This window comes from Orcinus orca, chromosome 8 (assembly GCF_937001465.1).
Source record: "Orcinus orca chromosome 8, mOrcOrc1.1, whole genome shotgun sequence".
Taxonomy (NCBI): domain Eukaryota; kingdom Metazoa; phylum Chordata; class Mammalia; order Artiodactyla; family Delphinidae; genus Orcinus; species Orcinus orca.
In genome coordinates, this window is record NC_064566.1 from 69,916,563 (window position 1) to 70,019,946 (window position 103,384).

The 103,384-nt window shown below is 39.4% G+C and overlaps 3 protein-coding genes and 1 pseudogene across 6 annotated transcripts in view; 2 read left to right on the plus strand and 2 right to left on the minus strand.

Annotated features, from left to right (window-relative positions):
- GPR83 (G protein-coupled receptor 83) overlaps window positions 1-7,672 on the minus strand; it is a 14,991-nt gene extending 7,319 nt beyond the window's left edge. The window contains exons 1-2 of one of the 2 annotated variants that reach the window (XM_004265467.4): window positions 7,120-7,672; window positions 2,331-2,456 (exon numbers count right to left, since the gene is read on the minus strand). In XM_004265467.4, the coding sequence (XP_004265515.1) occupies window positions 2,331-2,456; window positions 7,120-7,485 (492 nt within the window). In that variant the 5' untranslated portion in view covers window positions 7,486-7,672. The remainder of the gene's footprint in view (window positions 1-2,330; window positions 2,457-7,119) is intronic. The other variant, XM_049712946.1, reaches the window with a different exon arrangement.
- Window positions 7,673-19,496: 11,824 nt separating this feature from the next.
- LOC117199729 (nucleoside diphosphate kinase 6-like) lies at window positions 19,497-20,277 on the plus strand (annotated as a pseudogene).
- Window positions 20,278-26,793: 6,516 nt separating this feature from the next.
- Window positions 26,794-94,828, minus strand: MRE11 (MRE11 homolog, double strand break repair nuclease). Of its 2 annotated transcripts, XM_004265466.3 has the most exons (20): window positions 94,714-94,828; window positions 93,867-93,984; window positions 91,206-91,338; window positions 86,098-86,258; window positions 79,270-79,357; window positions 77,825-77,966; window positions 75,067-75,181; window positions 70,918-71,103; window positions 70,259-70,430; window positions 68,569-68,649; window positions 65,278-65,404; window positions 62,611-62,711; window positions 61,211-61,384; window positions 55,414-55,470; window positions 47,721-47,940; window positions 46,722-46,805; window positions 39,179-39,237; window positions 37,269-37,336; window positions 32,885-32,963; window positions 26,794-30,756 (listed from the first exon to the last, which is right to left on the minus strand). In XM_004265466.3, exons 2-20 carry the CDS (start codon window positions 93,884-93,886, stop codon window positions 30,700-30,702), a joined length of 2,124 nt encoding a protein of 707 aa, XP_004265514.1. In that variant the 5' UTR covers window positions 93,887-93,984; window positions 94,714-94,828; the 3' UTR covers window positions 26,794-30,699. The 2 variants fall into 2 exon arrangements, with proteins under 2 accessions (XP_004265514.1, XP_033276247.1); XM_033420356.2 differs by lacking the exon at window positions 68,569-68,649.
- Window positions 94,829-94,892: 64 nt separating this feature from the next.
- On the plus strand, window positions 94,893-100,719 carry ANKRD49 (ankyrin repeat domain 49). 2 transcript variants are annotated; one of them, XM_004265465.3, is made up of 3 exons: window positions 94,893-94,997; window positions 97,475-97,829; window positions 99,218-100,719. In XM_004265465.3, exons 2-3 carry the CDS (start codon window positions 97,572-97,574, stop codon window positions 99,677-99,679), a joined length of 720 nt encoding a protein of 239 aa, XP_004265513.1. In that variant the 5' UTR covers window positions 94,893-94,997; window positions 97,475-97,571; the 3' UTR covers window positions 99,680-100,719. The 2 variants fall into 2 exon arrangements, with proteins under 2 accessions (XP_004265513.1, XP_033276249.1); XM_033420358.2 differs by lacking the exon at window positions 94,893-94,997 and adding an exon at window positions 95,012-95,599.
- Window positions 100,720-103,384: the final 2,665 nt, after the last annotated feature.

Here is a 103,384-nt window from a genome sequence, read left to right on the forward strand (position 1 = left end):
AAGCAAACTGGGCATCACTGGCTTAAGACAGTTTGAAGCAACTAAGAAATACAGACGATGCAGCTCACTTGTCACAATGAGGCAGGTAGGTCCTACTTAGAGTCAAGCACCCCTTAACTCATTATCGAGCCCCTGAGCTGCACCACCACACCGTCCAGCCCACGGGGGTACAGAGAGGGTGTCATCTGGACTCAGAGACTCCAGGCAGTTCAAATGCCCCTTGCAGGACTTCCCTGGTGGCGCAGTGGTTAAGAATCTACCTGCCAATGCAGGGGATGCGGGTTTGAGCCCTGGTCTGGGAAGATCCCACGTGCCGCGGAGCAACGAAGCCCGTGCGCCACAACTACTGAGCCTGCACTCTAGAGCCTGCGAGCCACAACTACTGAGCCCACGTGCTGCAACTACTGAAGCCCGCACAACTAGAGCCCGTGTACCGCAACGAAGAGAAGCCCCCGCTCGCCGCAACTAGAGAAAGCCCGCACGCAGCAAGGAAGACCCAACGCAGCCAAAAATAAATAAATTAATTAATTTTTAAAAAATGCCTCTTGCAGGTCATGCGTGGCAGAAGCCGGGTGCAGTGAGAGGATGGGGGAGCGGTGAAGGGGGAGGTCTGTTCCCATGACACCCACAGCGAGGCTGGCACAGGAGCAGCGGTGGCACCTCAGGATCTCATCTCATCTGCCCATGATTCCAGATCCTTTAAGTTACAAAGGGCTCCGAGGGGTCTGAAGGCGACACAGGTCGGGAGGAGACTCTCACCACTTATCATGGGAAGCTGCATTGCCCTTTATTTGGGGGTTCACCACATTGTCTCTGAAAGCCATTTCTAACATTGCAGTGGGGCAATTTCAGCTTTCCCAAGCCCCAAATGAAACCATTGTTAGAGGCTTTGGGCTGAAAAGCATCTTGGAATTGATTGCTACTGTATGCCAATCAATTCTCCTAAAAGGTTTAAATAAAGACTTGGGAATTTAACAGCATCCTCATTTTAAGAATAGAATCATTATTCCTCTTTTTTTAAATTGAAGTATAGTTGACGTATAATGTATAAATTTCGGGTGTACAATATAGTGATTCACAATTTTAAAGGTTATACTCCATTTATAGTTATAAAATATTGGCTATATTCCCCACGTTGGACAACATATCCTTGTAGCTTATTTTATAATAGGCTATAGTTTGTACCTCTTAATCTCCTACCCCTATATTGCCCCTCCCCCATTCCCTCCCCACTAGTAACCACTGGTTTTTTCTCTGTATTTGTGGGTCTCCTTCTTTTTTGTTATATTCACTAGTTTGTTGTAGTTTTTTAGATTCCACATATAAGTGGTAGCACACAGTATTTGTCTTTCTCCGGCTGATTTATTTCACTTAGTATAATGCCTTCCAAATCCATCCATGGCAAAATTTCATTCTTTTTTATGGCTGAGTAGTATTCCATTATACATATATACCACATCTTCTTTATCTATTCATCTGTTGATGAACACTTTTAGCTTGCAAGATTAGAATCATTATTTCTTGAAAAAGCCATTTGGGGATAGGTGAGTCGGGTCAGAAAGAGAGGTCATAAAGAGCTACCATTGTCTCAGGATGCCATCCCAGGACACACTGGACATTCTGCTGTGTCCTCCCAAAGTCTTCTCCCAATTTTTTAAGGTTTTATGGGAGGAATGGACTAGGCTTTAGAAGCTGCCCAGCACCTCTCCATTCTGGACTTTGCCATCCTTGCCCCTCAGACGCCATCGTGGTTCATGTTGATAAAGGGAGTAGAAGCCTCAGTCAGAGGCCATGGGCGCCCTCAGGTCCTTTCCAGCTCCCCTCACCATATCGACCCATGTGAATCCGATGGAGCAGGACAGTGAGCTGGGCCTCCCTACCCCACCCGACACCTGCGCCTGCCACCTGCCCGTCCCCCTCCAGCCTGTTTACCTCTTCAACAACCTGGGTCCAGAAGTATCCATCTCATATCCCAGCCAGGAGCCTTGCCTCGGACCTGCATTTGCCACTCTCTTTTCATCTGCGATTTTCCAGATCTGCTTTTCAATCCCCCCAAAACAAACTCATTCATTTCTGACACACAAAATGCCAGCAGCGAGTCTTCACTGGAGCAACAAACGTGGAATAATGTTTTGCAGCCCGTAGCACAAAGGGAGCTATATGCCTATTTTAGCCCCACTTTAGGGGCTATATGCCTAATTTAATGCTCATAGTGGTCAATAAGAAGACAAATATGCTCACTGAAACATGGGCTAAAACACTGCCTTCAGCCCCCTGGAGAGCAAAGCCGGGGAGGGAAGGACAGGGCATCGGGGGGCGGGTGCCCTCACCTGGTGGCGGTCCACGGCGATGGCTGTCAGCGTCAGGGCTGAGACGTGCAGGGAACAGTACTGAGCGAAGCGGCTGACGTGGCACATGCCTTTCCCGAACACCCACGTGCTGTTCACAAAGCGGACCTGGAGACGAGCCCACAAAAGTCAGGAGACAGACAGGCCTTGCCACTGACCCTCGCTCCCTGTGGTCTCTGAGGAGCATCCCACAGGAGCCTTCTCCCCCTACTCCTTCTTCCTCTGCGCTGCTGGACTGTGGGTCACGCGTGCTTATCTCCAGCATGACTCATTCTCTATCATTCAGTTCAACAAACCCTGACCCTGCTGTTATGGCTGGGCCCTGTTCAGTGCCAGGACAGCGTGGGAAGGACATGGGCTCTGGAGTTAGATTTCCCACCTCTAATCTTTTCTGGCTGTGTGACCTTTGGCAATGTAGGTAACCTCTCTGAACCTCAGTTTACTCATTTACAAAAAAAAAAAAAGGCTTAAAAATCTCTACCTTGTATCTTATTGTAGGGATCAACTTAAAAAAAAAATGGCTACAGGGACTTCCCTGGTGGCGCAGTGGTCAAGAATCCGCCTGCCAATGCAGCGGACACGGGTTCGAGCCCTGGTCCAGGAAGATCCCACATGCCGCGGAGCAACTAAGCCTGTGCGCCACAACTACTGAGCCTGCACTCTAGAGCCGGTGCTGTGCAACAAAGTGAAGCCACTGCATTGAGAAGCCTGCGCACAGCAACAAAGAGTAGCCCTGGCTCACCGCCAACTAGAGAAAGCCTGCGCGCAGCAATGAAGACTCAACGCAGCCAAAAGACAAAAAAACAAAACAAAACAAAAACTACTTAATAAAAAATAAGTAAATTAAAAATTAAAAAATGAAATAACTTTAAAAAGGCTACAAAGTGTGGAACGCGTCTGGCAGATTGCTAGAAAGATATGATTAGAAATAGCATTTTTATGGTAATAGTAAAATTCATTTTAGGCTCATATGAGTTCAGACTCATGGAGGAGACACATCTGAAGAGTCACAACACAGCACGTGGGCTGTGCTCTGGAACCCTAGCTAAGCAGGCCTGCAACACGTCATCTGGAAAGGAGTCCCAGGGGCCTGCAGAGCTGGGAGCAGGGACCAGGGTCTGGGCAGGGAGAGAAGACAAGCTCCCAGGGCATGTGGGGTCCAGGGAGCAGACTTAGGCCTCGCCCCACATCCTCCATGGCTATTTGCTCACTCACTCAGCTCCTGAGCTCCCGTGAGTAATGCCCCACGCCCAAGAGAGATCAGGCCTTGATTCTGATCAAGAAGCTTCCAGTGTGGGCAGAGGAGGACTCGGGTATCTCAGATGCAAGACAGAAAGTAGTCAGTGCCCTACAGAAGGCCCAGACAAAGGGCCACCAGGTGGGGTGGGAGTGCGCTGAGGCAGAGAGAACGAGAGAAGACACCGAAAGAAATAGAGCAGGTCAGCTTGAGAGGAAGACTATTGCGTAGTGATTTACAGCAGAGTATTTGCTAGTGATAGCTGCCACCTTGGGCAAGGCACTTAGGCCCAATGAGCCTCATTTTCCTCATCTGTAAAATGGGGCTAACCCTTGTTCACATGATTGTTATGACACTCAAACACATGTAAGGCAGATAACACAGGTAAAGCAGGTACGACAGTGCCTAGTACATAGCAAGTACTTAACACTATTAACTGCATTATTATAACATACTAGACATTTGAGATGAACGTTAAAGAACAGGTAGGATTTGCCCATGGGGAGATAAGAACAAAGGGCTTGGCACTAGGTCAGAAATCCCAGGACCTGTTTGGGGAACAAGGGTTTGTTTGGCTGGAATGTGTGGATGAGAGTCACGAGGGACAAGTCTGGTCTGATCATGAACCTGGGACAGCAGACCGTGGACACTACTCTCTCTGGAATAGGCAGGGCGAAGCGGCCCAGAAACATGACAGAACAGGAAATCCTTAGCTACTCCTACTTCTCGCCTCCCACAATCAATGAATCACCAAAGCCAACCAGTGCTACCTCGAAGGGTTTCCAAATCCATCCCCCCTCTTCTTCTGTCCCAAGGCCGTGGCCCGAGTGGAATCCCCCATCATCTCTCACCTGGACCATGATAGCCTCCAGACGGCTTTCCTTGTCCTCTAGTCTGTCCCCCTGTAATTCAGCCTTCACGCTGCTGACAGCATTTTCTTAATCAAAAAACAGACGCCTGCTTAGAATCATCATGGCCTTCAAGAGACGGCCAGATGCCTTACGAGCGCCCAGGCCCGCTCGCAGCCCTGCCCCAGCCTTCCCTTCCGGCCACCTCTGCTTCCCCCTGCCCTGCTGCCTCCTCCGCTGGCCTTCTTGCCTCCGCTGCTCCAGCTACAGTGAACCGCTCAGCGTTCCCTCAACACACCGTGAACCTGGACACCCTTGCCTTTGTTCGCCCGGGTCCCTCTGTCTGCAATGAACGTTCATCTAGGCCTGGGAAATGCCTACTTATCCTGGCCCCTTCGAAATGCCACGTGCCCTGAAAAGTCTCCTTTGACCCTCTCGTGGGACTCTGGCAGGTCAAAGTAAACGATCACCTTCTCCAGGCTCCAGCACATTCTGTGTACGGCTCTGCCGTGGGAGTTGTGAATAACTGTTTGCTTTTCTTTCAATACCCAGACCTGGACTTCATGCCGACGTAGAGTGTAAAGTGGACAGAAAGGGAGACCAGGGAGGAAGGATATCGTCACCAACCAGCCCAAGGGCAGGACATCTTACCCCTTCAAGGAGCCTGGCTGAGGGCTTAGAAGACCCGCCCCTGGTTGCAAGAGCCTTGGAAGCTCTGACAGGAATTTGGATTGGGGTGGTTGCACGGGTCAGGTTGAAGGCCAAGCTGCTTTGGATCAACCGGGAGCGGGGGCTGGGTTCTCAGGACGCTGACATCTCCTCTCTTGCAGGACATCCTCCGGGTAGGGGCTGTCAGCTCTCAGCCGCAGCCTGGCCTCCCTCCCCACCTGCCCTGTGTCTGCCGCAGATCCAGCCATGCATCCTGTTCTGGGCAGCAGCATAGGGCCACGCCCTGGGGCTTCCCAGTTCCCATCCTGGGTGGCGCAGTCCAACCCCAGCACTGCAGATTGTCAAGTCAGAAGCCAAGGGGGATCCAGGAGGAGCCAGAGATGCATTGTCCTGTGCTTTAAGGCAGCAGGGGGAGAGCGTGTGTGTATGGGGGGGGGGCGGTGGGGGGGTATCTGGAAGTCCCTTCGTCCTTGGCTAGTCAGAACATCCTGAGTGACCAGGAATCTGTTAAATGTAGGCAGGAAGGAGAACAGGAGAAGTCCATGGTTTGGATTAGTGGTCCAAGGGTGCCCTGCCTGCTAGGTCCCAGGTGAGTGGCTTAGTGGACAGACCTCCGGCTGCACTTGAGACAGGGGAAGTAATTCTCATCCTGGTTCTGCCAATTACTAGCCAAATGACCTTGGACAAGGCATTGAACCTCTCTGTGCCTTAGTTTCCTTATCTGCAAAATGTGAGTGAAGTTCTCATAAGTGAGGACGAGAGAAAATGTAGTTTTTAAACATAAGGGTTGGAAGGACATTCACAGGTGGATAGGCTTGTGGGAGTTCACCCTCTTCTTTTTGCTTGTCTGTTATTTCTGGTCAAGTGTGTGGTGTGTGTGTGTAAGAAAGAGAAAGAGAGAGAGAGAAAGAGATATGAACAGATATGGTTTGGTAAGAACTCAAGTATCAAAAAGACTATTCCAGAAATTGGAAAAATGTAACTCATGCTGCAGAAATACAAGGTGTAACTGTCACGATGATTACTTGGTCATAGCCCTCCCAGTCTCAATCATCTCAATCATGAGCATCACAGTCCCAAGTCACGGAGGGAGAGAAGTGACACCCCTAAGGCCCAGCAGTCAGGGCTCGGTGGAGGTCATGGGAGCGAGAAGGGGGGCTCACCCACCACCCCTGTGCGAATGCCCCCAGCTCTGGGGCCCAAGCCCACCTAACCCTCATCTCTTCCACAACACAGTCTTCACACACAGACTTTGCTGTCAAACCACAGAAAGCAAATGCAATTTAAATAAGTGGTTTAGGAAAATTCACTCATGGTTTCATTAACAACTAGCAACGGTTTGATATTTCAGCTTGGTGCAAATCAGCATCCCATGCTGGGGCATTTAATGGGCTGTACTCCTGCTGGGAGGCGGGGTGGCGGGGCGGGGGGGGCGGTAATTGACCTAACAATCTATGCTGGAATTTCAAGGGGCTTTGATTTACTGCACCATCGTCAAGCAGATTCATGCTCAGTGACACCGAACAGGAAATGGTCATTTGTTCACAGCTGGCTGCAGACACTCGATTCATTGACCCCAATGCCATGAGCTGCAGAAGCGCTGGCTTAGAAGATGATGAGAGACAGAGACAGAGAAAGACAGAGTCGCAGAGAGGAAAAAAAAGATGAAGACACCGAGAGAGAGAAGAGAGACAGACCCCCGAGAGACAGACAGGCAGAAAGACAAACAAAGAATGACAGAGACAGACACACTAAGAGACAGACCAACAGAGGAGAGTGTTGAGAGATGAGAAATGAGAGATGAGAGGGCAAGAGAGAGGAGACTAAGAAAGATGAAGACAGGAAGACAGGCAGAAGAGGGGGACCGGCAGGGAAATGAGGAGAGAAATCGGGTGGAGAGAGGGAGAGGGACGCAGAGAGAGACAGAAACGGAAATAAGAGAGACATCGAGACAGCAAGAGAGAGGAGGACAGAGAGAGGAGAGAGCGGAGCGCCAGCCCAGCCCTCGCGGTCTCACCAAAGTGAAGGGGGTGTTGAGGAGCGTGATCATTATGTCGGCGACGGCCAGGTTGACGATGAAGAGGCTGGTGGCCGAGTGCATCCGCTGGTTCTTGAAGATGACATGACAGACCAGGACGTTGCCAAAGAGAGAGAAGATGATGATGAAGGAGTAAGCCGTGATGAGCAGGGCTTTCACCGTGGGGTTCTGGGACTCGGCTCCGTAGCGCCTCCGGCCCACGAAGTTCTGCCAGTCGGAGAAGGTATAGTTGTTCCAGGAGAAGAAGTGCGAGGCGTTGGGCCCCACCAGGGCCGCCTCCGGGCTCTGCTCGTCCGCGGCTCGCGCCACTGCGAGGAGGAAGAGCAGCACGCACCAAGGGATCATCTTTGCAGAAGCCTCCGCGCCCGGGACGGGACGGGGCGGGCGGGACGTCCCGCCAGGCCGCGCACGTGCGCTCGGGCGCGGGGAGAGGAGCGCGCGGGGCTGTGTGCGCAGGGACTCCCGGCCTCGCAGCGCCCGGCCGGCGCCCACTCCCCGCCGGCCTCTCGCCCGCGATCGGCGCGCTCCGGGCCGCCGGCCGCACTTTTGTGTCTCCGCTGCGCCACCCGGCTGCGGGCGTGCGAGTGCCTCTGCCTATCGGGCGGCGCGGCGTCTCTCCGGGCGACCGTGACGCGCTCCGGCTCGGCGGGCTTCCCCACCCCCGGCCCCAGCCCGCTCTCGCTCTAGAAATAAAACTCCAGCCAGGCGTCAAGGCTGTTTCCCTAAAAACACTCATCCGCCTGCTTTCTGCTTAAGCCTCGCCATCGGAAAGGGAGCCGGCGGAAGGCGCCCCGGGGCGGTTGGGGTTTTGGGGGGCGCGCGGCAGGGACTGGGGCCGCCCCGCTCCAGGCAACCCCTTGTTCCGCGCGGGGAGACTCTGGTCCAGTCTGAGCGTCAGGCTTGGCAGGTTTCAGGTTGAGGTGGGTCACTGGGGCCTGGCAGTTCTGGCACAAGGTGAACAAGGCAATCGATGTAGGCTTTCTCCAAGCGCCTTCAGTGATCAGACTTCAGATGTCCTGGGAGGCTGGCCAGGTTTTGTTTCCTTCCCTTCACTAAGACTCAATATGTGTGTGTGTTGCGGGGGGTGGGGTGGGGGCTTAGTGTTTCAAGGAAACACTTCAAAGCAGTTCTCCTGACGTGATCCAGGAATCAAAGGAGATCAGTAGCTCTGTGCCCACTTCCTGGGTACCTGAGTTTTCTGCCCTGGGAGTTTTTCAAGCTGTATCTGTAAGGGATGATACCCATGTTGTTTTCTGTTCCCCACCTGCTCCTCCAGGAAATCTTGATATCTTGCTGACCTGTTCTTTCACTCCCCACTGTGATGTCTCTCCCAGTCACCCCTGGCCTGCCATCCGTCTCACCAGATCCCATGGAATCAGAGTCAAATTCCAGTTTTATCACATCCTCGCTGTGAAATCCTGAGCAAGTTATTTAACTTTTCTGGCCCTGGTGGAAAGTTTTCCTCTTTCCTGTAAGTGAGGTTTTCAGAGACCTGGGTAGGGATCTCCCACCACTTTACTCTCAGGTGCTATATACAGTAACTGGTCGACTGCTTATAACTGCCCCCTCACCCGTCCTATTGGCAAACCCCATGTAGACTCTTTCTTGTCATCACACCCTGCTGAGCAGTGCCCTTAGGCTGGGACTCCATCAAATGACTCAAGCCCAGGTACCTTCTGAGGTACTTGGTTCAGGAGAAATCCTGCACCTTTGTCCCACCTAAACCCTGGAGAACAGACCCCTCCCACCAAAGTCCTCTTTTCTCACTGGGCCTTGAGGGGAAGCCTAGCCACCTTTCACTTTGGAAATTTTCCAGGAAAGTTAGACATCAGCTTCTATACCCCGTTGAGCTCCAGGGACACAGGTCAATAAGCAATTAGAAAATGGTTTGATAAGTGTCACCATACTAAAGTACCAGGTGCACTTATCTAGGTGAGAGGGAATCAGGGAAGTCTTCCCAGAGAAAGTGACACTTCAGCTCAGTCCTAAGGGACCAGCAAGAGATATTAGGTCCCAGAGGAGGAGGCAGAGGGAAGAAGATGGCGAATTCCATAAGGAGGGAATCATGGCACATGCAAAGTTACCGAGATGAATGTGAGTACAGCTCATTCGACAACTACAGGAGTGGAAAGAGCTAGAGCGTGTTACGCAAAGAGCTGTCAACTGAAGAAAAACGTACACCCTAGAAGTTGCCAGTTATGTTTTATTCAGGGACCACACTGAAGATTGTAGCCCAGGAGATAGCCTCTCAGATCGCTCTGAGGAACTGTTCCAGAGAGGTAAGGGAGGATCCACAATATAGAGAAGTTTTTGTTAAAATAAAAACAAACAAACACCAAAAGATGACTGCTAATAAAAAAAAGCACACATCTCAAGTTAATGAATTTAGTGTTTTTCTATGTATGGGAAGATGCAAGAGTCTGGGCTCATTGAAATCATTCCTTTGACATACATCTTAACTATCTAGGGCCAGTGTCCTGTTTTTCTCCATCCTGAATTCTCCTCAGGGTGCACTGCAGTGGCAGATGGCTTGATGGCGGGCAACAGTCTTTGTTTGTGGAAATGGCAGGCAACACATGTTTTTTTGTTCAAAGAGTTGAGTGGAGAGAGAGGGCTGGGGAGGTAGACAGGGACCCAAACAAGAAGTGTCTCATCCGTTTTGAAATCCTCATCAAGATTTGAATGATTTCCAGAGAGCAACAGGAATTCACAGAAGGGCTATAAGTAGAGACTGAGAAGATCAGCTCTGCATTTTAGAAAGAACAGTCTAGCAACGGGAGAATAGAGGTGCTGGGGCTTGAGGCAGGAGGTTTGAAGGCTGTTCAAGTGATCCAGGAACAGAGGGGAGACTTGGATCCAGGTGTCGACAACGGGAGGAGCAGGGTGACAGAGATTGGAGGGAGGAAGCAGGGATGATTGCCAAGTTCTCGGTGTGTTCGAAGTCAAACACTAAAAAACACCCAAGATCCTCCTTGGACCTCAGCCCCTCCCAGAGCTTTTAGCCTACCTTTCTCCATTATCAGAAGTTCAAAGACGTCCACTCTTGTCTCCAGTTCATCACCTTACATTCCTTTGTTAAACAGCTGTGTCTGGGAGGAGAAGGTGATGAGCAGATGTCCTTCGATTCTACTGCTGGACCTGGTGGGTCTCACAGAATCATGTGGTTGGAATAGAGGATTGTGTGACTGATCCTAGGAGAAGGGACAAGGGTGCCAGGCGCATGAAATAATAGATATTTAGCTACAGGAAAGAAACCAAGATACTGCCCGTGAACATGTAACTCAAGACATTGGGGGGACAGGATGCTCCATCAGGGTGACTTGGCAGCATCTCAGGGAAGCAAGTCTGGAATGTGATGGTGATTTAGAAAACGGAACCCTTGTTAGTTGAACTAATCCCAGTGTTGAGAAAGAATGTATGGGCAGAAGAGGGCTACTCAGCATCAAGCACAGAGAAAGAAACCCAGGGTAAGCAGTGTCCTTCCAAGCTCTGTCGTCTAAGTACCCTGCTTGGGGCTCTGGACATCACACTAATCCGGAGCACCTCATGCCTTCACGTTGATTTCCTGCTCACCATGCCCACCTTGTAGGTGTGAGGGCATTTGTGCCAGGGGCTTGAAACTTTCTCTCTGAAAGACAAGGTGACATATTTTAGTTCTCACCTTTCCACAGAAGTAAATCCTGAGCCAAAGTTTCCAGTGCAAGGGATTATTGGGGAAGTGAAAGCAAACATGAGTGGGGAAAGAGGAAAAGTGAGACAAGGAAGGGAAGGTGGCTGACAAAGAACGTACTGTCAGACCAGCTACCACGGTGGGCCACTGAGCTTAATCCTGCTGGGAAAGCCAGTATAAAGCATACACGTCAGCTGTCCAAGCCACGTGAGGGAGCTGGGCTATCTACATACCACCTCCTGTCAATCACTGGTTGAATGCTGCTCCCAGGGATTTGGCAATTCTCCTTCACTTCCTGCTTGCCAAGTAGGTAGCTGAAGGGGGCTCCAGAGGCCAGAGAAGGCCCTCAGATTGGAGGTGGAAGTTGGACTGGTATGCCCTGAAGGGGTCAGGGGTACTCACAGTATACAAAGGTAGGTATAAATTCTAGAATCTTCTTCTTCTTCTCCAGGCATTTGGCTCTCTGCTCAGCCAGGCCTGGGCCTCCTGAGTTTCCAGCCAAGCACCACCATCCGCGACTTACCCTGAACTGCTGGAACAGCCTAGTGCTTCATGAAAGAACATCTCTCACCCCTCACCCCCTCACATTAAGACTAATTTATTAAGAGAAGTCCTCCCTCAGAGGCTTCCTCAGTTCTGTAGCATTACTACTGCAGTAACTAAAGAGATTTGGGAAGACACAGAGCTTCCAGAACAAAGCAGCTCCTTCTTTTGTGCCTTCTGAACAGAACCAAAGACACTGTGTATAGTCAGTATGTGCTGTTGGGGAGAAAAAATTTTCTTCTACCCATTTAGGTTCTTTTGGCTGGCCTAGTAACTAAATTAACAAAAGGCAGATTAACAAAAGAAAAACAAATTTAATTACATACGTATGGGATCCCAACAGACAGTGAGAGGCTCCCTGAAAGTCAGGCAGTTGAGGCTGAGATGCTGTATTCTGAACTAAGAAGAAGGCAGTAGGGGTCTGTGGCTTCAAAGGGAAGGAAGACAATTCACAGGAAAATGGGAAGAGCCAATGTCTGGTAAACAAATGTTTGCCATGCCGTGCAGAGAGAGTGGAACAGAGAGGATTTTGAACAGATAGGTCCTGCTGGATTCCCCCAGGTTTCCACGTGTACCCACACTCTCTGTAGTTATCTCTGGTGATAATTCTCTTCCTGGACCAGACCCTCCATCTAAATTCTTTTAGGCAGTTAAGGGGGAGGTAAAACAACAGTAACAGCAACAGCTCTTCCTGAATCTTTGGGGCCTGAATTGACTTCAGCTCAAACTAGTCCATAAGCCAAAGTGGCATATCTCAGGGATGCTCATTCTGAACCCCTTCAGTGCCAAATAGTAATTATATTTCTGTCCCTAATAATAGTCATACATGTTAAAGAAACCAGAGAGCAGAGTTTAGTGTTTAACTCTTTCAAATGGACTTGAAACAAAAAATTAAAAAAGCAGATCATTTCACGAGTATTTTTAATAAAAACTAGACAAAGAATTATAGAATAACAGTATCACACAGAGGTCTTAGAAAGGTGTTTCTGAGAGTCTCACCACACCAAGATTCCTGGCACCACAAGCAATTGCTCACTGAACACCAATATTGTTTCCTGAAAAGCCCTACTTGATTTAAAAAGTCGCCACTCCCACAGTCCTTCTCTGGTGACAATCACAGTGGCAGAGGGAAAGAAAGGGCCCGTAGCACCATTGCCAGTACATGACAGTCACATGGAGTTTGTTTTAATGGCAAAAGTTGGATGTCATCTTTCTTGAGCTACAAATGAACCAAGTAGGGCTAAAATATAAGCTATGGCTGAAGATAGTGTCAAATGGAATACAGACATAAAGCATGTGGGCAGGTCATTAGTTTCCAGGAAATGGTTGGCTGGAATTCCTTTCCAAGTTCCAGGACACTGGAGCCATGGGGTAAAATGGTATATTTAGGATAAGTAAAAGGAAGTACACACAAGCAACTTACAGGTTGTGGTCCAATTTATTTGTAAGTTGCTTGAACTCACTCTGCACTTTTACATAGGAATCTTTATAAATGGTGGCATGGGTATTGGACCAACTCATAACAGCCCATTTAACCCATGATGTAGATAAATAGTAGCATTTGTTGTAACCCCCACAGGACTGCTCGTTAGTGTTGGTGATCTAGGGTGCCATCCTTCACTATCTCCTCCTCTTGAATTAAATGTTCCCCTGGGTGATCTCAGCCGTCTCTACTGGTTGAACCATCATCACTCACCAATCACTCCAAATTGTACCTCTACTTACTACCTCTTTGAACGCTCCAGATCAACGTTATATATTCAACTGTCGGTTGGACATTTCCACCTGGAATACTTAAAATTCAACCAGCTACAAACTAAACTCACCATATCCCACTCTTCCCTCATTTTCTTATATTAGCCCCTTTTCTTGTTCACCCGTTTGCTAGGGTTAGAATCTTGGGGTCTTGTCACAGCCCAGCAATTTTATGGTGCTATCTATTTGAAGATGCTGTTATTTCTCTGTCTAGACTCATCCCCTCTCCCACCCCCAGGCCAGAAAGGCTCCTCTTCCTTCTTCAAGACCCAGCTCAATTGCTGTCTCTCCTGTGAATATTCTCAGACACGCTTGGTGGCCACAATCCCAGAACAAGCAGAGTCAGTGCCCCCAAATCTCTCATTTAAGGGGAGGGGGAAGGGTAAGCTGGGACAAAGTGAGAGAGTGGCATGGACATATATACACTACCAAATGCAAAATAGATGGCTGGTGGGAAGCAGCAGCATAGCACAGGGAGATCAGCTCGGTGCTTTGTGACCACCTAGAGGGGTGGGATAGGGAGGGTGGGAGGGAGACACAAGAGGGAGGAGATAAGGGGATATATGTATGTGTATAGCTGATTCACTTTGTTATAGAGCAGAAACTAACACACCATTGTAAAGCAATTATACTCCAATAAAGATGTTTAAAAAATTGTTTTAATGATTTCAGTGACAAAAAAAAAATAAACTAGCAAAAATCTGATTGAAAAAATAAATAAATAAATAAAACTGCTCCCATACCATGTGAGCTGTTCTCTGAGGTTACCTTTCCCTTGTGGTAGTCAGTTTGCAATTTATCTGTCTTTCCAAATAAACTGTCAGCTCTTCCAGGCTAAGATTGATCTTGTTCTTATCTTCTTACCTCCTAGAGCCTAGCCCAGTACCCAGACAGGGGAAATGGCCAGGACTGTGACAGAGGCTTTGAACATGGAATTAGACAACCCAGGATGCAAATCTTAATTTTTCTGAATACTCCTTTTTCTATCTAGTAGGGTCCAGGGACATATCTACATTTTAATCATTTAAAATTATACAAACTGCATCCTCTAAACTCAATGTAAAATCTGCCTTCTGAGAAAATAACTGTATTTTCTGGTTCCATTGCTGGTTAACCACTTAAAATGATTTCTTCAGTCAATCTCTGAGGAGGCAAAGAGAAGAAAATATAGTTCTATGGGTAGAGCCATGGAACTAATGTTACAAGGAGATTTTCTGTAATCCTACGGGTTGAGTCATATTTCTTAGCACCAGCTCTAATTCTATGCTCTTAATTGCTCTTGAGCGATTTTTTCCTCCTTCTCTTTAGTTTCTGCTGTGTGCTTTGTTTCAAATCAGATCCTCAGAAAGTGAAAGAGGATAATTAAGCATGATATTTAAGCCATTTGATTAATATTGCATTTTATAGAGGGAGGAATGATGATTAGTGGGTTTTTTTTATAGCAATACCAAATAAAAATTTTGTTAATGCTATTTCTAGAAAGCATCACCATATCTGCAACTCATTTTCGCAGGATATAAGCAATAGCTTTCGCTGATCTTACACTCTTTTGAAAAATGCTTCCGTAAGAGTTTTTTTTTTTTTTTTGAATTACAAATTGAAGCCATTGGTTTTGAGTGCCAGAATAAAAAACGCCACCTTTTCTCATACTAATTTTACCCTGACTTCTATTTTATAAAGTTCATGCTATAATAAAGTCAAATTACAGTCAAAAATTCAGCTTGCAGGCAAGGGAACCAAGGAAGGTTGTGGTGTTTGAAATATGATGATCATACTTCTCTGAGGAAAAAAATACTATTTGCAGTGGAGTAAACATGTAAGATTGGAATGTAAAGGTCAGATCCTGGCCAACCAGTCAGACTATTTAAAAAAGTCACATTAGGAATATCATAAAAGCCTGAAATTAAGGGCAGAGTAATAATATCTAATCTAAACTGTGTGATGAAAAAGACCATACCATTTATACTACACCAAAAGTTTAATTGCTAAGTGAAAGATCTTAGCAGCAAGTGACTTCTGGGTTTGACGGTTCGTCCTGAGCTTACCTCTACCTCAGCCTTTTCTATACGATATAACTGTCTCCACCAGTTTCTCCTATTAGACTGAACTTCCTTCAGTGCGGGCACTCTGCTTTTTTCATATTTTAAACCAAACCTAGCATGGTGCCTGGCACAGAGCAGGCTCTTACTAAATACTTAATGAATGTATATATGAAAATATCAATAGAATGTTTCTAAAGACAAAAAATTCCAAAACACTTATAGAACTAAGCAGAGCTGTTAATTTGAGCGTCACTCCTTGACAATGGAAATATCCCTCATAAACACAACTGGCTGTGTCCTGCAGAAACATAGGCTATAAATGACAAAGCCAGCTGTTTTATTTCCTCTCCAACAAGCTCCTTTACATATAACCAAAAACTACCACCCAGGTCACATGGGCTCAGATGGCTAATCAGACCAGTGACCCATCTCCGACAGTGACAATAGTAAGGGACCTGTTAGAGGTAAAGAATGACTTTTTTCTTCAGTACATTACTTTTTTTTTTCTGAGTATAAATGGTATTCGTAAAATAATACAAAAGAACGTAAATAAGAAAATAAAAATCACCATAATCCTGCTATTAACATTTTGGTGGGTTTCCTTTACATTTTTTACATAGTTGAAATGAAATTTTATCAGTTTTGTGCCCTGATTACATCATTCTGAGAGCATTTTCCATGTTACTAAATTTTTCTCAAAAACATCCCTTTTAATGGCTGTATATTTTGTCTCATGGCATATTTTTCACTGTAATAAATAATGCTTGATGGAATCATCTTTCATTATAAATATCTTAAGCCTTTTTATATAGAAATATGATATAATAAACTTAAATGTATCCATCACCCAGCTTCAATCTATTTCTCCTCCCCTGGTCCAGATTATTTTGGAGCAAACTCCAGACATTATATCATTATGTCATTTAATTTGATACATTAAATACTATATAATTGTATATATATACTCTATATATTTACATATATTATTATAAATTATAATAATATGTATTGTTAGAGTATATTATATATATATATACTCATTTTTTATTATCAAATATTCAAGCTGTTATACAAGCATACCTCATTTTATTGCATTTCATTTATTGCACTTTGCAGATACTGTGTTTTTTTTGTTTTTTTTTTTTTTGGCAGTATGCAGGCCTCTCACTGTTGTGGCCTCTTCCGTTGCGGAGCACAGGCTCCGGACTTGCAGGCTCAGCGGCCATGGCTCACGGGCCCAGCCACTCCGCGGCATGTGGGATCCTCCCGGACCGGGGCACGAGCCCGTGTCCCCTGCATCGGCAGGCGGACTCTCAACCACTGCGCCACCAGGGAAGCCCAGATACTGTGTTTTTTACAAACTGAAGGTTTGTAGCAATGCTGTGTCAAGCAAGTCTATCGGCGCGGTTTTTCCAATAACATTTGCTCACTTTCTGTCTCTGTGTTACATTTTGGTAACTCTCACAACATTTCAAACTTTTTCATTGTTATTACACTTGTTATGGTGATCTGTGATCAGTGATCTTTGATGTTACTATTGTCATTGTTTTGGGGTGCTTCAAACCATGCCCACATAAGATGGCAAACTTTATTGATAAATATGCATGTTCTGACTGCTCCACCAACCAGCCATTCCCCATCTCTCTGCCTCTCCTCAGGCCTCCCTATTCCCTGAGATACAACAATATTGAAATTAGGCCAATTAATAACCCTAAAGTGGCCTCTAAGTGTTCAAGTGCAGGGAAGAGTCACACGTCTTTCTTTAAATTAAAAGCTAGAAATAATTAAGCTTAGTGAGGGAGGCATGTTGAAAGCCAAGATAGGCTGAAAGCTAGGCCTCCTGCACCAAACTGTTAGCTAGGTGGTAACTGCAAAGGAAAAGTTCTTGAAGGAAATTAAAAATGCTACTCCAGTGAACACACAGATGATAAGAGAAACAGCCTATTGCTGATATGGAGAATGTTTTAGTGGTCTGGAGAGAAGATCAGCTCCCACATTCTCTTAAGCCAAAGCCTAATCCAGAGCAAGGCCTAACTCTTTTCCATTCTCTGAAGGCTGAGAGATGCGAGGAAGCTGTAGAAGAAAAGTTTGATAGCAGAGGTTGGTTCATGAGGTTTAAGGAAAGAAGTCATCTCCATAATATAAAAGTACAAGGTGAAGCAAGTGCTGATGTAGAAGCAGCAGCAAGTTATCCATAAGATCTAGCTGAGATAATTACTGAAGGCGGCTCCACTAAATAGCAGATTTTCAATGGAGATGAAACAGCCTAATATTGGAAGAAGATGCCATCTAGGGCTTTCATAGCTAGAGAAGAGAAGTCAATGCCTGGCTTTAAAGCTTCAAAGGACAGGCTGACTCTCTGTTAGGCGCTAATGCAGCTGGTGACTTGAAGGCAAAGCCAGTGCTCATTTACCATTCCAAAAATCCTAGAGCCCTTAAGAATTATGCTAAATCTACTCTGCCTGTGCTCTAGAAATGGAAGAACAAGGCCTGGATGACAGCACATTTGTTTACAACATGGTTTACTGAATGTTTTAAGCCTACTGTTGAGAGCTACCGCTTAGAAAAAAAGATTACTGCTCATTGACAATGCACACTGGCCACTCAAGAGCTCTGACGAAGATGTACAAAGAGATAAGTGTTGTTTTCATGCTGCTAACACAACATCCGTTCTGCAGCCCATGGATCAAGGAGTAATTTCGACTTTCAAGTCTTATTACTTAAGAAACACATTTTGTAAAACTACAGTTGGCATAGATAGTGATTCCTCTGATGGATCTGGGCAAAGTCAGTTAAAAACCTTCTGGAAAGGATACACCATCCTAGATGCCATTGAGAACATTCATGATGCATGGGAAGAAGCCAAAATATCAACATTAACAGGAGTTTGGAAGAAGTTGTTTCCAACCTTCACGGATGACTTTGAGGGATTCAGGACTTCGGTGGCAGATGTAACCACAGATGTGTTGGAAATAGCAAGACAACTAGAAGTGGAGCCTGAAGATGTGACTGAACTGCTGCAATCTCATGATACAACTTTAACGGATGAGGAGTTGCTTCCTATGGGTGAGCAAAGAAAGTGTTTTGAGATGGAATCTACTTCCGGTGAGGATGCTGGAAAGATTGTTGAAATGACAACAAAGGATTTAGAATATTAAATCAGCTTAGCTGATAAAGCAGCATCAGGGTTTGAAAAGGTTGACTCTAATTTTGAAAGAACTTCTATGTGGGCTAAATGCTATCAAACAGTACTGCATGCTAAAAAGAAATTGTTCCTGAAAGGAAGAGTCAATCGATGGGGCAAAATTCACTGTCGTCTTATTTTAAGAAATTACCACAGTCACCCCACCCTTCTGCAACCACCACTTGATCAGTCAGCAGCCTTCAACATCGAGGCAAGACCCTCCACCAGAAAAAAGATTAATGACTTGCTGAAGGTGCAGATGATGGTTAGCATTTTTTAACAATAAAGTATTTTAAAATGAAGGAATGTACTCTTTTTTAGACATAATGCTATTGCACACTTAATAGATCACAGTATAGTGTAAACATAACTTTTACGTGCACTGGGAAAACAAAAAAATTCATGTGACTCACTTTATTATATTAGTTTTATTGCAGTGGTCTGGAGCTGAATCTGCAATGTTTCTGAGGTATGTCTGTACATAAATCTTTGATCACATTTCTGATTCTCTCCTTGGGGTAGAATGCAAAAAATGGAATTTCAGGTAAAGATGAAAACTCTTTAAGGCTTATGATAATCTTGCCAGATTGCTTTGCAGGAAAGATATATCCATTTATACTCCCATGAGCAACATGAGAACACCACTTCCCTGCACCCTAACCAACATCCAGTCATTGAATTGATTTTTTTTTTTTTTTTTTTTTTTTGCGGTACACGGGCCTCTCACTGTTGTGGCCTCTCCCGCTGTGGAGCACAGGCTCCGGACGTGCAGGCTCAGCGGCCTTGGCTCATGGACCCAGCCGCTCCGTGGCATGTGGGATCTTCCTGGACCGGGGCACGAACTCGTGTCCCCTGCATCGGCAGGCGGACTCTCAACCACTGCGCCACCAGGGAAGCCCTGAACTGATTTTTTGAAATGCATTCTGAAAGAATCCTCTTCATCCAGAAGCTGATGGTGAGCTCTTTGGAGTCAGTCAAGGTTGAGATTCAATCCTCAGCCTGTGTAGCCATGTGACATGTGAGTCAGTCTCTGAACATCTGTTTCCTCATTCAGTCGGTAACAATAACTACCACAGAGTTTTGTGGTGATCAGATGTAATGTTTATAAAGTGCTTAGCACAGTCCTGGCAAACAGAATTCAATAAATGGTATATGTATTTTAGACTAAATGTCCCATGAGGTCATGTCTATGGTGGGTTGTTTTTATTTGGGTTTTTTTTGCTTTTTATTTGTTTTTGTTTTTTGCCTTTGCTCAGTGTCCGATGCATCGCTGGCACTCAATATCGAATGAATGAGGGCTCCAGAGTAGGAAGGGTGGGGAGTGCAGCCCTGATGGGTCTCTTATCAGGCTCTCTGATGGCAGGAGACAGATGACCTCGATCTTGCGGAGCCGTCATGCTCTCCACCTCACTCTGGCCCCGATCAAGCCTGCAGTTGTTCACCCACTGATTCTGGAGGCTGTTCATCAGCAGATTCAGAGCAACAAGTTCCTCACTGTACGAATGAGAGAATTTCTGTGGAGAAAGGAAGATTGCCAGAAGTTGTACCAAGAACGTGGAGGGCATTTCTTCTCTCAGCAGCTGGTGGAGTTCATGGCCAGTGGGCCAGTCTGAGCCTGAATTCTCCCACAAGGATGCCATCCAGATCTGGAGGACCCAGAGGGATGGGACCCACCCAAGTGTTTTGAGCATGCCACGTGGCCCCAGATTCAATTCGTGGGAGTTTTGGCCTCACCAACACCTGTAACACAACCCATGGCTCAGACCGTGGTTTCAGCCACTAGAGAGATTGCAGCCTTTTCCCTTGATTTCAGTGAACAGTGCTGGTATGAGGAAGAGGAGCCTTAGCTGCGCTACAGTCCAGAGGAGGCCTGTCTGTCTGTGAAGACTGGTGGCATTACCCGGCCTCTTCTTGCAGACCTCTGGTCCAGAGCGTTCTCCTAGGACCAGGGAGGCCTGGGGCTCATTGCACCCTCTCTGCTGGCCACCGCCACCTGCGTAAGGGCCTAGCTCCTTGCTGCCGTCTCTTCTAGAATCTAACTCTCTATCTGCCTCTTCTCTGGAATGTCCATGGGTGGTTCAGAGGAACAATGGCTTCTCTTTTTTCTGAGAACTATTCATCCGTTTTCAAGGAGGAGCTTTCCTAATTGACGTGCCTGAAAAACGCAGTGGCTCTGTATTAGCAATATTTGGTCTATTTTCCTTAATGAAAGTCAGTGTTCTACTGAAACCTCAAGGCTGGGAGCACTACTCTAGGTGCTATCTCTCTATCCTTAACTGGAGTAATTAAACCTGTCCTGAAGTCAAAAAAAAAAAAAAAATCGCATGAATGAAAAGCTTCTATTTCAATAGTTAAAAATGATATGTCCCTTAAGTTAATTTAATTACTAATAAAGTCCTGGGCTTATTAGCTATTTGCATTTCCAGTCTGTCATTTTAAAATTTATGTCCTCTGGCCATTCAACAAGGGAATTTGTAGGTTTTTACCAAGTGTTTAAAATATGACCCACACTTTACATCCAAAAAGTTCACGTCTAAGAATTTATCTTAAAGAAACAAAGCAGCTATATTCACAAATACATATACATTTACTATATTAATTATATATATATATTTTTCATTGTGTTGTTTAGTACTTTTTAGTTTTCCTATAGTTTCTTTTAAATAATCAGAGAAAAAATAATAAATATGATTTGGAGAAAAAAACCCAAAATAGAAAAACTTCCTGTGGGAAATTACTGTTAAACAAGTTTTTAGTTGATGGACACATTAGACCTAACTGAATCAACCCCGAGAATCCCAGTGGTCACCCATTCTCTGTCTGTCTATCATCTATTACAGATTTTATCTGGACCAACTGGAAACCATTTACTTTTCAATATTCATAAGAACTTGGTCAGTGAGTCACCCATATTTACTGCTCATTGTTTAATATGAATCCCTGTAACCACCTGAAATGTCTCTCTCCAAGGGAAAGCTCTCCTCTGGGTGTTCGCCCCGTCTGGGCCAGCCACCAACTTGAGATCTAGCTCAAATTCTACTTTGGACTTTGCCCTTCTTTTCTGTATAGTCTCTGTTCAAAGATGCATTAGGATTTGAGACTGTTTTAAGCAGCAAGTCAGGACATGCCTCAGTTCATGGGAGGCAGTGTGGTCATGTGGAAAGAACGAGATTTGGATTCAGATAGAATTAGATTTAAATCTCAGCCCTACATTTATTAGCTGTGTGATCTTAAGCTATTTAAAAAAGGGTAATAATGCCTACTATGTAGTGTTATGAGAATTAAATAATGACAATGTGTATATATACCTGGGCCAGGCATGGAAGAGCAACTCAATAAACAGTTCTCTGCCTCATTTTCCTCCTTTCCTCATTCCCTTCGTAGCACCTGCTGCATCTGATGAGGAGAAGGGACCCCTGCAGAATATAAGGAGATGCGTATTAGGAGGTGGAAATGAAGATGGAAGGAAACTAGTGGGCAGAGTGGCAGAGGGGTTTGGGTAGTGAAGATCAGAACTGGAAGAAAGCCCGGATTGACTGTTTTGTAAATGTAGGAAGCGTTTCAGGAGAGGAGGGAAAAACAGCACATGCTTTAAACAAGTTGGAGGAAAAGAAGGTGGGTGAGGTGGGGGCATAAGAAACATTATTACCCTCTCTTGGCTGGGCTATGCCACCAATGGGCAAAGGAACATTAGGCCAGGTAAATGAGGTTGATAACATTTCAGGTAGGAAACAGGAAGATACCAGCAAGAACAGGATATTTTCCTAATCTCAGTCAGCAAACTTTAGCTTTGGCAACCAAAATCGGTTTCTTTGACTATCAAAGGAAATATCTAGTCAAGCCTGGGAATAAGATCAAGGTTTAAATTAAATCAACTGCAATTAACAACAGTTAAGAATTATAACCAACTATATAGCACAGGGAACTATATTCAATATCCTGAGATAAACCATAATGGAAAAAAATATTAAAAAAGAATGTAGAGACTTCCCTGGTGGCACAGTGGTTAAGAATCCGCCTGCCAATGCAGGGGACACAGGTTCGAGCCCTGGTCCAGGAAGATCCCTCATGCCTTGGAGCAACTAAGCCCGTGTGCCACAACTACTGAGCCTGCACTCTAGAGCCCGCGAGCCACAACTACTGAGCCCGCATGCCACAACTACTGAAACCTCTGTGCCTAGAGCCCGTGCTCCGCAACGAGAGAAGCCACCATAATGAGAAGCCCACGCACCGCAATGAAGAGTAGCCCTCACTTGCTGCAACTAGAGAAAGCCCACGCACAGCAACAAAGACCCAACACAGCCAAAAATAAATAAATTTATATTAAAAAAAGTATATATATATATATACACACACACATACACATACATAGCTGAATCACTTTGCTGTACAGCAGAAATTAACACAACCCTGTAAATCAACTATACTTCAATAAAAAAAATTTTAACCAAACTGAAACCACACAGGTATTTTTGTTAAGACCTTATATTAGCTCACAAGCAGTATATATAATTACAAATTTACTTGAAAATTTTTAGAGCCAAGAATTACCAAGAAAACCTTGGGGAAAAAAAACAAAGATGGAAGACTTGTTCTTATTATAAAACTCATTAAAAAACTATAGCAATTAATTCCAAATAGAGCAATGGAACAGAATAAAGATTTCAGAAATTGATCTGTATATATATGGTCTGTTAATTAATGACTAAGATAGCTCTGCAGAGCAGGGGTAAAGGACTGTCATTTCAACAAATGGTGCTGAGGCCAGTGCATCTCCATGTGGAATAGAATGAAACATGATTCCTATCTCAGACCACACATAAAAATCAACTCCCAGCTGGACTGTAGAGTTAAATGTGAAAGGCAAATCAGATAAGCTTCTGGGACATAACACAGAAGAATCTCTTTATGATCTTAGGATAGAGAATGGTTTTCTCAAACAGGACACAGAAACATTAATCATTGACAAATTGCCCTTTGTTGAAATTAAAAACTTCTGTTCAACAACACATCATTTACAGAACAAAAAGGTAAGCCACTGGAGAAGATTTTGCAATACATATACTCAACAAAGGAATTGTATAAAATATATCTCCCAGAAATCGGTAAGAAAAAGGCAGACAACCCATTCAAAAATGGACAAAATATCTGAATACATATATCCCAAAAGATGACATCAAAATTTGCACAAAAAATACGAAATGTTCCTTAACATCATTAGTCATCAGAGAAATGAAAATAAAACCACAAGAAGATACTATTACATATCCATCAGTATGACTAAAATTAAAAAGGCTGAAAATACCAAATATTTTGCAAGGATATGGACTGGTGAGAGTGGAATCCACTATAAGCAATGAAAAAGTACAGAGTCATGCTGTAACATGAATGATCTCAGACATCACACTGTGAGAAAGAAGTCATACACAATAAGGTACACATTGTATAATTCCACTTGAATGAAGTTATTATTTGGTAAATTTATAAAATTTGCCTGGAGAAGAATTTTCCGAGCTATTTTTAGTTACAGTTTTTTAACTTTGGTAACATTCCACCAAAGTATATAGAAAAAACTTTACATTCCCTGTCTGCAGTTTGCCAGTTTTTTTGATATATTAACATGGAGGTGGAGGCCAATGCACTTAGATAAGAGAAAAAATTAAAGGCATAAGAATTGAAACAAGAAGCAAAAATATCTTTATTGGTGAGTCACATAAAATTACACCTGGAAAATCCTAGCGCATCAAAGATAAAACAAATTTTAACGATAGAATTCAGCAAGTTAGCAGGATATAAAATTATCATGCAAAAATGAATAGCTTTCATATATAAAAATAACCAGTTATAAGATATAATGGAAGGGCTTCCCTGGTGGCACAGTGGTTAAGAAACCTCCTGCCAATGCAGGGGACACAGTTTCAAGCCCTGTTCGGGGAAGATTCCACATGCTGTGGAGCAACTAAGCCCGTGCACCACAACTACTGAACCCGCATTCTAGAGTCCACAAGCCACAACTAATGAGCCTGCATGCCACAACTACTGAAACGCACGTGCCTAGAACCCATGCTCCGCAACAAGAGAAGCCACCGCAACAAAGAGTAGCCCCCGCTCACTGCAATTAGAGAAAGCCCACGCACAGCAATGAGGACTCAATGCAGCCAAAAATAAATAAAATAAATAAAATTAAAAAAAAAAAGATATAATGGAAGAGAAGAACTATAATCACAATAGCAGCGCAAAAGACAAAATACTTAAGATTAAATTTTAGAAGTGTTCAAAACCTCTATGAAGAACATTTAGAACATTTCTGAAATATATAAAATAGACTTGACATCCATACAAGATGTCAGTTCTTCCTAATTTATAAACTTAATGCAATTCCTCCAAAAAAGAACCAAAAAATTTTTTTGTTGCTGAAGCTACAAAATTGATACTTAAATTCATTTGGAAAAACAAACATAAAAGAATAGCTAAGAAAACATTGAAAATGAAAAGCTATGAGGGGTGATTAGCCCTATCAGACATTATACCATACTACACAGCCTTCATATTTAAACTTTGTGCTATCAGTGCATGAAGAGACAGACCAATGGAATGGAATAGAAAGTCCAGAAATAGACCACACTACATATGAAAATCTAGCACATTGCTGGGGCAAAGAGGCCGCTTTAATAAATGATGCACAGACAACTGGATAGTCATTTGTAAAAGATAAAATTAAATCCATTTCTCACAACTTTACACAAGAGTAAACTCTAAATGGATCAGAGATGTAAATGTGAAAGAAATGAAACTATAAGAGCACAAAAGGAAAGCAAGAAAACAAATTTTGCAATACATTATAGACAAAGGGCCAATATCCTTAATATAAAAGTTTTTAAAGAATTAATTTGGGGGGAAGGAACTAAAAATCCTAGAAAAATGGACAAAATACACGAACAAGCAATGCACCAAAAATGGCCCTTACATATACATTTACAAGGTCAACTTCATTCATAACAGAAATGAAAACTAAAACTACATGGAGATATAATCATCCACTAGACTGGCAAAAAATCAAAAGCTTGACAATAAATTCTGATGGTGAGGATATGGAGAAATAGGCAGTCTTACACACTGTTGGCAGAAATACAAAACGAGGCAAACTCTCTGGAGGGAATTTGGCAGTATTTAGCAAAACTACATATGCATTCACCCTTTTACCCAGCAATCCCACCTTCTAGGAATTTACTCTGAAGATAAACTTCCAAAAATAGGAAAATACTAATAAGGTTAATATTGCAGCATTATTTATATATTGTAAATATTGGAACTACTTAAATACCCATATGTAGGAGAATGATAGAATAAACCATGGTATTTAAATTCAATGGAGGACTGTGTAGCTATGAAAAACAGAAAAGACCTTTATAAAATTGTAGGGAATAATTTCTAGGATATATTGTTCAGAGTGAGTATATAGCATACAAATTTTTATATAAGAAAAATGGGGAAATTAAAAATACACATATCCACTTTTAGCAAAAAGAAATGCAGAAAGGATAAACAAGAATGAAACTGTTTACCTACAATGGATAGAGCAGAGAGAGGAGAAAGGGATGGGGCAACAGGGAAGGGAGTAAGATTTGAGGACACATGAATATACACTGAAGAAAATAATAAGGGGTAAAGGAGCATTACCCCTTGCAACCTACTCTCAAAAGACTGACAAAAAGTATGTAAGTGTGCATGTTCATGCTTGTATATGAATATATATGTGTGGGACATACACAGAGTGATGAAATGTTAAAAATTGGTGAATCTGCGTAAAAGGTAAAAAGTACTCTATTATTCTTACACATTTTCCATAAATTTGTTATTATTTCAAAATTAAAAGTTTAAAAAACATGACCTGGTTTTAAGGCACTACTAAAAAGCTCGGAAATGAAGACTGGGATGATCAACCACTGGGTGTTTTCAGATATGTCTACGATGAATGGATAGATGTCATTTCACAAGTCCTATTTCCGGACTATTAAGACCAATAGACAAAAGAAAAAAACCCACAAAAAACCAACAGATGTGCAATTGCACCTCTTATTCCATTACGCAATGGCTTTTTGCCTCTAGCAGCATTTGCGCAAAGTCCAGATACACCCCGCAATCAGTTCAAATGCAATCATAGGTAGGCTGAAGTTAGTTTTATAAGCTTACAGTGGAGAAAATACTGATTATTAAACAAAATGAACATGAAACTCTTGAAATTAAACAGGCACTGTGATCAAGGGTACTCAAGCACTAGTGTTAAGTAGCTGTACATGAATCATCAGCACTGCCTAGTGGCTCTGACAGGCAGAAGAGTGTGGCCTGGGCCAACCAGCCTAATATCCATTGTGCTTCTTTCATTTAATCAACTATTATGTGCAATCACCAGCCAAGAGCCCTTTGAATCTCACTTTGCCACTTACGACATCAAGGCACACAGATTAAATATTCTTTTATTTGACCCTAATTATTATTGAGTGATAACATTTAAATTACACATCAGAAAGCAGTACAATTACCTCTTAAAACAGGCAATGATGGTTTAATTAAGAGTTTGATAAAGAAGATATGGAAAAATCAGGATGTCAAGAAAAGTATTAAGGTGAACATATACCTTGATACAAAGACTAAAATATTTGACTATACAATTTGGGGTTCTAATTCAACAATTTTTGTTAGTAGTCATGCCGAAAGTAACTGGAGAAATATATACATCATTGTTGAGAGGTTGTGTCTGGGGAGAGGATTATAGGGAAATACACACGTTTTGATAAAATTTCAATGTGTGAATTTTGAAGAATAAATATGCATTTCCTTTACGATTTAAACAGCTAAAATCAGATCTAGTTGTCAGGCATGGCAATAGCAAGCTACGTGAACTGACTTCTTAAGAGGCTAAGCTAAATCACTAGTATTTTCAGACCTAGCTATTAAACATTAAGTTCAGACTATTAAAAGAAAATGAGATAAGCAAATGATGAAATGTGGACATTTTTCATTCAAAATATGGAAGCTCTTTGGACTCAAAAAACCAACTCTTCATTCTATAAAATCTTTTATAATAACCTTAATGGTAGTTAGCTTTAAAAAGCCACAAAATACTGTGAATTAAATGTATGAGATACAAAAGAGGACATCAGATTACATTGGGGGATGGTTATTTTTATTAAATTTAATTAATTAATTAATTTTTGGCCATGTTGGGTCTTCATTGCTGTGCGTGGGCTTTCTCTAGTTGTGTGGAGCGGGGGCTACTCTTTGCTGTGGTGCGAGGGCTTCTCACTGCAGTGGCTTCTCTTGTTGCGGAGCACAGGCTCTAGGCACTGTGGGCTTCAGTTGTGGCACATGGGCTCAGTAGTTGTGGCACACGGGCTTAGTTGCTCCGCAGTATGTGGGATCTTCGCAGACCAGGGATCGAACCCATGTCCCCTTCATGGGCAGGTGTATTCTTAACCATTGTGCCACCAGGGAAGTCCCGTTATTTTTAAATATAGTACATTTCAACAGAAAACTTTTACAATGGGAGACTTTATTCCATTTTTCTAATAAAGAGTTTTTCCTCTTTGTTTATTAAAACATAAAACGTTTTCTTCTTGACCCTTTACATATAAAATTTATCAATTTTACGGGCAATTTCCTGGCAATTTCACCAGGCTGAGCCAGGTGAAATATGTCAAGCAATTTACACATAAAATTAGAAAGCTAACTTTGGTTTTACTGCATAGTTTAGTATGCACAGGTTCCAAATTTACTGCAAAACTACACTGACTTAAGTTTAGATTTGGAAGCACCACCTTGTGGCAAAAGTAAGAACTTCTGAATTGCAGGAGTCAAGATGCGTTTCCAGGAGAGAACACTGGTGGGCTTCTGAGGCATTGGTCAAGTTCTATTTCCTGACCTGTATAGAGAATGCCATGAGGCTCACTTTATCATTATTTGTTAAAGCACATGACTTTTCTGTTATTGCAGGTCATAATTTTAAAAGTTTAGGGAAAAAATGTCCAATTTGTACCCAAATTGAAAGTCGTATGCCTAAATGCTTGAATTTTCTAAGTACCAGTTTTATTTCCTAGAATTGTAAATGCACTATTGTATTTTTGATACACAACAAAATGTCAGAAAGAGGGATATTCTTTGGTAAACGATGGAAGGATTTTTTCCCTCAGAATGTTTTCACTGAGGCCCTGTCTCAGCCTCGAGGAACTGTAGGGGCTCTGCAGTCATCTGGAAATCACTGCTACACACCTATCCCAACATGTCTGAGAACTGTCCAAAAAACCCTAGACTTCACTGCATCAATACAGAATATCAAGGATATGTGGCATATTTAACTAGGCAGCAATATTCATCAAAAAGGTTTTTCTTTCCTATTTACTGTATTTCCAGGAGGTGACACACGCTATTCACAAAATGACCTGAATTGGCTGAGAGTTTCACCCTCTCTCACTGCCATGGAATCACTTCTCCTAGGAGCTAACAGAATCACATTTAGTACCTCTTTCATACCGTAGAGCAGTTTGTAGGAAGGGAGAAAGCCTTACTCTTTTTCTCAGGAACCTGTCAGGACGCATTAGTGACCATCTCCCTCACTATGACCCTCACCCCAGCAGGTGACATCTCATTGGCAGGTGAGAAGAGCCATTGGCTGAGTCTTCCCAGACAGCCACCCAAACCAGCTTCCATCCCACCATGGAGAGCAACTCTTACTCATGATTTCATCTTTGCTTCATTCAAATACTGGGAATATTAAAGATGGGAGCAGATGTGTCTGAGAATCTTTCACAGGACAAGGCCTTCTGCTGAGTTAATGCAACCTGCTAAAATAATCCTTATGCTCAAGTGAGGCACAGAAAACATTTTTAAAGAAACTAAGGCTACATCGCAATTCTTGACTTAGACCCATTAAAAGGGCTATGATATAGAGGCAGCCACTAAGCAAATGCTGTCTTTCACAGTTTGACACATTCTAGGTATGAATATGCCAATAATCAGGAATATCACTGTCTAGCGTTTGTTTCTACATATAAAGAAATGTCAGGCTGTTGTACCACCAAGATCTATAACTTCCTTAAGGAGTCTTGAATATATAGCTGCACTGTTAGATGAAAAGAAGGAGTACTCTCAGGGAGTCTTTAAACAGAGACTTAGAAAGGAGAATGGGATTATTGAACTTAAATCTGAAGAGGTCAAATTCTTAGGTCCCCCAAATACACGTAAGAAAATGTAACAGGAGCTGCTTCTCTAAGATTTTGGAATTGCCCATGCTCAATGTTAAGATAAAATATTAATGAGAAAAAAATTATATATATTAATGAGAAACCTTGGCATTGATATTCCACAGAAGTTATATTTCAATATGTTTATCTAATATAACCATAAGGTTCAAGTGACCACTCTATCTAAAAAAAAAAAACAAAACAAAACTCTTCAGTAGCTTCTAAGAAGATATGGTTAAATTATTTTAACCCTTTCCTCCTAGAAACAGGTGAGAGAGAGAGAGAGAGAGAGTGAGAGAGAGAGAGAGAGAGAGAGAGAGAGAGAGAGAACCATTAATAATAGAAAATAATGGAGAAAATTACCACCATTCAATGGGAACATAATCCTCTGGAATCTTTGCTACAACTGGAATAAAAAACAATAATTCTGACAGACTTTATTTTTTGATACAAACATATCTAATTATCCAAAGTATAGGGTATATGTAATCATTCAAAGTTTCTGGCTGATACTATCACAAGCATTAGAAAAAGAACATATACTGAGTAACAGACAGTGAGCTTAGGCACCGTTTCATATAAATTGTTTTACCTGCAGGAAATCCAGGATGTCTAGAAATTACGAAAATTATAAAAAGGACTAGATTCTATAAGCTCTTTTCCTCAACTTTGGCTAAATATAATAACCTTAAAATACTGGCACAGTCTTTGATTATAAAGCAGAAACATACAATGGTAGATTTATTTTAGTCCTTACTCAAGACTGTATTTAAGCAAAGCTCTCACTCGGTAAGACATATACTGATGTATGTCAGAAAAACAACATTCTAAGTTTTATGGAGCATTTATAGAACAGGTAATGTTAACAACCAGATTAAAAAATAAGGAAAACCAATGCTATTCTATATGCCCTTGAGCTGGGAAGTTTCTCAAATAATGAAGTCATGTTCAGGAAATGATATTCAAAAACATAAATTTTTATACATTAGTTTCTCTGTTAAGTAAGAATCATTCAAATTCTTCAGTTAACAGCAATACTCAAAAAATCTTCAACTGGCAAACTCGTAGTTTGCAACGTTTCGATTTTTCCTGAATCTTGAAAACTTCAAACTGCCATTAAATATATTATCTTCTGTTTCTTCTTACAGAACTAAGGTTCATAAAAGGATCATCATCGTCATCCTGGAATGACATCCAAATGTACAATTAGTGACTGTTCCACGCTTCACTGAAACAAGACAGAAGTTCTTATGGGCAAAACAATACCAGTAAGAGCCATTTTCTCCTTTCACATGGGGTAGACTTTCATTTTTCTATTTCCTTTATAAATACGAATAGTTTGTCAATTTTTTTCTCTTCCTCCCTTCCTTAGTAGCTATTTCATTGTTAAAACAATGAAAGTCCAACTAAATTCTTAGCAAGCATTAAAAATAAAAATTTATCCTGCTCTCTATGTGTGTATATATATAAGCCCACAATATATATCATATATATTTCTCTCAATTATTCACCTTAACAAAAGCAAATAAGGCATGGGCAAGACAAAAAAACAAACAAAAAAAACCTCTTCAAGTCATTTCTATTAGGTTTTTAAATAGCTTTTTTTTTTTTTTTTCACTTACATTTTATAACTGGTATATCTGATGCTCTGGAAATTCAGAGCCAAAAAAATAATGAAGCCACATGACCTAATTCAGAAATAGCTGTAATTTTTATTTCCATTACCCATTTAATGCTAGAAATAGACAGCTACTCTCAGACTGGTACAAGAAACAACCTAGGAAAGCAATCTTTCAAATATTTTTTTTGGAAAAATAAGTAGAGGAACTATTTAGTTTCAAAGACTTCCCATGCTGCTGGGACGTAGATTATATGCATAGTAAGAACAGGCAGGAATATCAGATGTTAACTAAGAATTTAATTAGAGAGAATGAAAACTAAACCTTCGATAAGCCCCAAATACATAATTTGATGAGGTTAACATAAAATCAATGATATACATTCTATAACTATTCAAAAGAGAAAGCAAATTTGTAAAGTTTTGGTTTATGTTTCCTTTAAGACATTAATAAAAAGGGATAATTATTTGGTGTTAGGCTCTGCTGGTGATATTAACATGTTCCAGTGTTCGCTAAATTAGCTATCTCTAGTGAGATATGGATGCCTTGAGAAACACAAATTCGCTCTCACTTATTGATTCATTTTCTGCTACCATAAAAGGCAGAACTCATTAATAAACCAGAGATAAATCCAAACTATAGTAGAGAATTTTCTAATAGTTCTCCTTTGTAGCTAACGTGAACTATATGAATTTCTGTAAGTAACATATAACCACATGTGTATCTAGATGCTTTGGAATTAACCAACGGGTCAACAACTGCCCACTTCTCTCCTGGAGGCAACATGCTAGTATTTAATAGGCAGACTGAGCTCATGGTGCCATTTTTCTTTGCAGCCTGAGTTCTGGGGCGTCTTCTCTTCAAGCTGTTTCAAAACCACAGCTGGGACACAGAGAACACGACGGCAGCAGATGAAGCTCAAAACCAAAGGTGTGAGTCATGTGGTACGACAGGGATGAACCTGGAGGACACTATGCTCAATGAAATAAGCCAGGCACAGAAAGACAAATGCTGTATAATTCCACTTATATGAAGTATCAGAGTAGTCAAAATCATAATGCACAAAGTAGAAGAGCCCCTTGCCAGGGGCTGAGGAGAGGGGAAAATGAGGAGATGTGGTTCAATGGGTATAGATTTTTGGTTTGGGAACATGAAAAGGTTCTGGAGACTGTTGCACAACAGTGTGAATATACTTAATATTAGTGAACTAACTGTACACTTAAAACTGGTTAAGATGGTAAGTTTTATGTTATGTGTTTCTACCACAACTGAAAAACACCACCATGTACCACCTTAAATATACAGGAAATGTGTAGAGCATACAGTGAACATTTAATAAACATTCTGTTGTAGAGTAACATTAAAGGCTTTCACGATATCATCACCATTTCTCCAAACATAAACAACAGAAGCTGAAAAAACTATTCTGATCCTACTGTTAACTGGGCAAGTTAAAGAAGAGCTGAGTGATATTATATGTTAAGGATCTGCAGGTCTTTCACATCTGAGGTATTTCCATCGATGAGCACTCAACAGAGTCCACTCATTGACTCAATATTAACTATGGTTCAAAGGAAGGTGATCAATGAAACTATTTTTAGAAATAATTTTCGGCAACTAGCTTAGCAGTCCCTATTCAGATTTTATAAACATTTAAGAATTATTTAAGACTTAACGTATTACGTTATTACCTCATCTGATTCAAAATCAACCCCTTTAGTGATTTTGCTCCGGGACGTGTGTTTGCTCGATGATGAAGTGCTCAACCACCTGAGGCAAAATGTGAGAAAAACAGAGAAAATGAACCAAAGAATTCATCACAGAAGGCTTTCGAGCTAAGTTTTTCATTTTAGTAGCAGCCATGAATAAAAATAACTAACACATTCCCTTCGAGCTACATTAGAGGCAGTAGAAGCTTAGTGGCAATGAAAAGGACTCTGATGTCAGGGTCTGAATTCCAGTTCTGCCATTTAGGAGCTACATGGCTTCAAGCAGCTTAGCCTCCCTGTGCCGCAATTTCCTCACCTGTAAAACGAGGATGATAAGAATTTTTTTTTTAATCTTTTTTTTAGATGTTGGGGGTAGGAGTTTATTAATTAATTTATTTTTATTTTTGCTGTGTTGGGTCTTCGTTTCTATGCTAGGGCTTTCTCCAGTTGTGGCAAGCGGGGGCCACTCTTCATCGCGGTGCGCAGGCCTCTCACTATCGCGGCCTCTCTTGTTGCGGAGCACAAGCTCCAGACGCGCAGGCTCAGTAGTTGTGGCTCACGGGCCTAGTTGCTCCAAGGCATGTGGGATCCCCCCAGACCAGGGCTCAAACCCGTGTCCCCTGCGTTAGCAGGCAGATTCTCAACCACTGCGCCACCAGGGAAGCCCGATAAGGATTTTTTAAAGATTAAATGTGTTTATATACTTAAACACTTTGCTCAGTGCCTGACACACATGAAGCACGCCACAGATGTTTGCTGACATCATAGTTCTTAGCATACATTAACATGTACCTACTACCACCCTCTACTCCTGAAAATTATGGCAATACTGAAATATTTTAAATCAAATCTCAGTTACGTTTCTATAACAGGATAAAAGGATCTTAGGAAAGGCTCACCGCTTTCTAGGGTTGCCTCACTGTTAATATTATTTGTGTCCAGTCCGAACAACAAATATTTACTTAGTGCTTGACCCCAGGTACTCTGATAGGCCCTGGGAAACAACAGTAAGCAAGATAATCAGGAATCTACTTTTATGAAGCTTAATGTGTAGTGATGGAACTCATATTCCTATGTATTTTTACTAACAAAAATTTTAAGTCATCTTAGGACAGGGGCCAGCAAACTTGGCTAGCACACCAAATCCAGCCTACCTGTTCCTTACAGCCTGTGAGCTAAGAATGGTCTTCACATTTTGAAATGGGTATATTTAAATGGTTATATAAGCACCTACATAATATCCCCAGTTTTGCCTCTTGGCCCGCGAAGCCTAAAATATTCACTCCCTGGCCCTTTAAGAAAAAAGTCTGCCGGCTCCTGTCTTAAATAAAAGCAGTGTCTGTGAACTCTTAGCCAACAATTTATTACCATGCTTTGGGATGTTACTATAGCAAACAAAATATATCTAAAGGGCTTGTCTGGACAAATTGTTGAGAGTCAAGAGGTCTATGCATCAGAAGGAAACAGAAAAATCCACAGGCTCTTAGGCACAAAAGTAAAGGACAGGAGGATTTGCCAAGCAAACTTGAAGAGCAACATAGCTTTGGAGGTAGAGGATCAAGGAATTTATCAACCAATCTACCTGGGAAGTCCCCAACTCTCTGTACTTGACCTAAGCAGGAACTGATCATTGTTGACTTGTTTCCATCATCTGTGACAGGAAGAAGCAGATCAAAAGCATGAAGCCACAGTGCCAAGGCTAGCCACAGCAGGTGAGGCATTGTTGCTGTGAGAGCTGGGGAAAGAGGGGGGTTATAGGAAGAAGCAGCCACTGAGGCCTGACTCTGCTTGCTGATGTCTCCCCTGACAAATAACCAGTGGTGTCCAGAAACAAGCCAGGCATTCTACACCAGATGCTGGCTCATTTGATCACAGCAGGAGCCCCCAATTCTGCACCAGAGGACCTCACACACCTACAGATCCAGTCTATGCGAGGTCCCCTATCCTCAGAGAGCAGTGGCAGGAAGGGAAGAATAGTTATACAGTTTTGACTACTGGGTCAAATAAATGGACTCTTGTCCTGGATGTCAAAAAATGTTTAATTGGATTAGTTTCCTGTGGATGGCTCAAAAATAAGGCAGACAGGGGGTATTACACTGAGTGCCAGGAGCTGTAAGTCTTCTCCATTTTTGTACAGATATAATTTGGAGGCACAAGTCAGAATTCTTACCTAGAGATGTTCAGCCAATTATGTCAGTTGTAGCAGCATCACAAGCATAAGAGAACATGTTAAACTGGCCTACATAAAAGGTGCCCCCAAAATGTTGGCTCCCCCCGCTGCAAGGTTTAATAGAATCCCCTCCATCTCTCCTCCTCTACCTGGCCTGATGGGGCCAGGTCTTCTCTTGCTCACTGCTTTAAGGTCGGCGGGGAGGGGAAGGTTGCCACCAGCTCTATCAAATCTGGAAGGGTCCTTTTGTCCCCAGTACAACCATGTAGAGTTTGGTGCAGTTTTTCCAGGGGAAAGTGGGTGGATTTCCACTGCCCATACAGCAGAAAGGAGTTTTACAGCTGGAAGTTCTTTCCTTTTTAAAGTCAACTACCAGAATATTAGTGCTTTTACTGCTTACCATTCTTTCCATTATTCTTGTTCTATTTCCCTAGCCTGTTATTTCTTCAATAAGCCCTTCTAGAGGTGTTACTATGTGTTAAGTGCTGTACTTAGCACTTCACAAATATTAACTCACTTTAAAGCCTCATAACAACACTTTGAGGTAAATATTATTATCTTCATCTTACAAATGAGGACACTGAGGCACAGAAGTCAAAAGAACTTGCACAAGGTCCACACTCAGTAAGTGGTAGAGCTTAAATACTTTAAATCATGAGTGAAATACCTATACACACCATGCCATTACTAAACAATTCTTCAAAGACAGCATAAATTGCGTCACCCAGTTGCTGTCATCAGGAACACAAACCTGCCAAGGCTGATTTCAGATTTCTCGCCAAAATGTTCGTTTCTAAATCTCCTCTCGTCAATTAAATGATTCTTATTACGTGCACAGAGGTCTGAGAGCTTAATCTATTATGTGAAGAAGCAACAGCAGAGGATGGGCCTAGACATGATCATACTAAGCGAAGTAAGTCAGAAAGAGAAAGACAAATATCACATGATATCACTTACATGTGGAATCTAAAATACGACACAAATGAACTTATCTACAAAACAGAAACAGACTCACAGACATAGAGGACAGATTTGCAGCTGCCAAGGGGGAGGCAGGAGGGGGAGGGATGGAGTGGGAGTTTGGGGTTAGCAGATGCAAATTATTATATTGATACACAGGATGGATCAACAACAAGGTCCTACTTCATAGCATAGGGAACCATATTCAGTATCCTGTGACAAACCATAATGGAAAAGAATATGAAAAAGAATATGTATATGTACAACTGATTCACTTTGCTGTACAGCAGAGATTAACACAACATTGTAAATCAACTATACTTCAATAAAAGTTAAAAAAAAAAGAAAAGAAGAAGCAGCAGCAACAGCAGAGATGAGTCCTGGAGCAGAATGCTTGGCTCCGTGACTGGCTGTGTGCCCTTAGGTAAGTTACGTAGACTACCACGCCTCACTTTCTTCAAAGGTAAAAGGGGGAAAATAGAGTTATAAGTACATTTACCTCCTGGAGTGACTGTGACCAGCAAATAAGCTAATTCATAGGCAAAGGCTCAGAATGGTACCTGACACACAGGAAGTGCTGAAAGCCGAAATAGAATATTAACAAAATACAAAGCTATTTTCTGTTAATTGGAGAGGACATAGCACTCCAGCAAGAAAATCACTGGGTAATAAAGGCAAAAGGAAATGAATGACAAGTTATTCAAATTTTCAGTGAAAATACTTGTAATAATGCTGCACTGACTCCACGACTACCCCTTGGTCTATTTTTCACTTTTGTACATACGTGACTAGCTGAAAATAAATCTGTTAGACTTCCAGGGCTTCCCTGGTGGCGCAATGGTTAAGATCTGCCTGCCAATGCAGGGGACATGGGTTTGAACCCTGGTCTGGGAAGATCCCACATGCCACAGAGCAACTAAGCCCGTGTGCCGCAACTACTGAGCCTGCGAGCCACAACTACAGAAGCCTGCACGCCTAGAGCCCGTGCTCCGTAATAAGAAAAGCCACTGCAATGAGAAGCCCGCACACAGCAATGAAGAGTAGCCCCCGTTCGCAGCAACTAGACAAAGCCTGTGTGCAGGAATGAAGACCCGACACAGCCATACATACATACATACATAAATAAAATTTTTTTAAAAATCAGACTTCCGTAGCATAGAGAAATGTATATGTTGAATTCTGGATAATTTTTAATTTTTTCAGATGTTCCTTTTTGCAGGAATTCACTGCACCAACCTTTGATCAGCTTTGGAAGTCGTAGGAAAAATGTCTTCTTCCGTATCTGACTCACCTACCACAATCACCTAAGGGGGAGAAACAAAACAGCAAACAGTCTTTGTGGGAATGGAAAATCTGAATAAAAATGCATTAACTAATGTCAAAAAAAGATATATTTTTACAAAAAAGGAGGCAGATACCATGTAAGCAATAACCATGAAAACTAAAGCTCTGCCTAACCTCCCCACTAATGTCACTCTTCATTTACAAATGGTTTTTTTTATACAGCATGTGTGAGCTCCCTTCTCTCCTGCTACCACGGCAGCCTGGGTACCTAAAGGAACATGCACTCAGATTGGTGAATGACTCACACTGGGTCATGTGCGGACAGTGCCCTGTGATTTTCTTGGGTTCTAGGCCATCGGTGCTTCATCTCCAATTTTAAATTGGAGATGAATGACTGTGTGGGAAGTACCGGACCTGTTTTTCTGTTACATTTATCCCTGTTAAATACCACTTGCTGCTTTTAAGCCCCATGAAAGATATTTGTCATTCTTGATACTATCATCCAAATTACTACCTACTCCTCTACATTTTGTGTTATCTTGACACTTAATACACACACTTGCCATGTCTTCATCCAACTGATAAAGCCAAAGACAAAATAGTGAAAAAAGCAGCACTTGAGACCCACGCCTACCCAAGGCAGACATTGAACTGTTCATCAAAGGCCATTAAATGAAGTTGTCTAAATGGCTATGAATCCAGCCAATATCTCTGCATTTTGTCCATGAAACTATCAGGAGATTGTCTTAAGTGCCTTGAAGGGATCAAATGCCTTCAGCATTCCCCTGATCTACCACTATGTCACCTCAATCAAAAACATGAAAGAAAAAGTTACCATGACTTGCTCTTTCTGAACTCATGTTCTTGCATTATAAAAGAAAAATCTAGAAGGGAAGCTACCTTGTGGACATGATGATAATTTTGTTTTCAGATATGATCCTGAAGCGATAGCAGGCAATAGTTGAATAGGAATAATGAAATGGAACTCAGGATAAAAGTTAGCACCAGTATACCCATATATAATTGTATAATAATGAGAGGAAAAAACAAAAAAACAGAGAAGAAGTTTTCTGGAAGAGGAGGTGGTCAATTGTGTCACATACTCAAGAGATCAAGAAGGAGTGAAATTTAAGAAAATGCTGGTGGGGCAGTATGATATAGAGCAACGATTCTCAACTAGGTGTGATTCTTAACTCCCCCTCCCATCCCAGAAACATCTGGACATGTCAGGAGACATTTTGATTATCATAACTAGGGGGGACACCCCAGGCATCTAGTAGGTAGAGGCCAGGGATGGTGCCTGGGAAGTAAGACACATGTGTTTTGAAAGAGAGGTAACAGGAGAATCAAGCCCATTCTGGACTCTTCTTGGAATCCAAAGGAAGAGCAGAAGTTTCATGTTAAATCTAGAGCTGAACACAGAGGTCCGTAGACTCAGACCTTGTAGCTTGTCTTGAGTCTGGCTTCAGCCATTAAGACACAAGCCAGAGTATTATGAGAGTATAAGTAACAAAAGGAAGCCAGCAATAAATAAGACCTCTCTACGCACTGAACGCCCATCTTCAATCATAGTTTTCCATGCATGGACTCTTTTGGTTCAACGTTATTATCCTTAAAAATATTACTGGGTACATACATTTATGGGTGTCCAATCATGCGATCCATTATTAAAGAAAGAAAAAGAGAAACCCTCCTCCCGCGCAGAAACCCTAGAAGCCTTCAGTCTAGAAAATCAGTAAAGTTCTCTGCAGTTTTAATGTTCCACATTTTTTCTTCTTTTATTTACTTTGCAGACCAAAGAACTGACAATCATAATGTAGGAAACATAAATTGGTACACAATTAGAAAACTTTTTTTCTTACCTCTGAATAATTCTTAGTAGCAACATTTTGGGAGGGCTGCTGTCTTGCAGCTTTAAAGGCTATAATGAAAAAGATGAAACATCCATTATGTTATTCTTAAAAAAGCTTAGAAAAATTTGCACACTTCTTTAGCTGAAGGTTTCCTAAGTCCTATCTGCAAAAATCCATGATGACTGATTATAAAACCACTTAATATGCTTTAAAATCGGGAGATGGAATTATATGTCTAACTACCAGTCTCTTATGATTTCCCGGTTTACTCAAATAAAGTAGTAAGCAGTGTTCATAAATACACCTACACTAAAAATATTTTATAGAAAAATACCTGAAGGATAAAATCTGATCACTTAATGGACTGAACTCCAAATACAGTGAAAGTAACCCTCCTCAGGTCTGCCTTCTCTTATAGCTGGCAATCTCTTTCCCTGTGGGAGCCACATGGTTCCAGTAAGTGCTTCCTTATTCTCCTCTACTTTGTTAGAAATATTCAGTACCTAAGAAATAGTCCAGAGGGAATGCTAGAAAACAGCCTGTCTTTCATTCCATGATAACCTTCCTATGAATCCTTACATTTTCAGCTTTGTAAACTTGGTTAGAAACATGAAATTTAGTTCATTTTTATTTTTCCTGAGACCAAAACTATAATATTTTGATTTCACAGTAAGAAATATACATTTGGTCTTCATCCACATTTCTGGCAGAGAGCCCCTAAAACCCTAATTTCCTAAAGCAATGAGAGCCATCAAGGTTCTTTTTGTTATGTTAATGAGGTAACTTTGGGACCACAACTGAGGAGAGAGGCTGGTTACCAAGGGAACCAACCAGGAATAGAGGGTTCGAACTTTCAGTCCCATCCCCGATTTCTGGGGAGGGAAGAGGAGTTAGAGGTTGAATCAATCACCAACAGCCAATGATTTAATCAATCATTCCTACATAGAAACCCAAAAGGAAGGGGGTTCAGAGAGCTTCCAGGTGGTGAATCAAGATGCTTCCACGTGCCACCATGCTTGGACCCCAAACTCGATGAGGACAGAAGCTCCTCTGTTCTGGGCTTCGCCCTATACATCTCTTCATCTGGCTATTGATTCATATCCTTTCATATCTTTTGTAATAAACCAGTAATCTAGTGAGTAAACTAGTTTCCTGAGTTCTGTGAGCCACTCTAGCAAGTTAACTGAATCCAAGGAGGGAGTCATGGGGACCTCTGATTGATAGCCTATTAGTCAGAAGTACAGATAACAACCTGGACTTGTGACTGGCATCTGAAGTAGAGGGGGGCAGTCTTCTGGAACTGAGTCCTTCCCCTGTGGGATCTGATGCTGTCTCTAGGCAGGTAGTGTCAGAATTGAGTTGACTTGCAGGACACCCAGCAGGTGTCTGAGGACTGCTTGGTGGTGTGGGTAACCACCCCCCCTCACACACACACCCCCCCCACTGGAATTAAGTGCAGATTATTAAAAACCTAGAATAAAATTTAAAGAGCCAATTAGAGGTTTAATTTTCTCCTACGCCTTACCAGTTTCCTAATACAAAAAAAAGGTTTCCCCCAAGATAACCCCCAAACTAAACAACAGAGCAAGAGGAGATAAAAAGACAGAGGACTTGAAGAAGTCAAATGCTCAAAGAACCCTACAAAGTCCAAAATTCTCCTAGTCAGAAAACTCAGGAATCTTTCCACCTAGCCCAAATTTATGATTTACTCATTTTTCCTATTCCAGGTTCTATCCCCAATCTTAGGATGTCTACCTGAGAGAAAGGAAAGGCAGAAGCAGAGTTCTTACCCACCCTACTCAATCACTAGCCTCACATCCTACTCTACTCAAAAGGCTGGAGAGGGCAACTGAATGCAAAGGCCAGCAATCGTGACTCTTTCAAAAACTATTTCTGCTCAATCGTTATTCACTAATTGACCCCTCAAACTCTCGGCTCCTGGAAGAAACAAGAGCCTTCCTTTCTTTTTATCCCCAATAAATATTTGTGTGATAAATTAACATTATCAGAAAATTAAGCACTCGGTTCTGTTAGGAAGGCAATACATACTGTATTGGGGGTTAAAAGCTCTGGTTTTAGAGTTAGAGCCATGTGGACTCACTAGCTGGGTGACTGTGGCCAAGTTCCTTGGCTTCTTCAAGTCTCGGTTTCCCCACCTATAAAACAGTGTTAATAATACTTCATGCTGAAAATTGTTGACAGGATAAAAAGAGGTGGTTAATGTAATTTGTTTTGGCAAGCGCCTAGATGTAGTAGGTCTTCAAATGATTTCGCTAGTAATAGTGGATGGAGTAGCAGCAGTGGTAACCATGGTATAAATTAAATGCAAAGACAGAGGCTTCTTTTATTAACTTAGTCACTATCCTCTGCAGACAAACTTCAGTGGAAAAGTCTGGGCTGATAACGCTCATTCACAACCGCTGCTGGCTATAAGTGTAACATCTACCTTTCCCAATAAAACTCCAGTACTATTATACAAATCTCTACACTCCATGGAGCTTGTTATAATAGGATTGAACATTTATTTATCTCTTCATTCCTCCACTTATAATACGAACGTAGAAGCTATAGTTTAAAGTTGCTTTTTTTTTTGTAACCAAGCTTCATTTTTTAAAAAAAATTTTTCATTGCTTTTATTTATTTATTTACATCTTTATTGGAGTATAATTGCTTTACAATGGTGTGTTAGTTTCTGCTTTATAACAAAGTGAATCAGTTATACATGTACATATGTTCCCGTATCTCTTCCCTCTTGCGTCTCCCTCCCTCCCACCCTCCCTATCCCACCCCTCCAGGCGGTCACAAAGCTGATCTCTCTGTGCTATGCGGCTGCTTCCCACTAGCTATCTACCTTACGTTTGGTAGTGTATATATGTCCATGCCTCTCTCTCGCTTTGTCACAGATTACCCTTCCCCCTTCCCATATCCTCAAGTCCATTCTCTAGTAGGTCTGTGTCTTTATTCCTGTCTTACCCCTAGGTTCTTCATGACATTTCTTTTTTTCTTAAATTCCATATATATGTGTTAGCATACGGTATTTGTCTTTCTCTTTCTGACTTACTTCACTCTGTATGACAGACTCTAGGTCTATCCACCTCATTACAAATAGCTCAATTTCGTTTCTTTTTATGGCTGAGTAATATTCCATTGTATATATGTGCCACATCTTCTTTATCCATTCATCCGATGATGGGCACTTAGGTTGTTTCCATCTCTGGGCTATTGTAAATAGAGCTGCAATGAACATTTTGGTACATGACTCTTTTTGAATTATGGTTTTCTCAGGGTATATGCCCAGTAGTGGGATTGCTGGGTCATATGGTAGTTCTATTTGTAGTTTTTTAAGGAACCTCCATACTGTTCTCCACAGTGGCTGTATCAATTTACATTCCCACCAGCAGTGCAAGAGTGTTCCCTTTTCTCCACACCCTCGCCAGCATTTGTTTCTAGATTTTGTGATGATGGCCATTCTGACCGGTGTGAGATGATCTCTCATTGTAGTTTTGATTTGCTTTTCTCTAATGATTAATGATGTTTAGCATTCTTTCATGTGTTTGTTGGCAATCTGTATATCATCTTTGGAGAAATGTCTATTTAGGTCTTCTGCCCATTTTTGGATTGGGTTGTTTGTTGTTTTGATATTGAGCTGCATGAGCTCCTTGTAAAATTTGGAGATTAATCCTTTGTCAGTTGCTTCATTTGCAAATATTTTCTCCCATTCTGAGGGTTGTCTTTTCGTCTTGTTTATGGTTTCCTTTGCTGTGCAAAAGCTTTTAAGTTTCATTAGGTCCCATTTGTTTATTTTTGTTTTTATTTCCATTTCTCTAGGAGGTGGGTCAAAAAGGATCTTGTTGTGATTTATGCCATAGAGTGTTCTGCCTGTGTTCTCCTCTAAGAGTTTGATAGTTTCTGGCCTTACATTTAGGTCTTTAATCCATTTTGAGCTTATTTTTGTGTATGGTGTTAGGGAAAGTTGCTGTCATCCCAAACTTATAGTAACTATAGTTAGTACTCCATGGTTATTTTGTCAGAGACCATATTAAAAAGTCAGTTCCGTTTTTCAAAAAAAGGCCAATGTTGGAGTTAAACTGCAAAACCATTGGACCAAATCAACTGCATAAAAGACAAATTTAGACTGATTTATAGAAACATCCATTATCATGAGTTAATTGTAAACACTGTCACTAATACTAACAGCAGCAGTCATTTATTGGATTCTTTCTAAGTGCTGTGCTCAGTAATGGTTATGCATAGCTCATTTAACACTTATAACTACTCTGGGAAGTTAGTACTCCTCCTCCAGTGGGAGGACACAGTGAATAGGTCATACATTTATTTAATTGAAGTCTTAGAAGGAAAGAAAAAGAATAGCACAGAGGTAATATCTGAAGGGATAAGAGCAAAGGATTTCTAGAAATGATAAAAGGCACCAATTCACAGTTTCATGAAACCCCATAAATCCTAAGCAGGATAAAAAGAATCCCATATCTAGATTCATCATAGTTTAAGTACAGAACACCAGAGACGGCCAGCCGGAGGAGAAACAGATTACTTCAAATAAAGCAACAAGCTAAACTAAGAGCTGATTTCTATTTTTTTTTTTTTTTTTTTTGCGGTACGCGGGCCTCTCACTGTTGTGGCCTCTCCCGTTGTGGAGCACAGGCTCCGGACGCGCAGGCTCAGCGGCCATGGCTCACGGGCCCAGCCGCTCCGCGGCATGTGGGATCTTCCCAGACCGGGACACGAACCCGTGTCCCTTTCATCGGCAGGTGGACTCTCAACCACTGCGCCACCAGGCAAGCCCAATAGCTAATTTCTTAATGACAACAATGGAAACCTGAAGACTCAATCTGAGTGATTAATTCTGCCCACTGGTGTCAAGGAAAGTTTCACATAAAACAACAAAGCCATGATGAGAAAAGGCAGTTTGGGCTAAGGTAAAGGGAAGTAATTTACAAAGTCTATGCCTCTGTGTTGCACGCTGACCAACTTTTGGTAGTTTTAACATGGAAGTGTTCATATTTTACTCACGATCCTTTTCTAACGCCCTCTGTTTTCTCTTTTTTTATAATACCTCATATATATATATATATATATATACACACATATATATATATATATATATACACACACACATACATACAAACATTTCACAAAAGCCTACTATGTGCCAGGCTTTTGGCTTTCCTTTTTTTTTTTTTTTTGCTGTACTGCGCGGCCTGCAGGATCTTAGTTCCCCAACCAGGGATTGAACCCGGGCCCTTGGTGGAGTCCTAACCACTGGACCACCAGGGAATTCCAAGGCTTTTTGCTTTTAATCCCCAGAGTAATCCAGTATGGCAAGATTATTCCCAATGCACACGTAAGCAAACTAGGAGAGTGAGTGACTTGTCCAAAGTCACAACGCTTTTTACACGTTAAACTCATCCCAGATCGTTTACCCGTGCTGCCTTTTTTCACTTCCTTTTCCCTTCTCTGCTTTTATCTTACACCTTCCAAGAATGTCACAGCATCTTTCTAAATGCCATTTTCTAAAGGCAACAGAGACAATATACTTCTAAAGTCAAAAGATAAGGATCTCAGCTGGCCCTACTCAAGTACTGAATAATCCTTGAATAAAAACATAGCAGCAGAACTTTTGATAAGAAGGTTCTTTAAGAATCATTTAATAGAGCTGACGTTTTTATCCATTCTCCAATGTCATCTGTCATCCAGAAAATATTGAAAACTTCCTCTGATGGAGTCACAACTCACTTCCTTCTGAGGCAGCTTACACCATCTTTATGTTGGTTGATAGATTATTCCGTATAATGCAAAGACTTCTCTACTGAGAGCCAGTAGCTCAACCTCTAATCTTCTCTTGCTCTGGAAACTAACAGTAGAGTGGTTACCTACTCACTCTGAAGGCCAGAGAATGTGGGATCAATTCAAGCGCTAGAATTTACTAGTTGTGAGACCTTGGGTAAGTTGCCTATCTTTTCAAAGCCTCAGTTCCCTTTTCTGTAAAACAGAGAAATAATAAGTGCCTATCCCACTGAGCTGTTGAGAGGCCTGCAGTAATCGTCGCATAAGCATTAGCTATTATTAGTACTATAAGTGGTTTTATCAACCTAGGGCAAATTACTTAGCTCAATTCCCTCTTCTATAAGAGAGGGAGTAGGTGAAATTGTTCTTAAGCCTTCTAGGTCCACTTTATCACATAATAAACTTAAATCTGTGTGTGATTAGCTTTTCCATCTATCCTCATTGGGTTGGTAGTTCTTAACCTGGAGCCCATGGATAGGCTTCATGGGGGTCCCTGAGCCCTTTGAAATGGAATACAATTGCATATGAGTACTTATTTAAAGATAGGAGACATAGCTTTCAGAATCCATAACTTAAAATAGATTTAAAACCACTGTCTTTAGAACTATACAAATCAAATCTATTCGATCTTTGATATAACAGAACTTAATTTCTGTAAAGACTTGAATTTTTCCCAGGTTAGATATCCTAAGTTCCTTCTATCAAATTTTTTATATTATATGGTTTCTCTTCTGAATGATCATATAAAGTTGACATCTTTCTTGAAATACGGTTTCAAAAGATGAGCACAGTATTCTTGGCATGATACATCCAATTAGTACGACGGAGAACTTCCTTGCTGTAAAGAAGCATTACTTCTATTAATAATGCTTAAGGCACCATTAGATTTGGACAGTTAGATCAACCTGCACAACCTTAGTGACCTAAGTCTTTCTTACTTGGTTCCCGACTAATATCATATACTTCTCTGAGCAGCTGTCCTTTTGGACATAAATACAGTTTATATTTACCCTTGATAAATTTCATCTTGTGAGATTTAGTCCAACTCTCCAATCTGTCAAAAATTAATCTCAAATAATAAGATAATATAAATAAAATACATCTGGATATACTCTGAATGGTAGGGAGAAAAATATATCACCACCTATTTTAACATATATTTTAAATCTGACTTACAACTTACAACACAGATCTGACTTACAACTTCCTCTGATCTCATAAACTGTAATATTAAAAATAGTTTATAAATTTCTATATTAAATTATTACTAAAATAGTTTATAAAAATAGGTTCCCTTAGTTTGAGGCTAAATTTTAGACCACAGCAACATACACAAAATCAATTCAAAGAATCCTAACTATAACTTCCCTTAAATGCAGCTCACATGACTCTATACTAACAGTAGAGATGGACAAAAGCAGCATGAGGAAAGAGTTTACAGTACATTAAGGAGCAGTTCCTTCTCTCTTAATCATTGTTGATACACTGACCAACTGCCTTTTCCATGTCTTAGTGACCCCTCTATAAAAGGGAAATAACCAAATTTGTCTAAAGTGGGATATAAAAATTAATTTTTAGAGCCCACCCTCTTCAATAGCCTCCATGAATGGCAAAGGTCTTTTAAAGCAGCATAATTTATCCTGTGATTCAACACAAACCAGTAAGGTTTACTCATGGGCTTTCCTGAGTCTTCCTGTGTTGGAATTTATAAGTACCTGCTAGGTGATCTTTTGCAGTCTATACTCACCATCTATAATAGACATATTTCTAGATGTTGACATAGTGGCCTTTGAACTTCTGCCTCGAGTAGAAGTCTCCAGAGCAGCGCCTGCTGTTAGAATAATGAGCGGTCAGTATACCAGTCCATCAGTGGCTAAGGATTTTTTTGTTTTTTTTTAAAAAAACACCACTAAATAAAGTTATGTCAAAACATAGTTTATGTGTAAAATGTCAAACATATATATAAGAAGAAACATCTAGAGTCTGATCAATCAATTTTCAGAGACTATTCTTAGGCCGCCCTTGGTTCATACTGTTCCAATTACAATGTAAGGAAAAAATTTATAAATGTAAGGATAATGAAAACAATTATCACTAGAAGATGGGGATTTCTCTCCTGGGAGATTTTTAACTAAAGTACTACCCACTTTAACAGCTTAAAATTCCGACAGGTAAATATTTAATAGAAAAATAATTTAAAACTATTCCTAGGGATGGATTTCTATAATGCATCAGGAAGTCACTGGATGACTATCTCCTATTATTTGGCCTATTCAATGACAACAGTATCACATTAGACACAATGATGGCAATTAATTTAATGACTGCTTTAAAAAATCAAATTGTGTAGGGGCAGTTTTCAAAAATAATAATTTTTATAATCTGGAGTTTTCTTCCTGCTGTTAGTGGGCATTAGCTAGACATTTTCCTTAAGTGTTTGCCTCACTATTACTTTGTACATGTGAGAGTAAACATGTCTATTAAATGTTCCCAATGTGTGAGAAGCACTATGAAATTCTTTAAAAAAAGAACGTGTTAAGAACTATTCAAACTATATGTGCATGTGGCCATTCAGAATTTATATACGTGAAATGTACATGTTGGAACTACATTAAAGACCATTTTTATGCATTGTAAAAATAAATTTTTAAAGGACTGTGTAACTCAATTCTGCCAATATGAACACAATTCTGAATTTCCCACACAACTGCCAAGTGTGAATGTGTAAGAAAGACTCAGTGCTAACCTCTTCCTCTCTGAGATCCTCCTCTTGACACTGGATTCTGCCCTCTTCCTCCTCTCCGGCCTCTTCCTCGGCCTCTTCCTTTGTTGGCTCCTGCTGTGATGCTGTCATCAGAGTCATCAGCCATCTGTTCTGCCAAATCTATACTCATAAGGTCATCAGCACTAAAGGCGGAAGCAGCTTCCTCTGACTGAGATCTGAGGGCTCTGGCCCTACTCATGGCCTAAGAGGGATGACAAGAGGAAAATACACATCAGTAGACAATGCAGCAGCCTAAAAGTCATTAATCCAGCCACTCAGATGGACATTTCATATTGCCAAACTGTCTAAACTATTATTTTTCACTAATCATGCTAAAACATGTAAAACAGGAGAAGCTCCCTCCCCCATCAATCAAATTCAGTGCCTACGATTTGTTAGATCAATTTACAATACTACTGATACCTGTAAAATGAGACCTTTTGAAAATGTGTATCAGGAACCATAAAATTTCACAGAATCAAAAGTTTCAGAACTGGGAGGAATGTTGGCAATCGCCCCTAACGCAACACCGCCATTTGTAAGAGACTGTCATCATTTGAGCTACTTTGTACAATGGGCTCTTGATAAATAACAAGAAAAAAAACTGGAGGTCGGTGGGGAGCTGGAGGCTGCCGCGGGCAGCCGGGACACCTGGCTTGGCCGTAACCCCGTCCGGGGCCTGGTGGGACTGCAAGGGCCCATGGCCGAGCCAGCTCCGTTACCTCTGACTTACAAGGATGTGGCCGTTTATTTCTCCGAGGAAGAATGGCGGAATCTAGAGCCACGGCAGAAGGGGCTTTACAAGCAAGTAATGAGAACCAATTATGAGATTCTTGTTTCTCTAGTGAAGAACCAATTAAAGTAACGGAATCTATAGAGAAAGAAAAATAATCTTGTGTCATGAACCCCGTGCCACCCCAAAAGAATGTTCCAAGCATCAAGATCACATGGATGTGGACTTCCCTGGTGGCGCAGTGGTTAAGATTCTGCCTGCCAATGCAGGGGACACGGGTTCAAGCCCTGGAAGATCCCACATGCTGCGGAGCAACTAAGCCCACTCACCACAACTACTGAAGCCCACTCACCACAACTATTGAAGCCCATGCACCTAGAGCCTGTTCTCCATAACAAGAGAAGCCACCACAATGAGAAGCCTGCGCACAACAGTGAAGAGTAGTCCCTGCTTGATGCAACTAGAGAAAATCCACATGCGGCAATGAAGACCCAACAAAAGATCAAATGGATACGAAGTGGTGTATTAGTGTGGGTTTGGTTTGCATTTCCTTCGTGGCTAATCATGTTGAGCATCTTCTCATTTGTGTATCTTTTAGGAGAAATGTCTATTCAAATAGTTTGCCCATTTTTGAAGTGGGCTATTTGTCTTTTTATTGTTGGGTTATAAGTGTTCTCTATTTGTTCTGAATATCGAACTCTTATCAGATATATGATTTGCAGATATTTTCTCCGTTTCTTGGGTTGTCTGTTCCCTTTTTGATGGTGTCCTTTGATGCACAAAAGTTTTTAAGTTTTGATGAATCAAGTTTATTTTTTCTTTTGTTGCTTGAGCTTTTGGTGTCATATCTAAGAAGCCATTGCCTAATCCAGAGTCACAAAGATCCACTCCTATATTTTCTTCTAAGAGTTTTATGGTTTTAATGCATATATTTAGGTCTTTGATCCTTTTTTTTCCCTTCTTTGATCCATTTTGAGCTAATTTTTTTATACTGTGTGATATAGGGATCCAGCCTCTTTTGCATATGGATATCCAGTTGTCCCTACACCATTTGTTGAAAAGACTGTTCTTTCCCCCACTGAATTATCTTGGCACCCTTCTGGAAAACCAATTAACCATAAATGTCAGAGTTTATTTCTGGATTCTTGATTCTGTTTCATGGATCTCCTTGTCTAGCCTTATCCCAGTACCACACTGTTTTAATTACCATTGCTTTAGGATCAGTTTGTCAATTTCTGCCAAAAAAAAAAAAAGGCAGATGGGGTTTGGGGATTACTGTCATCTAAACAGTACTAAGTCTTCCAATTCATGAACATGGGATATCATTTCATTTATTTAGTACTTTTTTTTAGGACTTTAAAAATTACTTTCAGCAACATTTTATGATTTTTTATTGTGCAAGTCTTATGTTTCTTTTATTGGGTTTATTCCTAAGTATTTTACTCTTTTTGATGTTCTTGTAAATGGACTTGTTTTCTTAATTTTTTTTTGAAAAATAGTTTTATTTTAAAAGATGCTGAGAGTTCAACCCAGACGAAGACTGAGAATAGGTGTATGGATTTATATTTTTTAATTAATTTTTGTTGGAGTATAGTTGCTTTACAATGTTGTGTTAGTTTCTGCTGTACAGCAAAGTGAATCAGTTATACATATACATATATCCCCTCTGTTTTAGATTTCCTTCCCATTTAGGTCACCAAAGAGCATTGAGTAGAGCTCCCTGTGTTATACAGTAGGTTCTCATTAGTTATCTATTTTATATATAGTAGTGTATATATGTCAATCCTAATCTCCCAATTCATCTCACCCTCCCTTCCCCCCTTGGTATCCATATGTTTGTTCTCTACATCTATGCCTCTATTTCTGCTTTGCAAATAAGTTCACCTGTACCATTTTTTCTAGATTCCACATATAAGCGATATTATATGATATTTGTTTTAGGTGTATGGATTTAAATAAAAGATAGTGATTCCTTTTTTCATGAAACTAAAAAAAAAGAAAAGAAAAAAACTCACCAAAAATAGCTGCTATCTCTGGGTGATGAAATTTTAGGGTGCTTTTTGTTTTCTTCATTATTATTGAATATTTCAAATTTGCTACAATGTATGTTTTCTAAAATATTACTTTTGTAATCAGAAAAACATAAGCAATAATCTCTTACAAATATATAGTAAAAAGAATTAGGTAGAACAAAACAATTGAACGCCTGGAAAATAATAAAAACGTGAGGGCCAAGATTTTAACTTAATAAATTTTAATTTGATAAGAAACTGTCTAGAAAAGACAAGTTTGAGACTTAATGAAATATCCTAACTCTGAAATGAATATAGATTTTCTGATTAAAAACAGAATAAGAGCAATGCTGCCCTGATCTCTTCCTTTAAACCTATCAAAATGTAACAAGGAGAACAAAAATTTAAAAAATACCTTTTTGAATAAAATTAGAAAATTGCTCCACCCACAAAACACAAAACCTAGGAGAAAGAGTTAATGGGTATAGTGAATATTTGGCCTGGCTAAGGGAGAAAGTTGAGAAGAGTTTCAGACAGTGTAGAGAGCTCCAAAATTGATCTACCCGTGCCAAGAGGCCATGACAACAGTCTCTCTTGCTTGGAATGACTAGTTCTGGGTCTAAGAACAGGCATCTAGAGCTTTTCTAAGCTCTGTGCGGTGCCATGAAATATGGAGAGACAGGGCTAGATGAGGAGATAAGCACAGAGCAGGCAGGGCAGAAGCAGGAGTGCAGCGGGTGGGGAGAGGTGGAGGTAACCCAGCTTCACGCTGATGAACTTGCTGAAGTGAAACAACAGCTAAGTCACTACGGGAACGGCTCAACATGGCATTACAACTCCAAAAGAACAAAACTTTAGGGAATACAACCAAAAAGATACAAAGAAAAAATAGTTGAAAAAGATTTCAATTCATCTTTCTTGTCCCAGATGAGGTACAGTCAGTCCTCATAATTTTCAGACTCCGTATATGCAAATTCACCTACTTGCCAAAATTTATTTCTAACTCCTGATGCATTTGTGGTCATTCATGGACACGTGCAGAGAGGTGCAAATTCTGAATCGCCTGACACACACCTTCCCAGATGAGGTCGAACGAGGCGACACTCAGCCTTCTTTAAACGAGTATCCTTTTCACAGTACGTTTAGTGCCGTGTTCACAATTTTGTGCTTTCAGCTGGGGATTTTACTTTTAAAATGGCCCCCAGTGTAGTGCTGAAGCGCTGTCTAGGGTTCTTAAGTGCAAGAAGCTGTGATGTGCCTTATGGAGGAAACACATGTGTCATATATGCTTCATTAAGGCATGCACTGAATGGGCCACAAGTTCAGTGCTAATGAATCAGTGATATATATTGAGTAAGGTCTTAAAACAGAAACACACATGGAAAGGGTTATGTATTAATCAGTTAACAAAAATGTTGTAACCAGTGGCTGGCAGGAACCTATTCCTATATTTCCCCTAGGAGCAACAGTTCAGTGTTCACTCAGTGTTTACAGTGACTTTATAGAACACAACTACCATGAATAACAAGAACTAGCTCTACATTAAAAAATACATATACAGGGACTTCCCTGGTGGCACAGCGGTTAAGAATCTGCCTGCCAATGCAGGGGACAAGGGTTCGAGTCCTGGTCTGGGAAGATCCCACATGCCGCGGAGCAACTAAGCTCGTGCACCACAACTACTGAGCCTGCACTCTAGAGCCCATGAGCCACAACTACTGAGCCCACGTGCCACAACCACTGAAGCCCGTGCTCCTAGAGCCTGTGCTCCGCAACAAGAGAAGCCACCACGATGAGAAGCCCGTGCACCACAAGGAAGAGTAGCCCCCGCTCGCTGCAACTAGAGAAAGCCCGTGCACAGCAACGAAGACCCAATGCAGCCAAAAATAAATAAATAAATTTATAAGATAAAAAATATATATATTTAAAAGAAAAAAGGAGACCTAAATTAGATAATAAGGTAGATCTAGCTGATACATGTTGAACTCTGTACACTGAAAATAAACAATATACTTCTTTTCAAGACCCCATGAAATGTTTTAACCAATATATAATGGGATGCTAAGAAAAACATCAATCCTAAATAGTAAAAAGAATATTATCATACTTTCTAATCACAATGCAATAAAATTAGAAATTAATAAGACAAAAGCCTGGACTCCAAACTGCAAAACAAAACAAAAATTGAAGAATACCTAGAAAATGATAATAAAAATACTGCATACCAGAACACATGAAACAATTTTAAAATGAATTGTTAAATTAAAGCAAAGAAAGGAGAATGGAGGGGAAAAAAGATGTAAGGAAAATTAAAAGAATTGTGATAAAACACTTTGCTCAATTCTAAGTAATTTGGAAAATAAATGACCTAAACTGAATCAAAAAAAGATAGTTTCAACAGACTAATTAACAACATTTTGAGAAAATTCTTAAAAGAACTAAACTCCCGAAAAGGATCACAACCAGAAAGTTTCACAGGTAAATTCTACCAAATCTTCAAAGAACAGATGATTCCATGGCTATTTCAATAGGAACAGAGCATAAAGAAAGAAAGCTTTCAGCTGGTTTTTATAAAGCCAGCATAACATGGTACTGAAAACTGACAAAGGACTGCATGTACGAAAGGAAAATTACAGTATCTTACTCATGAATATCAAAGCAAACAAAAGGAATCCCGGGGTGCATGGAAAGACCAGTACACCTATTATCAGGGGCTTCACAAAGTGATACTAAGGTTGGGTCAATAATAGGATAGAAAATAATATAATTCACCATATTAACAGAACACAGGAGGAAGAACCCTGCATGCTTATCTTCACAGATGCCAACAAAGCTCTTAATTCATTACCCATTCTGGATTTAAACAAACAAACAAAAAACTCTCAGGAACAAGTGGATACTTCTTTTATATAACGAAACGAGTGCTCTTATAAACCAATTAGAGAAAGACCAATGCCCTAGGCAAAAGAAAAAAATATTCTATGCAAAGAACATGATCAGGTGTTTCATATAAATATAACTTATTAAACATAAAAATTGCTCAGACTCACTAGTAATACAAGTAGTATGAGTTAAAAGCAACAGTAAGAAATAATTTCTCACCACTTAGATTTGTAAAGATCAAAAGATGTAGTAATATGTCATGGCCGGAAGGATGCAGGGAAATAAGCACTCCCTAATACTATTGGTCGGGAGAGGAACTGGTGTAACATATTTGGAGTGACTTGGCAGAATCTAGCAAAATTTAAAACACACATGCCTTTTTATGACTATTACTTCTTTGAATGAATTATCATCATTGCCAAATTTCATACTTTGCCTTTGTCTAAATACTACATCTTCATTTTAGCATCTCAAACATTACACTCAGATAATACTTCATCTTTCTGTACAACAGACTGTGGACTTTACTGGCATCTTTGAACTACATTACTTCTATGAATTTACCTCATGAGTGGAGGCCAATGGCAAGACAATGTTTCCATATACTTTTTGCGAGATTTAAAAATATACTACCCTAGTATTATTGTACTTTTTTGTAGTAATATATATGTAACATAAAAATTAACCATTTTAACCATTTTTTTTAACATCTTTATTGGTGTATAATTGCTTTACAATGGTGTGTTAGTTTCTGCCCCATAACAAAGTGAATCAGTTATACATATACATATGTTCCCATATCTCTTCCCTCTTGCGTCTCCCTCCCTCCCACCCTCCCTATCCCACCCCTCCAGGCGGTCACAAAGCACCGAGTCGATATCCCTGTATCATGCGGCTGCTTCCCACTAGCTATCTACCTTACGTTTGTTAGTGTGTATATGTCCATGACTCTCTCTCGCCCTGTCACAACTCACCCTTCCCCCTCCCCATATCCTCAAGTCCGTTCTCCGGTAGGTCTATGTCTTTATTCCTGTCTTACTCCTAGGCTGTCATACAGAGTGAAGTAAGTCAGAAAGAAGAAGACAAATACCGTATGCTAACACATATATATGGAATTTAAGAAAAAAAAAATGTCATGAAGAACCTAGGGGTAAGACATTTTAACCATTTTAAAGTGTGTATTTCAGTGGCATTAAGTACATTCACATTGTTGTACAACCACTGCCATCATCCATTGCCACAACTTTTTCATAATCCCAAACTGAAACTCCATACCCATTAAATAACCCTTCATTCCCTAACCACCTCCCCCAAACCCCGATAATCACTCTTCTACTTTCTGTCTGTATGAATTTGACTACTCTAGGTATCTCATGTAAGTGGAATCACATAGTATTTGTTCTTTTATGTCTGACTTACTTCACTTAGTATAATGTTTTGAAGGTTTATCCATGATATAGTATGTTCCATTCTATACTTCAATTTCATTCCTTTTAAGGCTAAAGAATATTCCAATGGATGTATGTATCACATCTTGTTTACCCATTCATCTTTTGATAGACTTTGGATCGTTACTACCTGTGGGCTATTGTAAATAATGTTATGAACATTGGTGTACAAATACATGTTCGAGTCCCTGCTTTCAATTTTTTTTGGTAAATACTCAGAAGTGGAATCACTAGATCATGTGGCAATTCTATGTTTAAATTTTATATTATTTTATAATAGCAGTTGGGAATTATTTTCATTAAAAAGAGCTCTTCGGGCTACTATTCCTGCGCCTCCCCTCCATGCCTGCACCCACCACATACACACATGCGCGATTAAGTAAGTTTTCGACAAGAGCAAAAGGGAAAAAAAAGAATATCAGCAAGCCGAATACTCGTAGGCCGAATTGGAATAAGTCAAAGGCAGCGGTCCTCAGCCAACGCCTGCTCAGTCCTACCCACCCAAAAGAGATCCTGTGGACTGACTGCTCTAAATAAACCTACTAGTTATTCTGATTTAACAAGCTGACATATAATAAAGGAATTTTCAGAAAAATTACCTCTCGGACTTCATCGTCTTCTTCGTTCTTCTGTCTGCTTTCTCTGAAACGACGTACCTGGATTATAACAGAATAAATCACAAAAATGTTACAAACATGTCTGTTATGTAAATATAAAACTGATTAACTGATGTTTTCCATTACAACGTAAAATTCGGAAATTCAAGTATAGTTTTGTTTCACAAAAGATTAAAGAAGTCATATTCCCCCAGTGACTTACATTAAAAATTCAGAAATGTACTCTAAGGAAAACTGGCCCTAAGCAAAATGATATTACCTGCTGACCAAATGCTCCAAGTCATTGAAAAACAGCCTGTCGGACTGCAAAGGAGAAAATTCTAATGTCCTATGGGTGTTATAGTTCAGTAAAAGAGCTAAAAACAAAAAGCTCTCTTTTAATAGGCTTGAATTATTACACTGCTCAAATCATTCTTGGGCACCTGGCTGCAAGTCATCCAGGAGGCTCTCTGAAATGGTATCTGAAGTGGGTGGGCCCCTGGAGATCCATTTTGCTAACAGTCAACCACCAAATGTTTGCTGTCTGCCAACCCTGGTCCTGGTGCCATGAAGGATACAAAGCTTCCTTTTTTACTGGTTCCTGCTCACAAAGCTCTTATAATATAGTTATATAGCTAGAAATAAACTCCATTTATTTAATAATTTACTCGGCCCATATTTTCTGAGCCAAGCTATGTGCCAGGTGCTATTGCAGGAACTGAGAATACAATAATGAACAAAATGGTCAAGAATTCTGCCCTCCATGGAGCTTACAATCAGTGTGTGCGTGCGTGTGTGTGTGTGTGTTACAAAATAAGAAACAAAATAAAAAGTTATGTTGTATTTTAGAAAGTGTATAGGATCAAGTTAATTTACAGCTAGACTGAGAAAGCTCCACCCTTACCTCTGAGGAGCCTCTGGCATTCCCAGGGCCAAATTATTTACTGATGGATTTCAACCTGCATGAGCAGTTAGACAGCGTGGTTTGATTATGCGACCAGAGAGGCGTAAAAGACTCCCTGGAAACTTCTGCACAGATCTTGGTGTTCTGTCTCGGGTTTGCTGTGTGCATATAAGGACATGAGAAACAGACGCCTGGTATCTCTCAGATCCCTAATGCCTGCCTATACTCCTTCTCTTGCTGTACCGTTATCAGTTGCCTTTAAATAAAAACTTTAAGTGAGTATGTTCAGTGGAGTCTTATGAGTCCTTTCAAATATGTGAACCTGTGAAATCTTTGCAAAAGGTGTTAAGTGCTCAGAGAAAAGTAATGCAGGAAGAGGGACAGAGAGTGCGGACAGAGGCTACAGGATGATCATCAAAGGCCTCACGGAGAAAGTAGCAAAGCAAGAAGGTAGCAAAGATTTTAAAAGGTAGGGAATGAACCTTGAAAATAACTGGGGAAAATCATTCCAGTCAAAGGAAAGAATATATGCAAAGGCACCGGGGCAGAAGCATGGTATGTTTAAGAAACAGCAAGGAGGTCGCTGGGCTGGAGCAGACATGAGGATGAAGAAGTAACAGAAACCACATTGAGTAAGGCCTTGGGAGCAACTGTAAGGACTTTTGCTTTTAGGCAGGAGTGACTTCATCTAAACTATGTTAGGATCACCAACAGCTCAGCTGAGCTGAGGACAGAACAGAGTGTGGAGGAACAGCACAGGCAGAAACAAGGAGACCAGTTTGGAGGCAACAGGAGTAATCTAGGTGAGAAATGGCCAGGCCTTGGACCACTGATAGAGATGAAGGTGGTGAGAAATAGTCACATTCTGTATATATTCTGAAGGTAGAGTTAAAGGATTTCCAGACAGGATATAGGTGACAGAAAAAGAGGAGTCAAGGATAACTTCAAGGTTTACCGCTTGAGCAAATGAAAGAATAGCGCTTCCACTAGAACCCTACAGGTAGAGCAGGGGCTAAGGTTCAGCAATTCAGACTGGGAATGTTGGAAGTTGGAGAGGTCTATTAAACATCCGAGTGGAAGGTCTAGCAGGTTGTTGGCTACATAAGTCTTGAGTTGAGAGGAGAGGTTTGGGCTAGACTTTTGAAAAGTCATCACCAGATGACAGTATTTAAAGCCAGGAAGCTGGGTGAGAATACAAAAGGAATATGTAGACGAAGAAGGGGTCCAAGGACTGAGTTCTGGAGACTCCAACTTAAGAGGCTGGAGAGGTGAGAGGAATCAACAGAGACTGAGAATACACAGACAATGAGCTGGGAAGAAAACCAGAAGAGTGTGGAGCCCTAAAAGCCAATGGAAAAAAGGTTTTAAGAAGAGGTCAAGTGAGATTTAAGATGGAGAACGGACAATGGATTTAGCACTGGAGGTCACTGGTGCTTTGACAAGAGTAAATTCACTGGAAAGAGGGGGTCGAAACCCCTGAATAGATGGATTTAAGAGGAAAATGAAGGCGAAGAATCTGGGCAGCAAATACAGAAAACTCTGTGAAGCAATTCTGCTATAAAAGAGGAAAAAAGAAATAGAATAACAGCGAAAGGGAAACAGGATCTAGGCTCCAGAGTTTTGTTGAAAGAAATAGCAGCATGTTTGTTAAGATTCAGTAGGAGGGGAAGAATACAGGAATAATATTTTTTTTAAAAGACGGCACAGCATGTAACAGTGCTCGAGGTGGCATGTGATATATCAAAAGCACTGAGTCATTCACAGAAGAGAAATGAGCATCAGAGTAAAAATACCGAGCAGGCATTATGTGTCAGTGTACTGAGGGCTTACATGTATTCTTTTAATCCTCACAACAACCTTGAATGAGGTTCTACTATCCCCATTTCATAGATGAGGAAACTGAGGCACAGAGAGGTTAAATACTTCACTGACGGTTCCATAGCGAGTAAGGTCATCTGGTCTATAGTCCATACTCTTAGCCACCATGCTACACACACACACCCCCACACACCCACACACACTCTCTCTCTCTCTCAAAAGTCATGATGTCACTCCAGGTGTGGATGATCATTTTGGGGAGTGGAGGGTGGGAAGGAGGGTTTGTTTGTTTTATTTATTTACTTTTTTAGAGCAGCTTGGGTTCACAGCAGAATTAAAAGGAAGGCACAGAGATTTCCCATATAGCCCTGTCCCATACATGCACAGCCTCCCCTATTAATATCAACATCCCCCACCAGAACTGTACAGTTGTTATAACTGATGAACCGATACTGACACTCCATACTCCATATCACCTAAACTCCTTAAGGTTCACTCTTGGTGGTGTACATTCTATGAGTTTGGACAAATGTATAATGACATGTATACATGTATAACTCACCATTACAGTTTGATACAGAGTAGTTTTACTGTTCTAAAAATCCTCTGTGAATCCACCTTTTCATCCCCTTATCCCATCCCTGCCCAACCACTGAAAACCAGTGATTTTTGTACTATGTCCATAGTTTTACTTTTTCTAGAATGTTACATAGCAGGAATCATACATTAAGTTACTTTTTCAGATTGGCTTCTTTCAGTTGGTAATAGTCACTTAAGGTTCCTCCATGTCTTTTAATGACTTGATAGGTCATTTCTTTTTAGCACAGAATAATATTCCCTTGTCTAGATGTTTCACAGTTTATTCACTTACCTACTGAAGTACATCTTTGTTGCTTCCAAGTTTTGGCAATTATGAATAAAGCTGCTATAAATATCATGTACAGGTTTTTGTTTAGACATAAGTTTTCAACTCCTTTGGGTAGATACCTAGGAGAACGACTGCTGGAGAGTATGGGAAGAGTATGTTTACTTTTATAAGAAACTGACAAACTGCCTTTCAAAGTGACTGCACCATTTTGCATTCCCACTCACAATCTAAGAGTTCCTGCCGCAGCACATCCTCACCAGCATGTGGTGTTGTCGGTGTTCTGGAATTCGGCCGTTCTGACAGGTGTGTAGTGGCATATCTCCTTGCTTTAATTTGCATTTCCCTAATGACATAAGATGTCGAACATCTTTTCATATGCTTACTTGCCAACTGACTACCTTCCTTGGTCTGGTGAGGTCTTTTGCCCATTTTTTAATTGGATTATTAAATTTTCTTATTGTTGAATTTTAAGAGTTTTTGTATATTTTAGATAATAATCCCTCATCAAATTTGTCTTTTGCAACTATCTTCTCCCAGTCTGTGGCGTGTCTTCTCATTCTCTTCACGTTACCTTTTGCAGAGCAAAAGTTTTTAATTTCAATGTAATCTAGTTTATCAATTACTTGTTTCATGAATCGTGCTTTTGATGTTGAATCTAAAAAGTCACCACCATATACAAGGTCATCTAGGTTTTCTCCTATGTTATCTCCCAGGAGTTTTGCAGTTTTGCATTTTACATTTAGGGGGTATGGTCATGTTATATTTATGGCACTTGACTGACAAATCTACCCATACTAAAAATTTATGAACCTAACACATCCAGAGCCACAGGGTAAGTGGTTTTAGAGTGTGGATTATCTGCCTTCCCTGTCAAAGTACATGGCATTTAATATTACTGGTTGTACATTAGTTGACACCATAAGGCTTTAAAAGAATCATGTTAAATGACTAAAAGCACAAAAATAAAAGTAAAAGGGAATGAGTTTTAAACATAACATTGTGTTCTTCTGCTCAGAGGGAATTTGGAAAATACAGGAAATGATCCCCTATAATCCCACTACCTGAGCATAACCACTGATAATGTTTGGAATATCTTCTTCCATTCTTTGCATACACGCACCCACTCACATATAAAATAAAAATAACTGGGATCACATTGTGTATAGTTTTACCACTTTGGAATTCTTTTCCCACTGAACACTGAAAATACTTTTGCATGTTCTTCAAAACTGTAATTTTTAATAGCTGCATAGTATTCCATACTGTGTATGTGCCAACATTTATTTTACCAAAACATCTCCAACTTTTCCCCACTGCAGATAACACTGACATAAATTACTCCCCATTCTAAATCTCTATCTCATTATTGTCTTAGGAAAATCTCCCAGGGCTGAGTTAAAGGACAAATCTTAAGCTTCTTGACATGCTTAAGAAGGCAAAAATGCTTTTCATTGCAGCTGTTCAAACTCTGATACTCCTACCAGCAGAGTACTAAGTATCTTTCTCAAATTGTTGCCACTTTGATAGATAAAAAATACATTTAATTTGAGCTTCTTTGATTATCCTAGGTTAAATACCAGTTTCATATGCCTATTAGCCATTTATATTTCTTTTGTGAACCACCTATTCAGGTCCTCTGTTCATTATTCTATTGAAATGTTTAATATTCTTCTTAAGATTCATAAGAGCCCTTTAATGTAGTAAGAATATTAACCTTTTGTTCTGCCCACACACGAATATTTTCTCCATGTCAATACCTTCTCATTTTGTTTTTTGACAATTTGACATGCAAACATTTAAAAATTTTATGTAGTCAAATCTAAAGAGATTTTCCTCTGCTTTTATGCTCAGAGGGACTGCATTTCCTAGATGAAATTCAAAATCTCAATCAAAACTTAATAAAAAATTGAGATAAGCAGACATTTTCACCCTATGAGGTTCATTTTAAAGCACTTTCATGATCTTCAAGAGAAGATACTAGCTATGGGCAACAAAACTAACATTCACTGGGTATCAATCATATTTGAGACTGTGTTCTAGACACTTATTAGACATTTTCTAATTTAATCCTCACTTTATGATCTCAATTTTATAGATGAGGAAACTAAACAAATCAGTGAAGTTAGTGATTTACCAGAAAGAAACTTAGAGCTACTCTTAAGGAGAGACTATCTAAACAATAGATTTTCCACCCCAAATTAGTTACTCACCTCTTCATCGATTTTATCTTCTAGGGCATCAGTATGACGTTCTTTAAGAAATCGCTGTGTTTTTTCTAACTGATATTTCACTAATTCCTCTATGGCATCTTTTTCTTCCTTGTCCACAAATTCTTGTACTGCTTCACCCATTCCCCTTTCTGTTAGAAGTGAGAGCTGCACGTTCTGTAAGAGACATATAAATCACTGGATGCAGCATCTTCCTTACAAAACAATTCTGTATAAGCAAGGAAAATTACAGAATAATTTTACCAGAGAAGAAGACAAAAAAGTCATCTAGTTATTGGAGGGAAAACACAGCAAAGCAAAATAAATCAATGGACGGTAATTAAGCCTACTGATAAATATTAAGGGCCAGAAAAAGCAAAGTAAAAACAAGAAACAGGAGTAGAGTACAGGACTTGTGAAAATGCAGAGGCCTGAGAGGCTGGGACACAGAGTCCAGAAATAGCAGCTGATGACTAAGAGAGCAGGTTAACCAGTGTGGTAGGCAGAAAAATGGCCCCTAAAGATGTCCACATCCTAATCTCTGGGACCTGTGAATATGTTACATGGCAAAGGAGAATTAAGGTTACAGATGGAATTAAGGTTGCTAACCAGCTGCTACAAAACTGGGAGATTATCAGGGACTATCCAGGTGGGTCCAGTGCAATCACAAGCATCCTTGAAAATAGAAGAGGGAGGCCGAAGAAGGGAGTCACAGAGAAGTATCCGGGGAAATGACGGCCAGACAGATCCAGCGTTGCTTGCTTTGAAGATGGAAGAAGGGGGCCCGGAGCTAAGAAACACAGGTGCCTCCAGAAGCTGGAGGAGATGAGGAAATGGAATCTTCCCTACAGCTTCCAGAAAGGAACACAGCCTTGACAACACCTCAGTTTTTGTCCAGTGAGACCAGTGTCTGGTTTCTGACCTACAAAACTGTAAGGTAATAAACCTGTGTTGTTTTAAACCACCAAGTTTGTGGACATTTATTCCAGTAGCTGTAGGAAGCTAATACAACCAGAGGATCTCAAAGTGGCATATACCCACAAAACTAAGAATAGCTTCACCATCCAGGGGCTTATTAATAAAGTAACTCTGAAATTACATCCAGATGCAAGAAAATTAAATCCTGGATTCAGACTTAGGTAGTAGCGATAAAAAGAAAGAGGATAACAACACTGACAATAATAGACACAATAATAACAATATTAATGACTGACATTAATTAAGCACTTATTTTTCTTGATACGTAATAACTATAAATGAATGTAATTGTCACCCTGCGTACTTCATGGAGACAGTCTGAGGATTCATTTTGTTTAAACTATCAATTACACATATCTTAAATTAAAATCTGTTATTATAAGATAGCCATTATCTAAACTGAGAACTGTTAACTAAGAAATTACCTTCTCTGCGGTTTGAAAATACTGTTTTACAAGGTCTTCTACCCTTAGAGTTGTTACTTCTGAAGGTTTTGTGATGAACTTCCCAAAGTTGATCTCTTCTCCTAGAAAAAAGAAGTCCATGAAAAAAAAAAGTAGCAGTTTCTCTTTTAATGTTAAAGTGCCCAAACTCACTGAAGGTTGCTGTCAGTGAAGGAGGTATGGCCAAACTTTATCAACTGTCAGTTTGCTCAACCCAGTAAATTTTGAGGCAAAAACATGTCATTTTTGCTAATATCTAGAGTCATTTCCCCAAAGTCTGTATTTCTTTTCCAAATCTCCAAGTAGTATGTCTCTTGGAGCTATTCTCACAGAGTGGTCCACAGATCTCTGGGAGTCCCCCATACTGGTTCAGGGGGCTTAAGGTCAAACGTACTTTCATAATAATACTAAGACGTTATTTATCTCTTCCACCGTATTGACATTTGCACCGATGATACAAAAGCAGTCGTGGGTAAAACTGCCGGTTCCTTGGGATGAGTCAAGGCAGTGTCTCTGAGTTCTACTGAGAGTCATCACTTTGTACTCACAGTTCAAAACAAGACAAAACAAAAAGCCAGTTTCACATAAGAATGTCCTTGATGAAACAGCAAAAATTATTAATTTAATTAAATCTTGGCCATTAAACACAAACCTTTTTAATATTCTGTGAGACAAATGGGAAGTAGGTTTAAAGCACATTTGCTTCATTCCTAGGCAGGATGGTTGTCTCAAAAAACAGCAGGTACGGAATAAAAAGAATACTGGGCAAGAAGTCAAAAAGCATAGGGTCCAGTAGGTGCTCTGCTCATAACCTTTGTCAGGGAAATGAATATTAACTCTCTAGCATGTGTGTGACCTGGTGTGGAAAACACAATGATAAAATGACAGGATGCCGCCCATAATAGCAAATGATTACAATACAAGATGGTAAGTGCTACAACAGAGGTAAGAACAGAAAATATGACACACAGAGAAGAAATAAATTAATTCTTCTCAAAGAAGGCTGAAAATAACATGCAGATAGCAAACGCAGTTATCATTTGACTCAAGACTTGCACTGCAACTAAGAAGTCCGCATGCTGCAACTGAAGATCCTGCATGCTGCAACAAAGACCCCACGTGCCATGACTAAGACCTGGCACAGCCAAAAATAAAAACAAATAAATTTAAAAAAAAAAAGACTTGCAGAATGAATAAGACTTACTAAGCAAAAAAGGAAAAAGAAAAAGTATTTTAGGCAGAGGGAAAAGTTTATGCAATGGCTTAGGGGGTAAAGAGGCACAAAGTTCAGTGTGCCTCTTACAAAGTGGTGAGGACAAGTGAATATAAATCTTTTCTGAATTTCAAGATAGGAGAATTAATATTGCTTCATGAATATGATTACTATATTTTACTACGCCAGACACAATGTTAAGACCATTTACACACAGTATATCATCTAATCCTCACAACAATCCTGTGAGGCAGGCACAGTTATTATCCTGATTTTGTAGACAAGAAAACAAAACATCAGAGATTAAGTAATTTGCATGATGTCACACATGTAGTTAAAGTAGCAGAGCTGGCCAAAACAACAAACAATTTCATGCTTTCGATAAGATATACAAAAGGGTCACTGTTTCCATTCAGCAATTAATGTTTAAACAAAAAAGGGATCATGAGAACAAAACTGACAATGGATGAAACTCAAGTAACAAAGTACTAGGTTCTATACTCCACATTCTCACAAATGCTACACCCCAAAAATTCAAGGAATTGATAAGGATGGACAATTAAAGTAAATCACCATCAGTAAGTAACTAGCTAAAATTCATAGCATAAAAATATCATTCTCTGATATGGATTTTCCCCCCCTAAAACAGTATTCTATGAGCTCCACTTAAATAGCCAAATGACTATTTCAGGCTGAATTAACAGCACACACCATTGTGATCACAATTTCACTATGAAAAACAGAAGCTCATTAAATCGGGGTTAATAAAAATCAAGGTAGCGTACATGTAAACAAGGGCCATATTTTTCTATGAAAATTCTGACTCGATAGCTCTAAGGAGATGAGCCTCTGTATTTAAAAGAACCAATACTTCTTAAGAAGAAGCACTGTTTCAGTCAGATGACCTGTTTTTGATAAATGCTAAAATAAGGGCAATTCGTTTTTATGAACTTTAATTGGAAATTAATTATCTGATCAATAGAAACATCAAACTTAAGCCCTTAAGTACATATCTTTTTAACATTCTGGGACACCTCTTATTTCAAAAGACTAGAGTCTTCTTAAATCACTGTACACTGTAAAGCTGAAATATTTAGCCCTGCAAAATTTGAGAGCATGTTCTCTGAACATTAATAATGTATAGTAAACAGTAGATATTTAAACACTTTATCTCTAAAGTATGTTGTTAATCAGCAGCACGTTTTAAAAAAACTACGAAAGGCTTCATTTCTTTATTGATATCCACAAGTTTACAAATGATTTCTATCTAATTTTTAGAAGAGATTTAATTATTCCAATTATCAGTTTATTCGTCTGAGATATTAGAAAGAATCATAATAAAACATTTTCCATTATTGTTTTATACTTTTACTAGAGATTGATTTATGTGAAGCCTATAAGAGCATTTTTTAATTTGTAAAGATAAACTAGCTTACCCGTGTCTTCCTTTTGTTCTCTACGCCTGAAAAAATGGATAACATCTTTTGGATTTGCTACCCGGTCCACAAATTTCTGGCTAAAGCGAAGAACACTGAACGGTTCAAAGCCTCCACTATAGTCCACCTGGAAATACAGAATAAGCTATGAAGGCTAGGAAAAAACAGATCACCAATTTCAGTATTCATGTTTATGTGTAATACTTTTAAGTTACTATGTTAATGTTCCACAATTCATTTTAAAGATCATGATGATGTTATACCATTTATTCTACTGAGAAAATAAAACTTCAAAGGTTTACACTTAGGCAGAACATTGTTTGATGGAATCAAGATACAGTAAGAATTCCCACAATGTCAGAAAATTACATCTCCCCATGATAAAACTAGCAGTCTAGGTACCAGGAATATCATCTGAAAAGGATGTGAAATTTCTAAACAAATTTTTTTAAACTTTTAAAACAGAAGGAGATTCTCTACCAAAACAAAATGCTGGCCCTAGATGCATTTGTTAATTGGTCTATCATGTAGGGATAAGCTTTTACACTAGACAAAAATAAATGCTGGGAAAATCCATGGAAGAAAAGAAGCTAGTCTGTGAGCTTTGAGAAATGATCACCTTCCTTCAAAACACAGTACAGTCATCCCTCGGTGTTCACGGGGGATTGGTTCCAGGATCCCTAAGAACACCAAAATCTGTGGACGCTCAAGTCCCTTATATAAAATGGCGGAGTTCAACCAGCCCTCCATATCCGTGGATGCAGAAGTGCAGGTACAGAGGGCCGACTGTTTCTATTTATAAAAGAACTAATAATTGCTCTCAAGGCAGGCTCTTTCTAAAGAAGTCTATGGTGGTACCAAGCTCTTTACAAAGAAAAATACTACATCTCTTTCTAAGAGATATAATTGTTCTCCTAAACTAGCTGTTCTCAAAGTATGCTCTGGGAATCAGCACTGTACCACATCACCAGCCTTTCCAGACTACTCCTAACCTCCACCCCACTTACCCTCTTCATCATACTTAGCACTAGCTAAGAGTTTGTTCATGTATTCACTATTTGTTTATTGTCTCTCCTCACACCTCCACCTCCTGGAACCCTCGTCTATTTTACCATCACTGTGGCCCTCCTCCCCGCCCACCAGCATGCAGAAAGAAGGTACTCAACATACATTTGTTCACTGCATTAGTGAATCAGTAAGCGTCCTCTAGCCAACACAATGTACGTCTGGAATACTACTTACGTGAAAATATTTGTTCTTTTGTTTCCTTAATGAATTAATAATTTAGTGTGTTTAGAAAAAGGAATGCCAATTTTCAATTCAAGTCTGGTTGGTTCTAATGGTATCAGGCAGACACAGATGAGGAACATGGGACCTTCTGCCCTGATAAAGAGAACTATGTGGTTCCCCCGAAGCAACTATGTTTCTGTTACCCAGACCATCTCTACAGCTGCTGCCATGTTCTAAAACAGAAAATGCCAAATGCTCAAGCTATTGGGCCTCCCCAAAACTCTTCAGACATTTTTAACAACTGTACTCCAGCCTAGTTTTATTTGTAATTTTCTGCTCCTAAAAGTCGCAAAGCTCGTTCACTAAGCAAACTTTACTGAGTGTCCACAATGTGTAGGCACTCTTTTAAGGGCCAGGGGTAAGGGCCAGGGGTACCACCATAAGTAAAACAGTAGCTTGGTTGTGAAGAAATTCACAAGCTGACTGGGAAGATAAACTATGTAAAGAAGTAATTGCAAGCAGAATGTGATGGTGCTGTAAGAGTATGTACACCGTGCAGTGCAGCCAAAAAAAAAACTTAAAAAAAAAATGTAATAAAACATTATTACATATATATGTATATATAACATTTTATTACATCTTCTGATAGGGAGATGTAATAAAGCCATTCTCTTTCTTGGCAAACTCAAAAAAAAAAAAAAAGAAGTATGTACAAAGTAGACTGAGGACACAAAGGAAGAAGCAACGACTCTGAAGGGAAGTCAAGAAAGGCTTCTTTTGGGGGCTTCCCTGGTGGCGCAGTGGTTGAGAGTCCGCCTGCCGATGCAGGGGACATGGGTTCGTGCCCCGGTCCGGGAAGATCCCACATGCCACGGAGCAGCTAGGCCCGTGAGCCATGGCCGCTGAGCCTGCGCGTCCAGAGCCTGTGCTCCGCAACGGGAGAGGCCACAACAGTGAGAGGCCCGCGTACCGCAAAAAAAAAAAAAAATTGGGGAGTTGTCATTCTATAGGTGACCATATGCCTAGACTGAACAGAGGGCTAACTGAAAGATAGGAAGGGACAAACATCATTCGTAGTAGAGAATGCCGAAGAGTGATTCAGTAAGATGACAAAAATCTACTGGATTTGACAATTGAAGGTCATCTTTTCCACCTTAGATGGTGGGGTCAGAGCCTTGATTATAGTGGATTGAGGAAGAGAGTATTACATGAGCAATATAGACAATGTATTTTTTTGAAAGAAAATCAGAAAGGGCGGGAGCTAGAAGGGAAAGGCAGAGGGGCAAAAAAAAAAGTCTGTTGTTATTTGTTTGTATGTATCATGATAGAAAAGATAAGCAGGCTTATAGGCACAGGAAACACTTCAATTTCTTAAGACTTTTCTAATACTGTCAAATACTTATCAATTCTTTCCACATATTTATCAAGCACTTGTTATGTGTCAGGAACTGTTCTGGGATCTTTGGATATATTAGTTAAGAAGATTCACAAAGTTCCATGCTTCTACAGAGCTGATAGTTTTGTAACGGAGGACAAACAATAACCAAAATAAATAAATTGGGTGTAGTAGGTTAGGAGGATGTGCTGTGGGAAGAAAAGAAAAGAAAAAGTAGAGAAGGGAAGTGAAATCAGGAGTGTTGGAGAGAGGGTATGGGGGTTGCAATCTTAATTAGGCTGGGGCCCACTGAGGTGACATCTGAGCAGATCTGGAGGAGGTGAGAGTATGTCTGATGCATCTGAGGAATTACAAGAAGGCCAAGTGTCTGGAAGGGAGGGAGAGAAGGGAACAGTAAACGATGAAGTCAGAGAGCATAGCCAACGTATCAAATACAATAGACTACTTAGAAAAAGAGAAAAATAGAGAGAAAAAAAAACCAAACCTATCAAAACGAAACTATGATTAAATCAAATCCTGGCTGCTTTATTATTTTTTCCACCAACGATGACTGCTCTTTTTAGTATACGTACTCTCTTTGGTACTTTTCCCAAAATATACATGTAAACTGTACAACACTCTCCTCTGAAAATCAATAAAGTTGAATTTATCTAAAGAGGACTTACTCGCAGTCGTATAAGAGGCTTCTCTGGCTGTCGAGAATTTCCCAGACGTTCCCGTTCTGCATTTTCAAGCATTTCTTCAATCTCAAAATAAAGATATTGTCATGTCTGGGGGGAAGAGGTACTACCGGCTGGCATCTAGTGGTTGAGGTCAGAGAGGACTTGTAAAAATCCTACCATGCACAGAACAAGCTCCCACAACAAAGTGTTACCCAGTAAAATGTCAATTGTGCCAAGATTGAGAGACCCCGGGCTCCCTGACTAGGCCAAGACAAATCCATTCATTTTCCTTCTCCCTGGCCTCAGAGATTGGGTTCAGGGACAAGTACATGACCTCAGTCCAGAGAAACTCAATGCTAGGGGTTTATTTGGAACTACTGGGAAAAAAGGATTCTTTCAGCTGTAAGGACAATGTAAGTCTGTGGGCCACCACGTGAAAATGCCTTCCTTATAGCGAAGCTTAAGACAGAAACCATCAGACTAGGTGGCACAGAACTAGACACAGAAACAGAGAAAACTACAGTCTTAATTTGAGTTTCTGGATCTAGTCATTCTGAAACCAGCAAACTCTTAAACTTTCCAGTTATATGAGTTACATGTTGCTAGTAAGCTGTGACACTGGGCGAGTTACTTTATCTAAGGTTCAGCTCCTCTTTCTATAAAATGTGTATGGTAGACTCTACCTACCTGTAGCATCATTCAGTGGATTAAATGCAAAATGTTGTCAACAGTGTCCAGAATATATACGCTGCCAATGAATATCAGTGATAATTATCATTATCATGATTTTTATAAGAATAAAACGCAAAGCAGAAGAGCCTACACAGCGTGAGAACTGAATAAGTGTCAGTAATTAATGTTATTAAGCTGTCAAGTTCCATATTATTAAATGCATTCACCCAACTTCATAGTGGCTCTAGAATTTCCGCAGTGGTTTAGGGATGGCAATCTGCATGGTGGGAGGTATGGGACTTACACTGAAGTGACAAGGTGATAGCACACATTTTAAGATTTTATGTGGAGGGAGATTTCAGGGTGAAGGGATGTGTGATAGAGATTATTAGCGTAATGGAGATTAGGAGAGAGGCTAAGGCTCTCCTCATCTACCATAACATGCTGCCATTCTCCAATCAAAGCCACTGCCTGCTTTCATTAATAAAATGAACAAATTATCAAATTAGGATAAAAAGAGAGAAAAGATTACGTATATGTTTTTGAGAAGGAGGAAAGGATCTGGGAGAGGGGCTTAATTAAACAAAGTTTCTTCTATTTATAACATTCCTCCCTCTGGAAGATGTTAGTTTTTTTTTGTTTTGTTTTGTTTTTTTGATGTGGACCATCCTTAAAGTCTTTATTGAATTTGCTACAATATCGCTTCTGTTCTATGTTTTGGTGTTTTGGCCACCAGGTATGTGGGATCTCAGCTCCCTGACCAGGGATTGAACCCACTCCCCCTGTCCTGGAAGGCAAAGTCTTAACCACTGGACTGCCAGGGAAGTCCCTATTAAAAAAAAAAAAAAGAAAAAAATTTGATACAACTGAACTCATTTATAAAACAACAGTGGTTCCTTACAGGCTTCACGAGAACGTAACAAATATAATGACTTCCCTCTACTCTACTGAAGTATTTAATTCAAGGTAAATAACCTCTCAACTAAAGCAGATCTCACTGACCTTTATCTACAAGAATTACCTTCTCCAAGCAGAAGCTTTGTATGGCTTGGGTTACTTTAGGATTATCGGGGTTAAAAATGTCTGGATGATCAGCCAGAACGACATCCTCCATGAAAAACTGCCGCACTGTGCGGAGAGGAATTTTCTGCATGTTCATCTTCCTTCCTTTAATACGCAGCAAACCAACGTGTCTGAAATGAGGAGGGGAATGAAAGCGTAGTCACATTGCAAACTTCCTCAGGAAAATGTGCACATCAAAACTATCATATTTCTAAATTTCTACAAATTATTTATAAAATCACACCCTTCAAAAGTATTTTTAGTAATTTAATCTTAATGTTGTATCACAGGAAAAAACTTAAATATTCTTCTTCCCCAAAATAAAATCCATTCATACATCATTTTTCCTACAGCACTCTAACTTAAAATTTAATTAATAAAAACATTAGCCTTGAATTGGCCTAATGAGCGGCAAAATCATTAATACCATTGGGATCTTCTCCTGTTGAAAACAGCTTAAAATCTGGGCAAACAGTAAGACTGTATTGAATGATCAATCTTTATGAATAAATCTATCATATAAATAACAGCATCATCAGTACCTTGAGCCTATGAGATGGTTAGACTATCATAGCAAATTTTTCTTAAATTGATTTAAAAACTATAATAATTACTCACTTCTTTACAGCTTCTCCTGGGGAAAGAGAAGTGACCACTGAGCTTCCAGGTTGTGATACGTAAAAGAGCTGTTGTTCATTTTTGGTTGGAGCTATTTTACACTCATGTTCATGGCCCCAGATAACAAGATCAATGAAGTCATCCAAAAACTGTTCTGGAATGAAGTTAGTACTTCCGTGTTTACTCCTATGCCAAGATTTTTAAAAATAAATATTATAAATGTCCAGAGATACAGAAAAACTTCATAATAAGTCCGTATAGATCTTTCTTTCTCCATTAACTAAAGATTTATTACATCCCTTCTATATGCCAGAAACTTTCAAGGGATTGGGGATGCAAAGACAGTATCTAATTCCTGCCCTCAAAGGGTTTACGAACTTGCAGGACACAGACAAGTAGAAGCCTCAAAGGAGAAAGCAGTCGATTCTACATACAGAGGCAGATCACGAAAGGCTTTAGAGAGGAATAACTCCCCCTATGGGAAAGTCAGAAAAGCGTGAGCTCTAAAAATGGTAAAAACCTATAAATTGGTCTGAGTGTATACCAGCGTACAGAAAATGGGAAGTGAGTTAGTCTAAGCTTTGTAAAATAAAGTCAAAACTCTAAATATGTTCCATCATTTTTTTAATAACATGTTTCTTTTATTGACTATAAAAATAATGAGAATGTCAGTCTTACACAGAGATAAGAGTTTTCAATATTAAATAAAATATTGTATGCATATGTGATTTTCAAACTCTCATTTTATACCTAGATTAGCTGCTATTATTAAAAGATATGTGAAAACCCAAAGAGAGGAAGACAAAAAAAAAAAGTTTTCCCTAATACTGATTTATATCACTGATAATTTAAGTAAAAGTGTTCAAATACTTCAACCAGCATTCACTTAAGGCAAACTGACATTCATTCATTGAACAAGTATTTACTGTGTGTCTACTATGTGTCAGGTTTCCCAGGTCTCTTCTAGATACTGAAGACATAGCAATGAACAAAGTCCTTGCTCATTGTGGGGGAAATTAGCAATAATACAATATGTTTATGCATACACACACACATGCACACACATACACACAAACACACACACACACACATATAATTTGTCAGGTAGTGACAGGTGCTATAAAGAAAAATAAAGGGAAAAATTACATGGAAAAGGGAGGCTACTATACAAAGGGTGGTCAGGGAAGGCATCTCTGACAGGAGACAAATGAGCAGAGAACTTAGAAAAGGGATCAGGTGTGCATGGGAAGAAAGTCCTAGGCAGAGGGATGAGCTGATGGCAGAGGTGCTGACGTGGGAATGTATTCAGTGAGTTCAAGAACAGCAAGGAGACCAGCGTGGCTAAGCAGAATGAATGCAAGGAAGAGCAGGAAGTGAAATCAGAGAAGCTCATGTATCTAGGAATATTTATGTAAAAAACGTTATGATCCTATCACAATTACTGAAGAAATGCAGAATAACTCAAATACGACATGATGTAACTATGCTTTAATGGAGCACTGGTAAAGGGAAGATTATGCTGGTGGGCTGACTCTGATTTGTGACCTAGTAACATCTTTGTAACATCTTTGTGGAAATAGTTTGCATGACAAAATTGCTCAGGGTTTACCTTCTTTTGCTGCAAGAGAATGGTCCACATATAGAAACAAATGGAAAATAAAGTAAAATGTAAAAGGCTCAAGAATTCTCACTTAATATGAGAAAACCTGTTTTTTATAATACCCTGAAAACAGTAACAAAAGAAGTACCTAAGAATGCAGAGGATGACAAATGAACCTAACAGAATTACAAAAAAACCATTATAACCACAATGAAGGGGTAAGGGAAAAGGAACTGACCAAAGTAACTTTAGAAAGTGGTGTTTTTGACTAGATATAGTAAGGCTAAGGACTAAAATAACATACAAACACTGTACCCTAGCTGGCAAATTTGTTTCTCACAGAGCTATGGGTCAGCAATTTTGAAATTACTTTGTTATGTCAACCAGTACTGAAAAAAATAAGTAAACATACCATAGATAATACAATCAAGGTTTCTAACTGTTAGAGAAAGAAGTCACAAATAAGAAAAGACAAAAATGAATCCTGTAGGGCTGGATTCGAATCAGTATGAACTCGTGCTTGTTTGTGTTTTTTTTTAACACATGTATACATACAGACATGTATGCATGGATTAGTGAATATACATATATTTCTTTAACTCTAGTCATGAGGGCTAAGAGACCGACAGTAGCAATAAGCACATTTAGTGGCCATATCTGGGTTTCAAAATACCACTCTCCAATAAAAGCAATTAGGACTCCTTGGAGAAGTGGTTGATTCCAGGGCTTGAGGAGAAAAATACAAGATGAGCCAGGAGCATCTTGTGGTACTAGAAGGTTAAGGACATGCTCAAAAAACAAAAAGGAAGAGGGCATGTTGAAAGGACATAGAAGCCAATGTAAAAAAGCTCCCAATGGTCAGAGTTGAAACAACCTGAGCAACAAAAACAACATCAAAAAATTAAAGGATTGGATTATAACTCAAAGAATTAAATAAACATCCCTGAGTTCACAGTAACATACATAAATGAATGAATGAATAAGTAAATAAATGAGAAGGGACAAATTTGCCTAACAGAAGAATTTCAATTAATAATTATAAAAAGAATGAGGGAAAAAAAAAATCAGAAACAACACCACAGTATTAGTTGCTGGAAACAAGATCCACCAATGGATGCTAAAATTTGTGGGCAAAAGTTTAAGTTGAAACAGGATGTTCACATAGTCTCAATGTATTTTTCCCCAAATATTTATTAATTACAAAGTAGAAAATGGGACCTCTACAGGGGAGAAACCTGGTCTACACCACCTTAATTGAATGATCAAGATTATTAACATCACCAGTAACCAGCCATACCAACATTATACTACCCATTCCCCTTACCAATGCTGCCATTCCAAACTTTCATTCTGGCTTGGAATCGCTGATAATTGTTCCTTCTGACTTATCCCTACCTTGGGAAAGTACAAAGTGTAGCAGAGCTGGAAGGCCCTCAGCAAGAGAAGAAGCAAACTCCCAGTTTGTTATATGGAGACCACACATATCAAAACTCTGGACTGCTCCTCCTTTAACTACACTGTTTATTCAAGAATATACATAAGGCAACACAAGACTGCCCCCTAAAGCCTTTCTTTCACCGAGTACCAGTGATGGGTAAGTACCACAATATTCTGCTGTCAATAAATATCTGTTCAATAAATAATAAATTATATAATCAGGCCCCAAACCCCTTTAGATTCTTCCTTAATAACTTCTCAGCTTTGTCCCTTACATATCATTCTCACTACCATCACTGTTACCATCTCACACTATTTTTTACTATAATGATCACATAATAAATCTTGCTTCCTCAAATCTCTATTCCTTTCAATCAAACCTACACCCTGCCAACAGATTAAATTTCTTAAAACTACTAACAAAAGAAAGTTGATCTAGCTATATTTAATATTCTGGAAAAACACTTGTATATATGTACCAGGAAAAATCTCTAAGAATGTTCCTAACAAAAAGGTTTAAAAAAGCAAAAATCTGGAAATAATACAAAACACTCACTAAGAGGAGAGAAAGCTGAACTGTATACATCAGTGAAAATGAATTACCCTTTTAAGCATCAAAATGGATGAATCTTAGTAACATAATGTTGAAGAAAATAATCCAACTGCAAAATATAAAGTATGGTGTTCCAGTTATACCAAAACTAAATAAAAAATACTCATAATGAATGTGTATGTGATTAAACAATAAAGAAAAGCTATGGACAGATGAAATAAAAATTGAAGATAGTGCTTCCTCTGGAGTTTGAGGAAAAACGTGTGATCAGGGAAGGGCATGGGGTAGGGTACTGGTAATGTTCCACTTCTTTCTGAATTTAGGATTATTCATTTTATGGTTCTTCTTATCCATATGCTAGAAATATTCTTTGTAAGTATGAATATATACTGAAAACAATTTCAAGATGCAGTCACACAGTGCATATCGAAGTCTTGCCTGATCCTGCACTGACAACTTTCAAAGCATCAGGAGCATTTTACTGAAATAGGTAAGCTTGGAAACAGAGATTTGGGGAACCTCAAAACTTGACTCAAAAATTTTCAGAGACTACTTTTACCTGTTCTGATGAATCACAAATAAGTTAAACCAAGAGTTCCCATCTTCTTTTGGTCTCAACATTGTCACTTTTTTGTTGACGAACATTCGATAGAGCCTTTCATCTGGAATGGATCCTGAAATGGATATTACATTATTTTAAAAGTGGTTTCTTACTCGGTTTTAAAAAACGAATATGTTTTGCTTCTAAATTATGTGCTTCTCTGAGTATTTCACTTTCCTATTAGAGAGATATTTGAAATGTGATATCATTAGTTACGAATGAACATGTTCCAGGTTCATGCCTGACAGCTGCTAAGCAGTTAGTTGCATTTGAAGAATGTTTTCCAGGTCAAGCATATATACTTTCAAGATCTGGAAAATGTGGAATAAAAATTTGAGTTTTCTATGCTCAAATTCTTATTAAAATTTTTAATAATATTGTTTTCCACTCTCCCTTTATTTATTCTAAGTATATATGTACTTTTGATTTAACATATACGTTGTAAAATACACAGGAAGAGCTATTACAGGGGATGAGATTAAAAATGTATTTAAAAATAATCGTCTTATGTATATTATGCTTTTAAATAAAAATACTGTGCTTTTTAATAATTTAATGACTTTTAAATAACTCTTCCTATTCCCTAAAGGATCACCTTAGTCTAGTGAAGGAGACCAACAAAAACAATTAAACATGAAAATTGCAATTTTAAATATTATAAAAGGGACAAAAGTCAGGATGCTAAGATGGGGATTATCACTGGGAGGACAAGGTTGCTACTTTATGGAGTGATTAGGGAAGGGCTGGGAAGAAAGGTCAACACCACATAAGTATAAGAGCTAGAAGAGGTCTAGCTTCTAAAAAGAATTCCTAGTGTGGCCAATGAAATAGATGTGGCATGCAGAACATATAACTGGAACAAAAAAGCCAAGACATAAAAAAATCCAGGGCATTTGAAGGTTGATCTACTTGGGTGTCGAAGCACTGAGAACACTGACAAAATTGGAAGGTAGGCAAGTAAGAAAATTGAGGGAATGGAGAAGGCAGTTTAGCCAGTTGGCAATTAGCTTCAAGGGTGTTTGCAAGCAGGAAAGGAGGTATCAGTAGGAAGCAAGGAGAACAGTGACTTGCCCTCCACCCCTTCTGCCCTAAAGCCCATAAGAGGCTATGAGAGAACTACGTGGGACACAGTAACCTCAGGGGCCACTCAGTTTCACTGAGGGTTAGAGAGTACAGGCAGCATTCAGAGACTGATGAAATGAGGGAATTTGCTAACTAAAAAGAGCTCTTGAGTATATAGAGCTGGGGTGAGAGGAGTGGGTGGAGCGTAGAGACAGAGTCCAGTTAAGGAAAACAGAACAGGATGAGATGAGAGTTTGGGAGAAAATGGATGACTGAAGCACTTTGCTTCTGGCAGTGACTGAGGCATAATGGGATCTGTCCTTAGTCTGAAAGTAGGAGGATCAACCATTTTCTGCAGATATGATCCCTAACGTTACAGTGATTAAAATATCTGTTAGTAGTTTTTAAAAAAAGCATATTCCACTTCCTGCTCTATCACTTGCAAAATCAGACATAATTCCTTGATCGCATTTTCCATATCTCTAAAATATAGATAACCACGATGCTTTTCTACTTGTTGGCGAAATCATGAAAATTGGGCAAAGACTATAAGCTTCCTAGAGAAGCTTCCTAGAGAAAGTATTTAAATAAACCATCCATCATAATTATTCTTTAAAAAACATACACAAAGAGAAAAGAAGTAAATAAGATTTTTCTAAGGCTTCTATTATACTAGTCACTCAAAAAATAATAAAAACTACGTAGAAGCTACAGTGTGAAATTTTTTCTCAATTTCTCTTGCGGTAGTTTAAGGTTGGTTTAACATGAAGTATAATTTTTATAATACTCTATACACTACAAAATCAATAAAACTATTGCATCCATAAAACAAATCAAACTGAACTTAATCCAAGGAAAACACAAAAAATAGCCTTTGAATGCACTCTAAAAATAGTCTTCCATTCATATGGAATAAAGCCTAGCAAAAACAAGCTTTTACCTACTGGACACTAAATAAGTTGAAGATAGTGAAGCTGATAAAGGAAATTTTCTGAGCATTGTAAATGATAGCTCTAGATTAGCACTGTCTAATAAAAATATCATGTGAGCTACTAAAACAGGCTAAATATGTAATTTTAAATTTTTTAGTAGCCATATTAAAACAAGTAAAAGAAACAGGTGAAATTAATTTTAAGATATTTTATTTAACCCAAAATACCAAAGGTATTTTACATTTTTTTCTAAGTCTTTGAACTCTGATGTGTATTTTATACTTATAGCATATCTCAATTCAGACTAGCCACATTTCAAGTGCCCAGTATCTACATGATTACTGTATTGGGCAGTGAAACTTTAGAACTTTCAAAGACTTCCAAGATATCAAAATGCAGTTTTGCTAATTACTCGATAAATGCTAATGTTCAGGATTTTTATCTGAGTCTAAAAGAAAGAAAAAATAAACAATAAATAGATACTAAAGGAAAAATATTTTTTCACCAAAACTGCTATTAAAAATAAGTATCAAGGACTATTGGTGCTTATAAAATACTAAAAAATTTCTACCAAAACCTTCTATCATTTTTTTAAGTCACCCATAAGGAATAATTAGATTTGCCTCACTTTTCCCCAAACAGCAGCAAAGTTAACTCCAGAATTTGGTTTCCTAGCTGCTTAAACATTTATTGACATAAATAGTAAAATAAAACCATCTTACCTAAGCCATATAGAGCAATTTTTGTGCTTCCTTTTTGAAGCAAAACCGGACTAATGTCTATCTTCTCCACAGACATTGAACGTCCAAAGTGATTTACAAATCCAGCACAACTTAAAATATCCAGGGCGCAGAGTGAGTCTGCCTATGGACAGTATTTTCAAATAATATAAATGTATATCTAAAAATAAGTAATCTGCATATCATATTATTACTTATTAAAAGTATATTTTACATAGTAGTTACAAAAACCTAGATTAGGATAATGTCTTCTCAAAACAAAATTACAATAGTAAAAGTATTCGCTATCTTTTTTCTATTACAAGTGACCCACTGCAACTGGAATCACAAACATTTCATCAAAACTTATGATGTCTTGTCCACTAAAAAATAAAAAACAGCCATGAAATCAGTGCCTTGTCATATTAAGCAGACCTCTTAAGAGGTGAGAAAAAAGACTAGCTAAGCAGTGATTTATAATACATTAATGACCAGATAAAACAAAAAGGTATTTTGAGATTATTTTAGGAGCCCTATTATTAAAGATCTTCCTCGACTTACAATGGGTTTAGGTCCCAATAAATCCATCGTGAACTGAAAATACCGTTAAGTCAAAAATGCAGTTAAAGCACCTAACCTACCGAAAATGATAGCTTAGCCTAGCTTACTTTAAACATGCGCAGAACACGTACATTAGCCTACAGTTGGGCAAAGGTATAAATACTTTTACAATAAAGTATGGAGTATCTTGTGTAATATACTGAATAATGTACTGTAAGTGAAAAACAGAATGGCTGTATGAGTACAGAATGGCTATAAGTGTAGCAGCTGTTTACCCTCGTGACCTTGTGGCTGATTGGGAGCTGTGCCTCGCTGCCTTTGCCCAGCATCACACGAAAGTATCTTCCCACATATCGTTAGCCCAAAAAAGATATTCAAAATTCAAACTTCAAAGTGCAACTTCTACTGAATGTATATCCATTTCGCACCACGGTAGAGTTGAAAAATCTAAGGTCGAACCCTCATAAACTAGGGACAGTCTGTACTTTCATATCAAACAGAAAATAAGATGTTCTAATTTAGATTTAAAACTGTTCATGAAACCCTCATTTCCTACAGGTGAGATTTATGTGATAAGAGATACAAAAGCCCTTGGTAAACCGTAAAGCATTATACAAATGTTAGGTGTTTATTCCTCCTCCTGGTTACTTATTGTTAACCTTGGCACTTATGAAATAAATGTGTATGTCACATGCCATTTATTATTCCAGATTTTTAAAAATTATCAAAAAAGCAGTATAAAAGCTTCTATGAATGACAAAAAGTCAATTTGAACTTCTGACTCAATTTGACTACAAATTGCTGGGAAGAAGTGAAAGAATGCTTTCCAAAGACAAACTAAACTGATCGTTTCTAAAATTTCAACAAACTAAGAACCCAATAATTACCCCCGTAGGATCATCATGATTGCCATGAATACTAAACACAGGAATTGAAATGTTGAGATTGCTATCTTCGTAGTTCACCCATGGAAACCTTAAAAGAAAAGAAAGAAAGAAAAGTTTCTGTAAGAGACAAAAGCTGTTTCCCCGTTATCCTCCTCCAAAAAATTAATACAGTTATAGATAAACTGGATGATCTAAGCTGGCAAATGACCACTAGTTTGGAGATTTAAAAAGATAAAATCCTAGGCAGCAGTCCATTACAATTCAAGTTTCAAAAGTTCTCAAAGTACTACACTTTAAAAGAAAACCATACAAATATATGATGCTTATGAATTGTATGAGAGATTTGAATATCTGATTAATAGGAAATAGGCTTTCAAAATTTCGAAAGCCTTTATAAAAGGTTTTTATTTGTAGAAGCGAGAGGGGAAATACACCTACTCTGGAATCCAAAAGACCTAGATTAAAAACTCCAGCTCTATCACTTACTACTTGGATGACTTAAAGTTTCCCACCCACTCTTGCCCCTAGTCACCAAGGTTCTCTTCCCAGAGGCAAATAACATTAGGAATTTCTAGCGTATCTGTGCAAAAATATCTTATACCTGTAAAGCAAATAAATACATCTTCCTTCTTAAACAAATGGTAGCACAATATAGATTTCTGCCCCCTGCCTTTATCACTTTACATACTTTATAAATCATTCCATATCAGTACATAAAGAGCTTCCTTGTGATTTTTTTAGCTGGACACTGCATGGATTATTATAATGTGTTTAAGTAATTACCTATCAATGGACATTTAGACTATTTCCAGCCTTTTGTTTTACAAATATTGTTACAGTGAGTAATCTTGTACAAAGTTGCCCTTGCGAGAGTATAGGAAAATATCTAGAAGGAAACTGTCAGGTCAAAAGGAACGCGTGCATCTGTAAATTTGATGACTACTGCCAATTTCCCTCCACAGAGGTTGTATGATTTACTCATAGTACAATGGCAATCCATGAGACTAATTCCCCCTACTCCACCAAGATACTGGGTGGGCCAAAAGGTTCATTCAGTTTTTTCCCTAAGATGGCTCTAGTAGCGCATAGTTGTCTTTAACTCCAGTGGAAACAATTTTGTTAGATTGTATGTGACAGCTGTCATATCAGCGGGCATTTAAAAAAGACTTATGAAAATTGGTGAAGGTTTGTGTAGTCATTTTAATACTGAAGATGGAAGGAAAAAAGCAACATTTTTGGCATGTTATGCTTTATTATTTCAAGAAAGGTAAAAACGCAACCGAAATGCAAAAAAAAGATTTGTGCAGTGTGTGGAGAAGGTGCTGTGACTGATCGAACATGTCAAAAGTGGTTTGAGATGTTTCGTGCTGGAGATTTCTCACTGGACGATGCTCCCTGGTCAGGCAGACCAGTTGAAGTTGAGAGCGATTAAATAGAGACATTAACTGGGAACAATCAACGTTATACCACGTGGGAGAGAGCCGACATACTCAAAATATCTGAAACAAGCACTGAAAATCATTTGCACCAGCTTGGTTACGTTCGTCGCTTTGATGTTTGGGTTCCACATAAGTTAAGCGAAAAAAACCTTCTTGACCGTATTTCCGCATGTGATTCTCTACTTAAATGTAATGAAAAGTTCCATTTTTAAAACAAATTGTGATGGGCAATGACAAGTGGATATGTACAATAATGTGGAAGGGAAGAAATTGTGGGGCAAGCAAAATGAACCACCACCAACCACACCAAAGGCCAGTCTTCATCCAAAGGTGATGTTGTGTGTATGGTGGGATTGGAAGGGAGTCCTCTATTATGAGCTCCTTCTGGAAAACCAAACGATTAATTCCAACAAGTACTACTCCCAACTGGACCAACTGAAAGCAGCACTGGACGAAAAGCATCCAGAATTAGTCAAGAGAAAACGCATACTCTTCCATCAGGATAACACAAGACTGCATGTTGCTTTGATGACCAGGCAAAAACTGTTACAGCTTGGCTGGAAGTTCTGATTCATCTGCCGTATTCACTAAACATTGCACATTTGGATTTCCATTTATTTAGATCTTTACAAAATTCTCTTAATGGAAAAAATTTCAATTCCCTGGAGACTGCAAAAGGCACCTGGAACAGTTCTTTGCTCAAAAAGATAAAAAGTTTTGGGAAGATGGAATTATGAAGTTGCCTGAAAAACGGCAGAAGGCAGTGGAACAAAAGGGTGAACACATTGTTCAATAAAGTTCTTGGTGAAAATGAAAAATGTGTCTTTTATTTTTACTTAAAAACCGAAGGCACTTTTTGGCCAACCCAATACATTATCAAGCTTTTTCAATCTATGCCAGTGGTTCTAAACCCTAGCTGCATGTTAGAATTTTCTAGGAATCTTTGAAGATCCACCAATGTCCAAGACACTCTCAGAGAGATTAAATGACCTGGAGACTGGGCATCAGTCTTTTTTAAGATTCTTAGGTAATGATAATGTGCACCCAGGACTGAGAATTACTGATCTATATCAATCTTATAGGAGAAAAATATACCAGTATACTTCATTTTGCATCTTTCATATTCTTTTAATATGTTAAAATGCTACTTTATTTCCTTTTCTATGAACTATGTCCATATTCTTTACCTATTTTTTATTAAGTCATGGATTATTTTTTTAATTGACTTGAAAGAACTACTTAACTATTAACTATTGGGAAAATTAGACCGTAATTTGCCATGAGTTGCAAATATTCTTCCTGGTTGAACCCAGACTTTTGACTTCGCTTTGGGAGGCTCTTGCCATGCAGAAATTTACTTTTACAAGGACAAACATATCCATCTTTTTTTTTATGGATTCTGGGTTTGTGTTAACACTTAGAAAAGTCTTTTTCACATCCAGATCTTTTTTTAAAATGTCTAACAGTTTCTTCTAGTTCTTTTATTGAATAAGCTATATTTTTGTGGAGATATGAGATACCACCTTTATCAAATACTAAATTCCCACATGTATTGTGGCTATTTCTGGAATTTCTATACTCTTCCACTTATCTGCCTATCAATTCATGAGTCACACCACTTTTTAAATTATTGTAGCATTATAATATACTTTCTTTTTTCCAGCTTTATTGTGATATAATTGACATGTAACATTGTATAACTTTAAGGTATACAATGTGTTGATTTGATACACTCATATTTTGCAAAATGATAACCACTATAGCTTACTCACCACTTTAAGCTTCACACACACCTAGCTTAACAGCTGCATCATGTCACATAACTGCCATTTCTTTTTCGTAATGAGAATATTTAAGATCTACTCTCTTAGAAACTTTCAAGTATAAAATACAATATTACTAACTATAACCACTATGCTGTACATTAGATCCTGAGAACTTATTCATTTTTAAACTGAAAATTATATTTTTTTGATCAACATCTCCCCTTTCCCCCAACTCCCTGCTCCTGGTAACCACCATTCTAGTCTCCATTTATATGAGTTCAGCTTTTTCAGATTCCATATACTGTATAAGTGATATCACACAGTATTTGTCTCTTTGTCTGACTAATTTTACTTAGCATAAAGCCCTCAAGGTCCATCCATGTTGTCTCAAATGAAAGGATGTCCTTTCTCATGGCTGAATATATATATATATACACGGCTGTGTGTGTGTGCAGATATCTGCGCACACACACACACACACACATATATCACAACTTTATCCCTTCTTCCACTGATGGACACTTCTGTTGTTGCCATATCTTGGCCACTGTGAATAATGCTGCAATGAATGTGGGAGTGCAGATTATCTCTTTGAGATCCCATTTTCACTTCCTTTGGATATACACCCAGAGGTAGGATTGCTGGATCACGTAATAATTCTATCTTTAATTTGGGGGGGAACCTCCACAGTGTTCTCCATAGTGGCTGCACAAATTTACATTCCCGCCAACAGTGCACAAGGGTTCCCTTTTCTCCACACCCTCTCCAACACTTGTTCTCCCTTATCTTTTTGATGACAGACATCCTAACAGGTGTGAGTTGATATCTCATTGTGGTTTTGATATGCATTTCCCTGATGATTAGTGATGTTGAGCACCTTTTCATGTACCTGTTGGTTGTTCTATTTTTGTGAAAAATGCCATTGGAATTTTGATAGGGATTGAATTGAGCTAGTCACTACTTAGTAGTCTTCTTTTCTCAGAGTTTCCCTATCTTTTTTTTTTTTTTTTGGTCTATTTTTTACATGAACTAGTAAACCAGAGGGAAAATTATCCAAAATATAGTACAAAGAGATAAAGTTATAGGGAATATTAAAAAGTGGGTAAAATATAAATAATTTTCAGGAAGAAAAAGAATAGGAAACAGAAAACATACTGGATAAGAATTTTCCAAAATTGCTGCAAAAAAAATTCTTAGTTTGAAACGCATGTAGCCCAAACAGGATAAATAGAACTAAATTCACAACTAAATATGTCACAGTAAGACTGCAAAATGCTAAGGGCAATGAGAAAAACTTAATTGTTACCTGAGTGTTTTCTTTATGCCAGCTACTATTCTAAGCAATTTTCTTATTAACTCAACTACTCCTAACAACATTTCTGTAAGATTAGCACTATTCTTTTCCCATCTTATAATAATGAAACTAAGGTAGGGCAGATCCAGGATTTGACCTCAGACAGTCTTATATCAGAATCCATGCTTTTAAGCACTATGTTATACTGCCTTTCCAGCAACTAAAATGATAGCAAGACTCCTCAAAAGCACCAAAAAATAAAAGTTTACTGACAGGCAGTGAAAAACTACTAAAAACTGTACTTCGGAAAGGAAACTGAATCTAGACAAAAGGAATGAAACATAAGAAACAGCAATAGTAAGCAAAGAAATAGGTAAACACATCTATGGGGTGGGTGAAGCAGTTTAAAAATAATAAAGTTTTAGATTTGAATAGAAGACGGGTAAAGACTGATCAGAATTCTTAAAAACAAGGACATATGTTAAAAATTACAAGAATCTTTTAAAATCCAATTCTATACTCAGCCAAATTATCAATCCGAAGTTAAAAATAGCCATTTTCTTACATAAAAAAATCCCCAAAAATTTACCTCCCAATATAAACTCATTTTTAAAATATATATATACAAATAGGTAAGAAATAAATATAGCTATGTCTGTTTTCAGGGGTTACTTTATATATATATATATATATATATTTTTTCCATATTTCCATGTATACGTGTGTGTGTGTGTGTGTGTGTGTGTGTATTTAAGCTCTGTGCACTGAGAGAGCCTAGAAGCAGTGACAAGACAATAGCCATGTGCATGCCTAGCATCCAGATTCTAGCTTCCAAAAGGAACCAAGACTCCTTGAAGAAATGGATGAGTCTAAAAAGCTAGGGAAAAGAAAATACAAAATTAGCCTGGAGCATCTTACAGAGCCAAAAAGGGGGGAGAAAAGATGACGCCATGTTGAAAGGACCCAAGAGGTGGTCTGAAAGAGTGCCCGAAGGCTAAAGCTGGAACAATTTATTTGAGCAACAAAATAGATTATAATAGTATTAAATTACAATCCAAAGGAAAAAAAATGAGTTCATACTTATATAAACAATTGAATAAATTCCTGTTGATGTAGACGACTGAATAAATAAACAAATGGGGGACAAGGGACAAATCTTTACAGAACTATTCCAATTAATAAATGCGGAAAGTATGTGGGAAATGTTTAGAAAATCACCATTAGGACACCACAGTTAAAACTGCTGTAGGCAAGAGCCACTGACGAATGCTAAAATGATTGGACAAACTTTAAAGAGAAACAGAATAGTTGCATAGCCTCCCCTAAAATATTTACTAATTACTGTAGTGGTTTTAACACGCCCATAAATTCTTTGATACTCTTTGCTTTCTCCAGGAAGTGAAACGTAACACCCTCTCTTCAGTGTGGGCTGGACTTAGCTACTCTCTTCTAACAAACAGTATATGGAAAGGGAAAAATAGTAACTTGACAGTGGAGAAACCTGCAAGACACCATCTTAACCAAGTGACCAAGGTTAACCTCACCAGTGCAGGCCATGTTGATAGCATGTACTCCTTACATACTGAGAAGGGCACTTCACCTATAAAGAGTATTCTTTCCCCCAAACCAATAACCCTAGTCTAATCATGAGAAGAACCCAAGTTGAGAGACATTCTACAAAATATCTGACCAGTACACTTCAAAAGTGTCAGTGTCTGCCTGGAAAAGTCTGGCATAGGCGAAAGGAGATTTTGAGACCATTTCAACTAAATGCAATGTGGTATCCTGTACAATGTTTAAGAAAAAACAGAGTACCTTTATGACATGGGGTTCTAGGTGGATATTGTAAATAAGTCCCCAAAGCACAAATATTAAAGAAAAAAAATAACGTGTTTGACTATGAACATCAAAATTAAATATTTCTGTCATCAAAAGGCCCTGTAAACAAAGTCTCAATCCACTGATTGAGAAAAAATACATGCCTAGCAAAGGCTTAATATCTAGAAATAACTCCTGCAAATTCAACAGGAAAAGACAAAAATATCCCAATTTTTAAAATGGACAAAGGATATGAACAGAAGAGATACCAAATGTACAAAAAAAATTTGAAAGTTACTCATCTCACTATTAATTAGGGAAATAGAATTTAATACAACAATGTACAGAAAATTCAAAGAACTACATTTACCAAGGAAATAGCTTATAGTGAAGGTAAAATGGCCAATTATTACCATGTTCATGTGTCTTATACAGAAAATATTATATTATACATACATGTAATATTAAATATCATAAGGAAACATTCATTTAAGCATTTAAATATACTTACTTACTAAAACCGAAGTTGACTGACTGATCGCTGATAATTTCAAACTGTACAGGACGATCCCCCATGCAATATTTTCTTAATAACTCGAGGCAGTTATGTATTGTTTTTCTTGAGGGTTTATTTTCATGAAAAAGATCACCCCCTAACAAAATGAAATCCACCTAATCAACAGAAAATAGTATGAAAATTAGTATGCTTTATAGATAAAATTTTTAAAACTATAGCGCAAAGAGATAGAAAAAAAATCTTGTAAAAGATACAATTATGTGTGGAGATTTAAAGCTTCATATTTTGTTTAGTTAAAGGGCCTTTCAATCTGGTTATTAATATGACTTCAGCTTAGGTTCCTAGACCACCTTCAAAAAGGCCATCTTCAAATTACTACACCAAGTTTCTAATTCACACTACCCAAAGTGATCATACTTCTTTTTTTAAAGTTATCCAAATCAAACATAAACTTAGCACTTTAATAAAACCTATGGAAGGGATAGCAGATTCAATCCAAATTATTCACTTGATTCATTCAATAATTATTTAGAGTCCCTACAGGCACTGGCAGCTAAGGAAATAGCAATCTACAAAATATATCATGTCCTTGCCCTCATTAAATACAGACAGCGTGCCATACCCTATACTGAATGTGATAAATAAAATACGATCCCTATCCTAAGTATGTTCAAAATCTAACGGGAGAGACAAACTGCTAAGCATCTAAACGTAAGTCAGACTCTGACACGCACTAGAACAGATATATAAACAAACCAGGAGTAGAGATGACATTACAATTCATTCCAACTGAGAGGAGGAAATTCACCTGAGGACAACGTCTGGGAAGAATGGGCTAACATGGTGGCATCTGAGTTGCACCATGAAGGATAAATGAGATTTCGAGGAAGAACATTCAGGAACAACCAGAGAGAAGGGAAATCACACAGAAAGAAAGTCCAACACACTTTCAAAAGTGTACAATCTACTTAAAGAAAGTTGATTAAGTTCTTAATTATACAAAAGAACCCAGCAATACAGATCGCCATGGGCTACAGTAGTGAGGGCAGCAGGATATGTCACCACAAAATGGACCCACTGTGGCAATGTGGACTGTTTTGAGCTGAAGGCAATTAAGACCCAGCAGACTCAGGAAAACCTTTTTTACCTCTCTCTAAACTGCCTAAAAGAATCTGGATAGGGGGCATGTACCAGGAAGAGAGCTATTACCAGAGACAATTTCTGATATCAGAAAGACATCGCATGGCATGGCAAACACCTGTTTACCAAACATGTGCTCGTCTCATCTTCCTGTGCATTGCCTTCCTCCCCTTTAAAGCCCCAGACTCCTTTCCCCTTCTCCTTAGCTCAGGATAGCAGATAAGCCTCAATTACTTCACTGCTGAGGAGTCTCATACTTTTGTGGGGCTCCCATACATATGAAATTTATTTTTACCCTGTTAATCTGTCTTACGTCAACTTAATTATTAGACCAGCCAGGGAACTTAGAAGGAAATAAGGAAAAGATTTCTGCCCTGACAACAGTCAGAGAGACTTCAATAAAAATGTGGGATTTAAGCCAGGTCTTCAAAACTAAACATGATTTGAGTAAAGGGAGAAAATGATCATAATCCAAGGCATAGAAAAAACAACAAAGCAAACAAACATTTTTACAGGGGAGGGGAAAGAGAAATAGTTGTTTCAATGATATAGTTTCACTTTTACCAGACGAAAAGAGTTCTGGAGGTTGGTCACTCAACCATGCAAATGTGCTTAACACTACTCAACTGTACCCTTAAAAATGGTTAGGATGGTAAGTTTTATGGTATGTGTATTTTACCACAAACAACAAAAAAATTTTTTTAATATTTTTAAAAACTGGTTTGTGACTCCAGGGATCACTGAGAACACAACTTGCTTCTCTGGTATTTCTGCCCAAAGTGAATCTACTCATGAGGAAACGTCAGACATCTCCAACTGAGGAATATTCTGCAAAAGTAACTACCCTGGACTCTTCAAAAATGTCAGGTTCATGAAAGACAAGGCAGACAGAGGAAACACCCCAGATTACAAGAGACTAAAGAGACGTGACAACTAAATGCAAAATGTAATCCTGGATTGGCAACTGGACACCACTGACCTGCCCCCAAACTGCTATGACAGACTTTGTCGAGACAACTGGCATCTTAGAATTACATGATCGTACTGAATCAACATAACTCCCTGGTTTTGATAAGTGCACTGTGGTTACATATGTAATTTACTCTCAAATGGTTCAGAAAAAGTGTGTGTGTGTGTTTATGAAGAGAGAGGATAAATCAAATGCAGTAAAGTGTAGGAAAATCTCGGTGAAGGGTAAGGAATTATTTGTACTATTCTTGTAATGTTTATGTAAGATTGATATTGTTTCAACATAAAAGTTAAAAAAAAAAAAAGATTCCAAAGAACTAGAGAGTAGAAATAAGGCTGGTTAGATGGCACAGACCCACAAAATAGAGGACTTAAAAATCGGGAAGAACTTAGATTTCAATAAGAAGAAATAATAAACACAAATGATGGGGGGAAGTAAACGTGCATTTGGAAGTACCAGTATGGGGCTGTAGGTGGGAGGGGGCAGTTAAGATTAAAGGATGCAGGGAGGGGAAACAGGAGGAAATGCAAGGGAAGGAAAGGACAAGGTAAAGAAAAAAAAAAAAAAGCTCGTGCTCAGGGAAAGAAATACTTCAGCACCTAAGAGTTGGAAAAGAAAGGACAGAGGATTCTCTGGCAGGAAACAGACATTCTTTGACTCCAAATTTCTCTGCCCTCAGGGTAAAAGGAGACACATTTATAAGAGTGCTTACTGGGATGCCCTGGTGGCTCAGTGGTGGAGAGTCCGCCTGCCAATGCAGGGGACGCGGGTTCGTGCCCCGGTCCGTGATGATCCCACATGCCGCGGAGCGGCTGGGCCCGTGAACCATGGCCGCTGAGCCTGCGCGTCCGGAGCCTGTGCTCCGCAACGGGAGAGGCCGCAACAGTGAGAGGCCCGCGTACCGCAAAAAAAAAAAAAAAAAAAAAAAAAAAAAAAAAAAAAAAAGAGTACCTACTGCTTGCCAGATCCTTTCTAGGTACTAGGATACACATGAGCAAACAAAAAAGATTTTTCATTCTCATGGAGTTCACCTTCTAGTGGAGAAGATAATACACACGTAAATAATTCAATAAATTATTTCAGATGGTGCTATAAAAAAAAATAAATGAGTAATGTGATAAGAGTGTTGAGACATCAGGTAAGACCTCCCCAAAAAAGGTAAAACTTGAATTGAGAACTGAGAAGTCAACCCTGGCAAGATCAAGGTGCTCTGAGCAGGAAGAGAACCACACATGCAGAGGTACCAGAGTAGAACAAACATCTCTGTATGGATGAAGCACAAACCAACCAGGCAGAGTGGAAGGAGATGAAGTCTCCTGGCAGGGGCCAGATCACACTGAACCTTGTAGTTTAATTTTTATTCTAGATTCAGTGGAAGGCCACTTAGATTATAAGCAGCAGAGTGACATGATCTGACATGGTTTTTGGAAGTTCACTTTGGCTGCTATGCTGAATACTGTAGGAGGAAAGAATGGAAGTAAAAAAACCTAAGGGGAGCTACTGCAGTCCAGCAAAATATGACAAGTTTTGGACTAAGTTTACAGACATGAAGGTAGAAAATAGTAGAGAGGTTCCACTTGTATCCATTTGGGAATAAGAACCAAAGGACTTGCAGAAAAACTGAAGAGAACTCTGAGGAAAAGTCAAGGTTGAAGTTTGCAAGTCCCCAGAATTTATGTTTATTCCCCAGCTGTCTTTTGGGCTCGAGATGGACATTTCAACTGTCTGCTGGAATGTTTCCTTGAATGTCCTATTGGAATCTCCAACTCAAATGGTCTCAATCAGAATTCATCACCTTCCCACATTAGGAAGGATGTTATAAGGAAGTATGAAAATAAGGAAGAAATCTTCCTTATTTAAAACCTACTTCTATTATTGGTACCACCATCCACCCAAACATAATACACTCCAGAGTCACCGTCATCCCCTTCTCCCTCATCCCCACCCCCTACGACTGACTAACCAATCAAAGTATCCAAATCCTCTCTTTATCTCCTGCATTCATTTCCTCTTTTCCATCCCATGGCACCACTTTTAAAAAGCCTCCAACTTATCTTGCCTTCATGCTGTACTCTGTTGGCAGAAGACTTTCTGTTAAACGGGGTACAAACTCCTCAATCTGGTATTTGAAGCTCCTGATGCAGCTCAAACCACATTTCTAGTCTTTCAGCGTGCTTTCTAACTCGCGACCTACCAGTGAGCCAAACAGCTGCTGTACCCCTAATGGACCAATCATCTCGCCTCTGTGCCCTTCCTACTGCTTCACGGGAGGTGTACACTCTCTTTGCTCTTCACTCATTAAAAGCCTACCATCCTTCTAAGCCCAAGTTAAATGCCACTTCATTCACCTCATCTTGCTATCCTCATCTAAATGTGATCTCTTCTACCTCCAAACTCCCAGGAAATGCTGTTTATACTCTTACGGCTCTTGCATCTGAGCATCTTTGACATTTATCGTATCTCACATACTGACTTGCTTGCTGCATGTTCTTTGAAAGCAGAAACTATGACAGTCATCTTTACATTTCAAATAGAAACTGCCACAGGATACTGCACTCAGTAAACACGGTAAATATTTGTAAATTTTTACAGACTATTTACAAAAGTAGCTCCTACTTGAATTCAGGGAATAAAGCACACAAATTCTGCTTTGGGCTTTCAGTATACAGATATTTAAGCAGGCAGTGTGAGGACATGGGCCTATAAAACAAACCTCTATCTTTAAAAGGAAAAAAAGCAAGTTGAGTGGGGCTTCCCTGGTGGCGCAGTGGTTGAGAGTCTGCCTGCCGATGCAGGGCACACGCGTTCGTGCCCCGGTACGGGAGGATCCCACATGCCGCGGAGCGGCTGGGCCCTTGAGCCATGGCCGCTGAGCCTGTGCTCCGCAACGGGAGAGGCCACAGCAGTGAGAGGCCCGCGTACCGCAAAAAAAAAAAGAGCAAGTTGAGTAAGGGAACTTGGTAGAAATCGCAAAAATGCAAACTAAACTCACATCATTTTCCTGGGCAAGTCTTAAAATTTCATCAAGTGTTACAAACGTATCATTTCCTCTGACGGCATCTTTTTCCATAAATCCCAGATGAATATCTGTTGCAACTAAGATTTTAAATGTATTTTCATCATCGCTGTATTTAGAAAGAAGAAACATGTCAATATAATTCATTAAAAGGATGTTCAAGCAAACTGAAACCTAAATCTATAAAATAATAGCAGTTATGACGTAAAATCATTTTTCTAGCCCTAAACGAGGTCCAAAAATTTGAAGCATTCAACAGACCATTAATGGCACAGTTTTCTTACCACTAATACAAAGCAGAACAAATGTACACACATTTTTAAAAGGTTCTGTAACTGCTTCAGAAATGTATAACCTCATTACAACCAGTTTCATAAACTGATATGTAACCTGAATTTGAAAGCTTGGTTGTTTTCCTGCTCTGTTCTACAGCAAAAATCCAAGAGGATTTGATCTCAGTATCTAAACTTGCCATTTATCTACTTTGCATTTTCCCAGGAAAATTAGAATTAACTGGTTAATTTTAAAAGCCCTTCTCCTTACTTTATAAGTAGATTTTTATCCTAATAAACTAGTAACTTACATCCAGGCCCCTGAAGAGGTTTGCTCTCCATACAAAGTTAGTTTTTCACTAATGACTTTAGCCAAGTAACAAAACTAATTTACAATGCCATTTAAATTTGGTAGTATTCAAAAGTACTTTCATGTGAAGCAGTAATATGATAGTTATTAATTCTCTCTTAAACTTAATATAACTTTTAATTGTCTTTAAAATATTTTGGTATCCCTGATCTCATCTCAACTCCCACACGTAAACAGGTTAAGTATTGTTATCTCTGAAAAACTAGAAAGCTATATACAGAGAAATTAACTGATTTATCATGAAACAAAATGGTAGAAATGGAACTAAAACCCGTTATTAACACTCAGGCTGTTTTCACTAAACCATACGAACTTCAAAAAAATTTATATATATATCTCCAAAATTCAAATCTTTATACATAAGAGAATTTTCCAGAAAAGATTTCTCTTCATAAACTTCAAAATGATATGAACAGTTCTGATTGCTATATACATACAGGTAAGTCAGAATACTTTCGGATCACATTACTACCCAGACTTCCATAGCAATTTGTAAGGTATTTTCCCTTGAGGTCTCTCACTTAAATATGAGAATTAATCTGAGAGTCTTTTTTTTTTTTTTTTTGGCTACGTTGGGTCTTCGTTGCTGTGCGCCAGCTTTCTCTAGTTGCGGAGAGCAGGGACTACTCTTTGTTGCGGTGCACGGGCTTCTCATTGCGTTGGCTTCTCTTGTTGCGGAGCACGGGGTGTAGGCGCGTGGGCTTCAGTAGTTGTGGCACGTGCACTCAGGAGTTGTGGCTCACGGGCTCTAGAGCACAGGCTCAGTAGTTGTGGCGCACGGGCTTAGTTGCTCGGTGGCATGTGGGATCTTCCCCAACCAGGGCTCGAACCCGTGTCCCTTGCATTGGCAGGCGGATTCCTAACCACTGCGCCACCACCAGGGAAGCCCTGAGAGTCATTTGTAATCCAATTATACAAATGAAGAAATGGAGACAAAGTTTAGAGGCTTGCTAACTTGTCCAAGGTTACACAATGCTAATTAAGAAATTAAGGGGACTTCTCTGGTAGTCCAGTCGTTAAGACTCTACGCTTCCAATGCAGGGGGCCCGGCTTCAATCCCTGGTTGGGGAACTAAGACCTCACATGCCGCAACTAAGCCCGCATACCGGAACTACTAAACCCACGCGCTCTAGAGCCCGCAACTAGAGAAGCCCGTGCACTGCAAGGAAGACCCGGCGCGCTGCCACGAAGACCCAGTGCAGCCTAGATAGATTAGATAGATAGATAGACAGATAGACAGACAGATAGATAAAAAGAAATTAAAACAAGGGTGAAATATTCCAAGTTTGAAGCTTTTTCCACATAACTTTTTCTAGTCCTTTTATTTATTTTCATTTTAGTCAGATTCATTTGCAATTTATTCAGTACTAAAGCAATTTACTTCTTTAAAAATCTGCTTTAAAAGACTTGCAGTAGGGCCTCCCTGGTGGCTCAGTGATTAAGAATCCCCCTGCCAATGCAGGGGACACGGGTTTGATCCCTGGTCCGGGAAGGTCCCACATGCTGCGGAGCAACTAAGCCCGTGCGCCTAGAGCCCCGAGCTCTGCAACAAGAGAAGCCACCGCAATGAGAAGCCTGCACACCGCAACCCCGCTTGCCGCAGGTAGAGAAAGCCCGCCGCAACAATGAAGACCCAACGCAGCCAAAACTAAATTAAGAAAAAAAAAAGACTTGCATTAGCTAGTAAGACTTAGTTCAAGCATATTTATAGCTTCAATAGTTTAAGACAAAACATAAGAACATAAACTTATATAGCAATATGCCAACCTACTGCAAAACCCCAATCTATAGCTGCATATTATCTTTAGTTAATAAACATATAGCATGAAATGTTAACCATTCCAAATATTCATTTTGATGACTAACACTTGTATTCAGAGGCAAGGTCTTTATTTACTCATAATTTATTAAATAAGTTTTCTTTTATGGTGATCATAGTTGATAGACTGTAGAAACCCAAAGCAACAAAGACGACTTCGGAAGACAGGTGCTTACAGAGCATCTGCAGGACTCATTTCTATGATCAGTCCAGCTCCTCCAGGACCACTTCTCTCTCGAAGTACCCCTGGGTCCTGTGCTCAAACACGTCAGAAAACTCACTCGATTCCAAATTCTAAAACAAAATTATATTATTTAAAACACATTTTTAAAAAGCAGACTGGCAATTTTGGAAGTGTCTCATTTTCAATTAAGCACCTACTATACTTTTATTTTCAGAGCTTACAAAACAAAACAGAAAAGCATATCTCCAGTGACACTCTACTTACACCATTATGATTACGCTCCTCTCCTGTTTCCCTTTCTATGCCCCATGGGAAGCTAATGCTTGTTAAATGAATGGGCAAAAAGGGTCACACCCAATAGTTCTGGTTTAGCACACGAACTCTGGATGTGCAGAAATGTTTAAGTTGCATGCATGGGCTACTCTGGAGCATGAGGCGACCCCGTATTTCCTGCTTAAACACAAATTTTTTTTAAGGAATGGGCTTGTTTTGAAAAGATAGGGGGTCCACGTTTAAAGCTAGTGTAAATAAGCAGAAACACGTGGTTTAAGGAAAATGGCCAGGATCTTTTGGGAGGAGCGGCTGCCACCGCGGAACGACCCCTCCCACGTCCGGATTCCTGGTTCGGTGGGGATTCTAAGCCTCAGCAGCCCCGCACCACCAAACCCTCAGAAACCAGAACGCGGAAACCTCCCAGGCTCCTCCCGAGCCTACCCGGCCCAGAGTCAATCCTCTCTGGGCTTCCGCTCGCGATCCTGCAGATACAGAAAGCGACTCCTAAACTACCCCACATCTGGACTCTCCAAAGCCCCACCCTGGAACCCGAGGCTGTCTTTTACCCGGTAAGAAGGAGGGAGATTCTTGAGAAGAAAAGCAACAGCACCGCCTGAGAAGCAGCTTGGCCATAAACCTGAATTAAGCGGGAGAGAAAAAGCACCTCCTTCTCTCGCGATACCTCATAAATGACGTAGGCGCTTCAACTCCTCTCATTGGCTGCCGACTGCCGTAAGGTAGCAGGAAAAGTTGCAGCGAGGACCCGCCCTCATACAGGAGCCAATCCTGAGTAGCCCGGGGGACGAACCCCGGAAGCGAGCTTTCCGGCGGCGATTTTCCCCTCTCTAAGGTGGGTAGGTCTTTCTCGTCCGGGGCCACGCTTCCTGGTCGCCTGGCGCCACCTAAGAACTCCTGGGCCCAAAGGGGCGGGTCCCCTGTCGACCCCTGATGAGCCCTGCAAATCGGGCCGTGTCGTGGGTCCTAAGTAGGGCTGGAGCGGCTTCTTCGCTCGTAGAAGTTCGGAAGGCCGCAGACGCGACTCCTGGGCCTGTGAAGTGACCAGCCTGTGCTGGAGGGCCGGGACTGGTGGTCTTCTCCCTCACCTCCACTCCCCAGAGATTGAGCATTCGGACTCCAGTTTACAAGACTTTCCCTGTGTCCCCTTATTGTCTGCCTGGATCTCGGGTTCAGCACATCTGCATTGCTTTGTGCTGACAGCAGTAAAATAGAGTACATTAAAAAACAATGTGAAACTTTTGAATTAGAAAATTTGGGCTTTTAGTTCTATTGAAAGTTGTATTAATCTATCAGAACCTCAGCGCCTTCACTTGTAAAATGGGGTTTACGGCCCCACCTGTCACTGAATTGTTAAGAGTTAACATAGTTTAGATCTCTTATGGAATGTGATCTTTAAAAAACATACCCTAGTTCTTCTTGGTGGAGTATCATCAAGTAGGTATCTTGATCGGCTTTTTAAGCCCTGAATCAGGGAGATGCACCTGGGGTTGACTTTTTAAATTAAATCCATTAAGAAATTTTTATATGTAATTTATTGTACCTGGAACAGTAAATTTAAATTATAAAAAGTTTTTATGAAAAGGAAAGGGGGGTATAAGATCTGTGCTATAAAGTTACTGTGGTTGATACAAATGACAAGTGAACTATACAGTAAGGTATTTAATAAAGTGTTTAATGAGTAGATTTGTGATCACTTTTGTATTGCAAGGTTCAGAGAATAGTTTGAGGAAAGTGAAAATATTAGAACATAAAGCCTTTCTGATAGGGTCTCTCGATTGACTCTGTAAAGTTGGACAGTCTTTGGAAATCCTTTAGTACAGTCCTTTCATTGTGCAACAAAGTAACAGGTCCAGAGAAGGTACTGGTCATGCGTGATAAATTTAAACTTGACTTTAATGCTCTTGGCAGTAGTAATAAAATCTGCTTATGCATTAGGATTGTATCAATTAAAGCTCGTGAAAATTAGGTAGAAAGAAATCAGTATCTTAGGGGTACACGACTAACTCAAATTTCTCGGAATCCATTCCAAGCAAAATCAAGTGATAGGGCTTTAATTCTGTTTAATTCTACAAATATTTCTTAATGTTTGCTTTATATAAGTGGGACATAAATGTAAGTTAAATATAGTCCCTATCCTTAAGCTTACAGTCTTTTAAGAGACTAAAACAAGAACAAAATTAGTGGTGAAATAAAACAGTATGTAGCACACAAAAAAAGTAGAAACTAGAGAGAGATGTAATTTGGAGGCTCAAGAAAGACTTAATGAAGGAGGCAACATCTGAGAAGAGTCATGAAAGACTGATAAGATTTCGACAAATATAGTTGGGAAGCTGAGAAATATTTTTTAAATATCTATTATTCTCATTTTGTTTAATTGGTTAAAGTTTAATCTGCTGCATAACTCTTTAAGCTGATATTGGTTTATAAATTGTTATGGCAGCCTAGCAGAATAAATATCATTTCCTTCAGGAAGCCTTCTCTACTCCCTGAGGACTGGGTTAATTATGACCTTCCTGTATATTCATCATATCTAGATATGGTCTTATTATAGCACTTAAACACTGTCTTTGCCAATCTCCCTGACGAGACAGGAAGCTTCTTGAGGTTAAGACGTGGATCTTGTTCATTATTGAATCCCAGTACCCAGAGACTGGCACATACCAGGCATTCTATTCATCTTTGTTGAATGAAGGAGTAAATGACAGCCAAAGTTCAGTTTCAAAACAAGAACCCAACTAAGAACTATAGTTATCTGTCAATGAATAGGACTACTTTTTAAAGCAGTGAATTTTCCTAAGCCTGAAATTGTTAAAGTAGAAATAGGTTGATTATTACAGATGTCATGATAAAGATATCTGCATTGATGAGAGATTGGGACACATGTCCTTTGGGGGCTATTCCATCTCTAAGAATCTCTGATTCTTGGAAGTAGATTTTTTAGGAACTAAAAATTTTTGCTCCTGCTTTATAGCTTCTGTGTGTCTAGTCTATAAAAATCGTGAATGTGGTTATCTTTATTAGTTATAATTTAAAAGCTTCAAGCATTAATCACTGTTAGCATAATACAATATAGTATGTGAACCAATAGATTCAAAATAGTGTTATAACCACTGACTTAGTAGAAAAACAATATTAAAAATAAAGATAACTGAAATCTATCAGTTCCAATATTTAATGAATGTGAAGGGTATTAATAAACACCAAAAAAGTTTAGACAGGGTTTATTTGTGTATATTTGCAAGACTTATCTATGCTGTTGTTAAAGCCTCAATAACCATTTTGCTCCTAATTTTTGTGTTTGTGTTTCAGATCTTGATGAATAAAATAAAGCAGACATAATTCATCTCTGGAAAGATTATTTATACTCTGGCATTTGAAATGCTTTGTATTTAGAATAGTAGTAAAAATGGAAAAAGAGAAAGTAAATGATGATGGAAAACCAGACCCAGAGAACTCCTTGGACTTTTCTGAACACTTTAACCAACTTGAATTATTAGAAACACATGGACACCTTATTCCCACTGGCACCCAAAGTCTCTGGGTAGGGAATTCTGATGAAGATGAAGAGCAAGATGAAAAAACTGAAGAGTGGTATCAATTGCAAGAAAAAAAAATGGAAAAAGATCCAAGCAAATTGCTTCTTTGGGCTGCTGAAAAAAATCGGGTAAAAAAAAAAAAAAAAGAACAGTTAAAGAGGAAACCTTAATTTAGTAGGAAACGTATTAGATTGGAAGCCAGAAGACCTGTACTGAATCTTGCTTTAGTCTGTAACTTTGGGCAAAGCCTACTGTTTCTGAACCTCTATTTTCTTATCTGTAAAAATGGCCACCATAATACCTGCCTCTTTCATACAGGGTTTTATACAGAGGCAATGTATGTGAAAACACATAGTAAGCTACAAAGTGTCACATGGGTATTTTGGGGAGCTTTAAGAATAATTATAAAGAGAGCAAGCAATCATCTGTATCTTTAAATCATTTATATTAAGTCATTAGGGTCATCCTAAAGACAAGTATTTAGTAAAGAGAGGATGGGAATTAACATTTATTAAACACCAACTATACCATGTGCCTTACTACATTATTGATTTAATCCTCATATATCCCTATAAGATATGTCATATTCTTCCCTTTTACAGATTAAGAAGTTGAGATTCAGGAACATTAATTTGCCCAGAATCGTCCAAGTAGGATGACCCTGCTTAACAGCCAAAGTCTGTTCTTCCCACTTAGCCATTTGTATCTTGTTTTACTAAGTTCCCCCATGTCTGTGTTAATAAACTAATAAATGGTCTTATATTTTTGGATAACTTTTTAAGCCAAGAGCAGACTGCATCCCACCAGAGGTCCTCAGACCAAACTGAAAATCACTTCCTGAAAACATGTATCTGAGGTTGTTTTAGTTAGAAGGAATTGCGCTCCTTAATCTCGACTTCCTTGTTACCATTGTATTCTACTGTTAAAAGAAGTTTTTTTTTTAATTGGAGTGTAGTTGATTTACAACGTTGTGTTGGTTTCAGATGTACAGCAGAGTGATTCAGTTATACATATATTCTTTTTTAGATTCTTTTCTCATTTAGGTTATCACAGAATATTGAGTAGAGTTCCCTGTGCTATATAGTAGGTATTTTTTAAAGTTTTATACAGTATATATATTGGTGTGGTAATCCTACTACAGAAAGATCAGTCTGTTCCATTACTATGTTTTCTTCGCAGATGAAATATAAAATATTAATACAATTCTAGCCTGTATTATTCATTTAGGACTAGAGCTTTTATACAATAAGCCTTCATTGGACCAGGAATAAATGTATGGTTTGGTATTCAGAGAATCATGCTCTTAGAATCAACAGTTTATAGTTAACACTGACTTGTTCATTGTTAAATCAGTTCCCCACCCCCCCCCCAAAAAATCGTAGTTTTTATTTTACAGTCATCTGCTAACAAAGACGTTTTTATTTAACTTAATTAAATCAAACACTAGATGGTTTAATTTTCTTTGCTTATTGTTTCATTTCGAGTTGGGTTTGTAAAAGATCTATTTTCTTCTCAGCTGACCACAGTGCGAAGACTGCTTTCTGAAAAGGCCACCCACGTGAACACTCGAGATGAAGATGGGTACAGCCCGCTCCATCGAGCAGCCTACAGCGGACACTTAGACGTGGTCCGGGAGTTGATTGCACACAGGGCAGATGTTCACGCGGTGACTGTGGATGGCTGGACACCCCTGCACAGTGCCTGTAAGTGGAATAACACCAGAGTGGCTTCTTTCTTACTGCAGCATGATGCAGATATCAACGCCCAAACAAAAGGCCTCTTGACCCCCTTACATCTAGCTGCTGGGAACAGAGACAGCAAAGATACCCTTGAACTCCTCCTGATGAACCGCTACATCAAAGCAGGTCTGAAGAACAGCCTGGAGGAAACTGCATTTGACATCGCCAGGAGGACAAGCATGTATCACTACCTCTTTGAAATTGTGGAAGGCTGCACAAATTCTTCACCTCAGTCTTAATGGTTCTAATAATTTTCTTAAGTTTCTAAGTCCCAGTGCCTCCTTTGTGTGAGATGTGAAATGTCCCCATCATACAAAGTTGACATCAAAAGTCTTAGGACAGTAATTCAGTGGTACTCACGATAATATCCTTCCAAGTGAATTGCCTGACCTTGATGTCAAAATGTATTTGGAAGTTGATTGGATATATCTTTAATGATTTCCGTGGTGTTTGTGATTTTTATCAAATCATTTTAACTTACCTATACTGAAAAACTTGTCACAAGCTGTACAGAAAACTAATATTTTTGGTGCTGATCCAAGAGAAATGTATTTTTAAATATTCCCCCATCCTAGATCTTTGTGCAGTATTTAGTATATTAATGTGTATTTTTATAAGGTCAGGTAACTCAGAATTTCATTTAAAACTCTTAATATACTGGTGCAGTTCAGCTGTCTTCTCTGCATCACCATAGCCATTTGCTTTCATTGTAAACCGTAAGAATGAACATATTAGTGTCTTGAATCTCCGTAAATTAAAAAAAAATCAAGACACCTAGATCTTTGTTTTCTAGAACCTAGGCCATTTTCAGGAAGTAGCTAGGTGTTTAATCCATGAATTTTATATACTGCCCCCTCCCACAATCCACACAATCCTGTGGACCATCCTACCTCACCCTGGTCAACCTGCATATTCCTTATGCTGCTGGTGAGTCAGCACGACCCTTCAGACATGCGCACAACTATACCTTGGTTCAGATCATAACGTATCTGCTCTCCAGCTAGTTTTACCTCCCTGGTCCTACTGAGCTGGGCACTGCTCATCTAGACTCTCAAGTTCACAGGAAGTGTTCTTTTCCAGGGTCCTCATTTTATACAAGCCACACAAAGACAAAGTGACAGGGAAAAGGAATTCTAAGAATGAGGGGATGATGATTATATTGGGGTGAGAACCGCAAAGTGGCCCAGGTCTTTTTTAAAAGCCACATTGTGGATAGTGACAAAAGCATAAATATAAATAGTCCAAAAAAAAATAAAAGTTTTGAACAACCAAAAAAAAAGCATGAATTCTTTTTTTACCTGTGTATCTTCCTTGGATCCATAACATGTTTATTCATTCCAGCTAAGAGATGGAAGCAACCCAAAAGCCCACTGACAGATGAATGAATAGAGAAAATGTAGTATATACAGAAAATTGAATATTATTAAGCCTTAAAAAAGAAGGAAATCCTAACACATGCTACAACAGGGATTAACCTTGAGAACATTATGCTAAATAAAATAAGCCAATCACAAAAAGACAAATTATGTATGAGTCCACTCATATGAGACATCTAAAATATTTAAATTCATAGGGACTTCCCTGGTGGCGCAGTGGTTTAAGAATCCGCCTGCCAATGCAGGGGACACGGGTTCAAGCCCTGGTCCGGGGAAGATCCCACATACCACGGAGCAACTAAGCCCGTGCACCACAACTACTGAGCCTGCGCTCTAGAGCCTGTGAGCCACAACTACTGAGCCCGTGTGCCATAACTACTGAAGCCCACGCGCCTAGAGCCCATGCTCCACAACAAGAGAAGCCACTGCATTGGGAAGCCCGTGCACTGCAACGAAGAGTAGCCCCCGCTCGCCACAACTACAGAAAGCTCGTGTGCAGCAGTGAAGACCCAACACAGCCAAAAATAAATAAATTTATTAAAAAATAATAATAAAATAAAAATAAAATATTCAAATTCATAGAAACAGAAAGTAGAATGGTTGTTGCCAGGGTCTGGGGGAAGGGAGAAATAGGGAGCTGGTGTTCCATGGGTATAGAGTTTCTGTTTTGCAAGATGAAAAAGTTCTAGAGATCCATTACACAGCAATGTAAATATACTCAGCACTTTAAAATGGTTAAGATGGTTTAAAAAAACTATTAGTCATATAGAAAAGATAATTGCAAATGTTTGTGATTGTCAAAGTACGTTAAATGGTCTCATTAATTTTACAAGTAAATATTATGATACAGATTTGGAAAATTATCTTTAAAAGATAATTGACTGTTTAAAGAAAAATATTAACAATTTTTACAGAGTTTATAACATATCTAAAAGTAAAATATATGTCAACAGTTATATAATGGCTGGAAGGAGAGAAATGGAATTTCTTTTTTTGGCTGCATTGAGTCTTTGTTGCTGCGTGAGGGCTTTCTCTAGTTGCGGTGAGTGGGGACTGCTCTTCATTGCAGTGCATAGGCTTCTCACTGCAGTGGCTTCTCTTGTTGCGGAGCACGGGCTCTAGGCATGCAGGCTTCAGTAGTTGTGGTGTGCAGGCTCAGTAGTTGTGGCACATGGGCTTAGTTGCTCCACGGCACATGGGATCTTCTGGGACCAGGGATCGTACCCGTGTCCCCTGCATTGGCAGGCAGATTCTTAACCACTGTGCCACCAGGGAAGTCCTTGGAATGCTCTTAAAATATGCCTGAAGTGGTATAACATCTCTTGAAGGTAGCCCATGAAAAGTTAAAGTTGTATACCATAAACACTAATGCAACCACTAAAATAACAAAGCAAAGAGTTACAGCTAAACTTCATGATAAAAACTCTCAACAGACTAAGAATAGAAAGGAAGTTCCTCAGCCTGATAAAGGACATCTAAAAAAACCCCAAAACTTAACATCATACTTAGTGGTGAAAGACTGAGTGCTTTCACTCTAAGATTAAGAATAAGACAAGGATCCATCAACAGAGGAATGGATAAAGGAGCTATGGTACATATATACAATGGGATATTACTCAGCCATGAAAAGGAATGAAATTGGGTCATGTGTAGAGAGGTGGATGGACCTAGAGAGTGTCATACAGAGTGAAGTAAGTCAGAAAGAGAAAAGCAAATATTGTATAATAACACATATATGTGGACTCTAGAAAAATGGTGTAGATGATCTTATTTGCAAAGCAGAAATAGAGATACGGAGGTAGAGGACAAATGTATGGATACCAAGGGGGAAAGGGGTTGGGTGGGAGGAATTGGGAGACTGGGATTGACACATATACTGTGTATTGACACTGTGTATACTATGTATATTGATACTATGTACAAAATAGACAACTGATGGGAACATACTGTATAGCACAGGGGACTCTACCTAATTCACTGTGGTAACCTAAATGGGAGGGAAGTCCAAAAGGGAGGGGATATCTCTATGTGTATGGCTGATTTATTTTGTTGTGCAGTGGAGGCTAACACAACATTGTAAAGCAACAATACTCCAATAAAAATTAATTTTAAAAAAATGGATGTTCTTTTTCAAAGTTTCAAATGCTCCCCTAGTAAATAAAACAGGTCACATTTTCAAAAAAAAATAATAATAAGACAAGGATGTCTGCTCTCACCACTTCTATTAAACATTTTACTGCAGATTCTAGTCAGGGCAATTAGGCAAGAAAAGAAAAGAAAAGACATCCAGATTGGAAAAGAACTAAAAGTATCTCTATATGCAGGTGATATGATCTTGTATATGAGAAATCATAAGGAATCCACTGGGAAAAAACTATAAGAACTAATAAATGAGTTCAGCAATGCTCCAGGATACCAGATCAATATACAAAAATCAACTTTAGTTTTATATAGTATCAATGAGCAAACTGAAAATTAAATTAAGAAAACAATTTCTTAATTTAATTATTATTAAATTAAGAAAATTTATAATAGCATTGTTATATAATTTATTATAATTTATTAATA

Excerpts from the sequence above, each read along its gene's own strand:
- ANKRD49 (XM_004265465.3), top strand. The coding sequence starts at position 97,572 with ATGGAAAAAGAGAAAGTAAATGATGATGGAAAACCAGACCCAGAGAAC. Across the intron at positions 97,830-99,217 it reads GGGCTGCTGAAAAAAATCGG|CTGACCACAGTGCGAAGACT; the intron begins GTAAAAAAAAAA and ends TTTTCTTCTCAG.
- MRE11 (XM_004265466.3), bottom strand. The coding sequence starts at position 93,886 with ATGAGTCCTGCAGATGCTCT. Across the intron at positions 70,431-70,917 it reads CCAGGAGAAGCTGTAAAGAA|ACACGTTGGTTTGCTGCGTA; the intron begins GTGAGTAATTAT and ends TCCTCATTTCAG. Across the intron at positions 37,337-39,178 it reads CTACTAAGAATTATTCAGAG|GTGATTGTGGTAGGTGAGTC; the intron begins GTAAGAAAAAAA and ends TCTCCCCCTTAG.